The sequence below is a fragment of the Sphaerodactylus townsendi genome, linkage group LG04 (genome assembly GCF_021028975.2).
Source record: "Sphaerodactylus townsendi isolate TG3544 linkage group LG04, MPM_Stown_v2.3, whole genome shotgun sequence".
Taxonomy (NCBI): domain Eukaryota; kingdom Metazoa; phylum Chordata; class Lepidosauria; order Squamata; family Sphaerodactylidae; genus Sphaerodactylus; species Sphaerodactylus townsendi.
Window position 1 is genome coordinate 131,838,900 of NC_059428.1, and position 144,179 is coordinate 131,983,078.

Below are 144,179 nucleotides of genomic sequence, written 5' to 3' on the forward strand. Positions count from 1 at the left end.
AAATGAATGCACGCAGGCGCAGGCTGCTATGCACGCTGGTACACCTCCTGCTAGACTGCTTCAAGTTCTGCGCACTACTGCTGAGAGGAGAGGCGTAACTAAGGCAAAAATCACGTGGCAAAATCACCAATTAGTAACCCCCTCTTGGCACACACAAATAATTAGTGACCTACTCTTGGGAACCTGTGAGAACCTGCTGGATCCCACCTCTGCCTCAAACCCTTGAGTGCTGTGGCCAGTCTGAGTAGGCAGTACTGACTTTGATGGACTGATGGTCAGGTTTAGTATGTCTCCTTCATGTGTTCACACCTGTACAGGTATCACTCGCTCCATTAACAGCCATGAAAATAAATCCAAGTCGGGGAAGGTTTCTCCGTGTTCAAGCTACTGTCCTACTGTCCTACTGACAGTAAGTTCCCAGGGTGCTGTGGGTTTTTTTGGGCTGCATGGTCTTAGTCTGGTAGTTTTTGCTCCTAATGTTTCACCTACATCTACAGGCATGTCATGGTAAGATGTGCTGAAGACAGCACTTTTAACCCAACAGAGAGCTGAACACATCTTAGAATACAACTAAATGCTAATCATTAGTTTTGAGAGTGTGATTTTAATAGACGGTGGGCAAAACTTTTACCATGTTGCTGAAGAAGTGGGAATTATCCTATAAAACAGAAGAACACTGGGACACCTGTCCTGCAAGATATTTATTAGACTATAGATTATATATAAGTTACAAGATACTTCTCTTCAGTGAGGGCATTGAAGGAATATTTGCAATTTGAACTTGTGGGTGCATGGTCCTACTTGATGAATGGGGACTTGAGAAGACTTTCATGTTTACTATGCCTCATATTGATTCCTAAATTGGACATGCTACTGAGGCATTCGAAGTGATCAAGTCCTTTACACTGAAGGCAAAACGGGTCATTTATCCAGAATTCCCCAACCTCTTCATTCTATTTTGGCCACTGGTATCAAGTACATCTTCATTTTTCATACGTGACTTACCTTATCTTTGAATCTGCCAGCAATTATAAGAGGATCCTGTCCTAGGGGACACTACTTTGTTACCATATGGAATCCTTTCGACTTATCAAGTGTGAATGTTCTTTTATGCTTTGTTCTAGAGATAGGAGGAACGTTTGGTTGCAGGGGGGCAGGGAGCCTTGGGGAATATAGGCAAGTGATTTGCACGGGATCTTCAGAACAGTCTTTGCTAATGTTTACCTATCACTTCGAAATAAAGACTTTAGAGCAAATCTGCAGTTTCTATTATTTTCTAACCCAGGGTCTGACATAGGCTAATTTGCTTGTTTATGCCCCCTTTTTTTGGGGGGCGGGGGAGGATAATTTACACATTTATGGTTTGGGTTTCACATTAAATGCAAGATATTCTGCACACTTGTATTTTTACTTTGCCTTGGTGTAGTAGGTTCTCTTTCATTCCTTGTTGTAGCTCCACCTACACCTTGTCATTTGTTATCATATCATCCCAGGTGTTTGATGGGGTGAGATGTGTTTCTGTCCTTGGCAAGGTGTCTTGAAGACAGCACTTTCTGCCCAACCAGAGAGGAGGGCACATCTTAGAATATAACTAAACACTTATTATTCGTTTTGAAATAGCGATTTCTAATAGACTGTAGGCAAAGCTTTTACCATATTGCTAAAGAAGTGGGAACTATCCTATAAAACAGAACAAACACTGGGAAAGCTGCTCTGCAAGATATTTATTTGACTATAGATTATATATAAGTTACAAGATACGTTGAAGGAGTATTTGCAATTTAAACTACATTTGTATTATGCACTGTCCTGTTTAAAGATTTGTGTAGATATGCTTCCATTGTATTGGGTGTTTAAGTGTTGTTGGTTGCACTTAGTATTAAACACTGGGTATAGTTTTTTGGGTCCTGTCCCTGTATTTCATCTGTTTTGCAAGCTATACCCATTCGTTTGTTTGCTTGTATGCCTCTGAAGATACCAGCCATAGACGCGGATGAAACATTTGGAGCAGAAACTACCAGACCACAGCCACGCAAGGCCAGAAACCCCAGAACACCCAGTTGATTCCCGTCATGAAAACCTCCCAGAGGACAATACAATAAGTTCACAGTTGAAGGCAAGGGATATTTTCGTGATTTTGCATAGAATCGCCCAAACGGATGCAAGCTGACTCATTTGGGTATGCCTGAAGAGCTAAGCAAATGATTGGCTTTCTGAGTGTGACCACTAGGCAGGAGGGAGCCTAACCAGGAAATGACTGAGCATCACTGATTTCTAGCCTCAGATCAAAAGGGTTCATTTTTTCAAGGATGGGAGGGTATCGCTTGCAATTTGCAATCAAATAACTATTCAAGCAGAGACGTGCTATTCCATCCCTGGATGATTTGCATTTTTGCAATTTGAGCCTGAATTACTGCTTTGCATCATCTTTGTGTTATCTGCAACAGATCCCACTGTGTATTGTGCTCTTCGTTAAAAAGGACCGATCTTTCTCCCTTTATCTAAGGAATATAATCCAGATAATTTTATGTGCAGTTTACTTAAGTATTTGTTTGTTTGTTTAGTTTTGTATACTGCCGTCCCCCTAAGGGTGGTGAACAACAGTTTTAAAACTTACATAAAAACATAATTTAAAACATCGGTATTCAGCATACAAGAACCCATAAAAATGCAGATGGTGCCTAACTGCTCTCCCTTCCCCCCACCCACCCCCACCCCCACCTCGTGCCCACGGGAGGCCAGATGGAAAGGTAGATGTATTTATCCAGGCTGGCCAAATGCCTGGCAGAATAGGCTTGTCTTACAGGCTCTGTGAAAACTCTGCAAGTCCCGCAAGGCCCTGATCTCCTTAGGGATCCTGTTCCACCAAGTAGGGGCCAGCCTGATGTTTTTTGGGCCAGGGATCATGAGTAGGTCCTCCTACGAGGAGTGGAGGGGACTGACAGGGCAATATGGGGAGAGGCAGTCCCTCAGGTATGCAGGTCCGAGGCCGTGAACGACTTTAAAGGTCAAAACCAACACTTTAAACACAATCCGGAACTCGATTGGCAGCCAGTGCAGATAGTGTAGAATAGGCATAATCTGCTCCCTGCTCGAATGACCTGTAAGCAGCCTGACTGTCACATTCTGGATGAGTTTTAATTTCCGGATCATGGCTAAAGGCAAGCCCATGTAGAGCGAGTTGCAGTAGTCTAACCTGGAGGGGACCGTTGCATGGATCACAGTGACTAGATCAGAATGGGAGAGGTACTGGGCCAGTTGCCATGCCTGCCTTAGATGGTAAAAAGCCGTCTGGGCTGTCTGGGCGACCTGGGCCTCCAGCGATAAAGCCAGATCCAGAATCATCCCTAGGCTTTTGGCAGATGAGGCAAGCTGTAAAGCCTCACCATGCAGCATAGGCAGGTATGTACATCATGATGAAAATTACATCATTTTTCCCTTGCAGATGTGATGATTACTTCTCCTCCCCAAGTGGTAACTGTTCTGCACAGCTGGGATCAGTCTTTTACTATTACATTAACACAAAACAAAAATACGAACTACAAACACACACACACACACAAGTTATAACTCTTACAATAACCAGACTCAACCTATTATAGCCAACTGAACTACAAACTATAAAACCAAATAATGACTTCCTACTATCTCATTATTGAATTCTAATCCATTCTAGGTTCCTGCATCTATTTAAAATGAATCAATTACACACTGTAATATTATCAATATTCTAATTTCATCTGCTGTTTTCTTTTAAATCTCAAATCCTACAATTATTTCTGTCCTACCATTTTTTCTTTTTTTTTTTTTCATAATTAAATTTTTATTAAGTTTTGAATAGTACATTTATGATCAACAATCCGTATAGTTACAATTAGTATGGATACATAGTAAACAAAACAGAACAGATGTGTCATACTAAACATGAATTGTCGTAAAAAGCTAAATAGCGTTCTCCTTAATCTATCTGGTAGCCTTTATCTTGGGTGTATATCTACCCTTCTTTAGCCTATTTCCGCAGTATTAATAGTAAATAAAAAGACTTCTTCACCTAAGGTCGGTCAATTTAAAAAAATTGACATGAAGAGAAAAAAAAAGATTACATACTAATAAGCGAGCTAACGTAATAATTGATACACTTTTAGTCTTGTTTACATTTAGGTAAGTATTTACATCTACATCCTTTGTCATAACAAAACATATCCATTGCCATAACAGATCATATCTAAGTACCTCCTTATCTATCTTTAAAACATATTTTAAATTAGTTTCCACTAATAGAAGAGAAGGAGAATACATACAATGTTAAACATCAAGTTGGTTAGTACATGACCGGGTAGAATTTCGCACCTGTTTCCTTACTTAAGTAGTTTATCCATAACTGCCAATTTTCTAAATATGTTTCAGCTGGTTGGCCTTTTATTTGGAATGTGAGCTTATCCAACAGATACAGCTGTTGAACTTTGTTTTCCCATTCTGTTGTTTCTGGAATATAAGTTGTCTTCCAATATCTAGCCAGGGTCAATCGCGCTGCTGTAATTAAATGAAACAGTAAACGGTAAGGTATTTTTGATTTTTCTATAAAAGTAGGTCCTAAAAGGTAAGTGTTGTGTTCTTTCTTAAATGTTCTTCTTATAATTTTTTCTATTTTATGATGAATTTGTGACCAGTATTTTTTGACCTTCTTACAGGTCCACCACATATGCAGGAAGGTGCCTACATCTTGGCCACATTTCCAACACTTCGGTGAGTAGTTGTTATTCATTTTAGATATTAACAAGGGGGTGATATAGTCTCTGTAAAAGACTTTCAGATTATGGGTCCATAGGTCTGCATTTGGCGAATATTTGTATATTCCCCTCCAGTATTTTTGCCACTGTATTAAAGATATTTCAGCATTCCCATTTTGTGCCCATTTTATCATAGTTGTTTTGACATATTCCGTTTCCGTGTATTGCTCTTAGTATCTTATATATTCTACTAATCTCTTTTCCTTCATTACTTGTAAATATTTTATCCAACTCATTGTTTGTTGCAGCAATCTCCCAATGTTTTGTATCTTGTCTCCAGCTGTCGTAAATTTGTGTGTAGGTAAACCAGTGCTCTATTATCCCTTGTTTTTTTAACTGTGCTTTGGATTTGATAATCTGTCTGTTTTGATGTGTTAGAGTAATGTCTTGATATCTGGGCCAATTTCCTTGATCCTTGTATTCAATAATCTGCAAACTTTCTGCCCTAGATATCCACCTTGGTATTTTTAAATAGAATATTTTTTTGTACTTACACCAGATTTTTAGCAAGGCATTTCTTATGACATGGTTTTTGAATGTTTTATCTCCTCCCTTTTTTCCTGGGTCTGGTGTCCATAAATAATTGTGCCACCCTTTTGGGTTATTATGGCCTTCCATCTTTAATAGATCTTTATCATCCAATTGGATCCATTTTTTAGTCCAGGAGAGGGCCGCAGAGTCATGATACAAGCGGAAATCCGGTAAGGAGTAGCCTCCTCTATCCTTAGGTTCTACTAAGTTCTGATATTTTATCCTGTGCTTTTTATTTTGCCAAACAAATTTTAATACGTCTGATCTCCACTGATTAAATAGTTTCATCGTAGTTATTATCGGGATACACTGGAATAAGTACATTAACCTTGGAAGTATAGTCATTTTGATCAACGATATTCTTCCCCATAGGTTTAGGTTTAGACATTCCCATTTTTTAAGGTCATTTTTAATACCTTGCCAAACAGTTACATAATTATTTTTTATCAAATCTTTATTGTTTGGGGTCAAATAAATTCCTAGATATTTTACCTTTGTTTCCACCTTAAAATTCGATTTATTTTCTAATATCTTAATTTCTTTTTTTAAGATGTTTTTCGTCAATATCTGAGTTTTGCGTGGGTTCACTTTGAAGCCGGTGACTCTTCCATATTCTTCCAATATATCTAAGAGATTATTTATCTTCTTTATTGGGTCGTCCAGAAAGATCAATATGTCATCAGCATATGCTTTAATTTTCTGTCTTCCTCCTTTATATTTCAGACCCTGTATTTCTAGATCTTCATTAATTCTTTTAAGTAATGGTTCCATCGTGATTATAAATAGTAGGGGAGACAGTGGGCATCCTTGTCTTGTACCTTTGCTGATCCCGAATTCTGTTGTCTTTTCTCCATTTATATTAATGTGTGCGCTTTGCGTTTTATATATATTTTTTATACCTGACAGAAAATTATTTGGAGTTCCAATTTTTTGTAGTAGCTGGTTCATAAAATACCAGTTCACTCTGTCGAATGCTTTTTCAGCATCTAATAATATAATAGATAGTTCATAAAAGGTTTCCAGTTTTCTATAAACTTCTCTGTATTACTGTCCTTTAGTAAGGCTGTCAATTTTGCTATTTCTGAATATTCTGTGACCTTCTGTATCCAGTCTTCCTTTGTTGGAATTTTTCATCTCTCCACTTCTGCTGATACAATGTCCTTGCAGCAGTAGACAAATACATGAAAAGCAGTCTATATTGACTTGGGATGTCATCCTCAATAGAAAAACGTCAGGGTTTTTTTCATCATTGTTATTTTCAGTATCTTTTGTATTTGAGTATCATGTCCCAAAACGATTTAACCTCAGTATATCCCTCACATTTTTGTCATTTCCAGCATCTATTAGATATACCATAGTACATTTTTGCAGGGGGTTTTTTTTGCATCAGATACCATCTATACATAATTGTATAATAATATTCTTTCAGATTATAGCATACTGTGAACTTCAAATCACTTTTCCATAGTCTCTCCCACTGCTCCATGTTTATATGTACCCCATATGTCCCTAGGCGGCCGCTCCGATCGGCAGAGGCCAATTTACTGGTGGTCCCTGGCCCCTCGGCGATGCGGCTGGCCTCCACACGGGCCAGGACCTTTACGGCCTTGGCCCTGGCCTGGTGGAACGCTCTTCCTCCAGCTGTCCGGGCCCTGTGGGACCTTGGGGAGTTCCGCAGGGCCTGTAAGACGGAGCTGTTCCGCCGGGCCTTTGGAGGAACCAGCCGCCAATAGTGCCCCTTTTTTGGCCCTTAACATCTGGGCCACCAAACATCTATTGAGACTCACCATGCCTCCCTCTACCGTGGGGAGGGAGGGATTTTATATTATTGGAACGCTGGACGCCACCTATATCTTGATTTTAGCTTTAAATTTAAACCTTGAGTTTTATATTCTGTAAATGTATTGGGAATTTTATCGCTGCTTTTAAATGTTTATTTACTTATATTGTGTTTTAATTGTTGTACACCGCCCAGAGCCCTTTGGGGATGGGGCGGTATAAAAATATAAATAAATAAATAAATAAATAAATAAATAAATATTCCTGCCAATATTTGTGTCCTATTTAATCATTACTGTCTTTACAAACTCATCTTCTGCATCCCATTTTAATAACATCTTATGCATTTTAGTAATCAGTTTCTCATCATTTGTACATACCTCCTTTTCAAACTCTGTCATTGGTTTATCAAAGCTCATATTCTTTTGGTCTTTTTTAATATCTCCAATGATTGATAATAATGAAACCAGTTTTTAACCGTATCTTTTGTCTCTCTCCTCTATAGGTTTAAGTTTCCATTTGTCATTCTTAAAGTTCAGCAGTTCTCTCTCAATTGGCCATTTCTCCTGCATGTTCACTTCTTTCCTAGAAAAGGCTTCAACTGGGGACAACCATAGTGGTGTTGCACTTGCTATAATTTTTAAATTTCAACCACACCAAGAGACGGCTCCTTCTTACATAATGATTAGAGAACTCTCTATGTACCTTTCCCTTCTCATCCCACAAATATCCACGCCATCCAAATCTTTTGTCAAATCCCTCTAAATCCAGAATGTTGATATTATTCAGCAACACCCATTCTCTTCTTCATGTCAGTGCAATAGCTTCATGTTTGGATGCAAGAAATCTCCTCTGTCCTTTGCATTCTGCATATTTTTATACTTAATTCTTGGTTTCTTTCCCTGCCAAATATAATTACTTATATCCTTTTGCCATTGCCTAAAACATATTACAGAGTTAATTATTGGAGACTCTACTTGTCAAAGATAAATTCGGTCTATTCCATCTCACCAAGGCCCTTTCTGCACAGGCCAATTAACCTGGGATAATCCTGGCAAAAAAACAGTTTCCAGGTGGGAACTTCACATGGCACTCACCCCTAAAGCAAGACTGCCCCGCATTCCCCCCTCTAAAATGGGTTATCTGATAATCACACTATTTGTGATTCTTTCATTTTATTGAGCTTTGCAGCCACTTGTAAGCAAGCAGCTGCCCCAGGAAGCGCTTTACTTCGGCCACGCTTCTTGATTTTTAAAGGCCCCTGCCTCATGGCTGTGTAGCCACATGGGGTTGCAGGGATGTCTCGTGGCAGCGTGAGACGTCTGCATGGCTGTGGGGGCCATGGCTGTCCTCCCCCATAGCTATGAGGAATGGGAGGTGAGTAACTTTTAAAAAGCCTCTGCGGGCTCCAGTCCCTGCCACTGTGTGGTTTCCAGGCTGTATGACTGTGTTCTAGCAGCATTCTCTCCTGACGTTTCACCTGCATCTGTGGCTGGCATCTTCCGAGTGATCCTCTGAAGATGCCAGCCATAGATGCAGGCAAAACGTCAGGAGACCACAATGCATCCCAGTGATTCTGGCCGTGAAAGCCTTCGACAGTACAGATATAGTGATGTTTATACACAAAGCACTTTATTCTGCCTTTTAAGATCAACATGATTGCCGTGATCCAGATAACGTGTTCTGTGACTGGAAGGAGGAACAGAGAGCACAATGTACATAAGACTCATCTATGTGCACTCCATGCTACGTTGGGCATTCAAGTGTGCAATCTATTGCAATCCATGCCATTCAGATAGCCACAGATAGCCACATCCAATTGGCACTAGGAGTTCCTCATATATGCTTGGAATGTCTGATTCTTCTGTGCATGGCTCTTTGCAGTCTGTAGAACTCTAGCATGCAACTGAACATGTAATGAACAGGTGTGACATCTGCGTAGAACTGAAGGAGCAAACTGAAATGAGCTTTTTGTGAGTTGTACGGTGTGGTAGAATTTCAGTACAATAGATTTTCAGCACATTTGGCTTCATCTTCCAGGAAATAAAAGAAAAGTTATTTACCTTGTTATCTTTGACATTTCAAGGAAGTCAAGAGAGTCCTTGGGGGACCTCTTAAAAATAAAAATGATTCCATTAAAACAAAGTAATAATGCTAACTGTTTGCATAGAGAACTATGAGTTGTATGACGGAGGGAAAGAAACCCATTCCAAACAGATAAAGCTGTGAAGTTTGTTATTGTGAACTGCTGGGAAGGTGGAATAAAGCGTCATAACCTAGGAGGAATGAAAAATTAATGTTTGTCACATTCTACCGTGTGTAAATTCTACCCGTGAATGTGTTCCAAAAAACAATTAGCTTTGCAAAGTATTCAGTGCAGCAGAATTTCAGCACAATGGGCTTGCAGTACATTTAACTTTGACTTCCAGAAAAGAAAGGAAAAGTTGTTTACCTTGTTCTTTTTGACAACTGTTCTGAGCCCTTTCATAAGCAGCCCCTTAAACAGGCAAAATGGCAAACCTTAAGTACTCTACAGCAGCGGAACACAATGACCCTACTGAGCTGTACTGTATTTATTTTTATTTGATTTATATCCAGCCCTGTCCCTGCAGGGCTCAGTCAACCTATTTATTGGGTGGGGGTGGAGGATAAAGTGTCATCAAGTCACAGAGAATTTATGGTAAGAACATAAGAACATAAGAACAAGCCAGCTGGATCAGACCAGAGTCCATCTAGTCCAGCTCTCTGCTACTCACAGTGGCCCACCAGGTGCCTTTGGAAGCTCACATGCAGGATGTGAAAGCAATGGCCTTCTGCGGCTGTTGCTACCGATCACCTGGTCTGTTAAGGCATTTGCAATCTCAGATCAAAGAGGATCAAGATTGGTAGCCATGAATCAACTTCTACTCCATAAATCTGTCCAAGCCCCTTTTAAAACTATACAGGTTAGTGGCCATCACCACCTCCTATGGCAGCATATTCCAAACACCAATCACACGTTGCGTGAAGAAGTGTTTCCTTTTATTAGTCCTAATTCTTCCCCCCAGCATTTTCAATGTATGCCCCCTGGTTCTAATATTGTGAGAAAGGCTTTCAAGGCAAGAGACATTCAGAGGTGGTTTGCCAGAGGTGTAGTTACCCTAGCCTAGACCTCCTTTGTGGTTTTCCATCCAAATAATAACCAGGGCTGACATTTCTTAGCTTCCAAGATTTGACAAGATTGGGCTACCTTAAGCCATCCAGGTCAGGGCATTGATTGGAAGGCTGGATAAATCTTTTTTTTTGTTTTAACATAAAAACTGAAAAAAATTTAATCAAACATTTTCGTGCAAGTTCATTGGGTCATTTAATTGTAATTTAAAATAAATAGATCCAGTTTTCTTACTTATTTGTTCCACCTTATTTATTTATTCCATCTATTTCACCTTTCCAGCAATTCAGACTAACAAATGTCATTGCTTTACTTATTTACTTACCAGCAATTAAGCCCATTGTGCAAATACAACATATTTTGGAGGGTTAACAGCCAACTCTCTTGCCTTTCCTCCCCCCTTGGTCCAGTGTCACCAGCTCCCTTCTCTTTCTCCTCCTCTTCCTGGGTACCTGTATCACCATGCAACAATTAACGGTGCGGCTGCCAGCAGTCACGACCTTCCTACAGGGAGCATCTGTTCCTTCTGTAAGGCTGAACACACTCAAACAAAGTCGACTTTATAAAAAGGAACGAACTTTATTGATATATGTCGCCCTGGGTACAGGGTGCTGGAACTGAGGGTTCTTGCCTTCAATCCCACTATATAGGGTGTGTGGGTGGTCCTTTGGAGTGGCGGGGATCAGGAAAAACGAAACTGAAACAAACAGAAACTGCGGTAGGATCTTGGTCCTGACATCTCGCTCCCCTTAAGGCCCCCTCCCGCCCAGTTTGTCTGGGTACGCTTGGTGAAAGGCTCGGATGAGGCGAGATGCTGCAACGTGATGGACCGCTACCCATTCGTTGTAGCCGGGAGGGAGATCCTTCCACTTGAATAGATATTGCAAAGTTCCCCTATGCATGCGGGAGTCCACTATGGCAGCAACCTCCTGGTGCAGTTCACCGTTGACCACATACACCTTGGGGGGAGGGGCTCCCAGATGCCAGGTGTCATTAGGGGCAGCTTTCTTCAGGAGGCTGACGTGGAACACCAGGTGGATTTTGGCAAGGGTTTGGGGGAGTTCTAATTCAACTGCAACCAGGTTGATCACACGAGAGACTTTGAACGGGCCGATGAACCGCACTCCATGCTTCCACGTCCCCGGCAGGCCCCACAAATTTTTCATTGACAGGACAGCCCAGTCACCAACCTTATAGTCCACTGGCCGGCGCTTGCGGTCAGCAAAGCGTTTGTAGTCCAATTTGGCCTTGGTCAGGGATTCCAGGGCGGCGCTCCAGGAGGCAGGTAGAGGCGATCCATTCTCCTAGTTCTGGCGGCCCTGCCGGTATTGCCCCCTCCAGGGGGAAAGGTTCATTGTCATGTCCATAAACGATCACACAGTGAGCACATGTCCATAATCAACCCATGTGTAGTATATAAGTGAACTTGATTTTTAAAATGTTTTATATATAAAACACACACATACTTTATTTTGTGCGTTTTTAATGTTGCAATGCTTTAACGTTTTGATGTTCATTACTGTGGGGATCATATTTGGATGGAAAGACGGCATAGAAAAGTAAATAAATGAGATCCACTCAATTTTTTGTGCATTTGTCATGATTTCTGCCCACAGAATACAACTTTTTCACCTTTCCTGTTTTGTGGCACCTTGAAACACTCCTAAAATTCTGTTCCTAGGATCCAGAAATCATTGCATATGTGGAAAAACTCCAGGGAATCCGAGAAAATCTAATCTACCTTCTGAAATTAAAGCATACACCCTATATTTTCAAGAGGAATCCATAACTTCTAGCAGACAGGTAGAATTCAAGGCTATATTTTTAATCTGAAAGAGAAAAAAAGGCACATAACTAATTTTCAAGACCAAGCAACATAAATAGGTTTGAATAGGCCAAATACATTCTTGAAAATCTCTTGCTGCTCTTGGGACATAAGTTTTTTTAAAGTTAGGAAACGGGAGGAAAATTATAAAAGTAAAAAATCACAGGTTCAAAGAAACTGAATTAAAATGTGGATTTTTTTTGGGGGGGGATGAGGTAGGGCTATAAAATTTGCTAACATTTTAAGCTTCTACCCCCTCCATTATCAAGGGAATTGTTATCCAATGGAGCACGGTTTCACTCCCTTGGCAAAGTGCAGGGCAGCACAAAAGCGCAAACAAAATTTTAAGCCACGGTTGACTCACCCAGTGTCTTCCTCACGACATTAGTGTTTGTCTGCTCATCTGTAAAGTTCCTCTTGTCATCTTATAAAATATTAAACCTGAATGCCTTTAAAGACATGCTGCTGCATTATCACATTTGCTATTGTTTATAAACATTGAGCGTTTTCTAAGCATAACATTATTGTCGATAACAATGTGTTGATTGAACTGGCAGACGACAATGGGCTTGATTAGCTGGCATTGTTTCATTAATATGCATCGTTTTACTTATTATCTGTACTCTTGCTCAGGGCAGAATTTGGCAGCCTGGAAGAAGGAGGACTTCCTTTTGCCTTAGTTTTTAATGACTTCACATTTAAAAAAATCTATATATGCAATAGCTGTGTATGCCTTCCCAATGCGGATCAAAAAATCCACACAATAGGGCCATACCAGGCAATCATGTATATTTCTGCAAGCTAAGGTTCTCAGGCCTCTGCCCTCAAACCCTGAGAGATTTAGAGGCAGATCACAAAGAGGTGAAGCATAAATCAACATCAACTGATAATTCATGGTCACCGACCAAAGGTGTGCCAAGGCAGAAGTAAAAATCAAAGCTGAGGGAGCTTGGGAAAAGGAAATAAAGGAGGATCAGTATGTAATAGGAAAGTGGAACTTATAACTATGGGGGCTGCCAAGAAGATGGAAGAGCTGGAACATGTGGAAGGGAGGAAGGGCAAGAGTGGAAAAAGTGGGGGCCAGTAGGATAATATGGATAGATCAGATTTCACATTCCACGCAAGACATCACAAGTCCCCATTTGTCTTGATGCTGCTAGACATCCTCCTCATGCTCAAAAATCCAGGTGTTGGAGTACTTAATGAGAACTGAATTTTTGAAAGAGATGAAGGGAAAATTGCGCCACTGCAAAGCCTGTTCCTCAAATTCAAAATTAGACATAACCTTAAGAGGAAGAAGGGGAAGGGTGTGAAACCCTCATATTGGAGTGGGGCAGTTTATTAAGGCAGCTCTACATTTAGGCCTTAGGTCCAAGCTACTTAACCCCCACCTGCCAGGGATTTGAAGTGCGATGTCACCGATATGCAGATGACACACAGCCCTAATTCTTATTAGCAGTTGAATTGGGTGAGTCTGTGGAAGTCCTGAATAGGTGCTTGAAGAGGGTAAAGAGATGAACAAAAGCTGATAAAACTGAAGCTCAACTCAGAGAAGATTGAAGTGCTGTTGGTCACTGGGCAAGCTGCTCAGGCACTAGAGAACCAGTCTGTACTGGAGAGGGTGTCCTTCGCCTGAAGGAGCAGGTTCATAGCTTAGGGATGCTACCAGATCCTGTTCTACAATTGGATGCTTGGGTGTCTTCCATGGCACATAGCACCTTTTATCAGCTCTGGGTGGTTCACCAGCTATGATACATCTTCGCCAAGCATGAATTGGACACAAAGTCTCCTGCTCTGATCACATCCAAGCAAGATGACTGTGATGTGCTCCATACTGTAATGTGCTAATAGAAATCGGCTGCTGGGAAAGGAGTTGCAAAAGAGACTTTCTCCACAGAGTCCACAAATGCCAACAACTTTCTACTCCTAAACCCAAAACCCCAAAACAAAAGTAAAACCACACACACAAGCACACTTGGCATTGCTGTTTGTTGTCTCAGGCAGAACATCCTGAGCAAATGCTCTGAATATTCTAAACAGGTCTGTCAAGAAAGTAGTAATTTGGTACAAACCTATTGCACAATTAAGCCAATTGCACAGAGTTCAGTCTGTGCCTTTGAAGGGGGGGGGGAAGATATGTATAATGCAACAGTACAGTCTGCGCTTCAATTGGATCAGGGAACAATATGCATTTCAATGGTGCGCATAACACTGAAGGGGGAACTGTGGGCAGTCAGCAAAGCCCCTCCCCCATCCACACGCCGTTTTGCAAATATTGTCAACATTTCAAATTTATTTCGAACAAAATAAGACCCGTGCACCTAAATATGTCTACCTTAAAGAAAATATGCAAAGTGGAAAGATAGCTACTGTCCGCCACAGCATCCATCCATCCTTTGTGGTGCATAATTGAGTCGAGCCTGTGATTTTTGATTGGAAGAAGCATGCGGAGTTGAGCTAACTGTGCGTACAAGACAGCACAGTCAAAAAGAATTAGTAAACGTTATGGATGCACAAAAATGGTATATTTGGTGCCGGATAAACGTCAGCCAAACATTGCCGGAAGATTTTGCACATCTTTGTTACATGAAATATTTCTAAGCTCTTCTTTCTCCCAGACAACTGGGATCCAAGGAAGAGAGCAATCTCTCCTAGATTTCCACCCCCACCCCAGGCACTGTTTTGTAAACTGTAGGGAAAAAAGGGACTTTCCCTCCCCTGGTGTGATTTAACTGTTTGTTTCCTCTAACCCCTATCTGGCAGCAACAGGGAAATAAATTCTGGCAGTAACATCTGTTGTTCCTGCTGCTTTGAATTAAGCAAACTTGGTTAAATTATCTCGCAAAAGCAATTGCATTACCTTTCCAGGTACAATGTTGACATTTAGAATAATATTTTGATTTGCTATTGCAGATCTGCTCGTAAACTATAACAGCTACCCAAACGATGAGTTCGAATGAAACATTTGCAGATGGCAAATACTCGCTTTGTGGGTTTCACTGCGTAAGAAACAGGGATCTCTGGCAATTCAGGGCTTGTCTGCATCGACCGCGATTAAGCCTCTGCCTATAGCATAGCACTTCTCGTGGCAGGTCATGGGACTGAATGGCCCCCATACAAACATTAAAATCCCTGCAAATGTACAGAAAGTATGGCTGGGAGAAAGCTGAGAATTATAACTGGGGAAGTTAGCTACAGTTTAGCTACTCAGCTTACCATTTGCCTAATGGCAGCAGGAAAACTTCCATCCATGCTCTCAGTCTCTTGCCCTGGATAATTTCCACAAAATTTTTTGGATGGTTGGGTAGGGTTGGGGATGTGTAAAAAAAAAGAAAAGGTGCCAATACTCAAATTGTGACAGGCCAATTTCCACAATTTTCCCCTTTCTCTGTAGATCCCCACTAAACTATTCTTCATGGTCCACTCTCTGAGTGTGGGGGACAGGTGCAGGAAGATAAGAACTTGGGAAAGCCTCAAAAGAAGGTTCCTGTACACCGAACCGGCGTGGCGCAGTGGTTAAGAAGGTGGAGTCTAATCTCGAGAACTGGGTTTGATTCCCCACTCCTCTACATGATGTTGCTGGGTTAACTTGGGCCAATCACAGTTCTCTTGGGACTCTCTCAAGCCCAGATGAAGGCAGGCAATGGAAAACTATTTCCAAATATCTTTTGCCTTGGAAATGCAAAGGATCTCCATAAGTCAGCTGTGACTTGATGGCACTTTCCTCCATTACCCTTCAGTACCAGTGAGTGCTATCACAACAAAGCTCTGGGGAAGACCATGGATATTGGGGACAATCCTAGAGTGTCACCTGGGTGTGATGTCACCCCTCAATTTCACCTTCTTCAGGCACCAACCCAAAAAAATCTCCCACCATTTGCTGGCACAGGGCTGCCAAACCTGAATTTAGCACCCACTTTCTCTTTCTCTTTTCCATTGTAATGGAAACAAAATTACACAATAATGATAAAAAGAAGAAGAACGGGTGCCATTCTGAAAACTCTAGGACAGCATTTGAAACATCTTTAAATCTTTAAGGTGGATTTAAAAGGAGAATGTGGGCTCTCTAGTTTAAACGCCATTGAAAGTGATGCTGTTTGGGGGTGGGTTCCAGCATCACAGCGGCTGCCCAGGGGGAGGGTGTGTGTGCAAAACTCAGATTTTGCACCGGGCTCCATTTTCCCTCTATGACTCTGCCCAGAGGGGAGGGCAGAAGGAACTGCCAGCTGCCTGCTGGGAGCCCAGCTGGTGGGGGGCAGGGGAGGGCAGGGCAGAGGAGTCTGCCATACCTGGCCTTGGAGAGCTGCTAGGCCGAGGGCGGGGCTTGGGGAGGCGTGGCCATGCCCTAGGGGTGGGTGGGGGTGTGGCCCCACCCCCAAACCACCCCCCATAAAAATCTATACCTAAGTCCCTGCCAGTTGGTACTTGGATGAGAAATTATCAGGAAGTCTTTGACTGTGATTTTGCAGGTTGTGAGAATGGGTAGATTTTGGGTTGTTCCCCACTGCTGATTTCTCTGGTTCTAGAGCCAGGGTTGCCTGGTTTCCCATTATAGTGTGAGACCTCACATCAAACCTTTTCATTGCCCACTGGTGCTTGAAAGACCAGCAGGAAGAACTTGGGATGGAATTATAGTCATATTGGCATCACGCTGCTGTGCTGAGGTCACTTCTGTTAAAAAAAATGGAAGTGACATCACAATGTCAGGGGTGCTCTAGGATTTGCAAATACTCTGAGGTCACTTGTGAGGCTTGCTACGATGACTGTTTTCATTGCTCACCTTCTTGGCCAGCCTGAAGCCACAGAAATGCAAAATAAATATGCTTACATGTTTGCAGCTGGCAGAGAGCATCGATTGCCTTCCTAGGTGGATCAGATAATTGCAGAGTTGCCTGTTTCGTAATCTGATTATGTTGAGCAGGTTAGTTTAAAAGCTACACGTGTGACTGAAACAAGATCACAGAAATATCTTTGTAAAGTGTCAGCTGTTGCTTTCCTTCCCCCCTTCCTTCCTCTGATTTGTTTGTGTGTATGTTCTGCCAAATTATAAACCTGGATTTTCACCTCATGTTTTCCAGGAAGCAGAGTGGACCAGAATGTGTTGATTGGCAGTGAGTTTCAAGAGCATCACATTTAAAGGGTTAAAAGCACACGGCTGTTCTATTTAACCGTTGCCGATGGATCACCAAAAGCAAGAAGTTTAACTATTAAAAATGCTGAGAGCTTTGCCATTTTCTCATTAATAAGAAATAGTGCTAGGTTACCTTGAACAGCAGTCATTAGGTTTCCTGCACCAAAACAAAGCCCCAATCAACAATGCTGTTGGCTTGTTATATAGTTTTTTCCCCCCACAGTTATAGTGCTTCATCAGTCTAAAGTATATTCCTGTTTAAACTAAATTCCAGTAAAACAGAATTTTCTTATTCTCTCAACAGCTGCTCTTTGCAAAGAGGCAGCTTTTCTATTGAGAAACATCCCAGAGAAGCAATTAACACAAATATAAAGCAAAAGGAGGGAAAAAATATTTGTGCGTGTTAATTAATTCCTTGCAATAACAGACCATTCAAAATCCCTCGTTATCTGGTTAAACACAGCAAAGTTTTTTTTTTTAGTAAAGCAAAACAACTGGTAATTCACATTAAAAAGCAAGTTCCAGATTGGGACAACACAGACATTTGTGATTAAACAGCACTGGAGTTTGAGATTTTGTAATTATTCCTCTCCTAAAACTTCCCATCCAGATATCTTAATGTGAAATATCCACCTAAGATTGATTATCCAACAGTTTGTACAATATCCAACAATATATGGTTCCAGTCCAAGTGATGACACTGTTGTTGTTGGGAAAGTTTGGAAGAAGAAGAAGAAGAAGAAGAAAAAGAAGAAAAAGAAGAAGAAGAAGAAGAAGAAGAAGAAGAGTTGGATTTATATTCCCCCCTTTCTCTCCTGTAAGGAGATGCAAAGGGGCTTACAAACTCCTTTTCCTCCCCACCCCTCATAACAATCACCCTGTGAGGTAGGTGGGGCTGAGAGAGCTCAAAAGAACTGTGACTAGCCCAAGGCCACCCAGCTGGCGTGTGTTGGAGTGCACAGGCTAATCTGAATTCCCCAGATAAGCCTCCACAGCTCAAGCTGCAAAGCAGGGAATCAAACCCGGTTCCTCCAGATTAGAGTACATCTGCTCTTAACCACTACGCTCACTGCTGAAAGGAGGAGATAACAGCGCTGATGGTGAGAAGAGGAAGAGGAGTTTGGATTTATAACATGCTATTCTCAACAGTAAGGAGTCTCGAAGCAACTTACAAACTCCTTTCTCTTCCTCTCCCCACAATAGACACCTTGTGAGGCAGGTGGGACTGTGAGAGTGCTCTGACAGGCCCGAGGTCCCCCAGAAGGCCTAATGTGGAGGACTGGGGAAACAAACCTGGTTCACCAGGTAGAGTCAGCCACATTTATCCACTACACCATGCTGGTTCTCAATGGTACCGATCCCAGGGAATACAGTAGATGATGCTTGACCATCACCACTGTTTGGGCAACCAAGGGACCTCCCATTGTTACTGATATGTGCAGTAGAGCAACAGAAAGCATCCATCAGCACTGGAAGGCAGCAGACACCTGACTGGCCAGCACCTGTGTGGTATCTTGTATTCATTCACCATCTATACACCACTTTTATCTCAAAGGGACATAGATAATTCTTTTCTCATCCATTTCATCCCACCTGAGGTAAGTTAAGGTGAGAGTTTATGAGAGCTGTTTCATGGATTAGACATATTTTTTTAAAGGTAGGTGAACCATAAGCAACAGCAGAAGCCAAGCACTTTGTAAGTGCCATATTTTTATTAGAGCCAAACACGTTTGGAAAATGTTCCTTCCTCAAGAGCGATCTACAGACTTAAACAATCAGATAACTTAAAATTCAGCTACAGAACTCGCAAATAGCAAATGCTTGTTGTTTACCAATTATCCATTCAAAAACAAATCAAAACATGTTTGAAGATGTATTTTTTTTAAATCTAAAAATTCAAGGAGACAAAATGTAGACTGCTTTTAAAAACTTCCTTCTGAGCTGCAGTAACCTGTGTTGCGCCACCTGCATTGGCTCCCAGTTGAATTCCGAATCATCTTCAAGGTGTGGGTTTTGACCTTTAAGGCCTTACGCAGCCTGGGACCCTCGTACCTTCGGGACCGCATTACCCCATATTTCCCGGTTCGACTTCTGCGTTCGTCAGAGGCCAACCTACTGGAGATCCCTGGCCCCTCAATGATGCGGCTGGCCTCCACTCAGGCCAGGGCCTTTACGGCTCTGGCTCCTACCTGGTGGAACACTCTCCCTCCAGCTGTCCGGGCCCTGCAGGACCTTGGCGATTTCCGCAGGGCCGGTAAGACTGAGTTGTTCCACCAGGCCTTTGGAGAGGCCAGCCGCTGAGTGTGCCCCCTCCATTCCATTCCATGGGTTCTTAATACCATCAAGACCCACTGTCTTCCCCCTCCTCCTTTGTTAGGAGGATTAAGTTAAGTTTAAGTTTAAGTTAAATAAGGTTTCCATGGGACGCCTATCCTAGGAAGTAATTGCTGTTTTAACTGTATTTATGGAAGCTATATTATGATGGTTTTATGGTTTTATGTTGTACACCGCCCAGAGCCCTTCGGGGATGGGGCAGTATATTAAATTAAATAAATAATAAAAATAAAAATAAAAGTAAGCTAAAATATATGCTATATGTATTATTTATGAAATTTCTCACGTAATACCTTGATTTCATAATACTTCATGGAATACTCTGAAAAATCAGCAAATCCCAAAGTAACTACAGTTAGTAGAAACCTGTAGGAAAGGTTTATGTAAACAGTCTATGCCTAAGATAGGAAATTTTCCCATGCATACACTAATGAAGTACACTTGAAGGTATAAATTCCAAGTCCTAATGAGGAGGCAAATTATTGGATTGAAGCCAAAAAGACTCGCAAATATTACTTCTTAGAACAGCTACTTTCAAGAAGTGCTGTATCCCAGAAGATTCTCACAAATGAGATTTTAAATTCAAATTGGAAATACATGCAGAAAAATATGAACACTAAATCTCCATTGAATCCCAATGGTAAGAGACATTCATATTGTACATCCAAAATATTTCTCTTCTCCCTCATCACTCATTTTTCTGTGTACTTCTATTGCTTAAAAGATAAAACCTGAACTTGTACAGTAATATTCCATATAATGTCTCACTAAAGTAGGATCTGATCTGGTTATATTTGTTACTCAACTGTTTCCTTGTATTCCTTTGAGTAGTGTGGTGAAGTAGAGGAGGGAGGAGTTTGGATTTATACCCCATCTTTCTTTCCTGTAAGGAGACGCAAGGTGGTTTACAAGCTCCTTTTCTTTCCTCCCCCCACAACAGACACCTTGTGAGGTGGGGGAGGGGGGGCTGAGAGAGTTCGGAAGAACTGTGACTAGCCCAAGGTAGCTTTCCTGCACTGTGCAGGGAGTTGGCCTATACCAGAACGCCCCATTGTAGTATCTATGAATGCCATGGCACCGACTGATACCTTTCCTGCTGTCTACTTTCTTTTTAGAAAATGGGTGGAGCCTGGTAGGAGCCTTGCTCATCAAACTTTCTGATTGGCCACTGGATATCTGATTGACTGTCCAGATTAAAACGACACAGGTTCAGCTGCAGTGTCCATTTTAGTATTAGTCTTCTCTCTAACTCCTCTTTCTCCATGTATTTTTTTTAATTACCCCTCTTCTTCTCTGCACTTGGGCTTCCTCTGTGTGCATGGTTCTGCCTCCTGTGGCAGCCATTATGTCTGAATTTAAAGTGACCCCTGGACTACATGAGATATGCAGGACCATGGACTACAGCACCCTGGACTACATGAGATATGCAGCAGTGGCGTAGTGGCTAAGAGTAGTGGCTAAAAGCAGGTGCACTCTGATCTGGAGGAACCAGGTTTGATTCCCAGCTCTGCCGCTTGAGCTGTGGAGGCTTATCTGGGGAATTCAGATTAGCCTGTGCACTCCCACACACGCCAGCTGGGTGACCTTGGGCTAGTCACAGCTTTGCAGAGCTCTCTCAGCCCCACCCACCTCACAGGGTGTTTGTTGTGAGGGGGGAAGGGCAAGGTGATTGTAAGCCCCTTTGAGTCTTCTACAGGAGAGAAAGGGGGGATATAATCCAAACTCTTCTTCTCTTCTTCTTGTATTTCAGCAGTAGGGCTCTGTGTCCAGCTGGAAGCATTCCCTCCATTTAGTACGTGTCTCTATTCCATATTAAAATGTGTCTCTAAGTCAATGCTACTACTAACAGGATGGTTTGGGGGCAATTGTTGTCTAGGATCATTTTCTACCCCCAAAATGGGACCAGTTCGCTTTCCTGTGCACAACTCTGCCTGAGCATGAACTTCAGTATTTTATGTAAACCACCGCATGTGTGTGTTTTCCAGTTGGGCCACTTTTTTGGGGACAAGGTTAAATTTTCAAGCAGTATAATGGCAAACTGGTAAGTTGTAGACAAAGACCCAGCCTCGTGCGAAACAAACTAGTGTATTTCCTCCCGGTCTTCACTCGATTCCTTCACAGAAATGGGCAGCCATGTGAAGGTAGAAACTGGGATAAAATAGATTGTAAGATCCCGGATGGCAAGATACCGATTGCAATCCGGTATAATTGTGCTGTGGAGAAAAGATCCATGACTTATTCAATGCGACTGAGCTCCAGGGTTTATTCTCCTTGGGCTCTAAAATGTGAAAAGTCATAATAAAGAAGAATGTCCATTCAAGCATTTCCCTTTTCTGTGCTCTCAAGTTACCCAAGTTGGGTTGCCGGGTAGGTTTCCCCTGGATGTGATGCCGGTCCTGTCTAGCAATTGTTGAAAACTGTGTGGTTTTATCACACAGTTTTAGCCAATTCTTAGAGAGGTGGTGATGTCATGCTCTCAGCTGCTACCGCCCCATGTTTCTGCCACTCCTTTGGTCTCCTCCTGATTGCCAAGACTGGCCTGATAATTTTTTCTCCAGGCTTGCTCGTGTGTATTTAGGTTTAGCCTTGTAGGTTTCCCTCTCAGTTTGGCCCCAGCATCCCCATTGCCTGACAATCCTTGGGGAATTTGCCCTTCCTGTTGCCCAAATTCCCAACACCTTGTTCTTAAAGCTGCTCCTCAGTGGTGGAGAAGCTTCCAGAAGAAGTCCAGTCTTCAATTGTTTTGTTATACAGATTTAATTGTGCAGTGTGGGAAATGCTGAATGTTTACTTGAGAGGGTAGAAATCTGGTTGCCCTTCAGGAGCTGCCCGTGTCCCCGACAGAGAAATTGCTTTGAAAGCCAAGAAGTTTAAATCAAGCACCAGCCATGTTTCTCTCGGCTTCAGTAATTAATTGCATGTTTAGTGAGTGGTTCATTAAAATCTCTGAAGGCAGGCTATTAACTTGCATTGTGCCACAGTGTTTTTAAAGTTTGGTCTTACCTGAACTTCAAAACCTCTCTTTTCCAGTCAGAGGCAATTTGCAGAACGAATTCAGTATTTTTCCCCTGTAAGTCCCACTTATCAACATAATTATTTTGACCAATTGAGTTACAGGTTGAGTTGTTTCATTGTGCTCAGTCTGAGTTTCTCTCTGTGTGTAAAGTGTGTGTGTGTGTGCGTGCTATCAAGTCACAGCTAACTTATGGCCACCCAGTAAGGTTTATAAGGCAGGAAATGAACAGAAGTGGCTTGCCATTGCCTGCCTCTACCTAGTGACCCTAGCTTCCTTGGTGGTCTCCCATCCAAGTACTAGCCAGGGCTGACCCTACTTAGCATCTGAGATCTGATTACATTCGGCTAGCCTGAGCCATCCTGGTCAGGGGAGAGAGAAGTGGATTGCCATTGCCTGCCTCTGTGTAGCGACCTTGGACTTCCTTGGTGGTCTCCTATCCAAATATTGCTTAGCTTCCGAGCTGTGAGGACATCAGGCCAGCCTGGGCCATCCAGTTCAGGGCCAGCCTGGGTTGAGGATCCTTGCTTTCAAGAGGAAAGTGAACATTCCACCCCCAGATTATTCTCTGGCTCAGACTGTGTGTATTGGAGTCCCAAAAGCTCTGTTCAGCACCTGCAAGGAATGGCTGATGATGGTAGCAGGGATCCCCTCCCATCCCTGGCTCCTGTTTCCTCCCACTACCGCCCCTGCAGCCATGGGGAGAAAAATAATGTTTCAAATTTTTTTTTTGTGATGGTGTGACATCACTTCTGGGAAAAACCCAGAGGACAGAACAGAACAGAGGTGACATCAATACACTGCTGGAATAACCAGGCTTATAGACCCTGCACCCCCGCCCGCCCCATCCCAGAATGCCCTGGAACACCCTCGCCACACCCCCGCGCCAGCGTATGTCCGGTGCGTCGTGCACCCCCACACCTTCTTGGCGCTATGCCACTGTTATAAATTTACAGGCGAACACATGCATTCTGTCCTCTCAAATGGTGATTCATTCCTTATTTTCCCTCCTTTACTGCCACACTTTTTAAAAAGGTGTTATTTTACCTCACAGCTCTCCCCCACCTGCCTCTTGTTACAGAAAACCTGTCAGGGAGATTGTATCTACGTGATTGAGATGCATTCCTATCTCATTGTAACTGCTTAATGCTACAAATCACTGCTGCTAAAAGGCATATGTAACCAGCCTGCTATATGTTACCACTGCCATCTGGAGCATTCTTTCCTTGATTTTTCCTTTATGACTTCACATGCTTTGTAGATAACTAGGCTTTCCCATGACACTCTGGTCAACAGGAGGAGGTTCTCCTTGTGGTACCTCCCTGCTGAGATATGGGGGGGGGGTGCACGGGAGGACTTTGTCTGTGATTGTCCCCAGGCTTTGGAATAATCTCTCAGAATTTTGCTGGGCACCTACCCTTTATGGATATAGGCATCTGGCAAAGGCTTTTCTCTTCATCCAGGCATTTGGTTAGTCTCCCTGGATCCCCCCTCTATGATGCTACTTATGTGGAGAGGTAAGGGTGAGTGTTGGGCTTTTAACTTTTGCATGCTGTGTTTTTAACATATATAGTTATTTATGGGGATGTTTTTAACGCAATATTCCTCTAGAGATCCTGTATGTAGGCAGGGTATGAATGCACTAAATAAATAACTAATCTTAGATCTTCATAAAAAAATAAAATTCCAGGAGTGGAGGTGGTTGAGAATCAATAGAACCAGTACTAGCCAGGGCTGACCCTACTTAGCATCTGAGATCTGATTACATTCGGCTAGCCTGAGCCATCCTGGTCAGGGGAGAGAGAAGTGGATTGCCATTGCCTGCCTCTGTGTAGCGACCTTGGACTTCCTTGGTGGTCTCCTATCCAAATATTGCTTAGCTTCCGAGCTGTGAGGACATCAAGCCAGCCTGGGCCATCCAGTTCAGGGCCAGCCTGGGTTGAGGATCCTTGCTTTCAAGAGGAAAGTGAACATTCCACCCCCAGATTATTCTCTGGCTCAGACTGTGTGTATTGGAGTCCCAAAAGCTCTGTTCAGCACCTGCAAGGAATGGCTGATGATGGTAGCAGGGATCCCCTCCCATCCCTTGCTCCTGTTTCCTCCCACTACCGCCCCTGCAGCCATGTGGGAGAAAAAAATAATGTTCTCAAATTTTTTTTGTTGATGATGGTGTGGACATCACTTCTGGGAAAAAACCAGAGGACAGAACAAGAACAGAGGTGGACATCCAATACACTGCTGGAATAGCCAGGCTTATAGACCCTGCACCCCCGCCCGCCCCATCCCAAGAATGCCCTGGAACACCCTCGCCACACCCAGCGCCAGCGTTATGTCCAGTGCGTCGTAAGCAACTCCCCACACACCTTCTTGGCGCATATGCCACTGTTATAAATTTACAGGCCGAACTTACATGCATCTCTGTCCTCTCAAATAAGGTGATTCCATTCCTTATTTTCCCCTCCTTTACTGCCACACTTTTTAAAAAGGTGTTATTTTACCTCACAGCTCTCCCCCACCTGCCTCTTGTTACAGAAAACCTGTCAGGGAGATTGTATCTATGTGATTGAGATGCATTCCTATCTCATTGTAACTGCTTAATGCTACAAATAATGCTGTTGAAAGATATATGTAACCAGCCTGCTATATGTTGCCACTGCCATCTGGAACATTCTTTCTTTAATCTTTACTTTATGGCTTCACACGCTTTCTAGATAACTAGGCTTTCCCATGACACTCTGGTCAACAGGAGGGAGGTTCTCCTTGTGGTACTCCTCCCTGCTGAGATATGGGGGGGGGGGGGGGGGGGTGCACGGGAGGGACTTTGTCTGTGATTGTCCCCCCAGGCTTTGGAATGAAATCTCTCCAGGAAGAATTTTTGCTGGGCACCTACCCTGCTTATGGATATAAGGCATCTGGCAAAGGCTTTTCTCTTCATCCAGGCATTTGGTTAGTCTCCCTGGATCCCCCCTCTATGATGCTACTTATGTGGAGAGGTAAGGGTGAGTGTTGGGCTTTTAACTTTTGCATGCTGTGTTTTTAACATATATAGTTATTTATGGGGATGTTTTTAACGCAATATTCCTCTAGAGATCCTGTATGTAGGCAGGGTATGAATGCACTAAATAAATAACTAATCTTAGATCTTCATAAAAAAATAAAATTCCAGGAGTGCAGGTGGTTGAGAATCAATAGAACCAGAAGAAGAGAGGCAGGTCCTGGAATATCTGTCAACACCCCCGGTCAAAATTCAAAATGCATATCCACGGACCCAAAAAAGCTGGGGACCCCATTCTGTGCACTACATTCAGACAAAGGCATACACAAAATCCTTCTCAGTGGTCTATGAGAAACTTGCTTCTTCTGGAAGTATGCCAAAGGCTTAGCCTGAGTGTCTTCTGGAACCATAATGTTTCAAAAATATAGTTTGGCTTTTAATGTTTAAAGGGTTAAGTCTGGCAGACAGAAGAGATGGAAGGTTGTTGCAGTTTAAAGTCCACTGGATATTAAACGACTCATCTATTTTAGTGGTATATTTTTAAGATTTTATTGTTTAGAATATTTCTCCCCATGTGTCTATCTGTGACCTCGAGAAAAGTCACACTTCTTGTCGGAGGCAGAGGGAAATCGGTCTGAGGTTATTGTCTGTGGCGGAATGGGATAAATATTGTTTTAAGTGGTAGATTTGCAAGGCCCAGCTATCGACTCGCCATTAAAACGCCCAGTTGGAGCATGAAGGACACAATAATTTCCATTGCTATAAAAAAACCCTCTCATCAAGTTGAATAATAAAAATATTGATTGCCCCCCACCCAAGTCTTCTTTTTTACTATACAGCAAGAAGGCAGAACATTAAATATATATCTCCATGCACCTGGGGAGAAAACTCCACTCAGCTGTCTTAATGGGAGAAGAAGAAGAATCCCTGAATTACTTCGGACTGAGTTCGTTTCCTTTTCCTTTTCCTTAATTTTTTTCCCCTATAGTTGTGGTAATGAGTGCTACGAAAGCTGCCAGCTCTCCGTCTCCTTCCACTGCACGGTCTTCCAGTGCTGGAGGAGTTATCGAGAAATAAAAGGTGAAGATCTTTTTTTCCCTGCATTTGCTCAAAGGAATGACCTTTTGATTGTGAGCGTTCAAATACTACCGTGATGAGCACCCATAGAAATGCCCATAAATAAATAAAAAAACAGAGACATAAATAAATGAACAGTTCGGTGGAAAAGCCGGCTTTAACCGTCTTCTTTTCCACTTGAAAATGCATAACTGTTTTTCACCCAGGAGATAAACTCCACACCTTCTGAAAACCATGGATTGAAGATTCCTTTGCGAATTTCTTCATTTTTCAAATAATGCAAAGATTTTTTAAAATATAAATATATAAAGGACTAGCGTTTTTGCTTTTTTAAAAAAATCATTAAATTGTTTTAAACCATCCCTCTGCCTTCCCCCCCTTACTGTGAAGTGAATTACAGAAACTAAAAAAAAATGCAATTTAAAGGAAGGCCAGCATCCAATCAACAAAGCAATCCACTAAGAACAGCTGTCAGACCCCCAAACCTAAAAAGGTTTCTGACAAAAAGAGGAAAAAAGAAAAAAAATATCACCCAACTTCTGCTAGAACTGCCAGACCATCCAGACAAATGTTTTTGAAGATTTTTTCCCCATGCTTAGAAGAAGGAGGAGGAGGAGCAGGAGCAGGAGGAGGAGGAGGTTTGGATTTATGCCCCACCTTGTAAGGAGACTCAGGGTGGCTTACAAGCTCCTTTCCCTTCCTCTCCCCACAACAGATACCTTATTGGTGGGGCTGAGAGAGTTTGGAAAGAACTGTAACCAGCCCAAGTCATCCAGCAGTGACGTAGGAGGTTTGAGCTCATGTATCCAATCTGGAGGAACCGGGTTTGATTCCCAGCTCTGCCGCCTGAGCTGTGGAGGCTTATCTGGGGAATTCAGATTAGCCTGTGCACTCCCACACACGCCAGCTGGGTGACCTTGGGCTAGTCACAGCTTCTCGGAGCTCTCTCAGCCCCACCTACCTCACAGGGTGTTTGTTGTGAGGGGGGAAGGGCAAGGAGATTGTAAGCCCCTTTGATTCTCCTGAAGGAGAGAAAGGGGGATATAAATCCAAAACTTTTCCAAAACTCTTCTCAGCAGGAATGTCCAGAAACACATCAGGTTCACCAGATAAGTCTTTGCCACTCAGGTGGAGGAGTGGGGAATCAAACCCGGTTCTCCAGATTAAAATCCACCTGCTCTCAACCACTATACCATGCTGGCTCTCATCTGAAAGTGCAACTATAGAGGTGGCTATATACTGCACTTGATATCATATTTGTCATGCCACACACCATCTGAGTCTGAGGACGCAAAAGGGAGCTAAGAAGAATTTGTAGAAGGAACAGCACCTCAGCTACCAAGATGAGGATATGAAATGGGTCTATGGAGAACACCAAGGAGAACGGATGCCAACTATGGATTGGATATTTGGTGGTACATCCTGGGGAGGGCATGGTTTAGAGATGGGGGAGATCTAAGCAGAGTTCAAGGGTATTGAGTGCATCACTACCATCAGCCATTCTTCAAGAGCAGCAGTGAAAAATTCCATAGCAAGAAAGAGTCTGTGCATGAATAGTGTGGAGTCACTTGACCATATCCTGTTGCCTTTTCCCAGTCACATGATTCTTAGAGCTAAGTTATTGTCTCCTATATTAGACACCAATATAGGCTGTTTAGACCAACAAAGGCGTTTTCTGCATGCCATAATTACCCTGAGGGAAAACCGGGATAATACATACCAGGTTGTTTGTATCTTGATTTCTCCCTTTGCATGGCTGTCTGTTTCCATGAAGGAATTGGGTTGAAGTACACCAGTTAATTTTGCATGAACCCCAGGTTTATTTGTATTTACAATGCAAACGGGCAGGGAGGGTTCCCTGCTGCGTGCTCCCTTTGCTGCTGCCACCACCTGGCCATCTACCTCAGCTTCTTCCTTTTGCTTGGCTCCCCCCACATTCTGCCGCCACCACTGATCCGTGAGCAGGAGGGAGAGGAGGAAGAGGAGGAAGGCGCTATTCTGCCCCTCCAGCAGGACAATGCCCACCTCGTTGTTCGCTGAGCGCCCCACAGACAGGGGAGAACGCAGCAGGGGATGGGGACAGCACTGAGGCTCGGCCGAGCCACGTGTCAGCCCTAGGTGGGAAACAGCTAGAGTAGTGGTCCATGCTAGAGATTACAAAAGCATGCAGCCATGTGGGCTAGAAGGACAATACTTTGTACATTGAGTGTAGATTAACCTTACTTTTGTCATCTGCAGAGAGCCGACAAGGAGTGGTGGTAAACATTTGTTTCTCTGCTAGAATGCATGAACCTGCTGGGTGACCTTGGGCTAGTCACAGTTCTCTCAAAACTCTCTCAGCCACATCAACCACGCAACATATCTGTTGTGGGGAGAGAAAGGGAAGGAGTAAGTTGCTTCGAGACTCCTTGCATGAGAGAAATGCAGGGTGTAACTCCAAACTCCTCCTCCTCCTCCTCCTCCTCCTCCTCCTCCTAATGTTGATGGTCGATGTAATAAATGCATCTGCAGTGATCAAATGTGATGTGATAACAACAATACGAGCAAGAACTGCAAACACTTGTACTGCATAACTCAAAACATATTGGTTATCAAACAATATGATAGGTGGTGTGATTGGGTTTTTATTGTTTTTGCTGCTTATGGGGTGGACATTGTTTTTGAAAATGATGTATAGGTAGGGTTGCCAACTCTGCTTTGGAAAACCCTATAGATTTTGGAGTTGGAGACTAGGGAAGGGGAGTTTGGGGGGAGGAACCTTGGCAGAATAAAATGCCATGGAGTCCACCCTTCAAAGCAGCCATTTTCTCCAGGGGGACTGATCTTCATTGCCTGGGGATTAATTGTAATAGTGGGAAGTCTCCAGGTTCCAGCTGGAGGTTGGCAGCCCTACATAGAGGCTGAGAGTGGCATTTTATGTCATGGCCAAGAGGAGTTGCCAATGGCCACCTGCTAATGAACACAATAAAGTTGCCTCGACTGCATGCTGGATTTCACCCACTATGTCATGAGACCCGGCATCCTAAAATGCTGAATTAAAGCAAAATAAAACACAATGGTACCTGCTTGGACTGTCATTCAAAACTATTAGCAGTGTGTTTTCTCCGGGGCTTTCTTGAATGAGCAATGGAATCCACATCTAGGAATGAGCAATGATAGCTATCCACTGACAGATTATTCCTTTCTCACTGTACGGTTGGCAATTTCTTTCAGGTGATTAGTTTCAGAATTTGACATTTTTTTTGTTTGTGTAAGGTCATAATTTCCACCCTAATGGTGGCTACATGAAGCATTTTTCTGTCGATTAATAAGTGTATGGCATAGAAGCGACTGTGCAGTGGAACAGGGGAGTTCTGAAAGGAGCAGATAAAAATGGGGGAAAGCCAACCGAACGGGGAGAGCTTTTCGCCCTTTAGTGATGATTTATGACGCCGAAAGGTAATCTCTTAATTTTTTAAAAAACATTTTTCTTCTCCGACCCAGGAGTCCTGACTGAAATTGCCGGCGTTCTGTTTGTCTCACTCTTTTGGGAGTTCATCCTGCAATGTTCCTTGGAATTTTAATTTTAGTTGTTGGTTCCCCACCCGAGCTGATTATTGATTTGAGGTAATCTTGCTTTTGGGAAATCATTTTCTTCTGCTCTTCGCTCCATCATCTGTCCACTCCAGACCCACTTAATAAATTCCAAAGAACCTCCCAGGATTTCTGTCTGGTTTGGGGTAGCCCCCTTTCAGCGGCTCTCCGTCTCATTCTGGCCCACCTCCTGTGTTTTTAGATTAATGAGAGGTAGTTTGAAGAGCAACAAACAGGTATAAACAGTCAAGGAAAGAAATAATGGTTGCTCATGCACAGATTCGGCTGCTTATCATTAAGCACACAAGTTAGCAAGTGACAGGCGCTCACACGAGAACCAGTCTACAGGCTCTGGCATGCAACACAAGCTGATTTTTTTTTGCTCTTCAGCCACAGTGAAAGCCAGTGCCTAGCCAACAGCATGAGACTGCATTTTTTTCATTCGACAAAGGATTGTAATCCATTTGGGCTGTAAGAAAATCCTACTCCAATTTCATGCTACAGTAGTGTCCATTACGAAAATAAATTCCTGTTTCTAGGGTGGATTTCTGTGCTGCTAATTGAATATTATGACACTGTGGAAGACTTCAGCAGATAGCTACAACCTGGGCTGAAAATTCTGCTCCCTTAACACCGTGTGGAACCTGCCCTCCCCTTAGGAAAACCTCACTTTTTATTCGGTCTGGTGTTCCAGTTCCCCGCTGCATCTCATTTCATACGAGGCTGGCTGCGTTGTTCTTTCTAATAGCTTGTTGTTCTGCCAAGGGTGTAGATTGTGGGGACATTCTTCAGTCCACACCTCAAAACGCTCCCTGGATTTGGGATGTTGGTCAAAGGGCTGGATCCCATGAAATATGGCTGTTGGTGCAATAGTTTTTGTTACTTTGCCAGGCAGTGTCTGGCAACTGGTGGAAGTATTATGAGGGGCAGAGTTGTAGGGGAAAATTTCAAAAGAAAAACAAGACTTCAGTTACCTACTGGATCTTCTGACAATAGCATCCCTAGCAATTCCTAGAGCTATCCACAAGTGACACAGGTAGCTCTAGTACAATGTTTCCCAACTGTTTCAACGTCATGGTATCCTTGACCTCGCATTTTTTAGGTTTATCCCCGTTTTTGGCCTGTAGGTGGGGGGAGTGGCAAGCAGGGGGAGGGGAGGGAAAGCAGCGTTGACAGCCACGTTGTTTGTTTGCCTAAATTCGGCATGGATTGGGGGAATTTAAAGGGAGAGCTCCCTTTAAAACTACCCCCTCCAATCCACGCCAAATTTAGGCAAATAAAGCAATGCTGTTTTTCAATGTTGTTTACAGGGAGCCCATGAGGCTTCCAATCCCCCTCCCCACCTCAAAATCCATTTGATTCCGGTGAGGGGGGGCAGGCGGTAGTATTGTCGTGGTACCCCTGGTGGGGAATCACTGCTCTAGTATTTGGGTGCTGTGTGGTTTCTGGGCTGTATGGCCGTGTTCTAGCAGCATTCTCTCCTGACGTCTCACCTGCATCTGTGGCTGGCATCTTCAGAGGATCTGATGTTGGGAAAGCAAGTGGAGTATATATCTGTTGGAGTGTCCAGGGTGGGTGGAGAAACCTTGTCTGTGAGTAACAAAGAAGGCAACCAGGTCAATAGTTGAGGGCATCTGAATAGAAGTATGAGTAACAATGAAGACTATTGCATGGGCGTAACACTGGAGATAGCAAGGTCACTGGTAGGAGCATCTGAATAGAAGTATCCTGGCCTTTGTTTCTTTTGTCTATGGTCATCCTGTGTTGTTGTTGTTGTTGTTGTTGTTGTTGTTGTTGTTGTTGTTGTTGTTGTTGTTGTTGTTGTTATTGTTATTATTATTTATTCAATTTCTATACCGCCCGATCCCCAAAGGGCTCCGGATTGTGTTTGTATGGAGCTGGTTAGACACTGTCTTGACTCTAGTATTTTTCAACACTGGCAGCCAAGTTCTGTTTATTTTCATAGTTTCTTCCTTCCTGTTAAAATTGTCCATGGAGACAGCAGTCTTTATTTGAGTTCCGAGGAAAAAGTTCCAAGCAGATCTGGGAAGAGGCAATCAAGGATTGAAGGTGGGTCAGGTCAGGCACTCTGGTCCAAGTTTGAGTTTGAGTATGCAAGCAGGTGCAGCAAAAAGCTGTCAGGCTTTCAACAACGTTGCTTCTGCAACCTGTTTCCCAGAGCCATCTCTTATACATCTATGCTGTGGCTCAGTCTTGATCCTGAGCTGACCCACAGCATTCTCTGCAACGCCTTAGGGCTTCCAAGCATGCACTGCGCCTTTTAGAGTGCAGTTCCTGCCAGTACGGATTCTTGGCTGCCTCACAGAGGTAAAATGGGTGCACTGCTAGTTCAGGCCTCAGTGGCTGGAGGTGTTTCTGCAAGCACTCCCAACTCTTGGCTTTGGCCAGCTCCTTCTGAGTTCTGTGAAACTTCTAGCTGTGCTGGAGGCTCAGTCGATTGGGGCTTCAGCATGGTGGGGTTACCCTGCCAGAACTCCTCATCGGAGGACTCCTAGCCAGCTGAGTCCGAGTCCATGATGCCTTGTCACTTATCTAGGAATCATTTGGTAGCTCTAGGAATCATTGGGAGTTGTCCTAGAAATAGATGAGTTCTTATTTTTCTTTTTAATTTGTCTTTCCAACACAATCACACACACTCCTTTGCGCCCCTCCCATTTCCACCTGTTGATCAGCTGAGCATTGATGGACAAGGACTCGCTTTGATGGCCTCCTCTTGACTGCCGGTAGGGCAAAATTCAGTGCTTATGTGGTTAAAAGGCGTGGACAAGTCGGGCAATAAAAATAGGAACTTTGGATTAATGATTTTATCTTTTATTCAAATTTTATTCCAGTTTTTAACTTGAACTTATATTATGGTTTGGACAAACAGTCTTTGGAAACTGGTTACCTCAATTTTATTTTGTATCTGGTCTGTAAATGTACTATCTGGATTTTATATTTTATATCTGATATTTTCTGGTCTTTGGCCGAAATAAAATATTGATTGATTGATTGACTGCCGGTAGATTTCAACATATACTATTGGAGTTGCGCTGCTGCCTTTGAAGTACCAAGGACATAGGGACTATTATGCATATTTTGCTCCACTGTGAATTTTATATTGGCCCTTTCCCCACTAACTGTTTGCTGCACGCTACTGTCCCCAAATAGCGCGTGGTCCAGCAGTGCTCCCCACGAGTCCGGGCGGCAACAACGCAGCCGCCCCGACTCTGCGCTCTCACGTCCCCTCAGCAGGCATCATTTCTGACACTGAAGAAACGGCACCTTCTGAGTGGGGAACACAACCCCGCGGCGGAAATCGCTCGCGCTGAGAGTAGCGCACCGCAAACTGTAAGTGGGGAAAGGCCCATTGTTGAGAAGAACCAACTAACTGCACCCCTTCTATCTCACTTTGGACCCTTAACCCAAACAGCTGATGCAGAGCATTTTTTATCAGAATTTTGCTTGAGGGTAAGAACCCGAATGTTCCATATGCTGGGGCAAAATTTAGTTCTTCTGTATGTAAACAACTTAGTCTTGCATTAAATAAGCGTGCAACTTTCTCACATTTAAATGGGGTAATACTTAAGAACTAGCCTGCTGGATCAGACCAGAGTCCATCTAGTCCAGCACTCTGCCACTCGCAGTTGCCCACCAGGTGCCTTTGGGAGCTCTCATGCAGGATGTGAAAGCAATGGCCTTCTGCTGCTGCTGCTCCTGATGTGCTTATTTGCATTTGTATTCTGTTTATCGCTGCTGTTCTTGTAATCCTTTTGCTTTTATCACTGGCTGTTTGACCTTTTTATATTGTTTCTATGTATTGTTTTCATATTGCTGATCTATGACCATAATTAAAGTTAAAGGGAAGACTGCAATTGGCTGGCAGTCTTCCACTGTAAGTGAGCAAATGGGAACCCAAGTTATTATTTGAGCTGAAACACAAGATCATTGCAATTGCCCATGATACTCAGCCAATTTGATCATATCTCATATTTCAGGACATGGCACAAGGGATACTTTACACACACAAACACACCTTGATAATGACCTTCTTTAGTCAAATCACATCACACCGCCCAATCAGATAGTAATGGTTGCTTCAAATACTCTTTGGGTTTTTGACTGGGAACACGAATTCTACACTTGGGGTCTTCCACAATGTCATGTGCCAATGTTGCTGCATTAAAAAAAACTTCCATTCTGTTATCTCACAGTGGGATTTAACAAACTTTGCATATTCATAGCTTAGTTTATTATCTGATTGTGCTCAAATATGGTCAACTGTTTCAAGAGATTTCTCTTAAAACTGAACGATGTGTAATTTTTGTATTTTATGTAATTTTTAGAGGATAGATCCAGAAACAGGCATTGATCAGAAGAGCAAATCCGGCACATAGACTGTGTAGCAAGTTTGTTATCCAGTTTGTTGCCATTCTGGCTTCCTGTTCCTAGCCCACCATTCTCTTCACACAACAGTCCTCTATTCTTCAACCTTTTATGCTTAGGATGCCTACCTTCAGAAGGCACCTGGAGATCTCCCACTATAAAAGTTGCTTTCCAGATGACCAAGATCAGTCCCTGCCCCCCCTCCCCGCACACACACTGCTTTTCACACAACTATCCAGTCCAAGCTAGCCAGTTCACTCTTTTTTGGGGGGGGGGAAGAAATTCAAAAGCAATCTGCCTCCCTCTTCCAGAAAAGAGCATCCACTATTGTGGTCCTCTCTAGGAAGTGAAGCTCTGCCAGCTTAACTTTTGCTAGGATGAAAGAGAGGTGCCTTCAGATTTCTCAATGAAATATTTTAAGGAAAGGTGGCAGCCAGGCAGGGCTACTATAGGGAGAAAGGTAGAGGGGAAGATACCAGTAAACAGCAGCGTTCTGTGCTTTCCCCCCATGCTGTGTGTGTGCAGTGATTGGTCGGGAGTGAGTCGTCGCCACCTGGTTAGGCATGCTCAATTATATATACTGATTACATACTATCTTAGATATTAATGCCCATAAACTTCTATTGTGTGCAGAGTCAAGGCATCTCTTTGAACAAGTTCAATTGCCAAAATGCAAGAGACCTCCATGTGGCATTCTCGGAGACCAGGGTGTGCACATGCCATCTGGCTCTGTTTATTGGGAACAGTCTATTTTATATCATTTAATCGCTCCCTTTCTTTGTCCCTACTTGCCTTTTGTCTCTGTAAAATTGTTGCTAGTGCATGTACATCTGCTCTAGATTCTATTCTATTATACACTCACCGAATAATTGTCTTTTCCATAATAACTATTGCTGAATGTATGTGAATTATGGCTGTTCTATAATAACCTGATCCGTTCTTCCATTTTTTTTAAAAGAAGGAACTGTGGTGGATTCCGTACAGCACAAATATAAGATTCTTAGGATGGTATGAAAAGTATTTTTGGGGAGAACTTTGCACAAGTCTCTTTCCCAAAACAAGTTCAGCTCCTTATATTCCTCTCAACCCAGATTTTTCAAAAAATCTCTGAACTAGTGATCTTTTCGCCCAATCTGGGTTGAAGACATATCCTGCCTGCTGAGTGAACACAAACAGGCAAGGAACACTTTATTTCTCCCACTCAAACTTCTTATCGTCATTTCTGTCGCTCACTCACATCACTTTGTGGGCTGCAGCAGATTCCCTGAGAAGATTCCCCACAGAGGTTTCCTCTGGTTGCAGCTCATCTGTTTGCTCTTGCACTGAAAAAAGTAGATGGATAAAGTTTGTTTTGCCTAGCAATCCCATGCATGTGTTGTTTTTCCTTTTGGTTCAATTTCATCTTCAACTGACCTTTATTAGGCATATCAGTAAAAATACAACAAAATACAGGACAGAGCGGGTGTTAAAACAAGACATAAAACTGGACAAAGCATGTAAGGTTGGTAAGGAAGAGGTGATCAAGCTTTCCTTTTTGTTGTTGTTTTGAGGAGTATGTCTGTGAAGTTACAGTGACATAAATATCTGCACATTGCAGCTTCTCTAATTGCATCGCTGTAGCTTCTCATACATCCCCCTCAAAACAAAAAAAGGAAAAAATGACACATGAATGTGATTGCTAGTCAAAATCAGTTTGCCTTGGGGGTAGGGGGAGGTGCTCTTAAGTCGCTGATCCATAGTGCAATTAACATCCATAGTGCAATTAACCAGCTCAGAAGATTTCCTTCTGAAATGTTGTGAGTTATGGTAATAAAAAAAGATGCACATGCTTGAGGGATGGAGTGTGGTTTAGTGTTAGAGCACCTGCCTTGCTTGCTCAAGGTGCCAGCTACCATTTCCCGCATCTCTGGCTGAAAGGATCATAGACGATTTAAGATCTGGGACAGCTACTGCCCATCACAGTAGACAAGATGGACTTTATAGACCAATGGTGTGTCTCAGCATAAAACAACTTCATGTCTTCATGCCTACTTCATGGCTTTCATAGCAACATTTCATAGCAACTTCATAGCAACATTTATTCTGCCCACTTACAGTGGTGAGCAGTGAGCACCATTGTGGTTCATGGAACCTATGTGCTCCTTACTCATAGCCTATATTCCCTAAAGTAAGAGACGAGTCGTGGTTTGCCTTTACCTTACTGGAGCAGGAGATGCTACAGAAGAGCTCAGCAGGTATCAGTGGTCCATTCTGCACAGAACAAAAAAGACATTTGTGGGATGTCCTCAAAAGAGGTGACTGCTTCTTTTCACTCCACACACCCAAAATGAAGACATCCAGGGGACAACTTAAAAAGAGGCAGCGACGGGTTTGGTTCTGGACAGCAATGGCATGGGGGGGGGGGCGGTAAAGGCTTTCCCCCACTCAACCACTTCATTCTCTGGTCAGTTTCACCCTCCATTTGCACGCAACATTTTGTGTGCTGCTGAAGGTTGTCCCAGGATGTTTGCTCTGCAGGCTCTGATTTTGGGTGCCTTTTCAGCCTGAAAAGTACATGGCTGCATTCAGTTCGTCCTGCTGATTCTAGCAATATATAGTTTTTCTTTCTTATTTTTAAGGAACTATTTTTGTAGCAATGCAAACACACATGACCGAATCTTAGTTGCTCAGAGGACTGCTTTACCTTTCATTGAGAAGCATTGGGTAGACCTGCCCTCCGCAGATGGTCTTAGTTTTTTCTTACTGTAAAGAAAACCGTGGAGGAGCAGCAGTGGCGTAGGAGGTTAAGAGCTCGTGTATCTAATCTGGAGGAACCGGGTTTGATTCCCAGCTCTGCCTCCTGAGCTGTGGAGGCTTATCTGGGGAATTCAGATTAGCCTGTACACTCCCACACATGCCAGCTGGGTGACCTTGGGCTAGTCACAGCTTCTCGGAACTCTCCCAGCCCCACCTACCTCACTGGGTGTTTGTTGTGAGGGGGGAAGGGCAAGGAGATTGTAAGCCTCTTTGAGTCTCCTGCAGGAGAGAAAGGGGGATATAAATCCAAAACTCTCTCTCTCTTCTCTACCCAATGCTTCTCAATAGGAGGTAGTAGTCCTCTCAGCAGATAAGACTCTCTTAGGCACATCTGTGTAGCTGCAAAAATAGCACTTAAAAAAAGAATAAACTATATGTTGTTGGAATTGGCAGAACCAACTGAGTACAGCTCTTTGAACTGAAAAGGCACCCAGGATCACAGCCTGAAGAGCAAGCGTTTTGGGGCAACCTTCAGTAAATGAAGGTAGGGAGAATCCCTTCACCAGCACACAAAATGTTGGGTGAAAACAGAGGGTGAAACTGACCAGCGAGGTGGGGAAAATGAGATGCCTCCTGAACTCTGCATTCCACACAGCCAGGCAGGAGTCGTCTTGCAGGTGCCTTAAGGAAAAAGGTGCACTTTGAAGCTGAAATAAGGTATTCTAGGTATGTCTTTGGGAAAAAGCTGTGCAGAATTCCTTCCCAAGATGTCTTTTTTTTAGGTCTTTAGGACTTCTTATTTGTGTTGTGCAGAATGGACCATGGTGTGTTTTACAACTTCCCTCCTTTCAGTCTGATTACCTTCAGTCAGGGCCAGAGTGAGGGGAAACTTGCACACGGAGGCATGTGCAACCTGCGCCCCTGCCATGCCTCCACCACTCCCTCGCACTGGCATGCACCCGGTACATCACACACACCCCTTGTCCCCTTGGAGCTATGCCACTGCCTTCAATGTAACCTCCCCATCTTTGCTTGTTTCTGTACTGAATATTTTCTTCTTGAACTATATGAGTCCTGCTACTGGCTAATTATTTTCTTCTCAGGTGACTAAGAAATGAGGTAACTTCATCAGGTGCTGCAAATCTACTTGCGTTTGTTTTGAGGAGAAAGAAACAGTTTGGAAAAATTACTGAATGAGTTACAGCCCTTTCGTCTAAATCAACATTCTTTTTATAATCTCTTGAGGTTCTTGGAACGGGAGATGTCCTGCTAACATACTGATTATTTTCCTTTTTTGGCTGAGCAGTTGCGATAAATAAACACAAAATGTATTCATACTGATTATAGATATATGTTCCGTGGGGGCGGGGATTGGCTTTTTAATGAAGTTTAATGAACCCCCTCCCTCCGTTTTCTTCCCAAGTCTTTCAAGGGTTTTTTTTTTTACTTTTTTTTTTAAGGCTGGAGTTTAATTAGTTGATACTCTCTCTTTTTCTTTCTAATCCCATCTACAGTTCAGAGGCACGTAAAACCACAAAGCAAGATAATAAGCAATAAATGGATTAATTAATTCAATGTGCTGAAACTAATTTTAATTTATATTTCTCCAAGATTCTCACTGGGGAGTGGAGAACCTGGAGTTTTCTGTTTTGAAGTACTCTATTTCTGGTTGGGGGTTAGGTGGAGGAGGGGAAAAGAAAGCGCTTGCTAAATTGATAACTTGCAAGAATGTAAATCAGAAGGGAAATTAAAAACTAAAAAGTATATTTTTTTTCAAAAATAGTATTTGCAAGGCGTATGTTTGGGGGTTTTTTAAAAGGATTTTCATCACACCTTGCAGTACAAATTTGCTGCAGTGAAGGGTAGTCGAGGCCTGGGGATATTTCTTTGCAGACTTTGAGGCAATCTATTCTGCAACATTTGGAAAAGATGTCCCCATGCCAGTAACGATCCTGCCAAGCCAAGCTGTCTGCAACCTCTTGCTATGCCAATTCAGGAAGCGGAGCAGTTGTTCTGCCATTACCTGAGCTAATCTCTGCAAATTCTTGCTTTCAGAGCCAAGCTCTTTCAAAGCCAACAACACAGGGGTTGCTGAATATAGGAGGAAGCAGCATGAAGGAACACAAACTAAACTGCATGATTGAGGGAAGATATTGCGGCACGAAGCTGTCCTGGTTCTCCCTCGGCCTCCTTTGATTTCGTCAGGCGTGTAAAAATGTCTTTCTAACCTAGGGCTCTACTACTCCACCCTGCGGAGACAGCCAGGTGTGAAGGGACAGCTTTCATTTTGAATCAGATTATGTATTCTTGAATAAGTATCAAGCTCCGACTCTTGTTTTCATAAATAAATAGACCTGAAATCCTCATTTGGATTAGTAATGATCTTCGTATTCTTCATACACATGTGGCTATATAATAGAAGCAACCAAGATTTGTTTTCTGGTTCATGGGTAGTGCTCAAATCACTCAGGCCAAAATTCATCCAGCGCGAGTTGTTTTGCATTATATTATTTACAGAGAAGGCTCACCTCTAATTTGGACATGTCTGCATCATCTTGCCCTTCTCTGTAAAAACACGCTGTATCTGTCACCTCCCTAATTTTATTATTATTGACAAAAACAGCAAACACGTTGTATCACAACTGCCAGATCACTGGTCATGTTGGCCTTCGCTTTGAGTTCCACCCTGGAACTTAGGAAGACGTGATGCATCGGCATAAAATGTTTGCAGAGCCAAGTAGAGCAGCTTTCTGCATTTGGCAGACAGTGATTTTATTGATGTTAAGTTGTTACAAGTACTGTCCCAGGAATTTTGAGACAGCACCCAGTGCACCAATCACCATTGGGATCACTGCTGCTGGCTTGTGCCATAGACGCTGCAGTTTATTATTATTATTGTTGTTGTTATTGTTATTGTTGTCGTTGCCGTTGCTGTTGTTTTACCTTTCTTGCTATTTCCTTATACATGGAGTTGATTTTGTATCAAAATAAACACTGACTTACTGGCATAGAACTATATACCTTGGTAAAAGAGACGAAATCATCACTCTCTTCCCCCGAGGTGTACTCAGGCCCCTTCCGCACATGCAGAATAATGCACTTTCAATCCACTTTCACTGCACTTTGAAGCTGGATTTTACTGTGCAGAATAGCAAAATCCACTTTCAAACAATTGTGAAAGTGGATTGAATATGAATTATTCTGCATTTGCAGAAGGGGCCTGTGACTCTTCTCTATCAGTGAATTCACTTTCTGCGAAGGTGTAACCGTCCTGCCATCTAACTCTGTTAAACTGTGTGGCAGTGTCATATTGCCACCTCTATCCTTTATTGAGTTCATAGTCCCTCTGATTTCTCTTACATTTTTTGTTTTTGAGCTCTATATGTTTGTCTTTAAAGGATCTACGTTCCCTGTCCATATCTTGCAGTTTCTGTTCAAATATTTGCACAGATGTAGTTTTAAGGTCAGATTCAATCTTTCTTATTTCATTGTTTGTATGTTCCTCCTTTTTGGTTGCAGTTTCTATAATCAGAAGCATTAGGTCTAATGAACACTGGTTTAATATGTTTGTCCATCTGATTTTGAAATTATCTGAATCAAGAAACAATGTTGGACTTTTCTGTTATATTCCCTTGCATATGATATTTTGGATTGATATAGGCGACATTTTTGGACTATTTGGACTGTTGTATTTATTTGGGATTTACACACTTGTTGGTTATATTATATATTGTATGTAGGTGGTGGTCACTTAGAGTCTATTGGATTATACACATTGGACATACATAAGTATATAAAATATTGCCAATTGCTGCGAGAGTGTTTTTTTCCCCAGTTTTCTTCTTGTCACAGTTCTCTCCAGCAAACGCTTGACAGCCGGGTCAGGTATTGCCGGTTAAAGCAGAAATAGGTGGGATCCTTCCCGCTTTCCTCTTTTTCCACAAGTTTTGCTAGATCATCCTGAAGTATTTCGGCAGGTAGTGACAATGAAGTTTATAGTCCCTTCCTCCTCTCCCACTGAACAGATATGTTGCTAATTAATCTTTTTCCTCCAAGTCAGGAGGTACTGCTGTAAAGAAAAGAAAGCAGAAAGCAAATGAGTGATAGGAAAGTAGTCACCACCTTGATTTGGGGAAGGAAGACAGACCTGGCAATTGTGCAACTTCAGCCACAGGGACCTCATTACAACTTCACTCTGCAGCCTGCTTTGACTTTCTGTTTCATTCCCATGGACCTTTCCAGGTACTGAACTAAATCTATAAACCCCTACATTGTTTGGGACATGGTTGCTGTTGGATTCCCTCTCTCTGCCACTGCACTTTCACAGCATTCAAAGATAATCTTGAGTGTTCTCAGTGTGTGCAAGGGTGTATTCCATCCAGGTTTCTGGACAAACTTGCAAAATTTTTAGGGAAGTTTCCACTCATTCTGCTAGGGCAAGAGTCCCCAACCTACTTGAGCCTGCAGGCACATTTTGAATTCTGTCACATTCTGATGAGTGCAGAAACAAAATGGCTGCCCAAAATGAGACAGCCACAATGTAGACCTTTGTGCTTCAGTGGCAATTGCTGCCAGATCAACATTTCTTTAAAAATTAGGTAAAGCCAGTCAAAGCCCTACCTGGACTCTTTAAAAAACTGGGTCTGTGGGCACCACATTCTAGAGTGACCTTTATCATACCAGCTTTATCATACCAGCAGGAATTTGGCAAGATCACTTGTTAAGTGCCAATGAAATAGAAACACAGGCATGGGCTATTTTGCAAAGCAAAGACCACAACTGTACTTTTCGTATTGCTGTAAGCAAGGAGTTCTCTGACATGGTGCCCACTGATGCCTTCCTGGCACTTGCCAAGTTTTTTTCTTTTAAGTGGGTGAGGCTAGGCAGGGTTTTGCCCAGAACGCTCCAAACATGGTATCAATAAATTAACCAATAGGAAAAACTGTCTAATTATTTTGGCTTCTTCCATGATCCTAAGCCACCCAGCAGTCCTGCTAGTTAATGCGTAGTGTTTGATATGCTAATATATCTTTGACTGGGACAGAATTTGTCTGAAATGACAGATAGGGTTTTTTTCCTGAATAACCAAGGATTTCTATGATGGGCACCTTTGGAATTCTGACACAGTGATGGATTCCGCACAGCACAAATATAACATCTTTAGGGCATTATACACAGCGTTTTGGAGAAGAACTTCTCACAACTCTTTTCCCCAAAACATGTTCAGCCCATTATGTTCTCTTAGTGGCATAGCGTCCAGGGGGCATGGGGGAGGGGCATCTTGAACTGGGCACATGCCAGTGAGGGGAGGGTGTGGGGATGGTGTAGGGGTGTTCCAGGGTGGGCAGGGACATGCCCTGGGCGCAGTTCCCCCTCGCTACAGCTCTATATTCTCTCAAATCACATTTTTCAAAGATTGCTAAAGTAAGCAATTTTCTCCCCCAACCCGGGCTGAGGACAATTCCTGCCTGCTGAGTGAGTGCCAGGAGGCAAGAAACACTTTATTTCTCCTGCCCAAACCTCTTACTTTTGTGTCTGCTGCTTGTGCCCACCATTCTGTGGGCTGCAAAAGATTCTCTGTGGAGATTCCCCACAGAGGTTTCCTCTGCTTGCAGCTCAACTGTTTGCTATTTCACTGTCAAAAGTAGATGAATAAAGTTTGTTTAGCCCAGTGTTGTTGTTATTTCAATGGAGCCATCTGCAAAGCTTTGGCCACTCCACTACAGAAGCTGAAATATGCACATATTTGTGTTGCAGTAACTTCAGACAGTCGCCTCCCCAAAAAACAGAAAAGGAACAACGATACATGTGTGGGATCACCAGGCTGAACAAACTTTATCCATCTACTTTTTACTGTAAAATAGCAAACGGATGAGCTGCAAGCAGAGGAAACCTCCATGCGGAATTTCCATGGAGAGTCTGCCGCAGCACACAAAATGGTGGGCACCACTGTGAAATTGACAAGACCTCCATGCAACAGGCGGGAAAAGAGATCCATTTTGGCTGACAATGCTTGCGTTCTCTCATGCTGTGGGAACACAAAATGCCAAAATGGATCTCTTTATAACATCCTGAGGATGTTATATCTGCACTGTGAAGAATCCACCAGCATGACTGTGTGATATTCACCCAATAAACTCATTCAGAAGTGAAGGAACTTTTTGTTATTTATTTGCAAATAAAGGGGAACCAGCAACAAGCATGGAGGGGTCCCAAAACAATGATCATATTCATCTAATTTTAAACTCATACCCAATCACATACCTCCCCCCCTCCCCGCTCTTGTCTCTCATTGGCTAAAGGTAGGGAGGTACAGACTAACCAGCTGCTATCAATGCAAACATTTTAATCCACTCAAGGGTGGACTAGTCAATATTCCTGTCTCCTTACATAGCCGCTTTTACAGGCTAATTTTAAATATTTCAGCTGAGCTTGCACTTTAATATTCAACCAAAACAAATTTAACAAATTTTAAAGGCCATTGCTTTCACATCCTGCATGTGAGCTCCCAAAGGTATCTGGTGGGCCACTGTGAGTAGCAGACTGCTGGACTAGATGGACTCTGGTCTGATCCAGCAGGCTTGTTCTTATGTTCTTATGTTCTTAACCAGTTTCCAACAACAGTATTCAAAATCATTCCCCTTTGTGAATTGTAACTCCTTGTTTTGTTCCCCAAGCAAACTAAAATGCAGGTGCCTTACACTTGGCTAGAACAGAGTGTAAGATCCACAGACAAAGAAGCAATACTTCAAAAATGGTTTAATAATATTGAAAGTTTAGGGCTCTGACTCCTCCCATGAAGCCTAATAAAAGAATAACACTGTGAAACAGACTTTTCTCTGTGATACACCTCTGAAGATGCCAGCCACAGATGCAGGTAAAACGTTAGGAGCAAGATCCACCAGACCATGGCCACACACCCCGGAAAACCCACCACAACCAAACAAAGGAATACTTGCGAAGCTGGAAGATGGTTTGAAGAATTTGCAGACACCAGCTCTTTCCTTAACTGCTTATAACGAAAGTCTGTGCTGCTTGCTTCTTCTTCTGGGTTCTCCCGGTGTCCTCTAACTGGACTCCTTTCCTTGCAACTCTGTGGAACTGGATTACTTAAAGTATCATGGATCTTTTACACCTTAAACATCTGAGATATTGCTGTCTCCAGCCTTCTCCAGACACCTGAACTAAAGCAAAACTGCTAAGGTTGGCAGAAAAAACTGTACCTCCCTGGTGGAGTCAGAAATTTACGGTAAGAAGGGGCAGAGCTGGAACAGACCCGGTTTGAATTCAGCAGATGTGGGGAGTTCCTAGGTTGAACCGAGGTCAATCTTCGGACAATTCCTCAAGTGGAGAATTGACCTAAGGTTCCCTTCCATAGAAAACTGTACAAAGCAACTAAACCCACTCTAACAAAAGGGAATGACTAAGGCTTAAATAAAGAAAATAGTGAGGGTGTCTCCGGGGGCATGACACTCTGTCTAGCAAGGACAAAAGTCCATCTTAGCAAACACCAATTTAAATATAACAACTGCAGAATGGCTGCCACAAAATGGCTGCCCAGAAGGAGGAGCCAACCACAGAATGGCTGCCACAGTTTACCTTCAGTCACACAGTGAAAATCTTCATGCTGTGCTGGTAGCTGCTTCCATAGCAATGGTTTTAAAAATTTGCACAGCCAATCAAATTTGTAAAGGCCAGACAGAAGGCTTTCTGGGGCAAAGGCCCACCTGAGAGCCAGCATGGTGTAGTGGTTAAGAGAAGTGGATTCTATTCTGGAGAACATGGATTTGTTTTTCCACTCCTACACATTAAGCCTGAGCTACGCATCAGAGCTCTCAGCCCCACCTACCTCACAAGGTGTCTGTTGTGGGAAGAAGTTTGTAAGCTGCTTTGAGACTCCTTACAGGAAAGAAAGGCGGGGTATAAATCCAAAAACTTCTACTCTTGGCCTTGACCACTTTCTAAAAGCTCTTGGCTGAAGCCAGGGAACGTGTTGGTGGATGCCCTGGCATCTGTGGACACCCACATGGATAACCTCTGGTGTATGCTTTTCTAAGGAAACAAAAACAATATAGATAAAAAATTAAACTAATTATGGGTTGACATTTTTCATTGACAAAAATGTACTTCCTCAAATGTCACAGTGACGCTAGAGAAATATGAAATCTCTGTGATAAAGAAATTTATTTCAGCCACAAAGATGACAGGACAGGAAGAAAAAGGCACAGAGGGGCACTCTTGGAATGTGCTGGTAGCCTTTAGTGCCAACAATAATTTCCCTTGTGCCTTAGCAAAGCATATTGTGGCTTACAATCCTCATGCTGCTGGGAGAAATGACAACAGTCAGCCAGCTGACAAAAAGTTGGCTAGCCAGCTTGAAATACTTATTTCTCTGGCAAAAAAAAAATAGAATTGTAAAGAGATGATATTGATTTAATTAAGGTTAATTGACATGCTGATAAAGCTGACACATCTTTCAAGTAGCATTGAATTCCCACTGAGGACATTTGTTGGTACCATATGGTCGAGCCAGATTTGGGTGCTAACAAACCTCATCAGAAGGGATTGAGGGGGAGGGGGGGAAATCTGCACATTTTGAAAGACTTTTTAAATACCATTTTCCAGATCAAAGACCACTGATACCTTTTTCGTAGACTACAAACCACAGATCAAATTCTGTCGCTCTTCAATTATCCATAGGTATCATTCATTAGGGCCCGATGCATGTATCTATTTGTACACAAGCTTTAGTTGGGTTGATGACCCAACTAAATATATGTATCTATTTGTACACAAGTTTTGTACACAAGCTATCCATAGGTATCATTCATTAGGGCCCGATGCATGTATCTATTTGTACACAAGCTTTAGTTGGGTTGATGACCCATCTCAAATTGCAGTTGCTTAATGTGTTGGAGGGGACAAATTTAATAAGTGAAAATACACTTGAATTCATTGTTTTTTCACAGTTACATTTTTTCCTTTTCCCCTCTTGAAACTCAAGGCAGTATCCATGATGTTTCTCCTGTCTGGACCCTGACCCAACCAAGATTAGTTTCCCTTCATCAAGGTTTCTGCTCTATAATGTTCCTGAAAACCACACTCAATGTGTGGGTTCTCAGGGCTGGATTTCTCTATAGGCTAGGCAGGGCCTCAAAATCTAGGGGGCCTCCAGCCAAGGTGCATAATATTTTTGACACTGTCTCATAGGCCTTTCTTACATATGCTGTAATAATGCACACTAGTCTCTAAACAACCTCTCAGTAATTTCCTGGGTGAGCTAAAGAGTTAGGATATTCCATATAACAGTGGTGGCAAACCTTTGGCACTCCAGATGTTATGGACTACAATTCCAATCAGCCCCTGCCAGCATGGCCAATTGGCTGTGCTGGCAGGGGCTGATGGGAGTTGTAGCCCATAACATCTGGAGTGCCAAAGGTTCGCCACCACAGCCATATAAAGAACAAAAAGTGCAATCTTCTCAGATTCACTGGAGGGCCTGAAGCTGCAGGTAGTTCTCCTCAGAAGAACCCTGACCTTGTTATAAACTATATATTAATGTTCTAGATATAATAATTTTACAGTGATTGCTGGAAGGGGGGTTGTGTTTATATTAATTGGCTATTAGCCTGTATTTTTATTCTATTTGTTCCATGCTTTATCCCATGCTTTATGAATATACTGGTCATGCTTTAAATTTGGAGGGCCATTCAGCTGTTCACTGCTGCCTTGATGCAGTGAACTGTTTTGGCATTATCAATGAAATCTATACATTCTTTTCGTCCTCCACAAAAAGATGGGCAGTTCTCAAATCATTTTTGCAACCCCAGTCAAAAGTGGCTAAATATTTGTCAGACCCTAGGTAGGACACACATGCAAAAGCCACAGAAGATGTTTTGGAAATGTACAGTGCTATTGATAGGCACAGGGCAAGGCCCTGTCCACAGAGCAAAAGCTCTGACCGGTTACAAAAATAACCATCCAAAAGCTTCTTCAGTGTTCAGAGATTTATTGTTTTCTTTCAATTCTGCGCAGAAGAGGGAACTCTCCTCTGTTAGCAACAGGGAGGAGGTTCAAAGGGGCTGTTGCTTGCGTAACATAATTTATACCCTCTTACTAACATCCCTCCTTGTCTTCTGACCATTGGTTTGAGTCAAAAAGACGTACAGACCTGGTCATTTCATCCCACCTTTTACCACACCTTGCCCATTCCCATCTTTGGTAAAACTTAAGTCAAAAACACCTTGCGTAAAAGGTTTCTATAACAACTACTGGTTTCTACTTTACCTTTATCTGTATTTGTGAGTTTCTGCTAATTCCTTATCTCTTTGGTGGGGCCCTGTTTTCCCAAACCACCTGAAAAACTCAGTGTCAGGCTGCCCCATGAGCTTCGTTTCTTCCAACTAAAGTAAGCTTCTGAAGTGCTTGGTGCCCAGTGAATTACTCTCATATAACTTGTATGATTAAATACAGTGGCTTAAAACATCATAAACTGTGTGTCCATATCACTATCACTGATGCCATCAGTCATTTGTACTCTGACGTTTGTGGGAAGGGGGTTACCAAACTTCAAGCTAACAGCCTTTTGCAGAAAATGGAAGAACTGGAATTTGTGTTTATGCTGCGTTTTTGAACCCGCATGCTGGGCCATTTTCACAAAGCCATTCAGAAATGTTATTGAGTCCTTGTGCAAGTGTATACAGTTCAGGATTTTTAAACAAAATTAGAGAAGATTTTGATGAACTTGAGCAACAAAGCAAAAGCCACCTTGCCAAATTTTAACTGCAGAAATGTCACAAAGAGACAAAGAGTAAGGAAATAGCAAGGAAATGACGGAAGGGCACCTGGTCCTAATTCTTTAGATGAATTTTCCTCAAGAGAGAAGTTTAGGATTAAATCTTTTATCTCTGTACTAGATGCACTTGAAGCCAGTTTAAGAAGAAGAGCTGCTATGTACAGTGATATTGCACAAATGTTTTCCTTTCTTGCTAATCTGATAGCAGCTAAGCAAGAAATTCAGCAAGGGGTTGAACTGTTGCTGGACGCATACCCAGAAGATGTTGACCTGAAACTTACCGATGAACTTTTGCACTTTCATTTGTACGTGAGACAGACCCATAGATCTGCAGAAGAATACTTTCTGTCTCATAGAGACTTTTATTAAATTATTTGCAAAGAAAAAAAAATCTCTTCACTTAATGGTCACTCAGGAGAGAAATCTCTTTCAAAACTCAAAAGAATTAAAAATGAATGAAGGACAATGCCTCAAGAGGGGTTGTCCGCACTGAGCATTCAGTGCATTGAAATATTGGATGATTTTGCTATGAGAAAGGCTAGTAAAACACTTTTTTAGTCTTAGTGTATTTGTCATGCCCCCAGAGTCAGCCTCACTATTTTTTATTTAAGTCTCAGTTGTCCCTTTAGTTAGAATGGGCTTAGTTCTCTTTGTATAGTTTTCTATGGGATGGAACCTTAGGCCCCTTCTGCACACGCAAAATAATGCGTTTTCAAACCACTTTCACAACTGTTTGCAAGTGGATTTTGCCATTCTGCACAGCTTCAAAGAGCACTGAAAGCAGTTTGAAAGTGCATTATTCTGCATGTGCAGAATGAGCCATTGTTAGACCCTGTCCCTTTAAAAAACCCTCTAGAATAGAATAGAATAGAATAGAATAGAATCTTTATTGGCCAAGTGTGATTGGACACACAAGGAATTTGTCTCCGGTGCATATGCTCTCAGTGTACATAAAAGAAAATACATTTGTCAAGAATCATAAGGTACAGCACTTAATGATTGTCATATAGGTCTAGTAAGCAATCAGGAAACAATCAATAGTAATAAAAACATAAAATGTAAAATCATAAAATAAAATGAAATGTCAGCACAGGCTATAGTCATACAGTCATAATTGGGAGGAGATGGGTAATAGGAATGATGAAAAAAGTAGTGCAGTAATTATATAATAATTATATAATAAATAGTTTGACATTATCCGAGGAATTATTTGATTAACAGTGTGATGGCATTCGGGAAAAAACTGTTCTTGCGTTCAGTTGTCTTGGTGTGCAGTGCTCTCAGGAAGCGACGTTTAGAGGGTGAAGAGTTGAAAACAGTTTATGTCCAGGATGCGAGGGGTCAGTAAATATTTTCACAGCCCTTTTTTTGACCCGTGCAGCATACAGGTCCTTCAATGGAAGGTGGTATAGCAGCAATTGTTTTTTCTTGCAGTTCTGATTATTCTCTGAAGTCTGTGTCGATCTTGTTGGGTTGCAGAACCAAACCACACAGTTATAGAGGTGCAGATGACAGACTCATGATTCCTCTGTAGAACTGTATCAGCAGCTCCTTGGGCAGTTTGAGCTACCTGAGTTGGAGAAGAAAGAACATTCTTCGTTGTGCTATTTTGATGACCTTTTTGCTATTAGGTGACCCTTTTCGGTAATGAGATATCATGGCGCCTCCACATTTAAAGGTCTCTACCGTTGATACTAAAAGTTGTCTAGGCATTGTGAGAGGAGGTAGGATGGGAGTGGTTTCTCCTGAAATCTACCACCATTTCTACTGCTTCTTAAGTGTGTTCAGTTTCTAGATTGTTCCAGTGGCACCACGGTAGGCTAGTTGTTCAACCTCCGTCTGTATGCGGTTTCATCGATTGTTCCTCGAATGAGACCAATAATCACTGTTGTATCATCTGCAAATTTCAGTATTTTAACAGATGGATCATTTGAGATGCAGTCATTGGTATACAGAGAGAAGAGAAGTGAGGTGAAAGTACACAGCAGGGGCCCCTGTGCTCATTTTACAGGTGTCTGATGTAATTTTTCTAGCTTCACCTGCTGTTTCCTATCTGTTAGGAAGCTTGTGATCCACGCGATACAAATATGCTCCAGGTACTGCTAGCTGATTTAGTTAGTTTGGTTAGAAGAATGTCCGGTCTGATAGTATTGAATGCTGAACTAAAGTCAACAAAAGAGGACCCTTGCATAGGTCTTTGGCGCATTCAAGATGCTGTAGGATATAGTGCAAAGCCATATTAACAGCATCATCTGCTCGATCTATTTGCTCGGTTATGCAAATTGCAAGGGAGTCCAACAGTGGATCCATTGATGAGTTTTCAAATGGTACCATCACTTTCGCCTTTCAAAAGCTTTTCATAACTACAGATGTTAGAGCAAGCTGGTCTGTAGTCGATTCAGTTCCCTTGGATGGAAGAGCTTCTTCGGCACTGGGACGATAGTGGAGTGTTTGAAGCAGGAAGGAACATAGCACATCTCTAGTGATTTGTTGTTAAAGATTTGGGTGAAGATGGAGGGGCCAATTGACAACAGCACAGACTTTTTTAGGCAAGAAGGTGTTATCTTGGTTCTGGGCCTGGTGCTTTTCCAGGCTGCAATGTCTGTGAAATAGATCTTGCACTTCCTTTTCTTGGAGATCACCAGGGTTGTAAAACCCAATGAAATGGGTTCAGTTATAGGAAGTTTGGCTATTGTTGGAAAAAGCATCTGAGATAGAGGTTGTGGAGAAAGGTGACTCTAGATTGTTTTCAAACCTACAGTACAACACGTTCAGGTCGTCTCCCAATTCCTGCTTTCCTTCAGCTTGGGCAGGTGGTTTACTGCTTGTAACCGGTGATATTTTTTGGAGAGTTTTCCACATGTTTTGCTGCTGTTTCGTTTGGTGAAAACTGATTTTTTAGCTTTTCAGGAGTAGTTTCTTTTTGCTGCTCTGATCTCCTTTCGTTAATACATTTCTGGTTCCTGATTGTACAGCATTCTGTCACACCCTTTCTGTGAGGCCTCTTCTTTGGAACGCAACGTAACTGCTTAAGTTTAGCTGTGAACCAAGGTTTGTTGTTACTATATATCACACTTAAGTTCCTGGTTGGTATACAAAGATCTTCACAGAAGCTGACATATGATGTTACAGTATCTGTGAAGTTCATCCAAATCTGCAGAGGTGTCTTTAAAAAATAATTCCAGTTCTGTACAGTCAAGGCAAGCCTGCAGCTTTAACTTTGCCTCTTCAGTCCAAGTTCTCACTCGATTTAGTTATTGGTTTTGTGGCTTTAAATCTTTGTTTGTAAGCAGGTACAAAGTGAATCATGTAATGATTAGAATGGCTTCACAGCTGCTCGTGGTAAAGACCGATAAGCAATCTTTCTTCAGTGTTGTATAGCAGTGGTCTAAGATATTCTTATTCTGGTGGGACAGTTAATATGCTGAAAGTATTTTGGTAGGTCTTCCCTTAAGTTTGCTTTTAGAGCTTAAATCTCCCAAAATAATAACCAGTGAATCAGGGTACAGTTTCAGCCTCCATAATCTGATCGGTTAGAGTTCTTACTGCCTTTTTTACAGATGCTTCTTTGTGGATGAATATAAAACCAAAAAAAACAGAACTGAATTTTATCTCTCGAGGGGAATAAAAGGGTTTGCAATTAATAAGTAAGGGACTCCAAATTCTTCATCACAGAATTTTTGAATTATGGCTATGTCATGCCCTATCAGCTTTCGCTGATGTATATACATAATCCTCCTCCTTTTTTCTTCTTTTCCTGATAATTCTGCAATCCTGTCTGAACTTAAATATCTGAAACCCCGGTATGCACATGCTATTATCATCAATGCTCTCATTTAGCCAGGTTTCAGTAAAGCATAGGGCAGATGGGCGTTGTAAAAATCAGGAATCTGCATCTGTTTAAAAAGAAGTATTTCATCTATCTTGTTGGCAAGTGAGCATAAATTGGTAAGAAAGATTGGAAGGAGCTGGCTTTTTTTACCCCTTATTCCTTAGTCTATTTAAAATTCTCGCCCTTTTACCTCTTCTTCGCCTCTGCCTGTGCTTGTTTTATGCTGATCTGTTGTTGCCGGGAAATGGCTGCCTTCTGTGCTGAAATTTCCTCCATGGTTGTAAAGATCTGTTGTTGCCGGGAAATGGCTGCCTCCTGTGCTGAAATTTCCTCCGTGGTTGTAAAGACAGATAGGGGTAAAGTTGCAGAGAGCCACTCCTTAAGGAAACGTTCCCTAATTCTTAGCAGATGGTCTCTGGAGTATGAAATTCGTTGTAAATTGCAGGAAATAGTAGAAAATGTAGAAGCCATTTGAGAGCATTCCACCGAGGCAGCCCTCGTCGGCGCCATCTTGGGTTGGCGCCATCTAGAGGCAAGAGCCTTACAGTCTCCTTTTCTTACCCAGTATTCCTCCTGTTCAGTTAGTTATAGTCTAAGGTGCCAGTAGAGCTGGGAAACTGTAATATCTCTTTTGTATAAGGTGTACAAGGTGTTAAGTTTAAGGTGTTACAGACTCACGTTTAAGGTGTTACAGAAAGTGGGGTCCAGATAGAGGACACCAAAGGAACTAAGCACAGACAAGGTGGACTTTCTTCGAAGCAGCCAAGGAGTGCCGTGCAGTCACAGCCAAGTCAAATGCAGAGCTTGCAGGAACTCTCAAGCCTTGGCTGTAGCTGCTGTGAATGCTTGAAATCCAACCACTGCCAAGATGCCAGAAGAAGTGCATAGACAAGATCAACCAATGGAGGAGGATGTGGAGACTTTTGCCTTTCAGGCAGAGATAGCCCAGTTGATGTCGTTGATCATCAACACTTTCTATTCCAACAAGGAAATCTTTCTCAGGGAGCTGATTTCTAATTCATCTGATGTTTTGAATGAAATTCGATATGAGAGCCTGACTGATCCAAGCAAACTGGATTTTGGAAAAGATCTGAAGAGCAATCTTATTCCTAACAAGCATGACCGTACCCTGACTATTATAGACATGGGTATTGGGATGACCCAAGCAGACCTGGTGAACAACTTGAGTAAAATTGCCAATTCTGGCACCAAAGCCTTCATGGAAGCCTCGCAGGTTGGTGCAGATAGCTCCATGATTCGTCAGTTCAGTGGTGGCTTCTACTCTGCCTATCTGGTTGTGGAGAAAGTGACCGTGGTCACCAAGCACAGTGATGATGAACAGTATGCTCAGGAGTCTTCAGCTGGGGGCTCATTCACTGCCAACCTGGACAGTGGGGAGCCTCTGGGTCATGGGACAAAAGTTATCATGCATCTGAAAGAAGATCAGACAGAATATTTGGAGGAAAGGTGAGTCCATGAAATTGTCAAGAAGCATTCTCAGTTTATTGACTATCCAGTAACTCTTTTTGTGGAGAAAGAACATGATAAGGAGGTGAGTGATGATGATGCAGAAAAAAAGGGAAAAAAAACAGAAGAGGAGAAGGAAGAAAAAACAGAAGATAAGCCAGAGATTGAGGATGTTGTCTCTGATGAAGAAGAAGAAAAGAAAGAGGGCGACAAGAAGAAGAAAAAGAAGATCAAGGAGAAGTTCATTGACCAGGAAGAGCTCAACAAGACCAAGCCGATTTGGACTAGGAACCCAGATGACATTACTAATGAGGACTATGGAGAATTCTACAAGAGCCTGACCAATGACTGGGAAGACCACCTGGCAGTAAAACACTTTTCAGGGGAAGGGCAGCTGGAATTTAGAGCACTACTTTTCGTCCCAAGGCGGTACCTTTTGACTTGGTTGAAAACAGAAAGAAAAAGAATAACATGAAGTTATTATGTGCGCAGAGTGTTCATAATGGATAACTGTGAAGAATTAATTCCTGAATATCTGAACTTCATGCGGGGTGTAGCGGATTCAGAAGATTTACCTCTGAATATCTCTCATTAAATGCTGCAGCAGAGCAAGATTCTAAAGGTGATCCAGAAAAACTTGGTGAAGAAATGCTTGGAACTCTTTACTGAGCTTGCAGAGGATAAAGAAAACTATAAGAAGTTCTATGAGCAATTCTCTAAAAACATTAAGGTCGGAATACATGAGGACTCACAGAATCTCAAGAAACTCAGAATTGCTGCATCAGGGGATGAGATGGTATCCCTGAAGGACTACTGTACACAAATGAAGGAGAACCAGAATCATGTGTATTACATTACAGGTGAAACCAAAGATCAAGTAGAAGAAGCAAGCCTTTATTGGCATAGACAAAGATCAAGTAGCAAATTCTGCTTTTGTTGAGCGTCTTCGTAAACATGGTTTGGAAGTAATAAACATGATTGAGCCCATAGATGAATATTGCGTACAGCAGCTAAAGGAATTTGAGGGCAAGACCTTAGTTTCAGAAACAAAAGAGGGTCTGGAGCTTGTTGAAGATGAAGAAAAACAAAAGAAACAGGAAGAGAAGAAAACAAAAATTTGAAAACCTCTGCAAGATCATGAAAGATATCCTTGAAAAGAAAGTACAGAAGGTTGTAGTCTCCAATCAATTTGTGACTTCTCCATGCTGTATTGTGACCAGTACATATGGCTGGACTGCTAACATGGAGAGGATTATGAAGGCCCAAGCACTTAGGGACAACTCTACAGTGGGCTACATGGCTGCCAAGAAGCACCTGGAAATCAACCCTGATCATTCCATCACTGAGACTTTGAGGCAAAAGGCAGAAGCAGATAAGAATGACAAGTCTGTGAAGGACCTGGTCATCTTACTGTATGGAAAGGCTCTCCTCTCTTCCAGCTTCAGTCTGGAGCAGTGGTGGCAAACCTTTGGCACTCCAGATGTTATGGACTACAATTCCCATCAGCCCCTGCCAGCATTGTCTTGGGAAGAAAGCTGTGCAGAGGGCCTTCCCAGGATGCCTTTTTTTTAAAAAAAAAAACAACAACCCCAGGATGTCTTGTTTAGGCTTTGTGGAATGGACCATAGAGTTTCTGCTGATTTCTTGAAAGTCATGGCAGCACTTTCATATTTCTCCTGGAAAGTATGCACCCATTGCTTGCCAGTGCAACCGTCCATTTCTGCTCTCTCCCCCTTGAGTCCCACTAGTTGACCGTTGCTAAATGGCAACTCTGGGCAGCAAAGTGATGATTTTCAGATATTAATTAAACACCACAAAACACAAAAAAAGAAAGAGAAGCCTGAGTCCAGTCTTATAATGCCATGTTTTAAATGTTCAGAGGAATAGTTACCTATTGGAATACACACAACATGGTTTGACATGGACTTCCTCTGCAAAGTCTTCCTTGGTTTTCTCCCATTCAAATACTTTCCAGTGTCAACCCTGCCTAGTTTCTGAGATACAATGAGATTGGGCTCACCTGGGGCACGCAGGTCAGGGCTGATAGGTATACTGAAATGAAAATATCGAACATTCAGGGCTCGAATGTGCAACTTCTCGGGGGGGGGATCTGTTTTCTTTGGTGGCATTTCTACGCAGCACTTTTCAGGTGTGAAATGCGGGCTCATTGTGCCTCCTTGCACCAAAGCTCTACAAAACTTCTATTTATTTCTTCATCTTGGACTGAAACTTGTCAGCATCACTTAGAGGTTTCATGCACAGTTTTCAAAGATGCACAGGTGAAGGCTATCATGGTTTTCTACCACCTGTCATTCGGAAACTTGCCAAGGAATACATCTTTGCTAAAGACTTCTCAATTGGTCCCTTCTGGAACACGCTCATCGTTGCTGTCATAGTTCTAGAATAAATGCTTTCCCTCTGAATTATGGTCTCCATTTACTAATGAAAAAGGAATGGCTGAAAGGATACATCATTACCTAACAGCCTGTTAATGCAAATGATCAGCACCTGTATCTTCACCATAAAAGAACTCTGGGAGGGAAAACTGAAGGCAGAGAAGCCCTCGGTGTTTCACTATTCACTTGCTCATAACTGTTCCCTTCCCAACTGTACCTCTGGCGTCCTTTCTCCTAGCTAGAACTTCTGTTTCCAGAACAGTAAACATCTAAAGCAGGGGTCTGCAACCTGTGGCTCTCCAGATGTTCATGGACTACAAATTCCATCAGCCCCAATTGGCCATGCTGGCAGGGGCTGATGGGATTTGTAGTCCATGAACATCTGGAGAGCCACAGGTTGCAGACCCCTGATCTAAAGGATGAAACAAGCCATTTGAAACACACAAAAAGGACACTCTTCATACATCAAAGTCAAGCAGTGATATAACTGAAGGTTTAAATAAATTTCTAAACCATAAGGTGACTTGCAGAGTTGTTTTAATTTTTATTTTTTAAAAAAAATTAAACATATTTTAATTAAAAAACATGTATTTAAATTATAATTTGTATACAAATCTATTGTTTCCAGTATTTAAAATATAGACATCATAGCCAATTCAAATTTTCAGAGGATCAAAAGATGTGGATTTTCTTACATATAAAACAAGAATATGAGACACAGTTCTGTTAACTTGGATGCTCACACACTATATTGTGAGCCTCATCTGATTCAAACACATTTTAACAGTCCCTGTTAATTTTATTATGCTGGTCTAACATGGCTGCCCTGTTTTTAAAATGCCACTGTAACTGCTATAAGGAAAATCCAGCATTACTATTTTTCTTTTCATATTCAGTTGCAATAATACACTAGAACCAAACTAGCTTGATTGATATGAGAGCCAGGATGCAAAGGGCTGGATTTAGATGAAAAGAGGCCCTCAGCTATTTCACTTGTGATCCCCCCCCCCTTCCCAATCCCCCATCCTCACGATGAGAGGAAGATGGAAGGGTGTTTTAAAGTTGAGTAAAGTCGAGGAGGAGGATGGGTGTTTCAAGTTCCGCAATTCACAATTCCTCCTCTAAAGGGTGGACATAAGGTGTTATTGTTAAACACTATAGTAATTGCAGGGGGGGGGGCATAAATGTTAAAATTAACACTGTGGAAAAAATTGCCATAACTGAACTTTGTAAACATTTGTGGAATAAGCAGGAATTTTTAGGAAAATAAAATTGTAAGTTTACTGTTATATCCTTTAAAAAATCTTGAGGCTACACATTTTATTTCCCAGGAAATATTAATATGATGATCATGACTAACTGACAATGACAGTGTGACACTTTTAGATCCTACTTTATGTTGTAATTAAACAGTTGATTCTTTCCAGCCAGCCAGGCGGCTTCAAAGGAAGTGATATCATCTTCTTTTTACCTCCAGGGGAAGGGAGAGGGGGGGATGGGAGGAAGGGGTAGGGGGAAGGGGTAGAGGGAGTTTAGGGGGAAGTTCTTCTCGCCATCTGCTTTTAACAACTACTGTGTTGGTTTTAGCACAATAGCAACATTAATTGTATTTTTAGCACCTGTGCAAAGTCGGTTTAGTACAAATAGTACTATATATTTTATTGTTATATGTATTTTAATGTTTACATTTTAAACTGTGTGTTGTGACCCACCATGAGCCCCGCGGAGATAGGGCGGAACAGACAGACAGACAGACAGACAGACAGACAGACAGACGGACAGACGGACAGATAGACAGATAGACAGATAGATAAACTACAATAATCAAATACTGTTCTGTTCCCCAAGTCAACTATATTAGGTGCCCTGTACTTGGCCAGAACACAGTGGGAGACTCACAGACAAAGGTGTAACAGTTCAAAAAAAGAAGGTTTAATTGCATAGAGGAATTAAGACCCTAACTCCTCCCAGGAGTTGCTCCCAGAAGTACTTGCTTGATTGGAACAGCTTGAAGCTTGTGACCTTGATTCTTCCTTGACTGCTTCTTCTTTCTTCTTTTTCTGTGACCAATATTAATTCAGAACAACTTTATTTCTAGAAACTTCCAGAATAGAACTGTACATACAAAACTGCATTAGTCACAATAGATTTTACAGCAGATTCTGTTCTATGGTAAGAGTGGAATTTAGAATCCCTTTTACAGTATAAAAAAACTAAACATCAATACCTTGGAACTTTGAACAGGAAGGTGTTAAAGACATTCCAATATTTTCAGTTCCAGTACCTAGCTACTAGGTATTGTATGTTACGGACGTTCAGTTATAAGAACTTACAAGGTTTAACATCAACATCGCATAACATAGAGTTCGCGACTTCCTCCCTTTTTCCTTTCCACTGCCATTGGCACAGTAATCAATATTCCTTACTCACTACTATATAAGATTATACAGTGTTATACATTAAAAAAAGGATATTCCCTCAATGGCATCTCACGTTACCTTTAAAAAAGCAATGTAACGAAAATAAAGGTATAACGTCTCCAAAAATAAATACAAAGAGGGAATGCAGACAAGTGTCATCAGACTTTTTGGCAGGTCACACTCATAATATACAAAATATAACTTATTCAAAGCTGTCATGCCACCACAGAAGCCTTTATTATTTTCATTGTTAAGGATCAGTTGCCCATAGATAGCATGGGTTTAGTCCTCTGTATAGTCTTCTAAGGGAGAGAATTTTAGTAAGCCCCTGTCCCTTTAAGAAGTTCCCCAAGAGGCAGTCTTTCTGTTATCTCCCAGCCCCTGTTTAACTCAGTTTAGTTCAGTACAGGTGCCCAAGGAGTTAGAAGGCAGAAGTATTTTGCCATGTCAAAGGTGTACAGAGAGCACAAAGTTTCTTCCCAAGACATCCTCAGAATGCCTTATTTTACTTCAAGGCATCTTTTTTGGAGAATGCTACGAAGTGCACTGGGCAATGCTTCTCAATGCTTCTGAATGGGCTATAGACCTGTCCTCCATCATCCCATTGCTTTTCAATGGGAGTCCTTCTGGCGGTGAAAAGGCACCCAGGATCGAAGTCTGCAGAGCAAACGTCCTGGGGCAACCTTCGGCAAATGGTGGCAGGAAGAATTCCTTCAGCAGCACACAAAATTTCAGCTGCAAGCTGAGGTGAAACTGACCAGAGAGTAAAACAGTCAGGCAGGAAACAGCCTCTTTTCTCCTTTGACATTTTTGCTGTCTGGAAGCGGCTTCTTTTTAAGGCATCCCCTGGACATCTTATTTTGGGAGTGCAGAGTGAAAAGAGGCAGTCATCTCTTTTTAAGACATCCCACATGTGTCTTTTTTGTGCTGTGCAGAACAGGGCTATGGTAAAAGGATAGAGTTTCTGACAATCCCCAAAGCAGACTGGCTTCACCTCTGAATTCTCCCTAGAAATCGTGTCATGCCGTTGCCAAACAGTTTTTACTTCTCTTTTAACTCTTCTCCCATTGGCTACAGGAACAGCTGTGGGGAAGCCAAGTATCGCTACATGGGGCAGGCCAGGCCAAACCACCTCTGAACATCTCATCTTGGAAACTTACAGGTTCCCCAAAAGGTTGTAGCAACTTGAGGTCCCTTTCCACCACCATAAACTTCAGAGGTTAGGAGGTAAAGGCTGGGTTTCTCTACATCCTCCAGCTTGACAATATTCTAAAGTACAAGACTGATTGGACTGGAGAATAGAGTACAGCAGCCCTCAGCATCAAAGGATCTCTGCTTTGTAGTCTCTTCCGATTGCTTTCATATACTTAAGTATATCTCTTTCCTTAGAAGTGGTAACTTCTAATAACAGCAGCAGAACTTTTATCTCAGTATCATGGGGGAAGAGTAGATAATTTGGGTAATTGAAGCTGAACAGTACACGCAATTACTTTCCGTTTTAAAAGGAAGGCAGCTTCAAATCCAGGGTATATTTTTCTATTAAATGTAACTCGGTTCTCCTGTGGTAGCAGTCTGCTGATGAATGGAGGGCAAATCCACTTTCCTCTGGGCACAAATCCTCTCTGTGTAATATAATAAATGAGCAGAAAACAATTTCTTCTAATTTGAGATAATTATACTTATGTATTGGGTAGAAGCCTTCATTTTTATTCCTTCATTGGCTAGACTTCATTGGTCCAGTGGTGCCTTAACGGCTAGCAATCTTTGTTCCAGCTTGAACATTCATGAGTCAGAACTCGCTTCCTCAGATGTGATGAGAAGAAATAAAATGTCACCAATTTGTATAGAAAGTTATAGAAGGAGGAGGAGGAGGATTTGAGCAAAGAGTGGTTTCATACAATAAATCAGGTGAGACTTATAAATAAATCTATGTGGGGGCCTGAATCTCTTAGGTAGTTTAAGGAATGTCGGGAGAGGTCAACGTTTCTAGCCTCACTGACGTGCAATGAAGAGAGACAAGTGGAAGATGAGAACTCCTGATATCTTCCATCATTCCTTGGGAAACTTGGAAAGAAGTTTTGGAAAGAAGTTTCATTTTTGATCAACCAGTCACATAGAGGCAAAAGATAGTCATGTCCCTGAGCACCAGCTCAACAGAGTGTACTTACCCACACCATTCATTTAAATTGTTTTCAGGCAGGAAATAAAATGTTTCCTCCATGGAGTTCTGCGTTGTTTTCACCCCCAAATGTTTTATTTCCAGCCTCAAAACATTTTAATGAATCTCCATTTAAAACAATTCCCTGGCTAGCAGAGGCGTATCTAGGCAGACTGGAGCCACGGGGACAAAACCTGAATTTGGCGCCCCCCCCCCACCTCGTATGGGCAGCCACCCTCCCCCACCACAACCAAACAATGATTTTTTGCACCAGCTCACAAAACACCTCCCACCCCCAGCAAAACATACATGGCCCCACCAACTCTCTTTCCTAATTTTATCCTCACACCAACCCTTTGAGGTAGGTTGTTAGCCTGAGAAACAGCTCCAAGCCAATGCAAGTGTGTATTAAGCATGTAAAACTGTCACAAATCACCCCCAGCAAAACGACTGAAAATGTACAAATTTTTACAAATGTTTTATGAGGTTTGTGCAGAAAGGGCCAGTGTATACACATCAAGTCAGTGCTGGAAAATGCATCCCAACAAAAGCAGCTAGGCTTCTACTGATCTGAGGTGTGTTGGAGAAGGGGAAGTGGGGAGGTTGACTGTAGTTTGCTGTTCCCAATGTGGTGTAATGTCAGGGGGATGCATACCTTAGTACATGAAAGGCACTTTGAAACTACGGAATCACCAAATATCACCAATCAATGCCTCTTTGATCTATGCAACTAGCCTGCTATATGCCATCTGTGCATTCTTTCCTTGACCTATGTTTTATGGCTTTGCATGCTTTTTAGTAAACTAGGCATCCCCTGCATCCTCTGTCTTGTGAGAAAAGAATTATAACTGTTATCTTGTTGTAATTCCACACAGTAAAATTCAGTTTCAAAGTGGATTGAAAGTGGATTGAAATTGCATTATTCTGCATGTGCGGAAGGGGCCTTAGTGGGTATGGGGCAATATAGACAAGATGCCTATGAATCCCCACTTGTACCAGTAATTCCCAATCCAGTTAGGAATGTGCAAATATGCCTGTTCATATGGGAATATAGCCCTTAGTTAGATTTGAGATGATTTTTTTAGTAAATATGTTGTATAACACTTGCAACTTTCTAGGGGGTGGGGGGAATGAGTCCAATTCAAGATTATCCGAGGTTCCCACAGAGAAAAGATCAGTAATGACTAGGATTGCCAAAATCCACCTAGAGCCAGGAGATTTCCAGGAATTGCAATTCATCTCCAGGCTACAGAGACCAGTTCCTGAGGAGAAAATGGCAATTTCAGTGGGTGGACACTCTGGCATTACGTTCTTCTGAGGTCCCTCCCCTGCCAAAATCTTGTTCTTGCCAGATTCCTCCCAGAAATTTTTAGGAGTTTCCCAACCCAGTGTTGGCAATGCTGGTTGTTTATGCACACTTTAAGTAAGTTGTCCTGAGGACATCTTCAAAAGAACCACCTTATTTTTTTTCTTAGTGCATAGCATAAATAAAATGTCTTTAGGCCATTTTAGAAAAAACTGTTTACTTTTTTGTCTGTGTAGCAGACTTTTTTTTTAAAAAAGTTCCTGTCTTCCACCCCCCTTCCCCCATTAGAGCACTTACTTTCAGTTTCACAGCAGCTGCACCCACCATTTTCTGCAGTTTGAGAGTCCCAACAGTTGCCATTTCCTGCATTTGTTTTTCATGGAAGTTTTTTTCCTGCTTGCAGCTCATTCAATTGCTATTTCCTTGTAAAATGTGTGTGAATAAAGTTTGTTTTCCCTGGTGATTCAGTACACATGATCCCCCCCTTTTTGGATTAGCGGGAGCTGGATTTGTAGCTATGACAACATGTATAAAAGAATTGCAGCTGCTCAGAGGACAGGTCTCCTATAATGTCCCAAGAGAAGCTCTTACTTTTTTCTTAATAAGTCTCAGTTGACCCTTTAGTTAGTATGGGTTTAGTTCCTCTTGTGTAGTGTTCTATGGGAGGGAACTTTAGTTTGTCCCTGTAAATAGCCCCCTTGAGCAACAGCCTTACAGTAGTGCTCCTGTTCAGTTAGTTATAGTCCAAGGTGCCAGTGGAGCTGGAAGGCTGTAATATCTCTTATGTATAAAGTGTAGAGCATTAAGTCTAAGGTGTAACAGAAAGTGAGGTCCAGATAGAGGGCACTGAAGGAACCAAGAGGAAGCACAGACAGAGTGGACTTTCTTGGAAAAAGTCAAGAAAGGATCAAGATCTCAATCTTCAAGCTGTTCCAGTCAAACACCCTGGGAGGAGTTAGGGTCTTAATCCTTCCATGCAATTAAACCTATTTTTGAACTGTTGCACCTTTTCTTGTGTGTCTCCCATTCTGTTCTGGCCGAGTATAGGGCGTGTAGAATATTTCACTTGGCGAACAGAACATCTTCTGCCTGTTTGTGTTCATACAGCCAAGGAAGAGATGTCTTAAAGATGGCTCCTGGGGGGAAAGTCCCCATTTTAGTGTTGTTGTTTTTTAAAGAAAACCATTACCACACAACAAATGGGGTGCAATGTAACAAGGAAAGTACCAAAAATGCATTGCACACCTCAGGCTGATGATTAGTAGTCAACGCCATGTATTCAAATATTGTATAATCAGAATTACTAATATAACTGTAAATCATACATCAGTGTCTCTCCAACAATTTTGCAACCTCACATTCGAGCTATGTCCTTGTACATTAGAGACACTGCTGATTTTATTGTCAAATTGGAAGGCACTCCTTGTCTCAGAGGAACACATTTAGTCACAATGGATGTCACCTTATTATATACCAACATTCCACATGAGGAAGTTAGGGCAGTCCTTTATAACGTATTGCAAGTAAGAAGTGATGCATTATCTCCTACACATTTTTTTGGTCAATTTAGAGGAAATTATTCTTGACAATAGTTATTTCAAATTTTTGGATAAATTTTATTTACAAACTACCGTTTTAGGTATGGGTAGCAGTTTTGCACCCAGTGCGACCAATTTATTCATGGAAGACTTTGAAAACCGATTTTTCTTTAACAATAGTCTCAATCTGTTTTTTTTTACTTCTATGCTCTTTTATAAAAGGTACATTGATGACCTGGTTTCAATTTGGAACAATTCTTATGGTGGGCTTATTCTTATGGTGAATTACATCCCACCATAAAATTCTCAGGACATGTTAGTAATGAACAAATAGACTTTTTGGATACCTCTGTTTATATTTATGTTGATGGAAACCGCCCTGAGCCTTCGGGGAGGGTGGTATATAAATGTAACAAATAAATAAAAATAAATAAAAAATATTGACCAGTCATCTAAAATTGCATTTAAACAATTTCACAAACCGACAAAAAGAAATAGAGCCTTACAATTTAGATCCTTCCACTTCAAACATTTGAGATATAATTTACCTTTCAATCAACTTATGTAATTCCATAGATAGTAGTAATTTTTTACAAGAGGCAAAACAGATCATGGAGCATTACTACAATAGGGGATATTCCCAATCAGTATTAAGGACAGCCTGGCAAAGAATTAATAACATTGACCAGAAGGCCTGGCAAAGTATTAATAACATTGTTGCAGGTGAAAGATAGAGAAACAACAGCTAAGATTACATGGGCTATAGATTTCAACATTGCAGCACCAGATATTAAAAAGATTATTAATAAATACTGGCATATTGTTTCAGACTTGCTGGGCTGCAATAACCTCCCCACAAATAGGTTTAAGAAGAACAGAAAAACTTAGGCAAAAACTTATACGGGCAGATCTTCTACCGAAACCGAAAATCAGTCCCATATTGGTGGGGCACTATGTATGTGGACATTGTGCTCGATGCCAACTTTCTATGAACACAAAGTCATAGACATTCCTTCTATATCTATGCAGTGGCGTTTAAAACAGTTTTCCAATTGTAATACTGCATGTTGTGTTTATCTAGTGGTTTGTCCTTCTAACAAAATTTACATAGGTAAAACTTTACGTCCCTTGAAAACTAGAATCTCAGAACACAGAAGTGCCATCCAGATCCAAAAGGAAGATGCACCTTTAGTTATCCATTATAAAGAAATGAATCACACTGACAGAGATCTGAAGTTTTGTGTATTACAACATTTTAATAAGTCCTCAAATAAAGACATTAAAAACATATCTTACAAGCTGAAAATCAGTATATATTTAGGTTTAGGAGTGACATTTTAGGACTCAACAGAGAGTTTGATTTTGCTAGTCACTTATGAATTTGTCTGCCTTTGATAATACAACTTATTAGCCTTTAAGTTTAGTCCATCTACAATGGGTTACTATAGTAACATCATAGGTAGATTGAAGCAGGTGATACGAATTATAGGTCTATATAGATAATTGGCTCCAGCTGGTTGGAAGCACAATAGCCATTTGGGCTAGAGCAGCTCTGTTAAGAGAGAAAAGTAAGTGTCAGTTTACATTTATTTAGTCATTATTATTGATTGAGTAAAGCACTGAATGATAATACGTTTGTTATTGTAAATTGTATTAATAGTTAATGAAGAAATTGTGTACTAGGAAAATAATAATGTTGATTATATGATTCATCTGTACTTTATAGATAGAAGTGGCTGACTAAAATATAAGAATGTTGTTTGACTGAAGAAGAGGATGCGAAAACGCTGTTAAACGTGCAACACGTTTTCAAATTGTATGGCAGACAGGCATCGCACCGGAGCTCTCTCGATACACTCAAGCCAAAGAGACCTCCGAGTCTGACTTTTAAAGAGCCCTTGACATTGGACTGCAAGAAATTGATTGGACACTGATAGAAATATGGACTATATGTATACATGCCTACAAAAAAAGCTATGTATGGTGATATTGACAAGATAGAGTGAGCTTGGTTTGGATATTATTGTTTACATTTAAAGTGAACATTTAGTAAGCATTATATGAAAAAAATTGTTTGAGAGATACTGATGTACTGATATTAGTAATTGTGGTTATACAATATTTGAATACATGGTGTTGACTACTAATCATCAGCCTGAGGTGTGCAATGTGTTTTTGGTACTTTTGTTGTTTTTTTAAAGATCCTTGAGCTGAAATAAGGTGAACGGGGGGAAAAGCTGTGCGGACTTCCTCCCCAAGACACCTTTTTTGAGGTCTAGTTTTGCTGTGCAGAAACGACCACCAGCATACAAGTTTCTTTGAAAGACTGTTTGTGTTTCCTTATTGTCCTCTGCAACATGCTTTCTGCTGACGACTTGGGAAGCAATCTTAAACAGGCCTACTCAGAGATGTGTGCAACTTTATTCAGTGGGGCTGACTCCCTGGAAAGTCTTTGTAGGATTTTATCCAAGGAGATCTAAGAAACCCGGTCAGCAGCTCTGGTGAGCTAAGTGACCCACGTAAGGGTTGCTGGCCTCCAAGGGTTGCTGATCACCTGGAATGACACCTGATCTTCAGACATTAGAGATTAGTATCCAAGAGAAAATGGCTGTTTAGAGGGTGGCGCTTATAACCTGCTGGGTCTCTGTCCTCCCCAAACCTCACCTTCCCTGGCCATCACCCCAAATCTCGAAGAATTTCCTAAATGACAGCAAGCAACTCTGTTCCCAGAGCCTCCGATAACATCTTCTGTAAGGTCTTCAGGAAATAAATGAGGCTGAAAAGAATTCCCCGAGGCTCACAGTTTTGAAAAGCCAGTCTTTTGATGTCTATCAGCATAGAAGAAAAAAGGAGCGTAAATAAAAACCACTCTTTGAACTTCAGAGTGCATCCAGTTAAAACTATGCTTTGCAGATTCGCTTTCGCTTCTTCTCCCAACTCTTTTTTAAAAATTTAATTATTTCCGTTAAAAGTGCTTTCAATTTATCAAAATATAATCATCCCTAATATCAGACGGAAGCAGCAGAAGAGGAGGGAAGATTGCTGGGCAGGGAGAATACTGAGGCCTGCTGGTTTCTTCAAATGAGAGATAAGGAAGTTATAAATTGTCAGTTTTTATCTTAATTCAACTAATTTGGATCCTTTTAGCCCAATCTAGTTGGAATCACTCTAATCCCGTCAGTTTTAATTAACGCTTACGTTAATCCTATTCTTTAATGCAAGTTAAACTATATGGACATGAAGAGCACCATTATTCTCCAAATCCTGTAAATTTCTGAGGTGCTGATAGCAGTCTGCTTGAAATGGCATTTGGTAGCTACCCAGCTCCGGGTTGGGAAATACCTAGAGATTTTGGGGGTGGAGCTTGAAGATGGTGGGGTTTGGGGAGGAGAGGCCTTCAGTGGGGTCTAATGTCATAGAGCCCCTCTCCCCAAACCCACCCCATAAAAAATCTATACCTACATCCCTGGCTTGCAGGGGCACATTTTTAAAGTTAGCGGCACCAAAATTACTGGGGTTACCCCTTTGAGGAGCCAAGGCACTGCAGAGCAGAGAATCTTGGGCAATTTCTTGGGGTGCCTGTCAGGGACATTTTTTAAAGCTACTGGCAATCAGGGATGGGGGCACCCCCTTTAACTTTGTACCCCCTGAACCAAATTTCACCAAACTTGGGTGGTATCATCAGGACACTCACCAGATGAAACCCTGAAAATTTAAAAATACATTCCTGACAGGCATACCAAGAAGTTTGACCAGATTCTCTGCTCTGCAGTGCCTTGGCTCCACTGTGAGTCTCCTGAAAGGAACCAGCCAACTATGTTAAAGTTTGGATGGCTGGGCACAGGTTCTGTGGGCATCAGGTTCAACTGGGTGCCCACAGCATTTGCCTCTCCCAAGCAAACTTTAGCAAAGTTGGTTTCAGGAGACTCATACCAGCAGCTCTGCAGGAAATTAGACACCCCTACCCAGAACAACCCTCCCCATAGCCATCCCCCCTAAATCTCCAGCACAGAGCCAGCTGGGTATAACTCAAGCCCCACTGAATTCGATGGTAGGAAAAGTTAATTAATTTTTCCCATCATAGAACTTGCTGAAGAGCCTGGCAGATTCTGTGCTTTGCAGTGGCTACATTGTACCCAACGTTGAATTTCTGTGCAGGCTGCACATTTTTGAAGATAGAGGCACCAGACTTTCAAGGTGGTTCCAGGAGGTCTTCCTGGTAATAGCATACAGTCTTGGTGAACTTTGCTTCTGGGGGTGGGGGGGCAGGTTGAGAGAGTTCTGAGAGAACACAGCAAGAAGGCTTCATGTGTAGGAGCAGGGAAACAAAATAAGCCTTTGCGGGGCCCATAAAATTGAACCCCCAGAAGCAAAGTTCACCAAGCCTGGATGCTATTACCAGGAGGGCCTCCTGGAGCCACCTTGAAAGTCTGGTGTTTCTATCTTCAAAAAGGTGCAGCCTGCTTACACACAGAGAAATTCCCCATTGGTGCATTTTTACAGCTAGTGAGACTGTCCTGATACCCCCCGAGTTTGGTGAAGTTTGGTTCAGGGGGTCCAAAGTTATGGACCCTCAAAGGTCTATCTCCTGCTAGCTCCCATTGATGCAGCTAACTTTAAAAATGCACCCCCTGCAGGCACAAACACCAAAAATACAAAAAAAATTAGACAGACCTGAATTTTTGGGTATATCTGAATATGTTATTTGCCTTATTCGGGCATGCAGATAATTTTATGCCCGAATAAATCCAAATCTGAATTTTACTGAATTTCTAGGGTATTGACCAAGCCTAAGTCTAACTTCAGAGGTGTTAAGCCCCAGTCTAAAAAAAAAATTTTGGGGGGGTGTCCATTTTTACATGACCTACCCGCTAGAATGATTTGGTTAACAGTACTCCATTTGAGCCAGCAGCATCATTTGAACCTAATGGTGTTGGGGGGAGTACATGTTTTGATGTGCAGGCTATGAGAAATGAAACACAGTAATACTTAGGGGAGATGCCTGATCCAGGGAATGGTTACCGAATTCATGGTAGCCATTAAAGCTACCTTTACTTATATTGGCGGTTGGTAGTTCCATTAAGTCACAGCCAACCTCTGGTGACCCCATAGGGTTTTCAAGGCAAGAGACATTCAGAGATGGGCTGCCATTGCCTGACTCTGCATAGCAATTAGCAACTCTTGACTTCCTGATCTCCCATCCAAATACTAATCAGAACTAACCCTGCTTCGCTTCTGAAATCTAATAAGATGGGGCTAGCCTTAGACATGGAGGTTAGGACAAAAAAAACACAGAGACTGTTTGCAATTCCCTGCCTCTGCATAGCAACTGTGAACTTCCATGGTGGTTTCTCATCCAAATGCTAACCAGGGCTGACCCTGCTTACTTTTTGAGATATGACAAATTTAGGGTCGTTTCCCCACTTACCTGGGTGAGGGGTCGCTGCGCGCTACTCCCAGTGCGCGTCATTTCTGATGCATGCCCGGGCTTCCCCACGACCCCGCACTCTGCGCGGGGTCATCAAAAGGCGCTGGGAATGTCACACACTGAGGGGGCGTGACAGTGGCAGTGTCGGGGCGGCTGTGTTGTTGCCGCCCCTGTAATGGGGAGTGCCGGGGGACCCCGCACTACTTGCCTACAGTAGCGTGGGGCAGAAGGTAAGTGGGAAAATGCCCTAGGTTAGCTTGGGCCATCCAGGCTAATTAATCCATACTTCAGGGGAAGTGTAGAACATTGCTGCAGATCAGCAAACAGTGAACACTCATTTAGCACACCTTCTTGATTTTCGTGTCTTCACTGTGGTGTGACAAACTAGATTTCAGACAACAGAATGGAAAATATCACCATATATTGGGTGGAACTGGTTCTCCTAGCTGCTGAACAGAGTTTGCGTTTGCGTGTGTGTGTGTGTTTTTAATGAACTAGAAGTTTCCCAGACCTTAGAAATGATGGTCATTATAGACCTGGTTCCTGACAGTGAACAATGGGTAAGATCTTTGGCCCTTCTGCAGACATTCACCACCAATCTGTGACTGCTAATGGAAGACATAAAACTGTGGTCTTCGAGAATAGAATGAGCCTCATGCGTGCTCCCTGGTGCATTGTTATTTCACTTATATTTTACTAAAATGAGACACGCAGTAGGGTGTAATGCATCTGGAGGTCATTAAAATGAAACTTGGTAATTTCTGAGCACAGAGACGGTAACAAGATTGACTTCGTTATGTGCAGAGTATTCTGTGTAATTGCTCAGTTACTATAGATGGATTTCCAGAAAGTCAGAAGTGTTTTCGCCTTTGTGCAGCATAGGAAGATGGAAGACGTGTGCCGAACAATCTAACATCCATAAATGGGGATTGCAAAGCATGACATTGTTCCCAAACATGAAAGTACTGAGATGATGTGTAGGATTGTTAGCAGATGTCTGTGTCTGGGGCTTGACTCAGATGTTGGTGACCGGTACATAGTGTCAGGGTCCTACTGGGAAAAGTTATATTTACCTCTCCATTCTGCCATGAATTCCAGTTCACAGCTTGATGGAAAGAGGAAAAACGATTGATTGGCTGGAAAATCCATGTGTATGCTCAAATGTATGCTCAAAAGGGAGTGGCAGTCATTTTTAACTGCTTCAGAGGGATACGGGTATATATATTTGCAAATACATGCATTTAAATGTCTTTGGTCGAATCCCCACTATTGTCTTAGCCAGGTTTCAGAACACAAACTAACCAGGTTTGAGGGATGACCTCCCCATTGCTTGTGTGGCAGATTCCATTTCTGGTGCTCGTTTTCCCCGTTAATCTGCATTCTGGCAGGACCTGGTTGCAAGTAGCATAGACCCCACTAACACAGTTCAGGGCTGATCCAAGGAGAGGGATGAGGGTTGAAACCCTGACTTGTTTCCTGCCGTGGAGTGTGACACGGAATTTGGGCAACCAATCAGCGTTGTGATGTGTGCACAACCTTTCCTTGGTTTCATTTCCGCTTTTGTGATTGGCCAGCAGAAGGGGACGTAAACATTAAACAGTTAAACTTGTAACCTTAAATCATTAATGGTTTACACAGGTAACAATTGACTGTTTGCACAGTTAACCAGTTAAACATTAAACTTTTACACACTGGTTTTTTTATCATGCCCCTACAATGTACGTTTCCACAGTGGGAACAGGTCCCGCCCCATCAAGGCACGCCAGCCAATCAGGGGAGACCGGCAAAGCGAGCTAGCCTGGTAGTGGGGATTGCTAAGAGTTTTGCAACCAGGTGTGTCTGCTGTGTGCTCGCTGCGGTGGGAAGGGAGAAACTCCAATGAAGAGGACATGGTTTCACAACGAACAAGTTTGGATCTGTGTGCAAATTTCAAGTGGGGATTCAACCTTAGTCAGGGCCCCCAAAGTGGTGTTTTTGCCCACCAAAGCTTTTGATTGTCTACTGAAGATTTTATTGGCTGTATGCATTTTTTTTAAAAAAAATTTTCTTTGGCAGCAGCTACCACCACAACACAAAGATTTTCATGGTGTGACTAAAAGTGAGCTGCAACAGCCATTTTGTGGCTGACTTACCACCTGTGGCAACAAGAGGTAGACATTCAGCGTCCTCTTCTCACCAGGCCTCATGGCTTGGGGCTGTACCGAAGCTCTGAGTAGAAGAGGTCAAGAGGGGAAAGATATTGGAGATCAAACAATGGGCCCTGCTGTACATGGGGAGAGGGCAAGTGTGAGACATGGCCTACCTATAGCAGAGCCATGAAGAGTTGCGATGGGACCTCTGCTTTTTGTAACAACAGCTAACAAATCTACAAGTGGCCTCCGTGCAACTGCCAGCAAGGGCCCTGGTGGCAGCCAGGGTTAGGGCAGGTGACAATCAGCCCATGGCTCCTGGAACCAGGCCCAGGCCCCAGGCTTTGCAAGTGCCCCACGCACCTGCCAGACAAACGGGGTGATGGAGGAAGAAGAACTGAAAGCCAATGAGGACCCTGAAAAACTCCCCTACTTCCTCGTGCAGGTGATCTCCTACATGCCAATGATGAGAGATGAGTCCGAGACTGACGTAGAATGGGTGCATGTGGTCGAGGCACTGCTGGAAGGAAAGGGCACCACTTGGCTGGTGGGGCTATTTGAAGATAACATCCTTGAGCTGCAAGATTTCAACCGGTTCATGTTCTCTCTAAGATACCAGTTCAAAGACCCCTTTCAGAAGATAATGCTTGGGCGCAACTCCAGTGTCCACACCAGGGAATACAGGGGAACACTATGTGTATCTTCCAACAGTATTTACAGGATGACTCTTCAGTAAGATTGTGGACAGAAGCTGAAAGCTAGCATGTGCATTATGCCCACTCTGGAGAACTGAATGGGAAAGGAATCCAAGTGGTGATTTCCAATTCCCCGCCCACCAGAACCTAATATCGAGAAGAACATGCCATGTGACACTCATTCCTCACACTGTTTTTCCCACACATACCAGCAGCAGCCAATCTATGAGTCCCTATTGTGACTTAGTTGCATGATGTCAGTAGTTTCTCTATTGTGGACCCATGCCATTGGCTGTCCTTGATTTGAAGAGCGACACTTGCTGTGATGACACTAAATCACATGATTTATAGATGTTGTAGCAGGGAGATGGAACATCCTTTAGAGAGATGGCTTTCCAGCGGGATCTTCATGAAGGCAGGACATGTTTTCTCTGGCCATCAAAGGAGGATGAGGGGGGTAGGGTTGCCAGATTGGTAAACTCCTGGACTATTTGGAATGGAGCCTGGGGAGAACAGAGACCCCAGTGGAGCACAATGCCATGGAATCTACCCTCTAAAACATCTGTTTTCTCTGGAGAATTGATCTCTGTAACCTGGAGATCAGTTGAGAATCCAATTTGAGCTGGCTATTGAGTCTGTTTGGTTTTTGATAAGCAGCTGTGAATGCCTGCCATACTGATTGGCTTGGGTTTTCCCACAGTTGCACATAGGCAAAGACACTGCCAACTCAAACTGATTGGCAGCCATTAAGGTTACCGGGAGCTACTCAGATGGAGACTGAAGGGTTGGCTTTTATTGAAGCATAGCATTTATTGACGATTGGTTCATACTATTCATGAGTGATTTAATGAATGATTTCATTGTCTGTTTAAACAAATGCCTACTCAGCTGAGTAGTTTACACAGAAAGCATTGGGGTTGGGGGAGGGAACTCAAAATAAAACCATGTTCTATTTGAAAAAAACCTAAATATAATTCATTTCAGTAAGCAATACTACAATGATTAATCAATTTCCTAGTCTTTAAAAACGACCTCAGTTGTAAGAGTAAGTAGCTGTGGTAAGCAACTGTGTGCAAATAGTTCCTTGTTCCTGTTTTTTTTTTTTTAGTGAGAAAGCAGAACTTCCAAGGGAGGTGTCTGTTGTTCTCTGAGGAAACGCTTCCACAGAAGAAAATCTTAGGCTCATTCCACATGGACCAAAAACAGCGGTGTGAAAACGGTGTGAAAACGGTGTAAAAGGGTTTATACTGCTTTCACACCGTTTTCACACTACTGTTTTTGGCCCGAGCGGAATCAGTCTTAGCTTCTCGGAGGACCCAACTGCATCCCATTGAGAAACACTGGGTTGACCTGTCTTCCGTGGACCAACTTTGTTTTTTCTTACTGCGAGAACTGGTCAACCCAATGCTTCTCAATGGGTGACAGACCCATGTTTTGAGTGGCTACGATTCTCTTCTGTGGAGCTACAAAGATAACTCCTACAAATAAAATTAAAATATTGAAACTAGATATTGCTAGTATTAACAGGATCAGCTGGGTATAACTATGTACTTTTTGGCCTGCAAAGGTGCACAGGATTGAAGCCTGCAGATCAAAGGTCCTGGGACAACCTTCCGCAAATGGAGGCAGGAAGAATCCCTTCAGCTGCACAAAAAATACTGAGCGCAAACTGAGGATGAAACTGACCAGAGAGAAAAACAACCAGTCGGGGAAACATCAGATGCCTCCTCAGCTCTGCATTCCTCACTGCCAGGAAGGATATGTCTTGCAAGTAGTTTAGGGGGGGAAAGGTGTGCTTCGAAGCATTTCTTTAAGATGTCTTGAGCAGAAAGAAGGAAGTCTTTGGGAAAAGGCTGTGTAGAGTGCCTTCCTAGAACGGCTTTTTGGGGGTTCTCTGGACATCTTATTTCACTTGTGTAGAATAGACCACTGTTTGTAGATATTTGCAGTACTTGGGTCACTAGCTGTTGCTGTAGCAACAGCACCACCGCTTGTTTTCTCTATATCAGGGGTCTTCAAACTATGGCCCTCCAGATGTTCATGGACTACAATTCCCATCAGCTCCTGCCAGCATGGCCAAGTGGTAGGACTCATGGGAATTGTAGTCTATGAACATCTGGAGAGCCATAGTTTGAAGACCCCTGCTCTATATGTTGGTGCTCAGAGCCATAGCGAGGGGAAACTGTGCCCTGGGCACATGTGTGCCCTCCATCCCTGCCACTCCCCCGCCCACCCCACAACACCCCTGCAATGCCCTGGCACACCCATGCCCCACCCATGCCCTGCCAACGCACCAGCGCATGCCCAGTGCAAGACACCATTCGCCCCCTGGGTGCTATGCCACTGTTGGTGCTTCAAGCCAATCAAGTATCACGATGCAATGGGAAGCTAGATTTGGCTATGGGAGATATCGAGTGTAAGCAGTGTTTCATGGATGATGTTTATCTTGTTCTGAGTTAGGGTTGCCAGGTTCTCTTGGTGGGGAGGCAGACTTGCTGGCAGCAGTGAAAGACTTGCTGGCAGCAGTGAAAGACCAATGACATTGCCAGCGATGTGGGGATGTCACTTCCAGCATGCCCTGGAAGTGATGTCATCACATCACTGGCAACAGAGATGCTCTGATATTTGGACCAAAACTCTATGGTAGACTTTTGACCAAATATCAGAGCATACTGCATTGTAGGCAACAAGATGATGCCACTTCTGGTGCTCATCAGCAATGGTATAGCGGTCACACCAAGCTAGCCCCCCCCCCCCACTGCTGGTAAGTTTCCCTGCCTGCCAGCTGTTTGGCAGTGGGGGTTCAAATACTTCCACCCCATTTTGTGGAAGTCCTCCAAAAGTTTCCAAAAGGAGGGAGCTTGGACAACTACTATGAGTTTCCCTGAAAAACATGTGCTTTTTTGGCCTAGCTTCACAAACAAATAAGCCAGAACTTCACAAGCATGCTGAAATAAAACTAGACCAGATTTTTTTTCATAGTGTTATGATGTTAGCAAGCTTTCCATTAACTTGATCCATCTTTAAGCCTCTGTGATTTCAATGTTGAGTGAGTTAAGCATATGCTTAATTTTCTCCTCTTTGAGGTCAATGGGACTTAACTTTGGCTAATTATGCTAGAAAAGATAATTAGGGTGGATTTTCTCATGCTTTAAATTGCTTACATTATCCTAGAATATCTTGCGGGTCAGGAAATCTTTATAGCCATGACTCTGTTGGGCCTTCGTCCTTCAGAAATGAATTTTGTATCTAAAGACAACTCCTGAACTTTTAAACATTCTGTGTTTGGGTAAGCAATAAGAAAATAACCTGGTTGTCCTCGCAGTTAAAAATATCTAAACATATAAACATACAGGCAGTTTTTGCTTAATTCTGCCTCTTCATTGTCTGGAGCTTCATGCCCATCTGGCTGCTAATATGTGTTTAATATCCATTCCAAATAGGATCCCCTCCTCTTTAAGAGATAAACAAAACAAAGCCTAGTATTATAAGTCAAACGTGGACAACCAAACTGGAGTGAACTTCTAAATGCATGTAGAGCATGGCTTTTTTGGAAGTGAGTCTCTCTCTCTCTCTCTCTCTCTCTCTCTCTCATATTGAAATACATTACGAAGCAGTTCCACATGCAAGGAGAATCTGAACAAGAGATTCCTTTCAAATGCGACAGGCAACACCTGATGAGCTTCATGAAAGAAATTGCTTTAAACTTTTCATACCCACCTTTCTTCCTTACAGAACTTAAGGCAGCTTACTATGCCGATAAAATACATCAAATAAAATAAATACAATACGAAAAGATAAAAATTTAGAACTGCTGGTTACTTAGTAAAATCTGGTCGAAGGAAAACATCCACAACTGTCTTGTAAACTGCTTTGAGGGGGGCCAGGTGCACCTCCTCAGGAATTGTGTTCCATCACTGCGGTGCCACTGCTTTTTCTAGTGGATTCCACACAGCACAAATATAATGTCTTTAGGATGTTATAAATAGTGTGTTGGGGAAGAACTGTGCACGGCTCTCTTCCCCAGAATTAGTTCAGTCCGTTATATTTCTCTCAACCTGGGTTTAACAAAAATTGCTAAACTTGCCCATCCCCCTCAATTAGGGCTGAGCGGACACAGGCGGGAAACACTTTATTTCTCCCGCCCAAACCGCTTACTTTAATTACTGCTGCTCACACCCACCATTTTGTGTGCTGCAGCAGATTCTCTGTGAAGATTCCCCATGAAGGTTTCCTCTGCTTGCAGCTCATCTACTTGCGATTGTGTTGTAAAAACTCGATGAATAAAATTTATTTAGCCTAGTGATTTCCTGCATATGTCATTTTTCCTTTTGTTTTGTTTTGAGAGGGATGTCTGCAAAGCTATGGCAACACAAATATGTGCAGATTGCAGCTACTCTAATCGTGTCACTGTAGCTTTGCAGACATCCCCCTCAAAACAAAACAAAAAAACCAACATGTGCACAGGATCCCTAGGCTAAACAAACTTTATTCATCTACTTTGTACTGTAAAATAGCAAACAGATGATCTGCAAGCAGAGGAAACCTCCATGGGAAATCTCCATGGTGACTCTTCTGCAGTACACAAAATGGCTGGCGTCACTGTGAAATCGACAACAGCTTTGTGCAGCAAACAGGCAACACTGACAGACAACACTTGAGTTCTCCCGCACTGTGGGAATATAAAATCCCCAAATGGAACTTTTTATAACATCCAAAATATGTTACGTTTATGGTGTGCAGAAACCTCTGCTACAGAATCCAGATTTCCCTTTAAAAAACGTTTGCTCCAAAGGATTTTCGCTGTTTAATGTAAGTATGCCTTTTTAAGGATTCTAACAAAGGTTGAACACCCTGAGAAGACAAAAAAAGCAGTTGGCCTGCTCCTTTCAGAAGTGCACATTTTGCCATAAACGTAACTGACAGCCTGCACAAGTATAAGATTTCTATTTGGGTTGAGTACCAAACTGTGAAAACCGTGCCTTGCTTATGCAAAAGCACTTCTTTAAGGCTGACAAAATGCCAGATCAACTTGTCTTTGGATGCTCAGGCATGTCATTGGTAGGTCCAAAAGCATATCAACAAGATAACAAGGTGGCATGAAGTACGGGAGACGTGGCTTCTGTTCTAAAGAGCCTTCTGGATGAAATAGAAATACAAAACAGGAGCAAACGCTGTCAGAGCTAAAATCACAAATGAAGTGTGACAGGGAGGGCAAGAGAAAAGAATCACGTACGCAGACGTTGCAATCAAAGAGATTTAAGTTGAATAAGACCTGATTTCAATGTTATTCTTAATTAGGCGTCATGCTGAAAGAAGCCTCGGCCTTGCTGTTGTGGCTGTCACCTTTTTTTTAGAAAGTGCCGCTACAGGATGAAGGTAGAGGATTCCATAAATGCTTTTTAACCACCACCACCCACCCCCCAAATCTTTACACACAGAAAAACAGCTTGGTCGAGAGAAGACCATACTGAATTCTTCAGCCTGATATGGTCGAGTTGAGTGTGCATGGTACTTAAATGTAGGACCATTAAGTGGCAAGAATTGGGGCAAGGGTTTCTCAAACCTGTTGTGCTTGTGAGCATATTTGGAATTCTGAGAGTGGGAAAAACAAAATTAATGTCGTGAAGGGCACGATGCGCGCACAGCCTTCTCCCCCCCCCCCCATTTTTGCACCGAAAACCAACGTGTACATGTCGATTTGAGGCAACGGGGGCAATACAAGGGAGCAGAGAATACAATACAAAGGATTTTCCCCAACCAACCAGTAGTGGCTGTATAACACAGTTGGTTAAGTGTTGCACTGATGGCCAGAAGGTTGTTTGTTCAAGTCCTGCCAGGGACGAGGAAGTTTTTATTTTATCTTGGCTCCTTAAAATGCTGGAGAAAGTCACTTCCATTTTGCGCCACATTCATGATTTGAGGCATAAATCCCCAACTCTGAACACTTTAACCCTTTTGTAGTTGTGGAGAGGGGAGTGGGGGAGTGTGTTGTGTCTACCTCGCATTCACTTAATGCCGAATCCACAAGGGCACTTTTCTTCGTTTCTACTGGTGTTGTACTTCTACTTAAGCTGCATTTCCCCCAGCCAACCAGTAGTAGCTGCATAGTACAGTTGGTTAAGCATCACACTGATGGCCAGAAGGTTGCCTGTTCGAGTCCTGCCAGGGATGAGGAAGTTTTTATTTTAAACAGAACTACATGAAGGCACGTGGAAATGGGGCTTTGTTTTAATTGCCCGTTTCCACATTCCCACATAGGCTCATTCTGTGCATGCTCACAGAATGGATTCGTCCTTTGGAAAATAAAAAAAATCCCGCCCCAGCACAACGGAGCAGCCAATCAGGATAGCCCCTGAGTGGATTGCACATTTGATCCGCCGACAGTGGGGACTCCTGCGTGGCTGCTCCGTTTCTGGGAACAAAGGGGCAGAAGCTGCAGTGGCGACCATGAAACCACGCTCAAAAGGTCCCGAGGCAAACCAAACAGGTTTGTATCTTCTTTTATTTTTGAAGTGGGGAATTTACCAGGGTTGGCCCTGGTTAGTACTTGGATGAAAGACCACCAAGGAAGTCCAAAGTTGCTACGCTGATGCTGACAACCACCTCTGTTTGTCTATTGGCTAATAGAGTCACCATAACTCAGCTGTGACCTACCACCACCATACCTGATTTTTGTGGGGGTCGGGGGGATGACAGGACAGGACTACGACTCCCAACCAGAGGTGGGATCCAGCAGGTTCTCACAGGTTCCTGAGAGTAGGTTACTAATTATTTGTGTGTGCCGAGAGGGGGTTACTAATTGGTGATTTTGCCACGTGATTTTTGCCTTAGTTACACCCCTCCTCTCAGCAGTAGCACACAGAACTTGAAGCAGTCTAGCAGGAGGTGCACTGGCGTGCGTGGCAGCCTGCGCCTGTGTACATTCATTTCCTGCCCAAGGACCGGCGCAGCCGCTGCGTCCTTGCCACAGCCCCGCCCAGGAATGCCCTGCCCCTGGAATGCCTGGCTACGCCCCCATTGTTCCCCTCCCAGCCCCATTGGCGCTACGCCACAGTTTGAATCCCACCACCATGGGAACCTGTTACTAAAATTTTTGGATCCCACCACTGCTCCCAACGTCTTCTTTTGCTTGGTACTTCTATATACCATTACTTCACTCATGTCATGTAAAGAAAAGGAAGACATGTATACCGTCGCCTGCTGCATCAGATAACTCTCCAAAAGCAAAGCTGAGACAGGTGAAAAAAGCTTTTTCACCTGTTGACAATAAAAGCACCCTCCTTTTTGGAAGGTGTCTTTTTACACAGCACAGCATTCATCTAATCCCCTCATACCTATGCAGAGAGGCAAAGCATGCATATATTTGAAATTTTGGTTTGGTTGCTTAGCATTTATGCTGGCACAACGCATTAATACTGGCACCCATGCGTGAAGATTCCAAATTAACAGAAATAAACACTGTATCTGGCCTGCTGCAAAAATGCGATCTGAGAAACTGAAGCAAGTCGGAGGAATGCGCCGGAGCACAACGGCATTACTTCTGACAGCCTTCATATGTGATAGGCCAAAGCATTAATCCACTTGTCTCCCCTGCTTCCTATCACATGCAACATTGTTACATTTGCTGCCATTTCATTAACTGAAATGAGGAAAGAAGAACCCTTGTTCGCGTGGCGGAGTTTAGTATTGTAAGTTATCATGCTGGAACCATAAATACAAAAGAACAGGACAAATCCCTCCTCCTTTTAAACTGAATCTGTGAAGTTGTATCCATACAAAACAAAATGCAGTCAAGCAAAAATTGCCCGCAGACTTATTTCGCCCTTCTCCAGGGAGTTCCAGTATGCATTGTCTTACCAGTCTTTTGCCTCACAATTAGCTTAGACTAACTGGCTTAGAAATCCTGCGTGGTAAAGTGGTTAAGAGCGACGGACTCTAATCTGGAGAGCTGGGTTTGATCCTCCACTCCTCTACATGAAGCCTGCTGGTTGATCTTGGGCTAGTCATAGTTTTCTCAGCCCCACCTACCTCCCAAGGCATCTGTTGTGGGGAAACGGGGAGGATTTCATAAGCCACTTTGAAACTCCTAACGGTTGAGAAACGTGGGGTATAAATCCAAACTCTTCTTCTAAGAGATAGTACCTGGAAGGCCCTATGCTGAGAGAAAGTCTGCCTTCCAGTAAATTGAGACCTCAGACAGATAAAATGAAGATCACTTAGGTCATTCCTCCCACTGAATGCAAATTATAGGTTTTGAAAGCCTTGATTTGCCTCATAGGCATGCCGAGAAGGAAGAGTGTATTTAACTCTTTAACCGCCAGCCAATTTCACTAACTGGAACTGGGCTCCCTGCTGTGTCAGACAGAGTTTTATATATTGATACGTGTATTTGTACATTTCAGATTGGCTTGACAAAGGACTGCCGTAATAAAAAAAAAACTAATCTAGAGGTTTTATAGCCATACTTGATGGTGTACTTGCCTGTGGAATTATTTTTGAACTTTTTGAAATTATCATTTGTGATAGAAAGATATTATTGAAATGATACTCACTTAGTGAGTTGGAGTACTCATTGGTGTAATATTTGTGACAGTCCCTGCTATGTTAGCATTTAAATGACACATCTTTCCTCCTTTAACATTTTAACAACAAAGGAAGGAGACAAGTTTCGAACAGCAATACTGATCAGGGGTTGAAATGCTAATCTCCTTCCTCTTCCTTGCAGGGGAGAGCAGCAGGGGCAGGATTTACTCAAGTGGTGCCCACTTAATGCCACAACTGTATGCAGTGGGAAGTGGTACAGCAATGTTAACAGGCACTGTTTTGCTCTCCCCTTAGGAGTGGTGGCAGAAGACAACGAAGGTTGCCCGGGGGTTGCCTACCAAAGCAGACAATCTGGCCCTCCTGCACCTGCCTATTCTGAGGGAAGCTTGAAGCTCTACATTGCATTTTAGAACATCTTGCCTCTTTGAACCATGAGAAGGAGCTTGTACTCATATTTATTCCCAGTTAAACATTCCCATCCCTTACCTTCCATTTCATTATGCCCTACCCTACATGGGGACAGGGTCTTGACTGGGACATCTTCTGATCACAAAGAAGCAATTCCAGGGAAGGGTGCCTTGCCCTTCTCAACCCATGTGTTTAGTCTGGCAAAGAGAAGGTTAAGGGGTGACACGATAGCCACATTTGAATAGCTGAAGGGATGTCATGTTGAAGAGGGGGCAAGCTTGTTTTCTCTTGCTCCATCGACTAGGACAAGGACTAATAGATTCAAGGTACAGTAAAAAAAATATTCCACCTAAACATTAGGAAGAACTCCCTGACAGTAAGGACTGTTCAACACTGGTATACATGGCCGTGGAGTTTGGTGGAGCCTCCTTTTTTGAAGGTTTCTAAGCAGCATGGATGACCATCTGTCAGGAGTGCTTGGACTGTGTCTTCCTGCATGGTGTCAGACTCTCGAACGTGGAAATAACAGAGACCGTAGGAAAGTCCAAAAGCAGTTTATTCCAGGTGATGCAAAGAGTCACAATGTATAGCAGGATCTGAGCTGGAGAGCTCAGATCCAGGACTTATATCTTTTAATCCCCCCCCCCTCCGTTTCGCCCCACACCAAATGTCCATTATAGTTTCTACTACAAAGCTACAAAGGACCTGGGAACCTTTCACAGAAAGACCAAAAATTCAGATGAGATGGCTGAGCACCTAATAGAAGAAGTCAGTTGAGAGACCTGTGGGAAACCCCCCCCTTTGATGTCCATGAAGGAGTCTGAGCTAACCCTTTCACCCTGGGATACAACCCTATCTGCACACTATCTGCACACTTGGATCATGAAATCCTGCCCCCATCCTTTCTTCTGCAGCATGTAAGGTTTCTCTCCAACTGACCTCTCTAGCCTCATAGAGCCATAAGCCAACCTGACCCTATCAAAGTACTCGCCACTGTAATCAGGTGTGGAACCTATAAGAACTGGTATTCGATTCTTGCAGATGCAGAGCAGTTTGTATCTCCACTTCCTTCCTAGCGTATTTAAGACCTCAGATCACCCTCAGCCTTTGCTGGAATGACATCTGAGCTCTGGCACTTTTGGTTCCAGCTACTTGACTACCTTGAGCAGGACAAAGGGTGCCCAGGGGAATCTAGATGTGGTCCAGAAGCAACCTGTGGCCTGCCATCACTCATGGCCCATGCCAGTCTCAGGTTGTGGGAGGTCCTGGGCAGATGCATCCCAGGGGCCCCTTTTGACTACAACCAGGTCTCCCTTCCCACTCATCTACTGGTGTATGTACCCCCCCCTCACCCTTGACCACAAATCTTTCCCTTTCTTATAATCTCTCTCAATTCAAGAAGCATATTGACAAGCTGGAATGGGTCCGGAGGAGGGCAACCAAAATGGTCAAAGGTCTGGAATCCATGCCCTGCAAAAAGAGAAGCAAAGGTTAAGGGGGGACATGGTAGTTTTGTTTAAATATTTGAAAGGATGCCATGTTGAAGACGAAACAACCTTGTTTTCTATTGCCTCAGAGACTAGGACATAGAGTAATGGATTCAAGGTGCAGGAAAAGAGATTCCACCTAAACATTAGAAAGAACTTTCTGACTGTCAGGGCTGTTCGACAGCGGAATTCACTGACTCACAGAATGGTGGACTCTCTTTCTTTGGAGGTTTTTAAAAAGAGGCTAGATGAATATATATCAGGAGTGCTTTGATTGTGTGTTCCTGCATGGCAGGGGGTTGGACTTGATGGTCCTTGTGGTCTCTTCCAACTCTATGATTCTATGATTCTCTAAGATTCTATCATCTGTGCTTCTTCACATTCATGGTCTGCCTTTATCACCTGCCTTAATCACATTCACATGCTTCCATCCAACAGCATTGGTTGGTGTGTGAAGTCACTGTTGTCACCATAAATGCTGCTTCTGTGCACCACCTGCATGGACCTCACCTTAAACACTGGGGAGCTGGGCACATGTGGGGTGGAGTGCTTGCCTGTAGGGTGGAGTGCTTGCAAACAAATGGGCTGAGAAAGGCATTTGGAGAGATGGCAGAGGAGGTAAACAATTTGGGAGTCTGTGATAGGGGGTCCCACCAGAAATGTGCATACCCCCAGTCAAAGTTCTTCATCTTTCTTGGTCTTCTTCTTGTCCTGGGAGCCAAGCAAGATGGATCAAAGCCACTGAGCAGGCTAGAAAACCCTTTCCTGTTGCCTCGGCATACTCTAAGGAAAGGTCTCCCATCCTCTCCGAGCGAAGGCTCGGATGAAAATTAGCATTCCAGAAGGGTTTCCCGCAGCTGTCATCATAAAAAGAAACTGATTAGTGGTTTGGACGGTGCTAACTCTGTAAATTATCAAACAAAATTCTGCCGAAGCATCCATTTGCGTATATGAAAATTACAATTTGAACATCACACTTAGAGCACATTAATCAACTTCATTCTTTGTTTTTATGGGTAATGAGGCTTTGCGGAAAGGTAAACAGCTTTCTAAATAAAGTTCGTTCGGCAAAATGAATTAAATGCATTCACACTGTTTTCGTGTGTGTGTGTGTGTGTGTGTGTGTGTGTGTGTGTGTGTGTGTGTGTGTGTGTGTGTGTGTGTGTGTATCAGTGACAGGTGGCTGAGCAGACAGCAGAGTGACAATCGCATTGCAATTTCACAAAATGCAACATCAGTAAGGCCAGGAGTAAACGCAATCCGCATTCCCTTGCCTTCTTCAGATTGATTTTGAAGTCATTCGCAGTGACTCAGCTCCATAATTGGGAAAACAGGAGACGCCACAGACTTCCTAATGGCTGTATCCTGATACCTTTTATCTTCGCTCTCCCTCCCCCCACCCCTTGGTCTTTTCACAGCATTTATTGTCAAAAGCACATCCTTCCCTGGTTTTCAACTGTGAGGTTCCTGGGGAAAGGGGTCACCTACCTTCACTGCTATGGGACTCTCTTTGGACATTTCAAAGACCCCAGTCTCCAAATTTGAGAAAATGCCTTTAGTGACAATGATCTCACTGATGGTTTGTCTTGATTGTTTGGTTAGGGGCTTTTGTGCGCTCTTATTTGTCTTGGATTGATTGGATGTCCCTGCCTTTTATTCAGTGTAGGTTTTTGTAGATATTAGACAAGGAAGTGAAGAATAAGTGTGGGTTGGAGGGGGGGGGGGAGAGAGAAAGAATGCCTGAACATTAGAAGAACTTTTCCACGTTTGTTTAGCATCTTCAATATACTTGGCACTCCTCAGGCTGAAAAAGAAAGAAAGAAAAGAGCTCTATCTCCATTTAAAAGAGCTGTTGATTTAAGTTTTGACAGTGGGACAAACAGAAGAAGAAGAAGAAGAAGAAGAAGAAGAAGAAGAAGAAGAAGAAGAAGAAGAAGAAGAAGAAGAAGAAGAAGAAGAAGAAGAAGAAGAAGAAGAAGAAGAAGAGGAGGAGGAGGAGGAGGAGGGAGGGGGAGGGGGGAGGGGGAGGGGGGAGGAGGGAAGGAGGAGGAGGGAGGATGGGAGAAGGAGAATGAAGTGTAATAGGGAATAAACATGTAATGAAAGAAGTTCCAAGATGTTGCAAAGCTCTGTTGCAATTGAGGGCCATGCTGTGAACATGTTCAATGGCCAAACTTATCCTGTTCAAAAGTGGCAATCAGATGTGAGCCAATCAGCCAGCATGTTTGGTTTGTGCTGAACGGCTGTGAATGGGTTTTCCCCCAGCTGAGCATGTGTAAATATGCTGCCAGTTCTTACTGATCAGTGGCTGTTAGCATCGCTAAGGACTTCTTAGACAAACAATGAAGGGTCCAGTTCTTTTGAAACGCAGCCTTTAGTGATTACTAATGTACAGGATTTGTGAGTGATCTTATTGTCTTTGTGAGTGATCTTACTGAAAGGATTACCTGCTGAATGGAGCAGTTATATAGCAAGGATGGTGGAGTAGTAGAGCTCAGATGGCAAAGCCAATTGCACAGCGCTGTGCAGTTGTTAGGAAATACAGTGAAGCAACCTGATGGACAGCCCCAAACTATCAAACTGTTGAACCTCCATTCACATCCATTGAATAGGCATAATTGTTAGGTGTCTGTCTAGTCCTAATGCATATTAGCTGCTTTGATCTCAGCTCAAGTTGCACATTCATCATGCTTGGAGATGAACAACATTTAAGCAGGCGTCTGAATCAAGGGAGCTCCAAGTCTTGGCTCCTAATGACTAGACGCATGTCACCTCCATTGCATGTAAAGCAGGTCTTTGAGGGTATTCCTCTGGACACCAATCCTTCTCAAGATGAACTGAAATGTAGGTGAACTTCCATTCATTTCAATGGGTCTTGCGCAGCAGTTTGGGAGACCTGCAGTGTGCTTTCCCATACAGATATCTCCAGGAACTTTGCATGCAAACTATATCTGCCTACTCATACATCAGTTTTATTGCCTGGGGCATTTGGATAGGTAGTAAGAAGGCAGAATTCGTTTTCTAGCTGCCTGTTGGGGAGGAGGACATGGCTAAGCCTGAAGTTCACACTTGATTCAGTGAGTTTTCAGGATGGACATAGAAAGGTGGAAATACTAGGTGAACATGCACACCTTGGGTTTTAGTTTGATTTGGAAAATCCCAGCAATAGCAGTTAGAAGACAGATGCACATGTTCATCCTGGGAAACAGCTTTTCAAGTATCCATTGAAATGTGTGCTCAGACCTAACTGGTGAACACAAACGTGGAGTTTTGTAGGACTAAACAGCACTTGCACATTAAAAAAACCAGTTTTAGGAGACCGCATCAGGGAAGACCTTGGACTCCATATTCTGTTTGTCTTCTGCCCAGGGCATCGGGTTTCCCACTCCATGAAATTAGATGCTGGGCTAGGTGGACCCTTGGTCTGAATGAGAGTTGGACACCTCTTGGCCAATTGCCCACTGGTGTTGGGGCACGCGGTGGAACTGGAAGTGCGTCCGGACAAGAAATCCTCTCTCGCGTTTCCTCTTTGTGGCGCACCGAGAGAGGAGGTGCGTTAAGGCAAAAAATTTTGTCCCCGTGTGCTTCTTCTCTGCGGCATGCAGAGAGAAGGGCGAGATTTCTTGTCCCGATGCAGTTCCTCTGGCCCCACAGTTGCTTCTCACTTTGCCAGGGAAAAGTGAGAGAACTTCTGGTGTGACTTTTCGCAGCAGAGAGGGATGAGAGCAGGGAACAGGTTGCGGAGGGCAATTGGCCCTCCTGTTCTTATGATGCTCTCTGTAATTATGTCACACGTTACACATAAAAATATTTCATGTGCCTCACTTCCCTAAACAGTAGCAAGACTCAAGATAGAGACATGTGTCTTGGAACCTGTGAATGACTCCCAAGCAGAGTCTCTTCCACTGCAGTTTTGTTTGCACAATAGACCCTTGAAATATCTGTGAGGATGTGTTGCTGGTGACCCAGATCAAGGTAATTTGTGCCATCGTATCCCCCATTTCTGTATATGGCTTTGAAAAGGGACAATGAAGAAAGCTGACATGAAGAAAGTGGATTCATTTGGGTGGTAGTGGCGGGGGGGGGGGGCGAGTTTTGTGGATACCGTGGAACCCCAAAGAAGACAAATTAGTGGATTCCAAATCAAATGTAGCCTGAATTCTCCTTAGAAGTTAAAATGACTAAACTGAGGCGATCATACTTTGGTCACATCATGAGAAGACAAGATTGCCTGGAAAAGACCATAATGCCTGGAAAATCACCACTTCCAACTTGCATGAGTGATCTATGACCCACCACGACCTGACAAATTTTGAAAAAACTATGTTGGGATGGGTACAATATAAGCTGTAGGCCTGGACTGTTGCACAAAAGATTGTCCAATCAAATCAAAGAACCTTTATTGGCATAACAATATTGCGGTACTATATACACAGGTCCCCTTAACTGAATAAAATACAAGAAAAAAGAGGGGAAAGTTCAGATTTTGCTCCTAGAGCGCTGTTTCATGTACACATCCAAGGCTCATTTCACACATGCAGAATAATGCACTTTCAAACTGCTTTCAGTGCTCTTTGAAGCTGTGCGGAATGGCAAAATCCACTTGCAAACAGTTGTGAAAGTGGTTTGAAAACGCATTATTTTGCGTGTGCGGAAGGGGCCCAAGTATTTGGCAACTGCGTCATTTGCGTCACTACGGGGGTTGTCCAACAGAAAGGAAACCTTTTGCAAGTCAGATGCATATTTTTTTTTGAGTAGCAAGGATGACAAATATTTAACTCTGGGTACAGCGTAAAGTGGACAATAAAGTAAAATATGGTCTATATAGAATCTACACACTTCCCGTTGCATATGCATAGCCTTTGGTGGTTAGGGGTTTTGATAAATCTCCCTATTGATACAGCCGATGGAAGGGCATTACAACGGGCCAACATCGTTGCTCTGCGGAGACTGGGCATGGTTATTTGGTGTAAATATTGAGCCCCCTTATTACCAGTGTAATTGATGCCCAGTGCTAAAGGAGAGCAAATCCTGGAAGCCTTTTCAAGTAGGATCTGGTGTTCCTGGTCAAACCTCTTCAGAAGTTACAAAAAGATTGTCATCACCATCTGTGGTCTTTAGTTTCTAGGTTTTAATGAAGTTCTATTGCACCAGCGAACTGCTGTTAATGTTTTAATCATGTGTGTGAGCCATCCTGAGCCTAGCTTCCAATGGGAAGAACGGAATAGAAATATACTATAATAAAATGAATAAAATAACAAAAAATTGAAGTCAGCAGGAAATTAAGAAGACTCAACATGAGATGTTACAGATAAAGGAAGCCATGGCCCACTGTCTGAAAGACCAGAGCAAGGCTGTTAATGACAGGACTTTTCCGAGGACATTAATTCGATACCTCTCCATAAGTTGGAAGCCGCACACACACATCAGTGAAAACCACTGATCTTGCAAAAAGGGAGCTTCTTGCAGAATTCGCTCCTGGGATCTAAGATGTGATTTTGAAAGAAGTGTTTATTTACAAAAAAATACAGTTGATTAGGTGTCATGGAACACTGAAGCTTGCACACAACAGACAATAGCAGCTGCCAACCAACAACTGCACTCTGAAACCTTAGGGCTTGCCTACTTTCAGATACAATACATTTCCCCCTTTTCTTTCCTTGGCAGGTATCTGATGATTCACTTATTTTCACAGTCTCTGCTCACCCTGCAGGTGAAGGTGAGCTTTTCAACCAAGTGGGCCAGGTTGGTTTGGGCCTTGAGCACTCATTCACTAGCATTCATTGTCCATGAGCGAGCCATAATGATACTTTTAATAGCAGCACGGTGCAGATCTTAACAATGCTAACTAATTTTTTCATACAGTATTCATCATTTCATATATGTCTGCCATAGGCTTGCTTGAACTTCTTGTGTACAAGTTAAACAGCCTGGAACCTTTCAACATCTTGTCTTTGACTATTTGCATTTTTCTACTCTGGCCTCTCTTTAGATGTGCCAGTTCCTTTATATCTTTTATAATCCGGTTTCCATGGCACTGATACTTAATAACATGCTAAAGATCATCCCACCTTGAACCCATAATAATGATGTTGTGTAAACAACCTGAACACATTCAGAAAGTGGATTTTTGCCTCTATATCTCTCATCATTATTATTTGCTCTCTCAAGAGCACATAAGGCAGCGTACTCTGAACGATTCCATTCCCACCATCACACCAACCCTGCAAGGTTCATTCTGCTAAGCATGTAGACTTGGCTTAGTTCTTTGAACTTCCACAAGAATGTAATCCATGTCTCCTCCAGCCAGCATCTAATTCCCTTTAAATAGCATTTTGTCAACTTTTGATTAAATGAAGATACGATTTCAGGTGGGCCTGCAAGTTTCCATCAAAGAAGTAACTGATTGGCTCAGCTCCCACGTGGGCTTACATAAATGTTAAAAGAGAAAGATCAGACAGCAAATGATTTTTTTAAAAAAAGAAAATGTAGCATTTAATAAAAACCAATTGGTTTGGAATGTTCTTGGCTTACAAAAATAAGAATGCTGAGAAGGCGAGATTATCGAGATCTTCCGCGGATTAGCAGCTTTAAATGCTCCAAGAAACCGAGGATGAAGACATTAAACACAATAATGTTTTCTTTGCTTACAGTCATTTTGTACTTATGTTCTTTAGTCTTTTTACAGCATGATAGTGGAAGGAGCCATCAAGTCACATCCAACCCATGACACATCTATAGAGTTTTCAAGGCAAGTGATGGTTTGCCATAGCCTCCCTTTGCGTTGCAGCCCTAGACTTCCTTGGTGACCTACCATCCAAGTACTAGCCAGGGCTGACCCTGTTTAGCTTTTGAGATCTGATGAGATAGGGCTAGTCTGGGCCATCACATGAGGAATCTATTTTAACACAAGCAACAGAAAAGTCCCAAATGAGTTATGGTGACCCCTCATGGGGGTTTCAAGGCAAGAGATGAGAGAAGGAGACTTGTCATTGCTTGTTTCTGCATATTAGCAATAATTGTCTTGCTTGATTATCTCCCATCCAAGTACTAACCAGGGCCAATCCTGCTTGGCTTCCATGATCTGATGAGATCATAGAATCATAGAGTTCAAAGATACCTCAAGGACCATCAAGTCCAACCCCCTACAATGCAGGAACACACAATCAAAGCACTTCTGACAGATGGCCATCCAGCCTCTGGTTAAAAACCTCCAAAGAAGGACACTCCACCACACTCCAAGGTAATGCATTTCACTGTTGAACAGTCCTTACTGTCAGGAAGTTTTTCCTGATGTTTAGGTGGAATCTCTTTTCCTTCACCTTGAACCCATTCAGAAAACAAGCTTGCTCCCTCACTAACATGACATCCCTTCAAATATCTAAACATGGCTATCATGTCACCTCTTAACCTTCTCTTCACCAAACATCCCCAGCTCCCTAAGTCTCTCCTCGAAGGGCATGGATTCCAGACCTTTTACCATTTTGGTTGCCCTCCTCTGGACCTGTTCCAGCTTGTCAATATCCTTCTTGAATTGTGGTGCCCAGAACTGTACACAATATTCCAGGTGAGGTTTAACCAATGCAGAGTAGAGAGGTACAATTACATCCCATAATCTTGACACTATACCCCTATTGATACAGCCCAGAATCGCATTGGCTTTCTTGGCCACCGCATCACAAGAGATCGGGCCAGGCTCTCTTTAAACATTCAAGTCATGGCAATTCAAGAGAGGGAGAAAGAAAGTATGCTTCCTTCATTATCTGAAAAAGATTACATGACCAGCCTTTACCATGTTTTATGGAGAGATGCAATTCTAAACATTTGGTGGTGGAAAGTGCCATCAAGTCACAGCCATCTTCTGGCAGCCCAGAGGTGTTTCCAGGCACGGAATGACTAGAGGTGGTTTTCATTGCCTGCTTCTCTGCAGCAACTCTAGAAGATTTTGGAGGTCATTCATCAATAGGGTTGCCATAACTTGGAACTGACTTGTCAGCAATTAACATGCAATGTTTTATGATTCTGTGAAAATAATTTTGTTCAGTAGCATATTTAAGGTGGCAGGGGGGTCTCGAGTCCCAGGCACCATGTGCCACTTTCCAACTGCACCTTGGTTGAGAACTCCCCATTCAGAGGACACAGTTGAAGGCTGGTGAGCAGGGTTCACCCCACCCAACTCCATGTGAAGGCTGGAGGAGTAGCAGTGGCGTAGGAGGTTAAGAGCTTGTGTATCTAATCTGGAGGAACCGGGTTTGATTCCCAGCTCTGCCGCCTGAGCTGTGGAGGCTTATCTGGGGAATTCAGATTAGCCTGTACACTCCCACACATGCCAGCTGGGTGTCATTGGGCTAGTCACAGCTTCTTGGAGCTCTCTCAGCCCCACCTACCTCACAGGGTGTTTGTTGTGAGGGGGGAAGGGCAAGGAGATTGTAAGCCCCTTTGAGTCTCCTGCAGGAGAGAAAGGGGGGATATAAATCCAAAACTCTTCTTCTTCTTCTTCTTCTTCTCCTCCTCCTCCTTCTCCTTCTCCTTCTCCTTCTCCTTCTTCTTCTCCTTCATCATCATCATCATCATCATCATCATCATCATCATCTTAGAGCTAGATCCAAGCTTGGTCTCAGCTAAGCTCAGATGAAAACCAGCTACTCTTGATTCCTCTACCTTTATACTGTTGGCTCCACCCCAAAACTCTACCTGACTAGAGGTGGAGCTTGGTGGGTGGAGCCAGTAGTATAAAGCTAGAGGCTTCAGAGCACCCAGCTTCAGTATGAGCGTGGTTGGCAGTAAGCTCAAAGCCTGCAGTTCAGAGCTGGATCCAAACCTGGCCTGACCCAGGCTCTAACAGGTCCCTGCTGCTCCCCCCTCCATATGGAGCTTGAAAGGTGGAGGTGGAAATTGAGTGGGGCAGGCCAGCTCACCCCATCTCACTCTGCCCCCTCCACATGGAGGTCAAGTGTAGGGCTGGCCCTATGCTCAACCTCCATGTGGAGACAGGTGACACAATCCAGCTTGCCCCATTGGCAATCTCCATGTAGAGATTGTGAATGCGGGCAAGCCCCACTCACCAGCTTTCAATTGCTAGGTGAAGCTGTATTCTAAACAGCTCTCTTGATTTCACTTACTTATTTGATCTTCTGTGTGCGCACATCCATGTGCAGCATGATTGTCCTGGGATTGCGGGCGCCTCTGCCTGGGGCTTGGGTAACCTTCTCAATCACCTTCTCTTTTCCTCCGCATTATAGGCATCTTGTGATGTAGTTGTGGCAGAGAAAATTCCAAATAACTGTGACTAGCCCCAGGTCACCCAGCAGACTTCATGCGTAGGAGCAGGGAAACAAATCCAGTTCATCAGATTAGAATCCACCTTTCATGTGGAGGAGTAGGGAACTGAACCCAGCTCTCCAGTTCTCCAGAGTCTGCCTCTTTTAACCACTATACCACACAGGGTGAGAAAACCTTTCGGATTAACCTTATGGTAACAGCTGAAGCCCAAACAAAAGTTATAACATATATTTCCCCTTAGTTTCTAACGGAACTAGAGGATGATCAAGTGCTGACCCTTCTGTCTCCTTCCAACTTGTGCTTATGGGTGTTTAGGAACTCCATTTGTCAAGACTATATAACAAGTGTACAAGAGAAAAAGCTACAGTAGGGTTCCTTGATCTGGAAGGCCCAATCTAGCATCGTCTCATCAGCTGGTTGAAACTACACACTGACTAAAAAAGTCCAGGTACTTACCACTCCTCCAGATCCCCAAATCCCTTTCAAGCCTTGACTTAAAGTCACCTTAAAAGTGCAAAGTACAGAACTGCATCTGATTATATTGATGCATAACTTGTTACTTTTACAAGAGGCTACTGTTAGGACAGAGTATGGAGAAACAGAATGGTTTCCAATTGGCAAAAGCGTCAGACAACTATGTCAATCTGAATACAGAACATGCCAGAAGGAAACTTGGATTCGATTTAGATGAAGGCAGAGTGAAAAACTTGTGGAAGGAACATTAATTATTGTGAGATCTACAGATTCCTTATTAATTATTATGAGATACGCACATTACATTATTATGAGATATGCATTAATTATTGTGAGATATGCAGATGACATCACTTTACTGGCAAAAAATTGTGAAGATTTGAAATTACTACTGCTGAAGGTTAAAGCAGAAAGTGCCAAAGTAATACAAGAAGACAAAAAGCCCATGAGCTAGGTGCCCATGCCATGGCTGCCCCCAGCTGTTGCTCCCAAAGAGGCTTCCCAGCGGTGTGGGGAAGTCAAACAGCCTCTCCAGAGCTGAACAGACTTACAGGACCCAAAAAGGTCCCAGGAGTCTGAATTGGCTGCCACTAGTATAAATTGGAAACTGGTCAAGAGGAAGCCACCTAATGTTGCCTTCTCCCCCAGCCATGTCCCCAGACCGCCCCCACTATCGCAGCAGAGTCAATAGGGGTGCTGGGACTCTGGCACAACATCCCATGCCAGGGGAGACTGGTGGCAGCTGCACACCAGTGGTTTTGCCCCTTCACCGGGGTAAGAGCCCCAGGGAGGGCATTTCCACCAGTGGAAGCCTACCATGCTTCTACCGCTGGATTCACTCCCCCCCCCCCCAGATGGGGTTCAAAAACAATGATTGCTGCAAAGTTATGTAACTTTATGTTTGATGATGCAACAAATGAAGTTGTTCAAGACTTTTTATTCCTTGGCTCTATAATCAATCAAAAGGGAGAGTGGAATCAAGAAATTGGAAGGAAATTGAGATTAGGAAGGGCTACCATGAAGGAGCAAGAAACGATTCTTAAGGATAAAGATGTGTCACTGGTAACCAACATGAGATGGATTAACGCTCAAAAGGAAGCCACAACAAGTCCCTAGCAAGGCTGTAAGCAATATATGTTGGAAATCATTCATTCATAGGGTCCGCATAAGTTGGAAGTGCCTTAATGGCATTCATCACAAACACTGCATTTTCCATATCAGTGCCACTCAAGTCTACTGCAGGGGAATGAATTGTGGGAGATGGCTGCCAGCCTGTAACATCCAGACTGAGTGGTTGTCTTCCCCCAAAGGTCTGGGTGTGACCAGGAACAGGAACCCTCAGTCAAGAACTGGACTCTTGCCCTTCAGCTCTTAGCCTTAGGGCTGGCAGGAAGATCTCCTGAGACAGAGTTAGAGAGAGATCTGCTGTGCATTTAGAAACCTTTCTCACTCCCTTCTCCTGTTCCTGTTCCTTTTTTTGTGTGTATTGTCATACTTTTGTTTGTCTTGGATGGCTATTTGCAATAAAAGGTGGGAAATCAATAGGGCTTTTACTTATCTGCCCACAGTGGAGAATTTCCAGCCCCAAGCCCAAATTTCTTATCCTGAGTAATGGATTAGTAGGAGAAAAAAAATGGGATCTACATAGAAACGCTCCACTCTACATTGTGACACCCAACTTTCTACATGCTAGTCTTTATGGTAAAAGTCATAGAGTTGAAGGGAGATTAAGGCAGTTAAGAGCATCTCCTGAAAATAACATCACCCCCTCCCAACCTCCACCCTCCCCAAGCAATGCTTTCCTACATTTTCCAAAGCAGTGTTGGAAACCCTAAAAATGAATGCGTGAATAAAGGTGTCACTAGACCAGGGATCTTCAAACTATGGCCCTCCAGATGTTTGTGGACTACAATTCCCATCAGCCCCTGCCAGCATGGCCAAGTGGCAGGACTGATGGGAATTGTAGTTCATGAACATCTGGGGGACCATAGTTTGAAGACCCCTGCACTAGACCCTTACAAAAAGAAACCTCCAATATAGTGGAGGCTTTACTTCCACACTGGCTTTACCAAAAGGAAAAGAACACTATTGAGGTACAGGATCTGGGCCTTGTCCCTGTTTACCCCAGCAAGAGCCAACTTTCCCCACATTCTGACTGAGTTTCTTGACCATAGTTGAATATTCTGGAACCCTGGAGACTAATACATATATTTGAGGATAACTGCCGTGGAGGATTTTTTTTTTCCTATTAGAAGTTGTATTTATTAAGTGCCTTTCTACAATCTATATCCAGCTTTTAAATATATATGTATCATATTACCAAGGGTTTCCGTTTCTTAGAGGCCTTTGAAAATATCCTTTGCTGAAAGGTTGAATTTTGCGAGACTCTGTGTTGAACAAACATATTGATTGCCTCCTGCAAAGAAATTCTTGGGTATGTTGCTAAACCTTGCTGATATTGTGCAATAAATAAAAAAGCAGCCCTTGTTTGTTTTTAGCAGAGGGCATTAGATCAGTATGCACTCTGTGGCAGACATGAATAAATAGCTCAGAATGTTCACTGCGAAAAGCAGCATGAAAACTGACCTCCAGATGGCAACTCAATGATCTACATGCCAGTCCCGGTCCCAAAGCTTCTTTGCACTTCTTACTAACATGGAGTGTGATACAAATCAGCAATCTCACTGTCCCATAATCAGTGAAAATATCAGTACTCTCTTCCAAGCTCTTGCCTGGTTGTGATATCCCAACTCTGAAAGCATCTTAACCAGTGGTGGGATCCAAAAATTTTAGTAACAGGTTCCCATGGTGGTGGGATTCAAACTGTGGTGTAGTGCCAATGGGACTGGGCGGTGCACAATGGGGTGTGACCGGGCATTCTGGGGGCGGGGCATTCCTGTGCAGGGCTGTGGCAAGGACGCAGATGCTGCGCCAGTCCTTGGGCAGGAAATGAATACACGCAGGCGCAGGCTACCACGCACGCTGGTGCACCTCCTGCTAGACTGCTTCAAGTTCTGCGCGCTACTGCTGAGAGGAGGGGCGCAACCAGAGGTGGGATCCAGCAGGTTCTCACCAGTTCCCGAGAGTGGGTTACTAATTATTTGTGTGTGCCGAGAGGGGGTTACTAATTGGGTCCGCTTCTCCATCTCCACACCCTCACCTCCCTGAGAGGCAGACTGCCTTTGAACGTGAAGGTTTCGTATAGCAATTGTGACTAATAATGTAACTCCCTGAACTGGGTTAATCCCTTTCAGGTACTGCAATTCATTGATTCTCAGCCTTTCGTACCTTTTATCTCACCAGTCTCTATCAAAGAACCTGTGTGTTTCACCATTGCTGTGTTCAGATTTGTGAGTTGGGGCATTTTCTATAATGTGATGATGATTTAGAAATGACCTGGTGCAAAAAAAATTGGGGGGGTCGTGGTGGGGAGGCTGCCCATGGGGGGTGCATCCAACTGAGGTTTTGCCCAGGGCTCAGGTTTGCCTAGGTACGCCTCTGCCCCCTTTTGCTAAGGGGGGGCTGTCGAGGGAACCTGTTACTAAAATTTTTGGATCCCACCACTGGGCGTAACTAAGGCAAAAATCACGTGGCAAAATCACCAATTAGTAACCCCTTCTCGGCACACACAAATAATTAGTAACCTACTCTTGGGAACCTGTGAGAACCTGCTGGATCCCACCTCTGATCTTAACACAGTGTTATATCTCTCATGGCTGCCCATATTCCAGTCCTGAAAACTATAATCTGCAGAAAGAATGAAAAATATTGTATAAGAGATCCCTAGTGGAATAGACAAATATGTAGCAGAAGAAAAGTATGGATTTAAACCCCACCTTCCTCTCCTATGAGGAGCCTCAAAGCTCCTTACAAACTCCTTTCTCTTCCTCTCCCCACGTCTTGCGAGGTAGGTGGGATAGAGAGGATTTTGAAGAACTGTGACTAGCTCAAGGTCACCCAGCAAACTTCATGTGTAGCAGCTGAGAAACAAATCTAGTTCATCAGATTAGAGTCTGCTGCTCATGTGGAGGAGTGAGGAATCAAACCCAGTTTTTCAGATTATGGTCCATCACTCTTAACCACTGCACCACACTGGCTGTCTTAACCACTACACAACTTTGCCATTCCCAGGAGGCAAGGTGCCTTCTACTAACCCCCTTCCCAGATTCACCAGTGCCCTGAGTCCCTGCGTGGCCTCAGAAGGAAGGGAGGAGGACTCAAAAACTGCCTCCCAATCAACAGAGTTGGCAACGCGGGATCTTGCTTTCTCCTCAGCCTGGGCCCTTCCTGCCCCTATGTAGGGATTGTGCCGCCACCCTAGTCAGCCCTACCGGTCCTGGCCTCAGGGTTGGGTGTGAGCACGCCCTTCCTGGGCTGCATTGGCAGCTGTCCCTGTGTCTCACTGCTGTGCCCTGCCCCCTCCAATACCTCCCCTCAGCCCTGCCTCCCTGCCTCGCCCAGACACTGAGGTGTGGCCAGCTCTGCCAAGGTGATTGTAAGCAGCTTTAACACCCCTTGAAGGTAAAGAAAAGTGGTGTATAAAAACCAGCTCTCCTTCCTCTTCGTTCAGAAACAGGCTCACGTTAAATCCATTGGCATAATTATGAGACTGCCTAGTGCCAGAGACATTAATGCCATTTGTTATACATGTTAATAAACGAGACATCTCTAATCTAAATTAATTTCCATTTCCTCCCAACTACTACATCCATCAAAACTGTTCAAATTCCTAAGAATTTATGTCTCAGTGAAAATTTATTTTCAACATAATAGGAAGTTGTACCTCAGAGGAGAGCCAGGCATTGGAAATCATTTTTCTGTTTTTATGCTTAAATGCTTAGTATGGTCAAAGAAGTAGACAAGTGATTCCTAACATGGCTCCTGTGGGCACCTTGACACCCATTGACATCTTTCGCGATACACACCAAGTGTTTTTTTAGAAAGTGAGTGGGTCTCTTGCCCAGCAGGGTTTCTTATTGACTGAGCAGATTAAAATAACATTTTTTTAAGCATCAGCTGCCAACATAGTGTTGCTTTTGTTCTTTCTCCTTTTCTCTGGACTTTTATGCTTACCTCACAGCTGTGTGCTTAACAGTGGGGTTTTCCCATGATTTTTAAAAGTTTGAGTGGTATTCCTATGCTGTGAAGTATTCCCACTGCTGATCTGACTGCCATTTGCATAGCCTTTGTCTGTCTGATTGGGAGGAATTGCTGTTTTGTGGGCTGGGAGGAGTGAGGAAATCCGGAAGGAAGCAAAACGCATGTTGAGTCCTCTCACTTTCCCTTCATTTTCCCCTGAAAAGTTGCACTTTAACCAACCTTAGAAACCACAGAGAGACTCTGAGCTGACAGCATAGTGATTTCTGAAGAGGAGGAAACATGTGCATAACTAAGAATCAAACCTGAACGTAATGTACACTGAATGCAGAGACCAAATACGTTTAATCAGCTTCAGTGTATTTTTAAATTACCTCTCTTCTCCGCACTGGGCCTTCCTCTGTGTGGTTATGTGATTTTGAAGCAGACATTTTGTGGTTGTGCCCACCCCCCTGTGTCAGAATTCCAGAAGACCCCACAGCCTGAGAAATGCTGGGGGCCCATGAACTAGAAAATGTGGCAAACTGTATTGCAAGACCCAAGAAGCCATTTTGGAACTACAGGTCTTTAATACAGGGAAGAAGTCAGATCGTGGCAGATTCAGTGATCCCATAGGAGATTCCCGAATTTAAAATAGGTCATCTGTTTTGTTGGTTCTCACACCCAAATCCTTCCAATTTAGCAGGAGGGCAAATAAAGAGATATGTGTATCATAGAATCATAGAGTTGGAAGAGACCACAAGGGCCATAAAGTCCAACCCCCTGCAATGCAGGAGCACACAATCAAAGCACTCCTGACATATGCTCATCCAGCCTCTGTTTTAAAATCGCCAAAGAAGGAGACTCCACCACTCTCCAAGGCAGTGAATACCTATCAGGACTGAGCCTGTCAGTGCCAAATGTCAGGTAGGGCAGGGGGAGGTGGCTTACCATGCTCTGATGTAGGGTGAAAGTCCAGTGTCTTCCCCTTGGTGCCCCAGGGTATCCCGGACACAGACCTTATCAAAGGAAGGTGTGAACTGTTCCTAGGCTCACAATGCTTTGTAGTAAATGCTTTGTAGTTTGTAGAGGGGAGCAGGAGCCATTTGGCTCAGTGGGAGGGGGCAACGGGATATAGATAGTGGGTTTGCTCAGGAATCGCCAGATTCCTCTTCTTTACGGTGTTACCTACGCTCTGAAATAAAGGCTTTAGAACAAATCTACAGTTTCCGTGATTTCCAGATCCAAGGTTTGACAATACTACTGTCGAACAGCCCTGATGGTCAGGAAGTTCTTCCTAATGTTTAGGTGTAAAATGCTACAAAACTGCAATTCTGTAGAAGAAAGAGGGAGAACCTTGTAAAAGTCAGCAACACTGTGCTATGTCATAAGAGCAAGCCAGTCAGAGTGGTTGATTTTATTTTTCCCTGCTTCTGTGTTTTCAAGATCATCTGATCAGCCATTGGCATGGCATCGTGGTTCATGTGTCAGCCTTAAGATCTGGTAGACCAACGTTGGAATCCCCGCACTGCTTGGAGCTCGCTAGCTGACTTTGGGCCAATAATACACTTCTGGCCAAACTTACTTCTGAATTGTTCTGAATGCTGAATAAAGAATAGAGAATGACACTGCTAACTGGTTTTTTGATCCCAATTGAAGAGAAAAGTTGGGTATAAATATCTGAAATGAATGCATAACTAGAATAAACATTGTTGAAGACAGCGTGCTTGGCTAACCAGAGTTTCCGGTTGATCATGCATATACTCTTCTTACATTCTTATGAAGCAAATGTAGCATATTGTGATTGATTTCATTTCTGGGGGTTGTTTTTTTGCTTTGTTGTAACTTGAGTAGATCATTTTGGCTGTTTTCTATTTGGGCAATTATTTCCCTGCCCTAAAGAAGTTAACATTGCATGCAGATTAAATTTGTGGTACTGATGTTAAAACGCATACGTAATACATTCCGAAATGTATTTGTAACTGTCTTTTTAATTCCTCCGACAAAGCCAAATTGCCTGATTGTGTGTGCCAGGTCCCTTCCATGCAATTTTTGAAAATACAAAATTAAGAAATCAAACCTTTTCAGGCTCTAAAGGAATTCTATGCAGTGCAAAACGCAAAAACAGTTTGAGGCCCTTACGATACTACGCATGCTCGTCGCCTTGAAACCAAAGGGAATGAATAGTTAAAAATCAGTGCGTGATTTGAAGGGCTCTCTTTCTTCATTTTTTCCCCTCAGTCCTCCATCAATTGCTCTTCATTCCTCCCTCTTAGGGAGACAAGCAATTTGATCGAGAATATAATAAAGGTTGAGCGCACAATGGTCTAATAGAAAGGGGAACATTTCAAATGTGAACGTTCATTACCTGTGGTTGGTCTCCCAGGGTGTGAATCGAGTTTCATTGGTCGTACGAAATCTTTCCTGTGTTTTTCCTCTCTAAAGGTATAGCAGCTGCACAGGTGATCAATGATGTCGTGCTTTAAATACAGAATGGTAAGTTTGGCAAATCACCTCTGTTCATCCCTTGCGTTGAAAACCCTATGGGGTGGCTAGAGGTCAGGTGAAACTGGACGCCTGCCCCCCCCCCCCATCACCATAGAATCATAGCACCAATTTAGTTATTGGACACAGAGAACGGAGCTGAAGGTATTTCAACAGGGAAACTATTCTGCTGTAATTAGAAGCTGATTACCAGGCTTACAAAACTCATAAAATAAACATCAGGAATATGGAAATGTTTCCTTAGTTTATTCTCATCTGATTTTAATCCCTGTTACTGGACTGATTAGGGGTGGGTAGCGATGGGCACACTAGACGTGGATTGATTTGATTTGATACCAAGCTTTCTCTGCCAAAGTGGGCAGAGAGTGGCTTCCAGGGTATATAAACACAATTTGCATATAAATATTCAAAATAATAAAATATCAAAATATCAGTAAATCTATAACAGTGCTAGCCTATTGTGCTAAAGCTAAAACATGTCCGAGGGTGAAGTGGGGCCCCTTCTCTGATTTAAAAGGGGAGGGAAAGAGGGAAGGGGGCCAGGAAGATGGATGTGTCACTCCCATTACTGCCCTCAACTATAGACCTGGTGGAAAAGCTCTAACTTGCAGGCCCTGTGAATTGGAATATATCCCACAGGGTCCTGGTCTCACTTGACAGAGCATCCCACCAGACTGGGGCCAGGGCTGAAAAGGCCCTGATCCTAGCTGAAGCCAGTCAAAAGTTCTTTGGGCCAGGGACCACCAGTATGTTTTTGTTAGCAAAGCATCATGCTCTCTGGGGGACATATCGGGAGAGGTGGTCTCACAAATATGCCAGTCGTACACCGTTAAGGGCATGAAATGTTAGAACTAAACCTTAAGATGGAACTGGTACTTCACCTGCAGCTCACAGAGCACTGGACAAATTATGGCCCCTTCACCATGTCCTTGTAAGGACCCACGTGGCTGCATATTGGACCAGTTGGAGTTTCCAGGTAACAGCTAAGGGCAGCCCTATGGAAAGCGAGTTACAAAAATCAAACCCCTGCCTTTCTCCCAATGGGAACCCAAGATGACTTACATCCCTCCTGCCTTCTCTGGTGATTTCTGCACAAAACAAACAAGATGTCCTGAGGCGTATTGGAGAAGAACTCCACACAGCTTCCCACCACCACGTCCTCAGGATGCCTTATTTCAGCCCAAGGTGACTTATTTTGAAGGTGCAAAAAGGTGGACTTTTCCCCTTCAAGTCATCTGCAAGATGTCTCCTGGCTGGCAACGTGGAGCTTAGGAGGCATCTTATTTTGCCTGTCTGACCTTTTAACTCTTTGATCAGTTTCACGCTCCGCTTGTGTTCCAGCATTTTGGTCATTGATGACGGCACCATCTCAGCGCTGGTGAGGGGTTTCTCCCTGCAGCCATTTGCTGAAGAATACCCAAGATGTTTGTTCTGCAGGCTCTGATCCTGGGTGCCTTTTCAGCATGAAAAGTACATAGTTGTACTCAGCTGGTCCTGCTGATTCTGGCAATATATAGTTTTCCTATTTTAAAAAAATGGAGGAGCTGCTTTCAAAGCAATGCAGACACTCTATGAAAATCTTAGCCACTCAGAGGACTGGTCTACCACCCATTGAAAAGCATTGGGACCTGGAAAGCAGGTCTAGCCAATGCTTCTCAATGGATAGTAGACCAGTCCTCCGTGTGGCTAAGATTCTCAAAGCATGTCTGCTTTGCTTCGCACAGAATACTATATATTGCCAGAATCATCAGGACAAGCTGAGTGCAACTATGTACTTTTTGGGCTGAAAAGGCACCCAGCATCGAAGCCTGCAGAGCAAATGCCTGGGGCAACCTTCAGCAAATGGAATCAAGGAGAATCCCTTCAGTACCACACAGAATGTCGGGCACAAGCTGGGGAGGAAACTGACCAGAGAGTTTAACAACTGGCTGGGGCTGGGGGGAGGCCTCTTTTGTCTTCTGATGCCTGTGTTGTCTGGACAAAAAAGGAGAGGCATCTTTTTTAAAGCTGTCCCCAGGACATCTTAGGACATTTCCCCACTTCTAAAATGGAGGTCGATATGTACCGGCTTGGTTTGCTGCGGGACCTTTTGAGTGCGGGTTCATGGTCCCCACCACAGCTTCTGCACCCTTGTCCAATGAAGGCAGCAGCCGCACACCAGCCAAGCAGGACTCCGCACGATCCGCTCAGGGGTTGTCCTGATTGGCTGCTGCATTGTGCTGGGGTGGGATTTTTTTTAATTTTCGAAAGGACAAATCAACGTCTCCACACTTTGCTGAGGAATCCACGTCTATTTGAGCACACACAATATGCGTCTATGCCCATGTGCGTTCAAAACGATGTGCAGACGTGTATTTCTAGCGTAAAAAAAATAAACAGGCTGCGTGCGCATCGCACACACCCCACCGTGGCCTAATTGGCCGGATGGCTCTACGTCATCAGCAGTGGCGGGAAACTCAAACCCGGACTCACCCCCCACCCCCCACCCCCGGCAGTGATGGGATTCAAATCATTTAACAACCGGTTCCGGTGGTGGGATTCAAATAATTTAACAATTGGTTGTTTACAAGCACCATTTGAACAACTGGTTCTGCCAAAGTGGTGCGAATCTGCTGAATCCCACCACTGCCTCCCGGGCTTCCCCACTCCGAGCGCCGGGTTTTCAAAAAGGCGCTCGACTATCCAGGAGCAGAAATGATGCACGCTGAGGGGGAAGGAGAGAGGCAGAATCGGGGTTGCTGCGTTGTCGCCGCTGAGGTAGTGGGGAATGCAGCAGGCCCGCGGATTATTTGCCGCGAGTAGTACGCAACAAATGGTGAGTGGGGAAACGACCTTATTTGTGCTGTCCTGACAAAAATAAATAAATTAAAATGTCCCCTGGATGTTTTATTTGAGCAGAATGGACCTCTTTCATCCTCACAACAATCCTGTGAGGTAGATGAGGGTGAGAGCAGGAAACCTACCAAGCTTCCAGAGTAGAATGGATATTTGAGCCTGCATCTCTTAGATCCTAGTCTGACACCATGCCACACTGGATTGGGGGCAGAGTTCGGCTGTGCCTGGTAACTTTGGAGTAGAATTCATAGCCCTAACCCCCGTGGATTGTCCAGTAACACTGGGAGATGTTTTGTTCTTTACCTGGTAAGGAGACTGGCTTTCTCAAGCACCAGATAAGAACTTGAGATCTAACACTAACCCTGCCCTTATAGCATCATAGAATCATACAGTTGGGAGAGACCACAAAGGCCATCGAGTCAAACCCCCTGCCATTCAGGAACACACAATCAAAGCACTCCTGACTCAGAACTTCACTGAATGTACATGTGGTTCCCTATTTGACTGTACAATCAGCTCATTCTACACAGCTCATCTTGCTAACAAAATGTTCTTCATGCCAAACACGCACTTGTTATTGGACACCCTTTACGTCTCTCTGGCTACTGCCTGTGTTCTTCCCTCACCTCATTCTCCCTCCCTGCCACTTCACCTGTTTTGTCTGTGGTGATCCTCATTATTTCATTAGCATCTTTTGACATCATTACAGTAGACGGTATCATGACCTCATCGGTAAATCACGCAGATTGCCACAGCCAATCAGGCGAGAAAGCCATTGTAAACAAAGGCAAAAGAGAAATAAAATGAGACACAGTTGTCGCCAGAGGAAAACGCATACGTGTTCTAAGGGGGAAAAATATTTGTCCATGCTTTCCTCACAATGCTCCCAACAATTGTCAAAATTTGCAATAGACCATTTTTTGCATGGAGTAAAATGCACTGAAAATTAGGCTGAGCCAAAAAAACCTGTCTCATCTTTAGCAAAGGACAGCCTATTGCCCAGTGTAGAACTGGGATCCCTAACCTTTTTTAGCCTGTAAGCACCTTTGGGATTATGACACTGAGTGAAGAAGAAGAATTTGGATTTATACCCTGCCTTGCTCCCTTGTAAGGAGACTCAATGCAGCTTACAAACTCCGTTTCCTTCCTCTCCACACATTGTGAGGTAGGTGGGCTGACAGAGTTCAGTAAGAACTGTGATTGACCCAACATCATTCAGCAGGAAAACAGAAATGGGAAAACAGATCTGGTTCACCAGATAAGACTCAGCCGCTCATGTGGAGGAGTGGGGAATCAAACCCGGTTCCTCCACCTGCTCTTAACCACTACTACAACATAATCCCCAGACTTCATCCCTAATCATTCAAAGGACAGAAACATGATGGTGCTGTTCTACTAGGTTCTTAGGGCAACAGAAAAAAATCTCTACAGGTTTAAAAAAACAGGCCATTTACTCAACAAAATACCTGGTACCAAATTTGAGGCAAATGTAGCAGGCAAATAAAACACCCAGTGATATGCTAATGTCTAGGGACTGGATCCAACCAGAATTTCTGTGAAGGAAAAAGAGTTCCCTTTGACCAAACCAAAAGCCTTTACTATGGGTCATGGGGTCCAAAACACCATGCTCATGGTGGGTACATGGCCACCACAGGAGGTGGAAGTACACACACACATTGCCCTAGCTTGGGAAACAAGAGGGCTACTTTTCTTTTCTTTTAAAAAATTACTGGGAAATGAAGGATGAGGGAGAGAATAAAAATGGCTCTCTGTTGACAGCTGCCATCAAAACATTATTTTAATCTTCGCAGTCAATCAGATCCTTGATGGCCAATCAGATGTTCTGCTGGGCAGGAGTTGTGTGGCCCCACCCACTTTCTAACAACATTCAGGGTGCCCAGAAAGGTGTTGGTGGGTGCCATGATGTTAACAGGCACCACTTTGTGGACCACTAGCATAAAGCAAGCTGAGGAACCATAATCAAAGCCAAATGAGGAGGCAGGTGGATCTCAGTTTTCTAGGCAATTTGTGTGTATATTCAGAACTGTAGAGTGTCCCTGTTGCGGGCCATGAGAAGTTGGAGGGTCAAGGAATCTGTTGTGGAGATGAAAGCCATTAACTCCACTCCACAATAGCAATAATGAGGACAGGCATTCAGGCGAAATACATCAGGGAGCACGTTGACTGTCGAGCAAGAATATGCCTCGATTCCGGCAAAACAATCCCTTCTGTCTTTTGTAGAGAAAGCTAGCACAGTTGCTGCTCAGAGGCAAGGTCTCCTTGGTGCGTGTGCTTTAATGCTACGGGACCGCACACTATTAGAAGCCCGAGACATCACTCACAATTAACACATTCTCATTAGAACTTGGTGATTGCTCCCTTTGGGTGGGCAGAGAGGCAGGGAAGCCGGCAAGTGGCTGTCTTTAAAACTAATGACAAAGCTGCTTTGTTAATTAGCCAGCAGGGGGTGACCAATTTCCCTTCAGCCTGTAAACCCGACTGGAGTGGATCATTTCTCTGAAGCAGGAGGCGGCCGCTGATGTATTGGACATTTTAAAGAAGGATGGCTTCCAAGACCCGGGACTTTCTTCCAGCCATCTAAGACAGGGCTGCTGTTGCATTTGCAAAATGATTTTCTTCCTCTTAAATCCTAATAATGGGGAAAAGAGTATTTTTAGGGGCACATCAATGCACGCGTCTCTGGAAAGCCATCAGTTCTTTTCCCAGTACAGTGCCCTCTTCTTTTCAGCAGACGGCACTGGGCACAGGGGGGAAAGTGTCAGATTCCAGGGCTGTTGGTTATTTTTCCCCCCTCTTTTTCTATTTCTGAATAAAAATCTCGTGCTTTTGACAGAACTAAGAAGAATTGAATCCGGATATGCCACTTTCCTTTCACCTATGGTACTTGCAATCAGTTTTTGGCTCTTTTGTAATGGTATAGTGGTTTAGAGCAGTGGACTAAAATCTGGAGAACGGGACCTTGCGTTAGTCATGGTTCTTTCAGAACTCTCTCAGCCCCAGTTACCTTGCAAGGTGTCAGTTGTGGGGAAAGGAAGGGAAGGAGTTTGTCAGCTGCTTTGAGACTCCTTAAAGGTAGAGAGAAGCAGGATATGAAAACCAAATCTTCTTCTTCTCAAGTGCTATTTTCTTCCCACCCTCATGTAGAGGCACTTCTAAATCAGCGGTTCTCAACCTGTGGGTCGCAACCCCTTTGGGGGCCGAATGACCCTTTCACAGGGGTCGCCTAAGACTCTCTGCATCAGTGTTCTCCATCTGTAAAATGGATAAATGTTAGGGTTGGGGAAGTGTATTAAATGGTCGTGGCATAAGGAAGGCTGAGAACCACTGTTCTAAATGAACCAGGCATAATTGAACATCATGTGCTTAAGGCTTCTGAAGGATGCTTATCTAAAAAGGACCAGTCAGATGGTTTGACAGAAGAGAGCCTTGCTTGATTGGTCAGGAGAAGAGGCATTCTTATCCGTTTCAAGTAGGCCTCCTTTCTGAAAAGAAAGGTTATCATTAAACCCAAAGCATGAAACACTAGAGAGGAAAGGGCAGGGGAGAAATGAAGCTTGTCAGCAATTTGGTCTTCAGTCGGCTCAAAAGGAGCTGATGGCTGAAGAATTCAGGCCCTCTTCACCTTACTTTTCCCATCTGTCTTTGAGAGATTGCCAGTAGGAAAACTGCTCACTTCTGGGAAAGAGGAACAGAAAGGCACAGCCATTCGTATGCACAAGGGCAAAAACCCGTACTCACAGATACACACTAAACACCATCCAGTAAAATTCATTAGTCCGAGAGGAGGTACCCAATAGAGTGTTGAGTGTGCACAGATGCTGCTATTACAAGCATTACACCAGTAATTAGATATAAAAAGGAGGCGGGCTTCACAGCTGATCAGAGGTGATCTCTTAGTTCTTGCAACAGCTTTACCATAGCTTCAAATCTCAGGACTGGCATTGTTCCTCATAGTAGAGCTGTGTCCTGGCTTGAGCTGCCAGGCAGAGATATCAGGTTACAGCAGGGCAGAGGCGTAGCTGTAATGGGAACATCTGGGGAGGCTTGCCCTGAGCGCCACCATTGCAGTCAAGTGTCAGGACTGGGACTGGGGCCGGAGGCGTGTTGGGGCGTTGCAGGGCGCGTGGGGGTGGGGCAAGAGGTGGCATGCAGACAGTTCATGCCCCAGGCACAGTTCCCCCTCCCTTCATCACTGCAGCAGGGAGCTAAGTTGAGTCCGAGAGTCAGGTTTCAGCGTAAGAAGTCTGGTCCCAGGGGCAGAATGCACAGCATCCACAAGTCAGAGAAAGCATTACAGAAGTCCCGAGCTTTGTTGCATCCAGGTTCTCAGAACCTGCTTGATACAGTTTCTTCTGGCACCTTAGGCTTAGTCCTGTGACGACTCTGCTTCCCCCTGCTGCAGAAGGTGCCTTCTCTGAGCTAGCAGGCCTGAGCTTCTTCATTACATGAAATGACTCTGTCTCTGCCTTTGTTGACATGAGGGCTCAGGTGAACTGGGTGCTTGAGTATCTGCAGCTGGAGCAGGGCTAGATGCACAGTCTGCTTCTGCAGGCACTTCTGGCTGACCTACTTGTTGTTCACCCTGTAGAGCTCGCAAGGGCCCTGGCTGCTCCAAGCCCAGCCCTTGTTGGTTCCCAACCTGGTCTGGGTTTACTGGACTCTGCTCATCCCATGAAGACTCATTGCTGTCCAGGGCATGGCCTACTATGACAAGCTGAGTCAAGACTTCTGGTCATATTTGTTTCAGAGAGTAGCCATATTGGCATGCAACTGAAGAGTTCATTCAAATCCAGCAGCGTTTTAAAGGCAGTAGCACTTTAAAGACCACTGTTAGCTCTTTAAAGAAAATAGCACTTTAAAGACCAATTTTTTTAAAAAAAATTAAATTGCTGTATTGAGTTTAAGAATGGTTACAGAAAAAGAAAAATACTGGGATAAAAGATATAGCATCATTTGGGCAGGTAACAGAATTGAATTGAAATGCATTTTTAATAAATTTTATACAACAATTTAATTATTATATTCATTATTTTGTCTAACTAGTCCTACAACAATGCTTAATATCGAGAGTTAAACTTGTCTTAAGAAAAAGCTTAGAAAAAAATTAAAAAAGAAAATAAGAAAAAAGAAAGGAAAACATATAGAAGTTAAGAAATGAAAATCAATTACCAACTTTATCAATCAAAGACCAACTTTAAAGACCAAGAAGATTGTCAGGGTATAAATTTTTAAGAGTCAAAATTCCCTTCTTGGATACACAAATTCCTTCCCCCATACCTTCCAAGGTGAGGGGAATCCATATATCTGTATATAATTGTAAATAGAAAAATGTATGTATTAGAATGAATTTAAAATATCTATATGTATTAGAAAGCTAAACAGTTGTGCAAATTCAAGGTTTAAAAAGTTAACCAATTAGAAAAGGATGGAAAATAGAGCTGTCGAATTAGTCCCATTGTTTGATTAGAAAAACCAATAAGAAAGCAGGGAGAATGTAGCAAGCCTACTGAACCCATTAGGAAACTTTGATGGGAGCCAATCATTAGATTTTTCAATCTCCTTCAAAGTACAAGTAGAACTAGCTTCGCCAACAAGAGGAGACACAGGAAGAGTTCCGAAGGACTCTAGAAAACAGACATGGGGCTGAAATCCAGCTGAGAGTTACCTCAGGATGTAAAAGATGCTGAGAGAGCTGCTGGCCAGGGAGGGCTACATAGATATAGAGAGAGCTAGGCCTCAAAAGCCTGGTTACAGCCAGTCTCAAGGTAAATTCTACAAAGGTAGCTGCTGTATAGAAGTCCTCGGGAGAAGAAATTCCCACCCGCTATCAAAACGCTGGCAGAAAATGCCTCAGAAATCGATGAAGTTCGAATTAATGGAGAAAAAGAACAAAAACATTTTTGTACCCACCTCTGCATTTTTCTATTCTTCTTACCAAGTTGCTGTTAAACATTAAAGAATACAGTTTGTGTGGATCTGAAGAATGAGTGGTTCTTTCACCTTGGAAGCAAGTGCCTAAGGCATAACTACATTAACCAACCCTGAGTAAGGGGGATTTGACTCTCAAAAGCCTGTACTGTGGAAATCTTGTTGGTCTCCAGGCTACTACTGGACTCCAGTGTGGCTGTTCTACTGTATTTGTGTGTTTCTTTTATTTGTTTTTTGAGAATCAAAAAGGAAATTGTCCACATGTGTTCCAAACACATTTGCATTGCTTCTGGTATATCCTTTCCACCCTTTTCTTGGACCTCATGTTACCAGACATAGACCCATGGTGGGTGTGGGAGGCCTGTTTTTAGGGCAGCAGGGTCTCTACCTATCCTCAGCCTTAGAGGTAACTAGCAATAAAATGCCAGGATGGACACCATCCACTGTATTGGCTCAGTGATACCAATAAGGACAAGAATCTTCCTGGACAAGTCTCTTGTGAGCCTTGACTTGTAAATAGCAAGCCTCATGTTTCCTAAAGCAATTAGAGAAAGACAAAGCCTTCAACTTGGGAAAAGCCAGTTCTCACCTTGACTACAGCACACCTGTCCCCATGAAATAAAGAGTATGCAGTGTGGAGATGGACCAGAATGTATAAAATTTGTATTTAATCAAGAAATATGGATTCTGTTTAGAACCAAAGATTTGATGAATCAAAATGGTTTCTCTGTATAGAGACCAGCAGGCCTGCATGTTAGCAGCTTCTCAGTGAAGATGCAGGCAAGTACAGATAAACATCTTTAAGATCTTGTAACTACAGGTTACTATGTGACAGAAGCCATATAAATTTATAACCTTGTTTTTCTGGGTTAGAACCAGCAATAGGGGATAGCTAAATCAATGTGATTAATTAAATAAGGAAAAAGTGTTTTTCTATTTATGTTGAATGAACACAGAAATGATAATGAGTGATTCATATTGCAGAGAAGCTGAATGAATTCTTTGCATCTGTCTTCACCCAAGAGGAGGTGAGGAAAATTCCTGCACCTGAACCAAGCTTCTTAGGAGGTGAATCCGAGGAACTAGCGAAGATAGTGGTAGACAAGGAAGAAGTTCTGGCAGCCATTGATAAACTAAATGCTACCAAATCCCCTGGCCCAGATTGCATTCATCCAAGAGTTCTTAAAGACCTCAAGCATGAAATTGCTGATGTTCTCACATTAATATGCAACTTATCCCTGAAATCAGGCTCCATCCCTGAAGACTGGCCAGTCAGTTTGACATCTGTTCCTGGAAAATTAGTAGAATCTATCATTAAAGATAAAATTATTAAACATGTAGAAAAGCAAGACCTGCTGAGGAAGAGTCAGCATGGCTTTTGTAGAGGCAAGTCCTGTCTTACAAACTTACTAGAGTTCTTTGAGGGTGTAAACAGACATGTGGATAAGGGGGAACCAGTGGAAATTGTCTACTTGGATTTCCAAAAGGCTTTTGACAAAGTTCCTCACCAGAGACTGTTGAGAAAACTCAGCAATGAAGGAATAAGAGGGGAAGTCCTCCTATGGATTAAAAACTGGTTGAGGAACAGGAAACAAAGGGTGAGTATAAATGGGAAGTTCTCACAATGGAGAGATGTAAGGAGTGGTGTCCCCCAAGGATCTGTTTTGGGACCAGTGCTCTTTAACTTATTCATAAATGACCTGGAAGTAGGGGTGGGTAGTGTGGTGGCTAAGTTTGCAGATGATACCAAATTATGTAGGGTGGTAAGAACCACAAAGGATTGCGAAGAGCTCCAAGTGGACCTTTATAAATTAGGCGAGTGGGCTAAGAAATGGCAAATGCAGTTCAATGTAACAAAATGTAAAGTGATGCACATAGGGGCAAAAAAATCCAAACGTCACATACACGCTACAGGGGTCAGTGCTATCAATCACAGACCAGGAAAGGGATTTGGGTGTCTTAGTTGATAGTTCCATGGGAATGTCAACTCAATGCATGGCAGCTGTGAAAAAGGCAAACTCTATGCTGGGGATCATTAGGAAAGGAGTTGATAATAAAACTGCAAGGATTGTCATGCCCTTATATAAAGCAGTGGTGCGACCACACTTGGAGTACTGTGTTTAGTTCTGGTCGCCACATCTCAAAAAGGATATCGAAGAGATAGAAAAAGTGCAGAGAAGGGCAAGGAGGATGATTGAAGGATTGGAGCACCTTCCTTATGAGGAGAGGCTGCAGCATTTGGGACTCTTTAGTTTGGGGAGGAGGCGTCTGAGGGGGATATGATTGAAGTCTATAAAATTATGCATGGGGTAGAAAATGTTGACAGAGAGAAATTTTTCTCTCTTTCTCACAATACTAGAACCAGGGGGGCATTCATTGAAAATGCTGGGGGGAAGAATTAGGACTAATAAAAGGAAACACTTCTTCACGCAATGTGTGATTGGTGTTTGGAATATGCTGCCACAGGAGGTGGTGATGGCCACTAACCTGGATAGCTTTAAAAAGGGCTTGGACAGCTTTATGGAGGAGAAGTCAATTTATGGCTACCAATCTTGATCCTCCTTGACCTCAGATTGCAAATGCCTTAGCAGACCAGGTGCTCAGGAGCAGCAGCAGCAGCAGCAGGCCATTGCTTTCACATCCTGCATGTGAGCTCCCAAAGGCACCTGGTGGGCCACTGCGAGTAGCAGAATGCTGGACTAGATGGACTCTGGTCTGATCCAGCAGGCTAGTTCTTATGTTCTTATATTTACTTGTATTTGATCATAATTCTATTGTCTTAGAATCGAAGGTATAATTGTTGTTAGAATCAATATTTGTAAAATCATTTGAAGTTAAAACATTTCAAACTGGTAAAGAAAAGTTTTATGATCCTAAAGTATGTCAGCCTGCATGCCCTAAAGGTATAGCTCTCTCTCTGGGAGCAAACTTAGAAAAACAGAAGAACAAGTTATTCTTGAAGGCAGAAGCTAGTTTTATTGCAGCCCTTTGCATATGGGAGAGGGCATGCGCTAACAGCATGAGCTAAGGAATGTAACATGTAGAATAAGAGGCTGTCTTACTGTGACCAGGAGACAGATCTATCCAATGAGATTTTTAAGGTACATGCTTGTAGCACGTGAAAGAGGTATGGATTATGTACGTAAATCTTATGATGATGATTGTGTGACGTCTGTATTTTGTGTCTATAAAAATTGGTCCCTTTGTATGAAGGGGGTGTGCCTCTTACTTAAGAGGACACCCTGGTCAGATATTTATGCTGTCCAGTAAATTTATCTTCTGTTTCAGAATTGCTTCTTGGGTGTTTTCTAACTTTAAGTTTTTCTTAAACTAATTCAGCTGTGTAGGACCAGAGTCCTGGCGGTCCTGGCCCCACAGCAGATAGACAATGGTCTAACACAATCAAACTTCCTTTCAGTCATTCTTCAAACACACTAATCCAAACTCTATGTTTGCTGACTAGCCTCTAGAAATGACTACCTTCATCTGCATTGGCATTATCCCAGCACTGTAATTATATCAGTTCCACCCTAAAATCTAATTAACTGTGAGCACTCCCTGGCTTGGATCATTAAGACTAAGTGTCCACATCTTGTTCCTTTCTGGAGAACAAGAGCCATCTTTGTCCAGATAGCTTTAGCTCTCTTATCATTGCTAGAGGGCCAGATTTTCCTAAAAATTTGCTGCCCACCTTGCTGTTAGTGCTCCTGGATTAAATCTTGCAGTCAGTGTTCCTGGATTAAACATCTGGTCTAGTTATGCTGCTCCCAATGTATTCTGAGCTGCCCAGGTTCAGTTACACTGCCTTCCAACTGCCTTCACCCCATCTCCTTGGAGCTCAAAGCAGGCGTTCAACTCTGCTTCTCTGGACCACATCTTCAGGTTCAGGTAATTATTCCCCCCAAACCCTCATCTATTCCACACACACACACACACACACACACACACACACACACACACACACACACACACACACACACACACAGAGAGAGGGAGGGGGGGAGAGAGAGAGGGGGAGGGAGAGAGGGAGGGAGGGGGGGGGGAGAGAGAGAGAGAGAGAGAGAGATCTGTTGTCTCGTGCCCCTCTAATCCAACCCCCCAGAGCATTCCAGACAAGTGTTCACCTAGTTGCTGCTTAAAGACTGCCAATGAGGGGAAGATCACCACCTCTCTATGCAGCTGATTCCAGTGTTGAACTACTCTTCCATATCCAGCTGGTACTTTTCTACTCAATCGATCAATCAGCAATGCAAGGTCAACAACATATGTTTCAAATTTGGCCCATAAGCTCAGATCTGATATTTCAGCCTCATTGGGGGCATATATACAATTATTACCAACAACACATGATATTTAAATTGGATTAATGTGTCCATGGCATATATTTTAAATGGGGGGAGGAGACTTGGTACGACACAGGGAGATAGTAGAGATCTAGATCCCCCAAACCCACTTTTGCTCTTCTTCCCTGGTTCTGTTCCAATTGGGAATGGGTGGAATCCACTTAATGGCAAACCTTCCCCAATCTGTGTTCCCTGAATTGATAGAATATCATGCTGGGAAAGAAAGTCAGCAAAACAGGTGTCTCTGATAGATGCAGCCCATCCAACCACATTCCAGGTTAAAAGGGTGGCCTTATGCTGATCACTTGAATGTCAGCCTGTCTTTTTCTCCTGGGAGGACTGAGGAGCTTGTAGCTCTTGTGATGGGCAGCGAAGTGGCAAGTAAGGGGACCATGTTTTTAGCAGAGAGGTCATCCTTTGGATTCTCCAGTTGGAGCTGAGATGGAGGAGTCTGTTCCTCTGTAGGTGAAGATCCCTCTGGCCAGAAGAGGTTCCTGAGGTTTCTATCATCTGGGGTTTATTTTGTTTGAAGAATAGTTTCTTTTGGCTATCTGCTGCTTGGGATGTTACAGATTCTCTAAATATTGCTGTCAGAAGTGTCTTCTTCATCACTGCTGGAAAAGTAGATATGTTACGGTGAACTTCCATATCACTATGTGCCGTTACAGTCGCCTTGATATCTACTATTTTTTCCTTCAAATTAATAAGCTCTGTGTCTATAGATTTATCCACCTCCCTAAAAAACAGCTTTGTCTCACCCTTCTTGATGTTTTTATTGTGTTTGGGAGGTTGATTTTTATTGCTCTTATCTGCAAAGTTAAGGCCTTGAGTCACTCTCTCAGTGATAAGGTCACAGATTGTTTCCTCCATAAAGACCTGACAGTTTGAAGGTGGGTGGATCTGCCATAAATATTTGCTCATCTGTATAAACCTCGTGGAGAGGGCTGTCTGGGTAGAAGTCAAAAAACATGCATTTAACTTTTCCTAAGCTGGGTAGATAATGAAAGTCTTTCAAATTTGCAGTTCCAATTTGGCAGTTTAGAAGCGTCCTTATAGCTTTACAGATATTGCATTTACAAGAGACGTCCTTATAGCTTTACAGATATTGCATTGATGTGTTTTCTATTGTATTTGTGTATGTATGTATTGAAGTTGCGTATGTTTGTGTGTTTGCAACAACCAGCAGGAATTGGTCATTTCCATCTGCACCATAGATTGTGGATTGTTGACACGGCCCAATTCTGCCGCCATTTTAAACTTCTGTGTTCCATGGAAATAGCATAGATCAAAGCTGTGCCGTAAGTCTTCTATCTTGGCTGCTATTTCATTTAATCATTGTAATGCAATAATCCAGGTTGCCTTCTGAGGGTGGGAACCACCTGGGTGAATCCTCTCCAATAACCACACTGGACTCTTTGCTGGGATAAACGTTTTGGCCATAGCCATTTTATTAGCCAACCAAAACAGAAGCGTGAGGCGTAGCATGGGTCTTGATCTGGCCTGTCTGCTTCATAGCGAAGCTCCAATGGGCGGATGCCCTGTATTGGACTTCGCTCCACTGAAGGGCTCTACTGGGCGGATGCTCCTGGCAAGAGGTGATCCCTATTTGCCGGTTCGGCAGGGCGGTTGCCTCTTGCCGCCATCGGCACTTCCAGATCATAACCCATGCACCACCGCCCAACGGCTATGACAGAAACAAGCAACAACAGAATAAACCCAGGGAGAGGTGGGTGGGCAAATCGCCGGCTGGCCGAAGCACATGGCCAGAACAAAGGAGGGCTTTCCCCTTTAAAGGGTCAATCCGCCCTCCCCTCCTGGTGACGTCAGCCCTTGCCCAACATGGCCCGGGCTTCGCTTCCGCCCTCAGTTAAGCGGAAGTGGTCACCTTGGCTCCAAGTGACAGTGAATCCTGTCACTGGTTTCTGTGATGCTTTATTCCTTAGGGGAGTGAAAAATCCTGTGGGGCCACTACTCCCATTTTGTGCTGTCTCCATGGAGGGGAGAAAGAGATCAGTCTTCATCTGTTTCTCTGTGTTCCTGGATTTATGCATCCCAGTCTCACTGCTGGGGCCAGTCTGGGTTCTTGTCTTGTCCTTGGGTGGCATTTTTAAACTGTGAAGTCTGGGCCAGAGGAGGTGAAGTCAGTCATAAATCAGGAACTCATTTTATGAGCTGCTAGTTCATAGGCCAGCTTGGCTCCACATTTCTCCTCATAATTTATACCCATTATTACAAAGTCCAACAAGGGGCAGTTCCTGCCCTCCACTAAATGACATCCCTTCAAATAGTTAAAGAAAGCAATCATGTCACCCTTCAACCTCCTCTTCTCCAGGCTGAACATTCCCAGTCCTTCAGCCTTTCCACATAGGTCTCCATCACTCTCCTATGCACCCACTAGATTCTTTCCACATCCTTCCAAAACTGCACACAATACTCCCGGTGTGGCCTGATCAATGCAGTGTACAACAGATCCATGACATCTTGTGGTTTGGATGCTGTACCTCTGTTGATACATCCCAAGATTGCATTAGTCTTCTGTTGCTGCGTCACACTGGCTGTTTATATTAAACTTACCCCCCCCCCCCGCATATCCCAAGATCTTGTTCACACACACTGCTACCCAGAATTGTATTCCCCATCCAGTATGTGTGTTCCTCATTTTTTGTTTCCCATGTATAGAATCGGTACTTATTATTGAATTGCATCTTCCACCCACTTTTCCAGTGTGTTCAGAACATACTGGATTCTATCTCTACCTTCTGGTGTGTTTGCTGCTGCTTCCCATTTGGTGTCACCTGCAAATTTAATGAGTAGTTCTCTACCACCTCATCCAGATCATTTATAAAAAATATTGAAAAGTCCTAGGTTCAGAATCAAGCCCTGTGGCATCTCCCTCCATTTAGATGTAATGTCATTGGCAACTACTCTTTGTGTACAATTCTCCAGTCAGTTTCCTATTCATTTAACTATATATATATATAGTCTAGGGTTAAATGGCAGCGTGGCCAATGAAGAGGGGAAATCGCCATGGAGCAGTAACCATCAAAGCTATGAATGACAAAAGGAAAGAACAGGTAATAAATTATTTTCAGTAACTGATTAGACTGTATCCCCTGTGTTAATTTTGAAGCAAATCCCAACTTTATTGAATTTCAGTTGCAACGATAGCTGGCTCTAAAAGAAAAAAAAGGGGAAAAAAAGATTTTCTGCTACCACTAACAAATTTCAATACAATCTAGAAGGGGAGGGGGTATAGTAAATATCTGAAACAAAAGTATATTGCTTACAAACAGTATTGATAAAACTTTCTACAGATATGACTTCATACATACAGTACTTTGAATATTATCCACTACCATAATAAAGATTACAGATACAACTCTTTATACAGATACACCACCCAAAGCCCTTTGGCACCGTCCAGAGCCCTTTGGGGATTGGGCAGTATAGAAAACCAATAAATAAATAAATATAGTGAAATGAATAAACCAATCTTTTATGCAACCTTACTGCTATGTTTATTATATTCACAGATCTTATGGGTTAGAAAAATTAAAAAAAAATCATGGCACTTGTGAACTAAATCAAGTGTCTCTGACAAGATCCCATAATTAATCCTTGTTTGAAGAAGCAACAGGATGCAAGGATTAAAGATTGACTTGCTCATTTCACAATAGAGGTGTGTTTGATGGATTCTGCAAAGTATAAATTCCATATCTTTAGGATATTATAAAAAGATCCATTTTGCAATTTTATGTTCCCACAGCATGAGAGAACACAAGCATTGTCAGCCAAAATGGATCTTTCCCCCCCTCCCTGCTGTGAGGAACCCTTGTCAATTTCACAGGGGCACCCATCATTTTGCATGCTGCAGCAGATTCTCTATGGAGATTCCCCACGGAGGTTTCCTCTGCTTGCAGTTCATCCATTTGCCATTTCATTATAAAAAGTAAATGAATAAAGTTTGTTCAGCCTCCTGTGCATGTGTTTTCTCTTTTTAAATGTTGTTTTGTTTTGAGGGGAATGTCTGTGAAGCTAAAGCAGCTGCTCTCAACCTTCTTAATGCCATGACCCTTTAATACAGTTCTTCATGTTGTGGTGACCCCCAAGCCTAAAATTTAACCATTTTACAGATGGAAAACACTGATGCAGAGAGTCTTAGGTGACCCCTGTGAAAGGGTTGTTTGACCCCCAAAGGGGTCCCGACCCCCAGGTTGAGAACCACTGAGCTAAAGCAACTCAAACATGTCCCTATTGCAACTTCTCTAATGGTATTGCCACAGTTTTGCAGATGCAATAAGAAAAAAACGAAGTTGGTCTGTGAAGAGAAAGTCAACTCGGTGCTTCTCAGCTGGAGGTAAAGCAATTCTCCAAGCATCTAAGATTCTCTTATGTGTGTCTGCATAGCTATAAAGATAGCTCCTCAGAAAAGAAAAGAAAAATGAAAACTATATATTGTGTGTTGCACATGCACATCTACAAAGGTGCAGCTGATTGGATTGTGGGACAGTCAGCATGGCTGTGAGGATTCATTTCTGTATGCCTGCACAGCTACATGTATTGCAGGATTTTTTTTAAAAAAGAGAAGCAACTCCATGTGAAGGCACAAGAGCAACCTGGATTGTTTCCATGGGCTCCAAACGCTGGCTGAACAGGTGAAAGGCACACATGTCAACAGGAAAAAGGAAAATGGGTTCCTTTATAATGAATGGAACCCATTATAGATATGCTGTGCAAAATCCACCTGAGTCTACTGCTCTGTTTTCAGCTTGTGCAATGGTTTTTGTCTGGTATCTCCTGACCTGACTCTGGTGTGCTTTACAGACACCTTCCTCTCTTTACTGAGAACACTTTCCAGGAAGTAAGCACCACTTTATTCAATTGAGACAGATTTCTTTGTTTATGCTGTGATCAGTATAAAACTTACATTTCTTTTTAAAAACAAACACAAAAAAGGACCTCAGAACAAAAGAGATCTCCTTATGCTTTGGTACCACTTCAGGCAATAATTTGAAATAGCAAAATCCAAGGGAGAAAACAAATCATCTCCATTTCCATATACCAAATGTCAAAGAATGTAATGTACTGAGTGCATCTTGTGAGCAGAATGATCAAAATGATCTAAGTGACAGTTCTTCTCAGAGGATGATGGGTACAGTAACTGTCAAAGGTCATAGCTGAAACCTACCAAAACTGGTTCAGCTGACCTTTAAGATGATTGGCTGTATAAAGTAAGTGTATGTGTGTTATTCTGTTGTTGGGGAGTATATGGAGTTTCTGCATAGCATGCTGTTGGACTGTTCTTTGATTTCTGTACATACTTTGTAAATAGCTGCACTGAAGATAAAAGCCTTCATTGAAGTTAACTACTTCTGGTGTGGTCTGCTTATTTCACAAAGTATTCTGCCAGTGCAGTGGTTTGCTGCAGCTGCATTGCCTGCCTCAGTAGTGCAACTTAGAGAGGTTTACTCTGCATCAGGTTATGGGCCCAGCTCCAGCCCAATGATTTGTATGGTGTAAAAGACAGAAAGAACTGCCCTTCGACTGTCAAAAAGAGTATGTTGGGTATCAGGGAACTTTCATGAACAAAAGCTCTGGAGTGAAATGCTGGCTGGATCCAACCACCATCTTGGAAACAACTTTAACTGTCCCAGAGGGAAAAGAAAACATGGTGTCATGTGATGTTATGTTAATTGTTGCCAGTGTATCACATTTTGTGCCTTGTTGCACTCTTTGTGGTGGTTGAAACCAGGCAGGGTCACCAGCTCTGGGGCGGGGGGGGGAATTCTTGGAGCCCAAAGAGGGTGGGATTTAGGGAAAGGATGGACCTAAGCAAGGTATAATGGCATAAAGTCCATTTTCCAAAGCAGCCATTTTTTCCAGTGGATCTAATATCTGGTGCTTGGAAATTAGTTGTAGTTCTAGAAGATCCCCCGTCACTTCCTGGAGACTGGAAACCGTATCATGGCAAATACCTGTCTACCTCTCCATTAGTTATGTTACTGGATGCTTTGCTATTTTTCTTGTGCTCAGACAATTGAAGGACAAGTGCTTCTCATAAAGGGCAGTGAGGGCTTGACACATTTTTAATGTACTTAGTTCTAATAGAAAAGACACAGGAGCTCAGCTACCTTTAAAAGATAAGAAACAATTCTCTTCAAAATTACACTTTGATTGAAGTGCAAAAGTTCAAAGCCAAAACCAGCTAAATATATGGTAGAGAAAATAGCACACATTCCTTAGTAATGAAAAGTATAGCAATTTATCACATGCTACATGAGTCTAGTTTGACTTTCATTTTGTATAAAGGTAAAAAAAAGAGAGAGAAAATTATAGGTATATTTCAGTGAAGTATTAAAAAAAATATTCTCAAGTCTCTTTGCAAACTCCAGCCCTGCATGTGAAATGCAAAAGACAGCAGGTTTAAGCGAGTGCAGACAATAAGTACTGTAAATAACTGAAAATGCAACCTATCAATTATGTGAACTGCTAGTTGCCAAAAGAATTTTAACTTTGCTCACATTAAAATGCAAAGCAGCTGCTGCAGAGAACTGAGAATCCAACTCTAGAGGGGTTAACCTCCCTCCCCAGCATAAGTTAAAAAAGGTCATAGGTACAAGCCACCCAGAAGTTCTCTTGCACAGTTGTTTGAAACAAACAGGACTTTCAGAGCACCTCGCCAGGCCATCCAAAGGAGATCAAATCACTGCCATTAAAATGTCAACCATAAATAAGATTGCCAACTTTGAGTCAGGAAACTCCCAGAGACTCGAGGGTAAGCCCTTGAAAGGCTGGGGTTTAGACAGAGGTGCAGTGGTGGGATCCAAAAATTTTAGTAACAGGTTCACATGGTGGTGGGATTCAAACAGTGGCGTAGCGCCAATGGGGCTGGGCGGGGCATGACGGGGGTGTGGCCAGGCATTCTGGGGCGGGGCATTGCTGGGTGGGGCTGTGGCAAGGACGCAGCTGCTGCGCCGGTCCTTGGGCAGGAAACAAATGCACGCAGGCTGCCACGCATGTCAGTGCACCTCCTGCTAGACTGCTTCAAGTTCTGCGCGCTACTGCTGAGGAGCGGAGGAGGGGCGTAACTAAGGCAAAAATCACGTGGCAAAATCACCAATTAGTAACCCCCTCTCGGCGCACACAAATAATTAGTAACCTACTCTCGGGAACCTGTGAGAACCTGCTGGATCCCACCTCTGCAGAGGTGGAATATCAACATGGCATAATGTATAGAGCCTCCATTTTCTCCAGGGGAACTGATCTGTGTAGTCTAGAGGTCAGCTACAACTCCGTGAAGCATCCGAGCTCCACTTGGCAGCCCCAGCAGCAAACAATATTACAAGTTAAAATATTTCTCATGCTTAAAATGGAAACACTGGCTAAAGGTGGAGGTGTTCCTGTTCTTTTCTCTGGTCTTGCAATGAATGATTTCAAGGACCCATCTGGATACTAGAAGAAGCAAAAGGTAGCTGATCTCAGTGTTAGTTTTTGCTTCGTTTGGGGGGGTATATCAACACCATTGATTTGACACAGAGATTTATACCCCAACTTTCTCTCCTTTAAGACAACTCAAAGTGGTTTACAAACTCCTTCCTTTCCTCTGGTAAGGGGCTGAGAGAGCTTGGAGACAGCTGTGACTAGCCCAAGGTCACCCAACAGACTTCATGTAGAGGAGCAGGTAAACAAATCTAGTTCACCAGATTAGAGTCCACTGCTCATATCGAGGAGTGGGGAACCAAACCCTTATCTCCAGATCAAAGTCCACCATTCTTAACAGCTACACCATGTTCTCTCAAGATGCTGTTCCTCAGAGCAGCAGTGGCGTAGTTGTTAAGAGTAGGTGCACTCTAATCTGGAGAACTGGGTTTGATTGCTTGCTTTGTGGAGGCTTATATGGGGAACTAGATTAGCCTGTGCACTCCAACACATGCCAGCTGGGTGACCTTGGGATAGTCACAGCTTTTTGGAGCTCTCTCAGCCCCACCCACCTCACAGGGTGTTTGTTATGGGGGGGGGGGGAGATAAGGAAACTGTAAGCCTGTTTGAGTCTCCTTACAGGAGAGAAAGGGGGTATAAATCCAAACTCTTATTCTTTTCTGCTCACTCAGAAATTAGAGGTATATAAGTGGGGCCCTTCAAAACTCTCAGGGAGGAATCTCATCTCTCCCACGTGGAGTAATTACATCCCACCCAATCATGGATCCAGACCTGCTCCCCCTACAGTTTTTGCCCAAATCCCAGAGTGCCCAACATTACCAATGACAGTCTGACATCATTTCTGATGCATGCCGTGAGGTCACCAGCTACCTCACTAGGATACAAGCTTATGCCTCCCTCCACTGTGGGTAAATCTTTTCTGCCCTATCTCCTTCTCCACTGCTTTTTCCAGAAGGGACCTGGCAACTCTATTCGGTGAGGTGGTATGATAGGGGTAGGACATGATACAAAAGAGTGTGCCCCGACATTGTAAATGCAAATATACAAATGGAGAAACAGAACATGAAAGCAGAAAAAAAGTACACCAACAGAAAAAGAAACAGCAAAATTATATAAGACAAGTATGGGATCTATGAGACTTGAGAGGGAACTCCATCCTTCCCTAGTTCTTGCTCACAACCAGGTAGCCACATGCTGGTCAGACTAACTGCAGTAACCCCCTGACTGATGTGGTGGTGAGGTTAGGTTCTGTCCCCCCTCCCAGCAGTGCCCCTGCAAGGAATGGCTAAAAGCTCATGTGGGAGGGGGAAATCCCTGTAGCGGTGATTAACTACAGACCAGTGACGTGGTATAGATTTTTATGGGGTGGGTTCGGGTGGCGGGGCATGCCTCCACCTGCCCCTAGGGGTGTGACCACACCTCCCCAAGCCCTGCCTCAGCCTCAGTGCTTATAAAAGCAGCTCCCCAAGGCCAGGGATGACAGAGTCCCCTGCTCCACCCGCCCTGCCCCCCCCCACTGGGTGGGCTCCCAGTTGGCTGCTGGCAATCCCTTCTGCCCTCCCCTTTGAGCAGAGGCATAACTAGGGAAAAGGGAGCCTGGTTCAAAATCTGAGCTTTGCACACACACACACCCCACACACATGGGGGGCTTCTGTGATGCTGTAATCCACCCTCTAACAGCATCACTTTCAATGGTGTTTAAACTGGGGAGCCCAAATTCTCCTTTTAAATCTGCTTTAAAGGGAGAATCTGGGTTCCCCAGTTAAAACAACATTGAAAGTGATGCTGTTTTGGGGTGGATTCTCCCCCACCCTGAAACAGCATCACTTTCAGTGTTTAAACTGGGGACCTCAAATTCGCCCTTTAAATCCGTACTGAAGGGGGTGGATTTAAAAGGAGAATCTGAGGAAATTTGGGGGGTGCCTGCTGTCAGGGGTGCAATTGTTAATCTAGCAGCACCAAACCTTCAGGGTATCTTTAGGAGAACCTCCTGATGATACCACCCAGGTTTGGTGAAGTCTGGTTCTGGGGATCCAAAGTTATGGACCTTCAAAGGTGTAACCCGCATCGTCTATTAGCTCCCTTTGGAAACAATGGGGGATGGGGGGCACCCCCTTTGGGAGTTCATAACTTTTGACCCCCTAAACCAAACCTCACCAAACCTGGGTGGTATCATCAGGTGAGTCTCCCAACAAATCCCTGAAATTGTGGTGCTGCTAGCCTAAAAACTGCACCCCTTGCAGACCAAAAATTGAAAAAGAACAAACAAAAAAACAAAAAAACCACAAACAGGGGGGCGGACCTGCAGACATGCAATGGGGGGGATGAACCTGGGAACCCCCCCCCCCTTACCTACGTCCTTGCTACAGATTCTTCTCAAAAGGCTCCTATTTATAATTATTACAAAAGGTATAAGAACCAATAAGAGATGCAACATTTGGAAAAACATTTACAAAAAAGAAAAGAGAAATCAAACTCTCAGATCTTCAAAAGCATTATTCTAAGTCAGTGCTATCAAATAAACTAATTCATGATCACACTAATATGGAGGGTTTTTTTACACTGAGGGTTGAGATCCATCTATCCATCTATCCATCTATCCATCTATCCATCCATCTATCCATCTATCCATCTATCCATCTATCCATCTATCCATCTATCCATCTATCCATCTATCCATCCATCTATCCATCTATCCATCTATCCATCTATCCATCTATCCATCTATCCATCTATCCATCCATCCATCCATCTATCCATCTACCATCTACCATCTACTCACCTACCCACCCACCCACCTACCTACCTACCTACCTACCTACCTACCTACCTACCTACCTACCTACCTACCTACCTACCTACCTACCTACCTACCTACCTACCTACCTACCTACCTACAGTTTAAGCATGATAATGAAAAGGATTATAAGAAACACCAAATTTATCTGCAACTAGGCAGCAGGTTTAAAAGTAGCAGAAAAGAGTTTGATTTCAAGATCCAGCCAATTTTACTAGATTATTGAATGTCATAATGATTCCTCTTAGAAATAAGAAAAAAACCTTTTAAAGCAGCTTGGCAGAAGAGGTTGATACTACAACAGGATTAGAATACTCAGCAGTGATCTCTGAGGATGTCATGGTAAACTGTGCCGTTAATTTGTCTTCTCAAGTTCTGGCACAAAATAGCATAAGGTCTTGAACATGGGTTGAACACATATTTTGAATATAATGCTTATAAAGTCAAAGTGACATCTACAAATTGGTTAGACAGATAAAACTTTGAGGTTTCTTTAAAACTAAGTGAATATGGAAGAGCATCAGTGGTTTGAAATCCACTTTTTGCCATAATGTCAGGATAGTGTAGTGCAGGGGTCGGCAACCTTTACCATCCAAAGAGCCATTTGGACCCATTTTCCACAGCCCTGAAGATCTACCGAGCTGGAGAGGCAGCTCTGCATGGAGCTGCCTCCAGTTCGGCCGCTCCACTCACCTTTCCTTCCAGCGCTGGGAGGCAGCGGCGCCAGGCAGGGAAACTCCCTCTGCCCAATGGACCAGGCAGCCGCCTGCTCCATGGGGCAGGGGGGGGGGTGGCGGCTGTGGCCTGCCTGGTGCTGCCGCCTCTCATGCTGCGGGAGGCAGCAGCGCCGGGCAGGGAAACTCCCTGTTCCCAATGGAGCAGGCAACCGCCTGCTCTGTGGGGCAGAGGCGGGATGGCGGCTGCTCTGGAGGGACACGTTCACGCTATCCTCTGACCTGCAGGGGTCGGAGGGCAGCATGGGTGTGTCCTTCCAGCCCTCCAGAGCAGTGCTGGAAGGAGAGGTGAGTGGAGGGGATGCGAAAAGCGGCACCCTCACGCACAGAGCCACCTCCAGTTCGGCCCCTCCACTCACCTTTTCTTCCAGCGCTGCTCTGGAGGGCTGGAGGGACACGCCCACGCTACCCTCCGACCTCCAGGCCACACAGAGCCTCAGTATAAGGCTGAAAGAGCTGCATGCGGCTCCAAAGCCACAGGTTGCAGACCCCTGGTGTAGTGGTTAAAAGCAGGTGGACTCTAATCTGGAGAACTGGGTTTGATTCTCCACTCCTCCTCATGAGCAGCAGATTCTTATCTGGTAAACTGGATTTGTTTCCCAGCAGATTCTTATCTGGTAAACTGGATTTGTTTCCCAACTCCTACATTCCTGCAGGGTGACCCTGAGCTAGTCAGAGTTTGTTCAGAACTTTCTCAGCCCGTCGTGTCTGCTGTAGGGAGTGGAAGGGAAAGAGTTTGTATGGCCTTTTGAGTCTTCTTACATGGGAGAAAGGGAGTTATAAATCCAAAGTCGTCTTCTTATGTTTTAATTCCAGTATATTTATTTATTTAATTAATTAATTAATAATTTAATTTATATACCGCCCACCCCCGAAGGGCTCTGAGCGGTGTACAGCAGAAACAACATAACAAACAGAAGGAGCACGATCAGAAAAAATAAATATAGATATAAAATATAAAACGACTCTATACATTAAAATAGCTAAACCCAGTTAAAAATGCAACATACAAGATATCATAGATAGTGTCCAACAGTCTGGTGTGGTCTGCTTATTTCACAAATAAGCTCGGTAGATCTTCGGGGCTGTGGAAAATGGGTCCAAATGGCTCTTTGGATGGTAAAGGTTGCCGACCCCTGCACTACACTATCCTCTGGGACAGTTAAAGTTGTTTCCAAGATGGTGGTTGGATCCAGCCAGCATTTCACTCCAGAGCTTTTGTTCATGAAAGTTCCCTGATACCCAACATACTCTTTTTGACAGTCGAAGGGCAGTTCTTTCTGTCTTTTACACCATACAAATCATTGGGCTGGAGCTGGGCCCATCTGAGTATTTGGAGTTGGACTCTCCGGTTTTGTTCTGCTCATAGAAGAGCCTTTTATATTGGAGGGAGGTGTTGTCATGAGTTCTACAAGCCCATAGGAACCATCCCATGGTTTTCAGAAATATGGAATCCTCAGAATCTATAAACGCTCATTTTTAATGTACTTATGTCATTTACACCCCTAACTTTGTCCCCTAATGAAGACAAAAAGCACCTTATCTCATTCTCTCCTCCATTTCATCCTCACAAGAACCCTGTGAGGTAGGTCTGACGGAGAGTTTGTGATGGACCCAAGGTCACTCAGTGAGCTTCCATGGTGTAGTAGGAATTCAAACATGGATCTCCTCGAGCAGGCGTGGCAGGGGCTGATGGAAATTGTAGTCCATGAACCTCTGGAGCACCATAGGTTGGCCACCCCTATCCTACAGTCTAGTTTGATACTCTAACCACTACATCATATTGTCCTGTTGCCACAGTATTTCAAAATGAAGTGCGGGTGATTCAGAAACCAGTCATTATGAAACCAGTAAATAAGAATGAAATCTAGTAGCTATAGACACTAAGGATCAGATCGCACCGGTAGACGAACAATTAAAAATCATACCTATTATAAACCAATTAACTGAGCTTCTATTAGACTGTTTTGGAATATAATTAATGTGTCATATGAACAGGCTGTAATGTTGTGATATGCTGATGACCATACTTCCACATTTTAATTTAATTTAACACCCTAGAGGTCCAGGTTTGTATATGCTATCCCAGTTGGAATTCAGCTTACAGACTGCAGCGATACTGTATTCAATATGCTACAGAGGGGCTTTAAAAATTTGACACCTTTTTAACATTACAACAGGGACATAAAATTTCAGTATTTTTACCATAAACTGTTGGTGCACCATAACTACTGCCTAACTACACTCCTTTTTTTAAGCAGTTGGAATTGGAAAATGAAGTCTTTTCTAACTGTGAATTTGAAGATGTGTGACCCAGTCATCAGTTACAAATTTAGTACATCTAATTAAGGCTGTGAAAACTTCCTCTTTTCCTAGTAGCTTCCTACCTAATTTTATTTATCAAACAATTGCTACTTGGTCATAGAAATTTTATTCTTTCCTTTGTATTTTCTTCTTTAATTGGGAGTTTTTCAACTTCAGTATTTTTTTTTTGGTTTTTTTTCTTCTGGCTGGAGTTTTCTGGCTGAGCAATTCTTGTTATTCTGATTATGTGAATAGTTGTAAATTGTAAATCTTCGTGGTTACAGAGCAAAATGCAGGTTCACTTAGAGGGTTGTTGCTGGTACAATATTTTGTTTTACTTAAAGATGGATGTTTCAGTTACAGAAATACAAGCACTTTAGTAAAATGGCTTTTCAGTTCAGACTTTAGCTTTAAACACGGACAAGTGTCACTGTGATATGAACATATAGTTTATGATGTTTTAAGCCATTGTATTTAATCATACAAGTTATATGAGTGTGATTCACTGGGCACCAAGCCCTTCAGAAGCTTACTTTAGTTGGAAGAAACGAAACTCATGGGGCAGCTTGACACTGAGTTTTTCAGGTGGTTTGGGAAAACAGGGCCCCACCAAGGAGATAAGGAATTAGCAGAAGCTCACAAAAACAGATAAAGGTAAAATAGAAACCAGTAATTGTTATAGAAACCTTTTACACAAGGTGTTTTTGACTTAAGTTTTCCATAAATATGGGGAATGTAAGCAAAGGTGTGTGTAAAAGGTGGGATGAGATGACCAGGTCTGTACGTCTTCTTGACCTCAAACCAATGGTCGGAAGACAAGGAGGGATGTTTGTAAGAGGGTATAAATTATGTTACGCAAGCAACAGCCCCTTTGAACCTCCTCCCTGTTGCTAACAGAGGAGAGTTCCCTCTTCTGCGCAGAATTGAATGAAAACAATAAATCTCTGAACACTGAAGAAGCTTTTGGATGGTTATTTTTGTAGCTGGTCAGAGCTTTTGCTCTGTGGACAGGGCCTTGCCTTGTGCCTATCAACTGTAAGGGTAAACCTTCCACAAATGGTCCAGAACACACTCCTAAAACACCCACCCTTATCTCCAAAGGAATTTCACAGTGGCTTAGGAGGGTCTCCATGCAATAAATTTCCCCTCTAGTATCCCACCAACTAGGCCTCCAGCCTGTGGTGTACACTGATCCTTCCTCTCTGTCTGTAAGGAATTCCATAGACGCAGAAATAAAAGGCTTTGGTAGTGAAAGTCCATTTATTAAGACATCTTAGAAAGCTCAAGTACACGCAGTGGCAGGAATGACACTTCCCGCCAGAAGCACAGGTTATAATACCAGTCACCCCATCCTCCCTTCCTGATTCCCATGGGAACGGAGACTTTCATCTCAGCGCAAAGAATAAAGTCTCATACGATGCATCTGGCTCCATCAGCCCGAGGCTGTGGAATGCACTCAAGGTTGCTACTCAGCATCAACAAAACGGTTGAATCCTTTACACTCTGCCTCCCCTAAAGAAAGACCCCTTCCCAAGGTTTTATCGCGGAAGAGAGGTGGAAGCGAGAAAATAAGGAGTGGGGGGCTTCAATGTTTTTTTAGAACCAAACCATTGATTATACCCAGAGGAATATCCCACCCAAGAAACTAAATATTACTGGCGGTTCGCGATTAAGCGAATGGTGAGTCCAGGATAGCGTCGAATTTACCGTGAGTGCTTGCTGGCACATCAATAATAGTCGGGAGGGGCCTCTCCGGTGGCGAGATGCGTCTCAGGCATCGAGGCGAAGGAGCCTCCTTGAGCAAACTGGAATGGAAGACAGGATGGATGTTACACTAAGAGAGTTAAGGGCAAATCTAAGCCCGGGGCAGTGACATCATTAATCACTTTAGTAATTTGAAAAAAAGGTCCTACAAATCTGCTTGCCAAGTTTGGAAGAATTTATTAACCCGTCTCTATGAGATTTTTTTGTAGATAAATACACCCAGGAGCCCACACGCGCGGAGGAAATCTGAAGCGGTGGTTTTATCCGGCTTACGGATTTTTTAGGAGTCCTTTGCTTGCTGTAAAGGCGGTCTGGATCCGACTTCCATCCCACTCGACCAGGGGATGAAATCCCATTGTTGGAATTCTGGGGGTCCAACGCAGCTGCTGCGGTAGTTGTGGTAGCGGGCGGAAGGAAGGCTGACCAGACACAATTTCCCAAAGGGGGTTTTCTTAGTACTACTATGAACAGCGCGATTATTGTAGGCGTATTCCGCAAACGGAATAGCTTCGCACTCAATGTGTCTTGGTGGTAGTTGGGTGTAACAAACGTAGAAATACTGCTCTAGAGGTTCTGTTAAGTTCTTCTCCGCTCGCCGTCACTTTGAGCGTGGTAGAGGCGGACGATTGCCGAGCGTAGTTCCTCTAACAATCCCAAAAGCGGCTTCCAGAACTTTTGAGATGAATTGGGGCAGTCCGGAACCACCTGTTCTATACCACCTTGGCCCGGCTGAATGGAGGCGGTAAAACATGTTGAATAAACAGACGCTGCCAACTTAGGAGCAGAGGGATGGGAAGCACATGGAATAAAGTGGGCTTGCTTAGAGAATAAGTGCTACCACCACCCATAAAACCGTGTTGCCATGACTTTCGGGCAAAATCTGGCAATGAAATCCATGGAGATGACTTCCCAAGGGCGAGGAAGCTACCGGGAGAAGGTTTCTAACAGTCCATGGGGCTTTCCGGGGATGGTTTTGGCTTCTGCACAAACCGAGAGCAGCGCTTTAATGTAAGCCTCAATAACTTTTAGCGCATTATTAGGCGCCACCTCAGAACTACCCCGTCAAGCGGGCTAGAAGATTGCAGGTTTCAAAAGCCAAAATGTCAGCCCGAGGCGAGACTTTCATTGAAGCATCGTGCTTCAAAGAACTTGCTTGCGGGGAGGGAGGCACGCATTGCAACATTCCCCCTCGCCAAACTCCATTCTCTAAGCGCCGTTGGGGAGTCCCCTTCAGCCGCTGGGGCTCATGCAGCCTCGCCTCCTCCAATTCCGCAGGAAAAGGAGAGCGACAGACTGGGAAGCGAAGGGGGGTGGAGGGAGAAGCCCGGGCGTTTGAATCGGGTGACAACCAACTAACTGGGAGGGGAAAAGAAGCGATTAAGCGTGGAATTAATGTCTGCGCCAGAGCAGCTCCACCCCCCCTCGGTGTAAGCTGAGAGCCGGCGTCAGCCAGTTTGTTGGTTTTCCCAGGGGAAAAAATGGACTGTAAATGAGAAAGCGAGAAAAGAAAAATGCGGCCGCGAACGGGTTGTTTCTGCCCGAACATCTTGAGGGGGGGGTGGAAAGAGCTGCCAAAGGTTTTATGATCCGACCAAGCTTGAAAAGGTGCTTAGCCCCCTCCAGCCGGAAGTGGCGCCAAACGGTGGAGGATGCTGCTTTGATGGTCGCCCAGTCTCCTTGTCTCCCCACAGTCCAGTTGAGTTCGACACCAGAAAATTTTTGCGAAGACAAAAATAAGCACACGGAACCAGTCTGGGATCTTTATTTTTTCTGCAACAGGGCTGCCCCAAAGTGCTTTTGGTCGAAGAAGCGTCCGCGTGAACCACAAGCGGAAGGGAGATCTGGGTCGAGGGTGCTTTAGGATAGAAGGTTGATTGGTAGCGCTTGAGATAGATTTCCCAATTAGGTTTGAAAGGCTGTTTGACATTCCTCAGACCAGAGAAGGGGGGCCCCGGGCTTGGCGGACAGTGAAGATGTCTTTACCCTGTAGTCGCGTAGAAGGTCTGTGAGAGGGAGAGTCGAGTTCTAGCAAGTGGGGTATAAAATCACGATAGAAATTAGCAAAACCAGAGAAGCGACTCGGAGTTCTTCGCGGTATGGTGAGCGGGCAAACCATTGGAGTGACTTCTGCATCAATTTTAGCAGGATTCCATTTTAAGCCCTCGAGGCGAGATCCGGTAGCAAATAGTCAATGGAGGTCTGATGAAAACAGCATTTGGAGGAAAGTTTGGCAAAGAGAGAGTTGTTACAATGGCAAAGCGTTTCAATACCTCTCGTGGGACCAACATTTCATACTCTTCTATAGTTCTTGGCGAAAGTAAATTAAAGCGTCATCTAAATATGCTACAACAACTCACTTTGCCGGTAAATCATGGAGAGCACTTCGTTGATAAGGGCCATGAAAGCTCCGGGCGGCCCCACTTAACCGAATGGCATTACTTAAATATTCAAACTGTCCAAACTTTGTATTAGCGCGAGTCCAGGTGTTCATTATCCTTCAGCAATTCTGACTCTGTAGTAAGCTTCTCCTCCAAGTCTAATTTAGGTAAAAAATGCGTCCTTTGCCGAAAGTGACATCTAAAAGGTCCTTGATCAAAAGGCAAAGCGATATTTATGTGGACAGTGGGCGACCGATTGAGACTCCTCGGATAATCTGTTTTAAAGCCGTAAAGGCTTATCTTTCTTTTTGACAAACAAAGCGGGAGAACGGCATTATTATTTATTGTTTGGTAGCCCGCCGTGATGAAACCGCTTGAGCAAAGGTTTATGTTCAAGAAAACACGAAGTTCCTTCTCCTCATTACGATTGGCGCGTAGGTGGGATGCGGCAGTTCAATTTCGTTTCGTATGACAATTTTACAGTCCCAGTGTCTCTGTGGGGTGGGCAATTATTCGCATTCCTGCTCCTGAAAAAACTCTGGCTAGATCCTGATATGCGGGTGGGATGTCAATAGAATCGAGGCAATCACTGAGGAAGCCAGAGAGTGGGGGGAGGTCAGGAAGGCGTTGGATTTTTTCTTCCCAATTCATATGTTCACCGCCCAGGGGAGGGTCAATTAATTCTAGGATCCTTTCTTTCCAAAATGAATTTTTTGGTTCATGTAACAGCAGCCAAGGCATGCCCAAAACTATGGAGTGTTTGGCCACTGGCGCCTAAAATGAAATCCATTTTCTCCCAATGTGGTCGGTATACGCGGAGGAGAACGGCTGTGTTTTGAATTGGGCGGTCCTTCAAGTTTCGAGGGGCTGCGTCCATTTGGGTGAAGATGGTATAAGGCTTAGCCAGGAGAATTAGGTCCAGACCTAGCTGCCTCTGCCACCTGGGGCATTGATAGCAGTGAACGGCGTACCGAACTCCCAGGGCCGAAGGCTATAATGCGGTGTGTTTAGCGGGGTTGGCCAGAAATAGCTTGAACAGTAATGGGGCTGCCTTACCACTTTCACGGCGTCGGGAGTGGGGCCCATGTCCATGGGGGCTGAAGAAAGACGAACAGCTGCTTCCCCTCCTCTGGGTGGCGCCTTCGTCAACCGCTTTGGAAACTGAGCCAGTGGAAGGCGGTCCTGACGCGTGGTGGTTTGGCAGGACGAAGTATGCCGGAGCTGGAAGCGGTTGGTTTTGCTATAAGGACAGTTGGCGGCTAAGATGACCTGGCCCTCCAGCAATGGAAACACAACCAAGTCGGCGACGGCGTTCAGAGGTGGTTTCGGTGCGGCGGCTGGAGGCTTTGACTTGAGTAGACGCGGTAGTAGTTTTGGTGATGAAGGCTGACCTCCTTGGCGAAATTTATTCCAAAGCGAGGCGCTTCACTTGAAGAGATTTAACTGGATCCAATCTGCGTGAATGGTAACGAGGGAACCGGATTAAAGCACAGTTCCGCGTAGCTTGCTATCCACAACATCCGGAGAAGTATTCGCGATCTCATGCGTTCAGGCCACTCAGGAGTGAAGTCGAAAGCAGCCAGCTGCACCAAAATTCACCGGACAAATTCTGCAAGCGGTTGCCACCTTGCTGGATGGTTTTGATAGTGCCGGTTAAGCTCTCATTCGGCGCCTGGATCTTGGCAGCGCTCTCAAAGCTTGGAGAATCTGCGGGCGCATCAGCGCAGAGTCCCTCATCACCTGCAAATCTAAAACAGTCCACGAACCAGTCGACTGTCAGCCCATCTAGGACTGAGCCGATGTCCTCGTATTCCACTGGCGTTCAGGCCGGGTAGAGATCATCATAGTCTTCCAAGTGGGCATTGAGTTGCAAGATGAAGTAGGGAAGTTTGGGCGGTCCCATCAAAAGCGGAGGGCTGGTATGGGGGGGGCAATGAAAGTAGCCCCGTTCGGCGGCTCTTAGCCTCGCTGAGGAGGTGATGGTTAAGCTGTAGCTGAGCAGGTTAGACAGGCGGCTGTTGTACAGGGGGCTGAAATTACAGATAGCGCTTGGCGGTGCGCTTTAGACTTTGGTGAAAGGACCTTGCATGCGTGGTCTCCCCTAACGCGGCATGATCAGTAACAGCATAGGTTCCAACTTCGCTGACCCCTCTGATCTGCTGCCTCCTTAGTTCCCCTCTCCAGCAAAGCAGCCAGCTCCCTCCTCCTATGCAGCCAATGCATCTTGAGTGCGCAAAGACGCAAAGCAGCTTTTTTCTCGCCTCTAACCCAAGCAGTTAGATCCCGTTTAAGGGCTTCAATTGAGTTCACGCTGCGTCGCGCCCAGAACCTGAACGCAGCTTTTCGCGTTGCGTTGTAAATCCAGTCTGGACTGTTCCAGGACTTTATCATGGACTGACAGATTCTGGGCATATTGCCGTTGGAGGCAGCGTCTTTGTACCCCGGTCCAGCTTTCGAAGCTGAACTAACTCGCGTTGCTGTTCCCGGTCCCTCTGCAGGGTTTCATTTGCTGCAATCTTTAACCAGCTTTGTGCCCGTTCACTCCTCCCATAGCTGGCGTTCACGGTTCCATGCGGCTTTGGGCATCTCGAGTAAACCCTACTTCCTCATCCCAGTCTTCTCTCGATGGGAGGAAACCCGGTCGCTGAGATGCCAGGCTTTCTTCAGACTCTTCGTCATCGGGAAGGCGACCCACCGGAGACACCGTAGCTTCGCCCGTAGCCACGGTGGCTCCCGAGGCACCTCAGGTGCGATGCGGACGGGATGGGGTCGATTGGAAGCGATGCGGATACCCCTCCCAATTCAGGTTGAGTCGGTGTCCTGGGCCGGGCCCCAGTGCTGTGCGGTGGTTCATGGGAGCATCACCAAAATCACGAGTCAGGAATCGTTCAATGGATTCCTGGGTTGCCGCATGAAAGGTGTGGTCAAGCCCGTCCTCCATGACAGGTTGCATCAGGGTTTGTAATCCACACGAGAACGGGTAAGTCCGTTCCACAGGCATTTCGATCCATGGACGAAGCGCCCCTGGCGACTCATGGAAGTCCCCATCGTCGTGCGATCCGTCCCTCGTTCCAGCGAGGGTAAAGGGAAGACTTCACCGTGCTGTCACGAGGGCGGAAGAAACCGGAGCCCTCTTTGGGGCTACCGCAGCTTCATTAACATTCAACCTCTCCATGTAAGACAAAGGTCCACTGCACAGAATATAGATGAATTAGGATTCCTGCCACAATGTAAAGAATTCCATAAGGCGTAGAAATAAGGCTTTGGTGGTGAAAGTCCATTTATTAAAGACATCTTAAGAAAGCTCAAGTACCGCGGTGGCAGGAATGACACTTCCATGAAGCGCGCAGGTTATAATACCAGTCACCCCATCCTCCCTTCCTGATTCCCATGGGAACGGAGACTTCATCTCCCGCGCAAAGATAAAGTCTCCGCCGATGCATCTGGCCCATCGCCCGGGCTGTGGAATGCACTCAAGGTTACTTCAGCATCAACACCATTGAATCCTTTACACTGTCTTTCTGAGATCACTTAGAGGAATCTGACCACCTAGCCTTCCTCTCTCCGTCTCTCTGCCACTAGACCAGATCTCTAGACTGAAGAATCTGTGGGCTGTCACAATCTGTGTCTGACTACTGCTCAAAACTGTGACTCTCTTCACACAGACTTCTTCTGCTTTTATAGCAAACAGCGCACCCTATCTCTGGCTCCTGTGTCACCGCCAGGCAACCAGGTTGCACTCTGGTTATCACTGTAGTGCTGGTTTTCACTCTGGCTAACTGCACCTTTTAAAAGTAACCTTATAATAGCCTCATCCATCGTAGTGTCCCTAAGGCTACTCCAGAGGTCTTCCATGTCTGCCATTTCCCTGAAAAGGTTGAAGCGATTATGCAGTTCCAAGGTGATGGCAGTGACAGGGTCCTTGAGTTTCTCTATTGCGAATGGTTTCGTTGGTATGGACTTTCTTACATTCCAGAGCTTGAGCTTGATTTCTGCTCTAACTAGAAAATGGTCTGATCCAACATCTGCCTTTCTGTATACTCTTGCATCACACATACAGTGGTGGGATCCAAAAATTTTAGTAACAGGTTCCCTCGCCAGCCCCCCCCCCCCGCAGCAAAGGGGGCAGAGGCGTACCTAGGCAAACATGAGCCCTGGGCAAAACCTGAGTTGGATGCCCTCCCCATGGGCAGCCACCCCACCACACCCCCCCCCCCCCAAATTTTTGCACCAGGTCATTTCTAAATCATCATCACATTATAGAAAATGCCCCAACTCACAAATCTGAACACAGCAATGCTGAAACACACAGGTTCTTTGATAGAGACTGGTGAGATAAAAGGTACGAAAGGCTGAGAATCAATGAATTGCAGTACCTGAAAGGGATTAACCCAGTTCAGGGAGTTACATTATTAGTCGCAATTGCTATATGGAACCTTCACGTTCAAAGGCAGTATGCCTCTCGGGGAGGCGAGGGCGTGAAGATGGAAAAGCGGACCCAATTAGTAACCCCCTCTTGGCACACACAAATAATTAGTAACCCACTCTCGGGAACTGGTGAGAACCTGCTGGATCCCACCTCTGATTGAGGACCTACACTTCTGGCTGATACAGATGAAGTCAATTTCATTGAAGGTTTGCCCGTCTGGTGACCGCCAAATCTTCTTGTGCATTCTCCAATGTTGGAAACATGTGTTCCCAACACACAACTGATTGTGTTCACAGAATGACAGCAATCGCTCACTGTTGTCACTGAGCAGAGCAGAGGATGTGTGGGCTCTAATCACGTTCTTGAATCCTTGTCCGCTGCCACCTAATTGAAAAAAGCTACAACATATGATTATTTCTCCCTGTTATCATCCATATGTCCCTCATTTCTAAAGGGAAGAAGCATATTAGTGGGAAAGAAGCTTAAAATGGCACTGGGCGGGCAAGTGTATAACTTGCTTTTTCACTGCACCTTCATTGTTGCTCTCACAGTCTTAGTGGGTGCTCACTTATTTGAGCGGGTTTTCAACCAGTGCGCAGATGCTCTCTACAACCACATGAACAGAAGGAGGCTGTGAAAACATATCAAGAATAAATACAAGACTGGTGAAGAATAAAGCATGGAGATGCTGACTCCCTGTGGGACCTTGCGTGATTCCTTCAGTACAAACCCATCGTCCTGATGGCTAGCTGTTCAGAAGGCGTGTCCCCATTCATGTGTGTCTATCTGAAAAAGATGAAGAGAAGAAAAAGAGTTTGGATTTATATTCCCGCTTTCTCTCCTGTTAGGAGACTCAAAGGGGCGGACAATCTCCTTTCCCTTCCCCCCGCCCCCATCAACACCCTGTGAGGTGGGTGGGACTGATCTCTGAAGAGCTGGGTCTTGCCCAAGGTCACCCAGCTGGCATGTGTTGGAGTGCACAGGCTAATCTAGTTCCCCAGATGAGCCTCCACAGTTCAAGTGGCAGAGCAGGGAATCAAACCCGGTTCTCCAGATTAGAGTGCACCTGCTCTTAACCACTACACCACTGCTGCTCTCAAGAGTGACAGACCTACCTGGACTTCGTCTTGTTTTGCTGAAATATAGCTGTAATGATTTTTAAGGTTGGTTGAAATGATTGCAGGTTTGTGTGCCTTTAAATTGAGTGCTGAATAGAAGGCGGGGGGGGGGGGAGTGGCCAGAAAAAGGTAGGTGAGCCGTGATTGTTTTTTATGAGGAATGCCTGGGTGGGGATAAAAAGCAAGGAGAGTCAGAGAGAGAGACCCTTTGTGTGAAGGGGGGGGGGGTTGTAGCTGCATGGGAAAAATTTAGGCTGGGTTTTTACAAAGAGAGAAAGAGAAACTGAAATTAGTTTTGAGGTGTATTCATCTGTGAGGATTATAGAAACTGTCAGAATTAGAGTGTCAGAACTCTCTCTCTCTGAGGAAGAATTGGAGTAAGTCAGAAAGGGACAGAAGCTGTATGGGTGTGACGAAGGCTGACATAGTTTCATTGTAAGAGTGAAAGGGCTAAATTCTAGTCCAGTGATGGCGAACCTATGGCACGGGTGCCGGGAATTTAACGCGGAACCCTCTCTGTGAACGCGGCGCGCACAGAGTTTGTCATGTGGGGGGCAGAAAATCACCCCACACACACACACCTAGGCTGGCCTGGACCACCGAGCATGATGTGCGTGCACCGCGGTGAGCAGGGAGGACTCAGCTGGCCTGGTGCCTGTGTTCTGGGTGGCTGCTGACTGAGAGCAGAGAACAGAAAGTCTTTAGAGGCACAGAGCGGTGCGTGCAGGACTTGCTAGAGGCTAGAGCAGGCTGGCCCCTGCTCGAGCGGGGGGCCGGAGGAAGAGGGAGCCAACCGGTTTTTCCTAAACGAAAACCTCAGCATTCAGGTTAAATTGCCGGGTTGGCACTTTGTGATAAATAAGTGGGGTTTGGGTTGCAATTTGGGCACTCGGTCTCAAAAAGGTTCGCCATCACTGTTCTAGTCCCAGAAAACAGTATAAGAGAGCAACAAAAGCAAATCTGAAAAGGGCCAGAATGACTTTATGCTGACTGGAAGTTATTTAAAGTATTTGGTGCCTCAGTTATATTTTATTTTTAGTTTTGTAAAAATATTGTTTGGTAACCTTGAAGTTACCTGCCAGTTATAAATAAAATCTTATTTTGGTTCAATGAAATATTGGAACTCCCACCTGGTTTTCCTTAGTACCACAAATGCCATCTGTTTGCCTTACCTCTCGTACACTCTACCAAGAAAATAATAAAATAAAAGGGGAAATAAAAGGGGTGTTTTTTTTGGAATTTAATACCTGGTGGCAGCCTACAAAAAAAAAGATGGAGAAATAAATGAAAGAGAAAAAGATACAGAAGAGTGAAAGAGAGAAGAGGGTGCTACAGTAACCTAATAAAATACCTTCTCAGATGTATAAAAAACATAAATAAAGGGAAGGAGCATCAGCAGGTAAAGAAAATCAGCATAGACCTGAAGTCCTTGGCATCCTGTGAGGAGAACTTCATTCTACAGGAAATCAAGAAAAGTTTAGGAGATCATGAATACCAAGCTCCATTGCCTACAAAGGTAAGTGTGTGCTCTCCAAGTGCTCTGGGAATGCATAACCCTTACAGATCAAGGCTTAATATTTCACCATTCTACTTACACAGCAACCATGAAGAGCTTTCTTGTGGTTCGTCTCAATATCTTTCCTTCCTCGGTTACTGATTGAAGATATAGGAAAATCCCCTTCCTCAGAAGAGTTTGTATCTGTGGGAACAACTTAACAGGTTCTCTTTCTCTGGGAGCCAGAGTGGAGTAGTGGTTAAGAGCAGGTGCACTCTAATCTGGAGAACTGGATTTGATTCCCCCAGAGGCGTAGATCCAAGGGGTGTTCTGGGGGCGCAGTGGAGACGTTCCGGGGGCATGGCAGGGGCGTTCCGGGATGGGGGCATTCCGGGGAGGGGCAGAGGTGGAGGACACACCGGTGCACTGGACGCTTTCCCCCCTTGCTATGCCTCTGGATTCTCCACTCTGCCACTTGAGCTGTGAAGGCTTATCTAGTGAACCAGATCAGCGTGTGCACTCCAACACATGCCAGCTGAGTGACCATGGACTAGTCGCAGTTCTTCGGAGCTCTCTCAATCCCACGCACTTCACAGGGTGTTTGTGGTGAGGAAGGGGGAATGGAAAGGAGATTGTAAGCCCCTTTGAGTCTCCTTACAGGAGAGAAAGGGGAGATATAAATCCAAACTCTTCTTCTTTCACCTATCCTTTCAAACTATGCAGGCCCATGAACACAATTATTGAATTCTATGATTTCTGCAAGATCATCCCAGCAAAACAATTTGTTTTTCACTAGCCGAAAGGAAGCCTGGCATAATGATTACCACAGCTACCTTCCTAGCCCTCAGCTTCATAATGAGACGTGCCATCGACTTCAGTTTAGCCAACTCACCCAGTAATCACGCTAACACTGTTTTGCTCTCATTCAATCTTCTGAAGAGCTCTCACAGCCCTGGACAGTACTGTGAGTTTTAAAAAATATATTCTGTTCTTTGTATTGCTTTATGCTAAGAAAAGGATAATAATAAGGTAAGGACACAGTCATATCCTGCCGTTACAGCCAGGAGTGGTATAAACAATTGGCTTTGTTCATTCCCAAGGGTTTGTTCCAGCTGATCTTTCTGGATTGCTTTTCACCGTATTAGCAGTTCAGCAATTCTTTGCAATGTTCAATGCGCTTCATTAGCTTATCGGAAGAAAATGGGCCTTGGCTCTTACGAGGTAGCCTCTCTGCGTCTTTTCTAATTAAATCCCTGCCACTGGATGAAAAGCTGTCCTTTTTGCTTGACAAACATTTGTTCTGATTTGCCCTTAGCTGGAGTTTGCCCTTCTGTAGTTACTTCATTCCTCCCCACTTCCCTTGGTTCACAACACTTTCCATTGGGCAGCATCTGTTAGACCAGGTGTCTTCAACTTGTGGCTCTCCAGATGTTCATGGACTACAATTCCCATCAGCCCCTGCCAGCATGGCCAATTGGCATACAGGCATACTGACATTTACCCTCAGCTTGCTTCCATATTAAAATACTTCAATGCTAGACACATTTATCAGCTGAAAATCACAATAAGTGATGCCGGGGATGTCTGATCCTCTTTTTTCTCCACTCACATAAATGTCTAATGCAGAGGTCTTCAAACTATGGCCCTCCAGATGCTCATGGACTACAATTCCCATGAGCCCGTCAGAATGGCCAAGTGGCAGGGCTGATGGGAATTGTAGTTCATGAACATCTGGGGGGGCCATAGTTTGAAGACCCCTGGTCTAATGTTTCAATGGAGGAAAACAAGACCTTTTAGCAGATGCCATGGTGCAATGATGACTCTAAACTGCATGACTGTTGACATTCACTTATGAATTCTGAAAATTTCAGGTGAATTGTTTTGAATAGAAGCACTGAAACATTGATCTAGAAAGGACCCCAAGGGCCATCTAGCCCAACTCCTGCACAACACAGGAAATTCACAACTTGCTCCCTCCTACTCCCCCAGTGACCCCGGCTTTATGCCCAGAGGAAGGGGGGGGGACATCTCCAGGCTCCCTGGGCCAATCTGGTCAGAAGAAAATTCCTTCCTTGTGCTAAAGTAGTGATTGGCCTTTACATCAGTGCCTTTGCCATCTGGGGTTTGCTGATCTTCCCCCTGAAAGAGGGTTTGGAAATGGATCTGTCGGACGCCATTGCGTGTTAGTTTTAATCTTTCTACTAGTTTTTATTTTACTGCTGCTTTTAATGGTTTTAGTTATTTTACTTGTATACGTGCATTTTTATCTGTATATGTGCCTTGTATTGTACACCGCCCAGAGCCCTACGGGGATGGGGCGGTATAATAAATCGAAAATAAATAAATAAATAAATAAATAAATAAATAAATAAATAAATAAATAAATAAGTAAGTAAATAAGTAAATAAATAAATAAAATTACCCCTCCCTATCATGATCGGCCTACGTTCAGAGATGCCGTCAGATGGTCCTCTAAGCCTCTCCTTCAAAACCTCCCAAGAAGGAAAGCTCACCGCCTCCCGAGACAGTGTGTTCCACGGAGGAGATTCTTCCCAAAGTCTAAAAACACCTGGGACCCTTGTCTCAGCAATGAGGGAAAGATGTGCCTCTTAAACATTCTCTTTGGGAGTGTCCAGTTATTTGTGTGTGTGTGTGTGTGTGTGTGTATGTGTGTGTGTGTGTTTTAATGGGACAAGACTTTTACTCGTATGAATTCTATATTAGCATGGCCACGGATTTTTGAAGCTCCTTATGTATTTTTAAACTATCCGCCCACCTCATGGAGGGCAACTGATGGGTAATAAAAATGAAACTTTGGTACCCAACCATACCTTTAAAAAAAACCCCTCTTTTATTACAACAGTGGAGAGATACTTGCCCACCTCCAGTAAATCTAGAGATTGAAGAACTTACAACTTTATCAGTATCTGAATGCCTGAGAGCATGACAAATAGGTGACAACTGCATATGGATTTATGTTTAGATGTTTGGAAATCTTTTATAGACATGTATGTATAGATGTACAACCATCTGTATATATATATATATGTGTGTGTGTGTGTGTTTAATTAGACACTGGTGTTTTCCCACTTCTTGCTCTTTTCTTTTCTTTTTAACAGACATTAAAAAATTAAATTGAGAAAAGATATAGTTATTTCAGATATTCAAAAGATTCATTCTGAATATAAATATGTGGGAAACATGCTGTATTGGGAGGAAGAAATCATATGTCGATTAAATTTGGGACTCCAAACACTGAATTGCAGGAGGAAAAAAATCATAATCTTTTTTTCCATTAAACCTATTTCCATTAAAATTTGGACTCTAACCATTGAATGTCTTTTATTAGGGGTCAAATTTGGTCAAATTTAGGGGTCAAATTTGGAAACCACTTTCTCTGCAATGGAGTAACTAGATTTTTGGAGCACAAACTTCCGAGAGTCCATGCCACTCCTCGTCAGATCATCAGATGGTCTCTAAGGAGCTTTTTGATGGTCTTTAAGGTGCCATAAGACTCAGATCTCGCTGTTCAGATCCTCTCAAATATGACCATGGAGTATGCAGCCAAATTTGATTTTGAAAAATAGTGTGAGTTAGTCTACCAAAATCTCACAAATGCTTATAAGTGGCATGGGCTGATCATTTGATATCCCAGCTGGTCATATGTGTATGATAGGTACATAGGTGTCAGGACTCCCCTGCATTGACAATGAAACAGTCAAACTTGAAAAGTTCAAAGCTTTATTGCAAGTGACAGGAAAGAACAAGAAGTCTGTTCTGAGGCTCAAGCTCTCAGACCAGGACTACTAAAGATTGTACTTTTCATCCCCCCTCCCCCCCCCCACATGTGAGACCCTCAGCAGAACATTTCTCTAAAACACCTTCAGTCCGTCAAGGTTACTTGATAAGCCAGCTGTGGAAAAATACAGAGTAGTAAAAGCATTGCATAGCTGAAAGCCACAGTTCCCCAGGCAGCCCAACCCCCTTAGCTGCCATCCTGACATAGGTATGTGTAGATGTAGATGTGTGGACAGACAGAGACAGACAGTAGATGGATGGATGGATGGATGGATGGATGGATGGATGGGTGGGTGGGTGGGTGGATGATGGGTTGATGGATAGATGGATCAAGGATCGAGGATCAGTAGATAGATAGATAGATAGATAGATAGATAGATAGATAGATAGATAGATAGATAGATAGATAGATAGATAGATAGATAGATAGATAGATAGATAGATAGATAGATAGATAGATATGATATGATATGATATGATATGATATGATATGATATGATATGATATCAAAAATGTCTGCATTCACAAATCAAAAGTTGACCATTTTATCCTGCCGAGTCTAATGGCTGTTGAGTATTCTTTCACAGAATGAGTTCCAAAGTCTCCAGCATAAATTGCTGAATTAGAATTTTAGTTCTATTCAATACGGAATTAAAAGTTTTTAATAGCCATATTCCAATAGTAATAATTAATGATCAATGATTAAAATCAATAGCAAGCCATAACATCAATTAAATTAGTAAAACAAAAAAATGGGAGTGAGCCATCGTGCCATTTGAAATTAATTTAAAATGTACTAAATATTCATTCCAGCTCTAAATCGCTCTTCAATACATTTTAAATCAGCCCTTGATGGGATAAGCAAGTTTATTTTAGATCTGAAATGAGCTCAATGGGTAAGTGCAGAGGTAAAAAAAATCAGCTTAGAGGTTTTATAGCAAATACCTTGTTAGCTTATATGCAGGCTAGACGTAGCATTGAGTATAAAAGGAAATCTATAGGAGCAACATGGGCCATTGCTTCTTTGATCAGCTATTAGGACTTCTATGGGATAAGGAACAGCTATGATTTTGCAAAACTGATTATTCAGTGCAGCAGTTTTATTGCATTCTATTATTTTTAATTTCATTAATTTGAAATAAGCCTGTCTTTGTCCCTGACAGCTGTTACCCAAGCTACATATTAGCATATGTAAAGTTTAGGGGTTTAGCAAGGAACTATTCATCCGATCAACACCAGTGCTGTTTGTGGACATGTTCTGCCTGTCATGTATGGTGCCGCCACAGCGGCTGAGTTTGCCTTGGTCTGCAAACTCAGTGTTCCTGGCAGGCTGCATTCGACTTGCTTAGCTCCTGCAAGGAGAGTTGAGAGTTCACACTGGGGCAGATATTATTTATTTAGAAGATGTATTCCTGGCTCCACCCAAATTGATGGAAGTAGCTACCATAGGGAAACAAAAACAGTAAAGAATACAATATTAAAACTTTTAAATAAGACCAGTGGTGTATCTGCCTGGGGACAAGGGGTAGCCCCTGTCCCCGGGTGCAACTAATCCGGTCAAGTGAGGGCGCAAAATTGGCCCCACACGTGACCAGATGTTTTCAGGAAGACAACTGCTGCCTTGTTGACTTAGTGCTCCTTCAGTGCTTCCCACATCATCATCGATGTGGGTGGGGCCGATGAAGCCAGAACATGATGTTGTCTTCGGGCTCCCTCGGCTCCGCCCAGGTCATGGGAGCAACAACTTGGGCGAGGCCAAGGGAGCCCGAAGACGACGAGCCGGCTTCTGCCCTTCCCAGGAGTTGGTGAGAGCAGGAACCAGCCTCCTGGGTATGGGGGGAAGGGGGAGGGGCACCACCCCTCTCACTCCCCTCCGCCCTCCGGGCCCCCATGCAGCCCAGCCTCTGCCCTCCCCAGATCCTGGGGAGAGCAGAAGCGACTGCCAGCCTCCGGAGATGTGTTTTTAAAAGGTAGATGAACTGAATTTTCAACATAGTTGCAGGTAACTCTCCTTAGAAGAATCCCCAAGTTTGGTAAAGGTTGCATCAGAGGATCCAAATTTATGAACCCCTGTTTTTTCTGAAAGCTAAAAGAGTGTCAGTGGTTAAGAGCAGGCAGACTCTAATATGGAGAAGCAGGTTTGATTCCTTACTTCTCCACATCAGCAGCAGACTCTTATCTGGCGAACTGTATTTGTTTCCCTGCTCCTACACATGAAGCTTGCTGGGTGACCTTGGGCCAGTCACAGTTGTCTCAGAACTCTCTCAGCCCCAATATGTCTGTTGTGGGGAGAGGAAGGGAAAAGGAGTTTGTAAGCCACCTTGAGACTCCTTTCAGGAGAGAAGGGGGGTATAAATCTAAACTCTTCTTTTTTTTCATCATGGTATATTGGTTAAAAGTGAGGGACTCTAATCTGAAGCACCAGGTTTGATTCCCCACTCTTCCATATGAGGGTGATTTTGGACCATCACAGTTCTCTTCAAATGCTCTCAGCCAAACCTACCTACCAAGGTGTCTGTAGTGGGGAGAGGTATTGAAGGCATTTGTAAGCCGATTTGAGACTCCTTAAAGGCAGATAACAGTGAGGTAATACTCCAAACTCTTCTTCTTCTATTCGGGGGCCCATAAAATTGGACTTCCTGACCCGATATTTACCAATCTCGGGTGTTCTCAGGACAGTTACCAGCAGCTACACTGAAAACTTTGTGTCTCTCCCTGAAAAAAAACCCTTCCCAAATTCCCCACAGGCTGTACTGGAGAAGAAGCAAGGGAGGGTTTTAAATGCAGGGGAGGGGGTGATTTAAACTTTAAAGCACTTGGTGCCAATGTCCCAAATTGGGTTTTTTCCCCCTTTTAAATGGAGTCTCTACTGCTGTAGCCAGTGATCCTGAAATGTTCCTGTGGAAAAACAGGTGAAATTTTCAGGATTACCAGCTACAATTTAAAAAGTCATTTGTTTTCCAGTTCAGCTTTACCAAATACGCTCTCTCTGCCATCCAGGTCAATATTGTCTACTCCAGAGGTGTACCAGTCCCAAATGGCAGACAGGGCATGACTGCTCCCCATTGGCTGGCTGGTTTAAGACAGTGATGGCAAACATATGGCACGGGTGCCAGAGGTAGCACTCGAAGCCCTCTCTGTGGGCACGCGAACACTGAGTTCGTCACCCCCCCCCCACACACACACACACACCTAGGCTGGCCTGGGCCACTGAGCATGACGTGCGCGCATCACGGTGAGCAAGGAGGACTCGGCTGGCGAGCCTGGTACCTGTGCTCCGGGTGGCTGCTGCCTGGGGGGGGGGGTCAGCGCAGAGGAGGCAGAGATGCTGGAGAGGCACAGAGAGGTGCACGAAGGACTTGCTGGAGGCTAGAGAAGGCTGGCCCCTTTTCAAGCGGGTGGGGCGGAGGAAGAGGGAGCCAACCGTTTTTTTCTAAACTAAAACTAAAACCTCAGCATTCAGGTTGAATTGCCGGGTTGGCCCTTTGCGATAAATAAGTGTGGTTTGGGTTGCAATTGGGGCACTCGGTC

General features: G+C 43.6%; 1 pseudogene; it reads left to right on the plus strand.

Annotated features, from left to right (window-relative positions):
* Positions 1-52,744: 52,744 nt before the first annotated feature.
* LOC125431895 lies at positions 52,745-54,566 on the plus strand (annotated as a pseudogene).
* Positions 54,567-144,179: the final 89,613 nt, after the last annotated feature.